General features: G+C 46.3%; 1 protein-coding gene across 1 annotated transcript; it reads right to left on the reverse strand.

The window, feature by feature from the left end:
- Nucleotides 1-45,367: 45,367 nt before the first annotated feature.
- Nucleotides 45,368-98,753, reverse strand: cenpw (centromere protein W). The gene is made up of 3 exons (XM_070884447.1): nucleotides 98,594-98,753; nucleotides 81,007-81,120; nucleotides 45,368-45,878 (listed from the first exon to the last, which is right to left on the reverse strand). Exons 1-3 carry the CDS (start codon nucleotides 98,684-98,686, stop codon nucleotides 45,852-45,854), a joined length of 234 nt encoding a protein of 77 aa, XP_070740548.1. The 5' UTR covers nucleotides 98,687-98,753; the 3' UTR covers nucleotides 45,368-45,851.
- Between the last annotated feature and the right edge of the window lie 45,426 nt (nucleotides 98,754-144,179).

Raw genomic sequence — 144,179 nt, forward strand, 5'->3', positions numbered from 1 at the left:
AAGGGATACGACCTCACCACCTGGCTCTTGACCCCTCTGCGGAACCCTCAGACAGAAGCCGAGCAACGATATAATATGAGCCATATAGCCACACGTAATATTATCAAAAAGACAATTGGAGTGCTGAAGCAGCGCTTTCGATGCTTGGACCACTCGGGAGGCAGGCTGCAATACCACCCTGAGCAGGTTGCTCAGTTCACAGTGGATTGCTGTATGATGCATAATTTAGCAATCATGCGGGGACAGGAATTGCCACAGAGGACTGCGGGACCACCTGAGGAGAGAGTGCAGGAGACGGAGGAGGAAGAAGAGGAAAATGAGGGGGAGGAGGATGAGGAGGAGCATCCAGATGAACCCATGGCATCACTGCACCCTGCCCCCCCAACACCACAGTGGAGGGCACGCTGAGCGTATGCCACTGCAAAATTGTTACGTCAGCAGCTCATAAATGAACACTTTGCTTGAATTTGGAGAACTGCTTTTTGGGACCCTGATGACTGTTACCTCAAACGTTTGACATTGTACAAGAATGCTTAAAGTTAATTCAAATGTTTATGTAAAAATATAAAAAATATACAACAATTTTAAAACTTTGTAAAACTTATAACTATAAAACAACTGTAACAAGTTTAATAACAACTTTAACAAAACTTTAACAACCTTAATAACAATTTTAACAAAACTTTAACAACTTGAATAAACTTAAAAAAAATCAAACTTCAATTATTAAATGAACAAATACAACAAAAGACCCTTTACTGTCCTCGACCACGACCTCGACCTCGACCGTGTGCTACACCAACCTTGGGACTATTCCCCCCTTTCTTACTCCTGCCCTTCCTTTTCCCACTGCCCCTGAGCCCGGACTTCCCCGTGGTGGTATCAAGCCAGCGTGTAGCACTGCACCTCGACGCTGTTGCTGTCATTAGGGGTCAGACTTTGCAGGCACAATAAATGGGGCCTCAGAAGAAGCTCGTGATGTGGAAGGCACGGCTTCAGGGCTGGAAGATGATGTCAGCTCCCCACCCTCAGGTGTTGTCGACCTGACTACTATGGCATGGAGAAATTCTATGCCATGTCTCGATCCCGTCGATTGCCGCATGGTGATCATACGCAACATAACCTCCGGCTGCCGCTTTGATAACGCCACGATGTTTTTGGCTATCGTAGTCATGGCCTTGAGCAGCTCTCGACCTATATTGACATTGGTCTGTGACAGACGCACCATGTCCTGGTACATGCCTATCTATCGTGCAGCAACCGCCCTTTTCTGCACCAACCTCCGTTGCTGCGGCAAAGGTGCTGCAACACTGGGGGTGTGTTGCTGCACACCACTTGGTCCCGCAGAATCAGAGGAGTCATGGGGGAATCCCCTGAATACAGATTCGGTGGTGGAGGATGTTCCAGCTGGCCCACATGGAACTGGTGTATCCTCCTCCGTCTCTACTCCTACATCCATCTCCACTGGCTCCAGGATCAGCGGCTCATCCTCTTCGTCCATCATGTCTGCCAGTGGTGAAGTCGGGAGAGGGCTGGGTGACGCCAGAGGTGGAGGCAGTGGGTATCTCTGTGTCGCTGTGGTCTGAATCGTCCGAGTCTGGAAGTACAAAACAACATTTAAAAATGCTTGGCACCAGGGGAGGGTTCAGAGTTACATGAGTACATAGTACAGTGACTTAGTGCAGTCTTACTTAAATGTCCACCACTGCTGCATTACTGCATTACATGCAAACAGACAATACATATATGCATTGCGTTACATGCCCCCAACATTGCAGTACATCACATGAGGCCAACATTACAGTGCAATAAACTTACATTACATTACATCAGGCCAACATTGCAGTTACAGTTACATTACATGACATGAAGGACCGCAACACAGACCGGGGATTGTATTCAACTTATCATCCTGTGTGGGTGGGTCAGCTTCAATACCAGTGGTGGCACAGTTGCTATCCCCAACCAGGGATGGGGCATATATCTCTATTTCTGTCAATGGCTCTTGGGTTGTGGGTCCTCCCCCCGTACACCGCTGATCGGCTACTATTGCAGATGTCTTCTTCTGCAGAAAGTGAAATAAATGAAAGTAAAAATCTTCAATTAATTTAACATCACAGACACACAGGGTCACACACACAAAAACACTGCGTTGATCCTCTTGTCATTGTCTGAAAGCACGAATACATCGCTGTAACCTTAAGATAAATAAGGTTATGAACCATGTGACACTGAACCTACATTTACATGGTACATGGCACATGGGGTGGGGGGGGCATTAATAAAATCATTACTTACTCCAGCTATTCCTCACCAGGTCATTCCACCTCTTATGGCACCTTTCCCCGGTACGTACCATGGTACTTGTGGAGGCCACAGCCTCACCGATCTTGTCCCATATCCTATTGTACTTCTTTTGGGGGGGCTTTCCATGACCATCCTTCATTAGGTCGGAGTACCTCTTTGTAATATTCTCGAGAAGGGCAGGTTACTCCATCTCGTCGAAGGCGGGTGCCTTCAACGTCCCATCCTTTTTGACATTCTTGCGCTTTGACTTTTTTTTTAACATCTCAATTATATTTATGTTGTTATGATTTTTGCTTTGTAAAATATGTTTTATTATTGTTCAAACTGTAAAATTATTATTTGTTATGAATATTTTTTTAACTCTGCAATGTGTTTTTAAAGTAACTGACCATCAACTAGCTTGCTGCTCCTTCTCACTCTCTCGCTCTCGACTTTAACTCACTGTGGGTGACCCCTGACCCCCAAAATCGTGGGTAAAATGCTCCTGTGAAAAAAACGGGGGGAAAAAATCGCGAATGCGCAGTTCAGTGCCACACCATCCATTGAACTGAAAGTCGATCTAGATTGACGGCTATGTTACCTACCACCCGATGCAGACTGTTATTGTCATATATGCATACTCTGTACCTACCATGTTGGTACCACTAGAGGGTGCAACTGTGAGAGGCCCAGGCAGCAGCTGTATAAAGGTCTGGTCACCACATTGCTGCCTCACTCTGGGTTACAATAAAGAGACTAAGGTCACAGCAGTTCAAGCACAGCACTAGGCCTCATGGAGTTATTCTACAGATAAGTAGAGACACATTAACTGGCGACAAGAAGAGATCACGGACCTACACGCAGAGATAGCTGCTGTTGGTAGTTTAGAAAGGTTTACAGAGGGTGAAGCCTTTACTCGGGTTTTGCTGGCCAGGTATCGCTTCTACACACCCCGCCGCACCGAGGGCCAGGATTTAGCGGAATATGTCGCAGACCTACGAAGGCTTGCGGAACCGTGCAAATTTGGCGAACACTTCAACAATGTGTTGCGGGTCGTTTTTGTGACGGGACGGGACGTGAAGTGGACCATCACCTTAAGCCAGGCATTCACAACCTCAACATTGAGATTCTCCCAGAATCAAAACTCACTGGCAAGTACTGTGCAGAAAATAACTGATGATCAAAGAATTAGTCCGACTCAGAGTCCACCAAGGGGTATAAATGTGAATCATTTAACATGCCGGCGTTGTAGGGTAACCATCGGGTCCGTCTGTGTCGATTCAGACACTGTATGCAAAGGCTGCAGCCAAAAGGGCCACTCACAGTGAATGTGCAGAAGAACTGCGACTCAAAACATGGCAGAGGAGTCGGCAGGAGGTTTCCGATCCTGCAAGGATCATAAAGTACAAGCTAGAGAGGTGACTCAGCCCGAGGAAGCAGTGCACGGGGTGCACACCTTCACTACCAAAAGTTCCCCGTGATGATGAAAGTCAAGATAAATGGCATTCCTGTTTCCATGGAGTTGGACACGGGGGCAAGTCAGTCACTTATGAGCCAGAAGGCACTTGAGAGGCTGTGGGGCAACAAAGCACAAAAACCCAAGCTGAGCCCGATACATACAAACCTGCGCACTTACACCAAGGAACTGATTCCAGTTATCGGCAGTGCGAACGTAAAGGTATCCGATGATGGAGAGATACACAAATTGCCATTATGGGTTGTGTCATGTTTGCAATTACAATGTAACACCACTGTATTACTATATACACTCAACTTAGATGCACACCTTGACCACAGGGGGTGAACTTGTGGGAGACACCCCTTACCTGATCACACAGGTATATAAAGGGAGGTCCCACGCAGGGTCATCACTTCTGGAGTCCTGTAATAAAGAGCTAAGGACACAGAGTGGCCTTGTCCCTGGAATGTGCCTCGTGTGGTTTCATGCTGTAGAGTAAGGACTTTACAGATTGTACCAGGCGACGGGCCAATGCTGCTTGGCAGAAGCTGGATGGGGAAGATTCGGTGGAACTGGGAAGTCTATCTTCAGTGGACGATGCTTCCTGTGCTCAAGTGCTGAGCAAGTTCCCATCCCTATTTGAACCAGGCATCGGCAACTTCACAGACGCCAAGTGCAGATCCACTTGGTCCCCGAGGCACGGCCTGTTCATCACAAGGCTCAAGCAGTCCCTTACATGAAGAGGGAGAAAGTGGAAATTGAATTGGACAGACTTCAACGCAAGGGAATCATATCACCAGTTGAATTCAACGAGTGGGCCAGCCCGATTGTTCCAGTACTAAAGAGCGATGGCACGGTCAGAATCTGCGGCGACTACAAGGTAACGATCAACCGAGTTTAATTATAGGACCAGTACCCGCTACCCAAAGCCGATGATCTCTTTGCGACATTAGCAGGGGGAAAGGCATTCACCAAGCTGGATCTAACCTCCGCTAACATGACCCAGGAGCTGGCTGAGTCGTCGAAAGAATTAACTTGCATTAACACACACAAGGGACTGGTTTTGTATCACAGGTGCCCGTTCGGGATCCGCTCGTCTTCAGCCATCTTCCAAAGGAACATGGAGAGTCTGTTGAAATCAGTTCCGTGCACCGTTGTATTTCAGGATGACATCCAAATCACTGGTCGCGACACCACCGAGCACCTGCACAACCTGCAAGAGTTTTAAGTCAACTAAACAGAGTCGGACTTTGGTTGAAATGATCCAAGTGTGTCTTCCTAGTGCCAGAGGTAGACTTCCTGGAGAGGAAGATTGCGGCAGACGGCATCAGCCTCACAGACTCGAAGACAGAGACCATCAAGAATGCACCCAGACCACGAAATGTAACTGAGCTGCGCTCGTTCCTGGGACTTCTCAACTATTTTGGTAACTTTCTTCCAGGGTTGAACCGTTGCACAAGTTGCTACGCAAGGGAGATGACTGGGTTTGAGGTCAAAATCAAGAGGCCACCTTCAAAAAGGCCAAAAACTTGCTGTGTTCGAACAAGTTGCTTCTATTGTATGACCCTGGTAAATGTTTAGTTTTAGCATGTGATGCGTCATCGTACGGTGTCGGATGTGTTTTACAGCAAGCAAATGTAGCAGGCAAACTCCAACCGGTTGCATATGCTTCTAGAAGTCTATCCAAGGCCGAAAGAGCCTACAGTATGGTCGAGAAGGAGGTTTTGGCCTGTGTCCATGGGGTAAAAAAAATGCACCAGTATTTGTTCGGACTCAGGTTTGAGCTAGAAACCGACCACAAGCCCTGAATCTTACTGTTTTCGGAAAGCAAAGGCATAAACACCAATGCTTCGTTGCAAATCCAAAGATGGGCACTAACACTGTCGGCCTACGATGATGCGGTCCGCCACAGGCCAGGCACTAAGAACTGCGCTGATGACCTCAGCCGGCTACCGTTGCCCACCACCGTGGTGGAAATGACGCAGCCCGCAGACCTGTGCCTGGTCATGGATGTCTTCGAAAGCGAAGGGTCACCCGTAACAGCCCGCCAGATCAGCACCTGGACCAACCAGGACCCCATATTAGCTCTTGTAAAAAGTTGCGTCCTCATTGGTGGCTGGTCAGCGGTCCCAAGAGAAATGCAAGACAAGATAAAGCCGTTTCACCGTCGTAAAAACAAAATGTCCATCAAATCGGATTGCCTCTTATGGGGCAACCATGTTGTTCTGCCAAAAAAAGGCAGGGAAATCTTCATACGCGACCTACACAGTATCCACCCAGGCATAGTCATGATGAAGGCTATCGCCAGGTCCCACGTCTGGTGGCCCAGCATTGACTCGGACTTGGGAGTCGTGCATGCGCCAGCGTAACACTTGCTCACAATTGAGCAATGCCCCCAGGGAGGCTCCACTTAGTCTGTGGTCCTGGCCCCTCAAAACCATGGTCCACGTAGATTATGCGGGCCCCTTTTTAGGAAAAATGTTCTTCGTTGTATTGGACGCCTACTCTAAGTGGATCGAATGTGTAATAATGGCATCCAGCACGTCCACCGCCACCATTGAAAGTCTCAGGGCCATGTTCGCCGCTCATGGCTTGCCCGACATTCTGGTCAGTGACAATGGTCTGTGTTTTACCAGCTCAGAATTCAATGAATTCATGACCCGCAATGGCACCAAGCATGTCATATCTGCCCCGTTCAAACCCGCATCCAACAGCCAAGCGGAGCGGGCAGTCCAAACCATAAAGCAGAGCTTGAAATGCGTCACGGAAGGCTCCTTACAAACCCACCTATCCCGGGTGCTGATCAATTACAGGACACGACCCCACTCGCTTATCGGGGTCCCACCCTACGGAGTTACTGATGAAACGTGCATTCAAAACCAGGCTCTCCTTAGTCCACCCTGACCTCAACGATCAGGTGGAAACCAAGTGTTATCGGCAAAACATGTACCATGATCGCGTGGCTATATCACGCGACATCAATGTAAATGACCCAGTGTTTGTGCTGAATCATGGTCATGGCCCCAAAGGGTCACTGGCATTGTTTTAGCCAAGGAAGAGAATAGAGTGCTTTTTGTCAAACTGCTTAATGGACAAACGTGCAGAAAGCATTGGGACCAGACCAAATTGCGATTTGCAGGTAACCAGGAACTACCGAGAAAGGACCTTACCTTCAGCGATCCACCTACATACACCCAATCAGCAACAGACCTAGCTGCCAACCACGAGGACGATGCCACCATCTCCAACAGTCCAGTCAGACCAACAGTGCTGCAAGACAGCAGTGGCCCGACCAACTCACCCAAGCCAGAAGTGACACTCAGACGATCAACCAGGGAGCGCAGAGTTCCGGATCGCCTCAACCTGTAACTAACTCGCATCAAAGACTTTGGGGGGGGAATGTTGTCATATATACATACTCTGTACATACCATGCTGGTACCACTAGAGGGTGTAACTGTGGGAGGCCCAGGCAGCAGCTGTATAAAAGGCTGGTCACCACATTGCTGCCTCACTCTGAGTTACAATAAAGCGACTAAGGTCACAGCAGTTCAAGCACAGCACTAGGCCTCGTGGAGTTATTCTACAGATAAGTAGAGATACATTAGTTATGTATGTATGCAGACCTTGCCCAAATATAAGACTTGCCACCAGGGGGCACACCTGTGGGAGACCTAAGGGTCACTTGTGCAACCTGGGGCAAGCAGGTATAAAAGGTGACTCACCATGCTGCTTCCTCGCTCTAGAGTCTGAAATAAAGAGACCAAGGTCACAAAAGTTTGAGCTTGCGATATACTCCTGTGGATTTATTCTGAACATAATAAATTGGCGACGAGTAACAGATCACGAACTTTCACGTGGTAATGGCTGCCGTTGGTACTCTTGAGAGATTTGTTAAGGGTGATGATTGGGAAGCCTTCGTTGAGCGCCTCGACCAGTACTTTGTGGCCAACAAATTGAACAAGGCTGAGATAGCAGCCAAGCGCAAGGCGATTCTCCTCACTGTATGTGGGTCATCGGTTTATGGCCTCCTAAAAAACTTGCTGGCACCGGTCAAAATAATGGACAAATCTTACTCAGAGCTGTGTACGCTGGCTAAGGAACATCTCAAGCCAATGGAGAGCATCCTGATGGCCAGGTTTTGCTTTTACATGCACCGTCGCTCTGAGGGCCAGAATGTGGCGAGTTTTGTCGCCGACCTAAGAAGCCTTGCAGGACAGTGCGAATTTGCAGGATCCTTGGGGGGAATGTTGCGGGACTTTTTCATGCTTGGAACTGGCCACAAGGTCATTCTTCGCAAACTGTTGTCTGCCGAATCCCTAGATCTAAGCAAGGCCAATAGCACAAGCCTTCATATCCACGAGCGATAACATGGAACAGATATCTTCACAGAATCAAAGCTCACCGGTGAGCATCATGCACAAAATAATGTTTGCAGCAGGCAGAACGGTACAGGGCAGGGCCCACCCGATTGCAGAGGCCAGACCTAGGCCTAGAGTGACTCAGAGTCCGCCGTGGGGTGTGAATGTGTATCCATTAGCACCATGTTGGCGCTGCGGGGGCAGCCATAGAGCTCATCAATGTCGATTCAAGCCCTATGTGTGCAAGGGCTGTGGAACAATGGGGCACCTCCAGCGAATGTGCAAACGATCTCTGACTCAGCACGTGGCAGAGTCAGGAGAGGACGACTGATCCAGCGAGGATCACAATGAACAAGCAGAAGAGGCAACTGAACCTGAGGATGAAGAGGAAGTATAGGGGATACATACCTTCACCACCAAAAGCCCTCTGATAATGCCGAGAAATCGGCGGACCTTATGTATTGACCAATTTCAGGCCCCAGACATGCACACACATATACATATAGTCACACACATACCCATGTATATGCCCACATATACATACAAGTATTGCAAAGGGGTGGAGTATAAAAGCAGGGAAGTCTTGCTACAGCTATATAAGGTATAGGTGAGGCCACACCTGGAATACTGCGTGCAGTTTTGGTTTCCCTATTTACGAAAGGATATACTTGCTTTGGAGGCAGTTCAGAGAAGGTTCAGTAGGTTGATTCCGGGGATGAGGGGGTTGACTTATGAGGAAAGGTTGAGTAGGTTGGGCCTCTACTCATTGGAATTCAGAAGAATGAGAGGTGATCTTATCGAAACATATAAGATTATGACGGGGCTTGATAAGGTGGATGCAGAGAGGATGTTTCCACTGATGGGGGAGACTAGAACTAGAGGGCATGATCTTAGAATAAGGGGCCACCCATTTAAAACAGAGATGAGGAGAAATTTCTTCTCTCAGAGGGTTGTAAATCTGTGCAATTCGCTGCCTCAGAGAGCTATGGAAGCTGGGACATTGGATAAATTTAAGACAGAAATAGACAGTTTCTTAAACGATAAGGGGATAAGGGGTTATGGGGAGTGGACGGGGAAGTGGAGCTAAGTCCATGATCAGATCAGCCATGATCTTATTGAATGGCAGAGCGGCTCGAGGGGCCGTATGGCCTACTCCTGTTCCTATTTCTTATGTTCTTATGTTCTTATATATACACACACATATTCACATATATATATACATATACATACATATATATATAATATATATAAATATACAGGTAACTCTCGTTTATCTGGATATGGATCTAACGGAAAACCCGCTGTAACGGAATTTAAAATATTGCGTCGCCACTTCTCACCGTTTGTTTTGATTAGCATGGAGTTCATTTTAACCAATAAATAGGTTTAATTTTCTGCTTTGCCACCTGAATGGTAACCTGGAAGAGAAAATCACCCACCTGTTTTAGATCCTTCTGTTGCAAAATCGCTCCTCTGCCCTTGTTTCGCTAGTGTGTGTGTGTGCACTGTTGCTGCAGCCGCTGTCTCTCGCAGCCGCCGCTGACATTGGTATAATGTTTGTAAGCTGGTAATGCTTGTAGCTCCATACTGTGGATGTGGACGTATTGTGTACTGCAGCTGCAGAGTTATAATAAACAGACAGGCAGCTTCCGGTAGGTTCCGGACAAAGCAGTCTGCCATCTTAAGAAGCTGTGTGTGTGTGTTCTGTGAAGATATCACAGTTGGCGACTGAGGATGGAGATTTTTCGGATGTTTAAAGCTTAATTTTTGTTGGTGAAGCATTCAGCCAGCCAACAGAAGACTTTGGAAGTTTCTGTCTTTGAAAAAAAAAGCTACAAAATCCGAGGTAAACTACAGCACATGGTGAGAACAGCTAGAGATTAAAATGGCAGGTGTAATCGGATATTTGGGTGAATATAGACACGACCAGGAACGTTTTAAAGCGTATGTGGATCGGTTAGAAATGTATTTCACTGCAAATAACATAATCAAAGTTCCAGACAATGCAGTCCAGAACCGGGCTGTGTTGGAACGTAAGAAAGCGATCTTCTTATCGGTGGCGGGTCCGGCATTATACGAAACCCTTGTAAATCTGCTTGTGCCTGACGAGCCAAAGGACACAACGCTTAAAGAGATTTTAATGAAGCTGGAGCAGCACTATAAACCCAAACCGTTAGAAATTGCTGAAAGCTATCGTTTCGGGATTCGGAATCAAAGGTTTGATGAAAGTATTAATGATTATATCATAGCATTAAAAAAGCTATCGATGCACTGTAATTTTGGAAACTTTCAAAAACCAAGCATTACGGGATCGTTTTGTTTGTGGGGTGAAAAATGATGCGATCAGAAGGAAGTTATTGACGACGGATGACTTGACTTTTGAGATTGCTTGTCAGACAGCGAGGTCGATGAGCATGGCCGAACAATATTCCCGAGAATTAAATAATGATTACGGTCGTCAGTCAACCGAAGTAAATCACCTACAGGTTCAAAGTAAAAGACGGCCAGGGCCGGAAGTCTCAGAAACTGGAAATTCTAACAGAACGTTGAAGTCATGCTATAAGTGCCTGGGACAACACATTGCTAAAAGTTGTCCATACGTGAAGGCAGAGTGTTTCTTCTGCAGAAAGACTGGGCATCTTGCGAAGGCATGCCGACTGAAGGGTAAACCAGCTTTCAAAGCTATGAGTCCAGCGTTCAAAGCAATGAGTAGTAATCCAAAGAGACTACATGGCTTGGAAGAACAACAACAGGACGAGGAGATGTTAGAATTACATGTCATCAGGAACATGAGGTTAAAGGACAACGATTCGGAAAGTATCAAAATCCAAATAGATGTTGCGGGATTCAAGATACCAATGGAAATTGACACGTGAGTGTAGTACTGGAGTCACTATACCGGGACAAATTGCGTGATTTTCAACTGGAGAAATCCAAGATAGAGCTACGAGACTACTCGGGAGAGAAAATTCCTGTAGTAGGCCGTATCACCGTACCAGTGAAATATAAAGATCAATTTCAGAACTTGCCTCTAATAATAGTGAAAGGTGACAAGTCTGCTTTACTAGGAAGAAATTGGTTGAGCTCACTGAAGCTGGATTGGATAAGATTTTCTCGGTGGAAGCGAGATTTTCATCAACGGATGAGATTATCAAGCAGTATCCGAATTTGTTCTGCGAAACGGGCAGTCCGAACCAAGGCTTCAAGGCGAGTGTCAGGGTACAGAAGGACGCTAGATCGGTTTACTACAAGCCACGTTCGGTACCATATGCACTCAGAGAAACTTGAGCAAGAACTAAAAAGACGAGAGACTGAGAACATTATTTGTAAGATAGATCGATGTAATTGGGCTACACCCATTGTTGTTGTACCTAAGTCTGATGATAAAGTAAGATTGTGTGGTGATTATAAGGTAACCGTAAACCAGGTTCTAGAGGGTAATCTCCCCAATACATTGCCGAATATAGAAGATTTGTTCACAACACTGACAGGTGGTCAGATCTTCTCAAAACTGGATCTTACGAATGCCTACTTACAGCTTGAACAAGATGAAGAGTCCAAGTCATGTTTGACTATAAACACTCATCTCGGCCTATATCAATTTAATAGGCTATTGTTTGGAGTGTCTTCTGCCCCTGCCATATTCCAAGGGGTGATGAACCAGATTTTGCAAGGTATTGAAGGGGTAGTATGTTATTTGGATGACATACTAATTTCAGCACCAAATAGGCAAATTCATAATAACATATTGAATGAAGTCCTCAAATGGTTAGAGAAGCACAGATATGAGTGTTTGCTCGTAAGTGTGACTTATTTAAAAACTCAGTGGAGTTCTTAGGGTACAGAGTAGACAAAGATGGTTTACATCCGACCAAGGAAAAATTGGATGCAATTAGAAATGCACCCACTCCCAGGAATGTCACTGAACTTCGTTCATTCTTGGGTCTTTTGAACTATTATGGGAAGTTACTACCAAATTTGGCTACCGTATTACATCCACTGAATGAACTTTTGAAAAAACAGGTCCAGTGGAAGTGGTGAAAAGAATGCAAAACAGCATTCAAGGAGTGTAAAAACAAATTGGTAGAGAGCACCATGTTAGTTCACTATGACATAACTAAGGAGATTAAGCTAGCATGTGATGCCTCTCGTATGGAGTTGGGGCTGTAATCTCTCATGTATCAAATAGTGGAGAGGAGAGACCTATTGCTTTTGCTTCACGCACTCTCAGTGCCAGTGAGAGAAATTATATGCAAATTGAAAGGGAAGCTTTGGCATTCATTTTTGAGGTCAAGAAGTTTCACAAATACTTGTATGGTCGTAAATTTACCATCGTTACAGACCATAAGCCCCTAACAGCAATCCTCCATCCAAAGTCCCCAGTTCCAACATTAGCTGCAGCCCGAATGCAGAGATGGGCTTTGATTTTGTCAGCATATACATATGATATTGAATACAGATGATCAGCTGATCACAGTAATGCTGATGCAATGTCTAGATTGCCTTCCCCATCACAGGGTACACCCGATAGGGAAGAAGAGTTTTATTTTTCATACATTGTTGAACTGCCAGTCATAGCTGGGGAGATTGGTAGAGCAACCAAACGTGACACCGTGATGTCAAAGGTGTATGAGTATATTGCAACTGGATGGCCAAACCAGGTAACAGACAAAGATACACATCCATTCTTCATTCGTAGAAATGAATTATCAGTAGATAAAGATTGTATCATGTGGGGTGCACGAGTGGTTATACCAAATAAATTCAGGTCCAAATTATTAGGAGACCTCCATGATCAGCACCTGGGAATGTGCTTGACCAAGAGTTTTGCACACAGTTATTTATGGTGGCCAGGTCTTGATAAAGATATAGAGGACATTGTGCGTCAGTGTACGACATGTCAATCGGTAAGCAAGCAACGACCACCAGTACCATTACAGCCATGGAAATGGGAAATGGCCTCCCAGGGTGTGGCAAAGGCTACATATTGATTTTGCTGAGTTAGATGGAAAATAATTGTTCATTGTAATTGATAGCCATTCAAAGTGGGTTGAGGTGTTTCCGATATGGAAAATAACAACAAGTAAAACATTTTACAAAAATTATTTTCTGCATTTGGCCTCCCTGAAGAAATTGTTTCGGATAATGGACCACAATTTCGTTCAGAAGAATTTGCACAATTTACAAGCAAAAATGGTGTGAAACATACCAAGGTTCCACCATACCACCCTGCTTCGAATGGTGCAGCAGAGCGCACTGTACAAATTGTCAAACGTGCCCTCATAAAACAAATGTTAGATCCAAATCCAGGAAAACGACAGTTGTCATTGGATCACATATTGGCTAATTTTTTGATTACATATTGAAATACTTCTCATACAACTACTGGTACAACGCCAGCGGAGTTGTTTCTCAAATGACAGCCACGAACCAAATTCTCATTGTTAAAGCCAAATTTGGCACAGTCTGTAGAAGAGACACAAATTAGACAAAAAGAGAATCATGATAAAGGGAGACTAAAAGAGAGAAGAGTGAAATTAAACCAGAAGGTGAGAGTGAAGAACCATCACCATAAGTGAAGAACCATCACCATAAATGGTTAAAGTGGTTACCAGGAAGAGTGGTGAAGATATGTGGTCCTCGCACATATTTGGTAAAGATGTTTGATAATGGACAGGTTAGGTTTGTCCATATTGATCATATTGTACCTGCAGACATGGAAGGAATTGACGGTGGAAATGATTCAATTATTTCTGACTCATCAGATAGTTTTGATATACCAATAGCAAATCCTAAATCCAATGTACTGGAAACAAATCCAGGAGAGAATCAGAATGAAAGTCTGAGTCCGAGTCAGGGAAACAAAGAGCCTGAAGTTAGAGGGAGTGCAAATGAAAATCAAGGAAATTCCATGGAGGAAAATGTTCCTCAGGATGAGCCTCCAATGAGTGTGAAATCAATACCATGTTTGGAAGGTTCTGTTTGAGAGCGAAGGTATCCTCTTCGAAACAGAAAACAAGTGGTAAAGTTAAATTTGTAAATATGTATAAAAATGAAGTTATTTATGATGTTTGTTATGATGGCTTTTTCATTAAGGAGGGAGAAGTGTAATATTTGTAAGCTGGTAATGCTTGTAGCTCCATACTGTGGATGTGGATTGTGTACTGCAGCTGCAGAGTTATAATAAACAGACAGGCAGCTTCCGGTAGATTCCGGACAGAGCAGCCTGCCATCTTAAGAAGCTGTGTGTGTGTGTGCTCTGTGAAGATATCACAGTTGGGAATGGGGGTAGTGCCGGCACCGGGTTCCAGGCACAGAACGCAACCCGGAGTGCGTGCTCTGGAATCCCGGAGCTAGACAATCTCCTCCTCAAGGCCAGCTTCAGCCACTCCCAGTGCACCATTTGTCCTTCCGCAATTACAGTCCGGCGGAAGTACATGCATGCTGGTAATGTCCATCTTTTGTATACTTAACTGCCTTGTTACTGTTTGTAGCTGATTGTAGTTATTCATTAAAGTTTTAACTTTAAAATGTAAACTCGCCCTAACGGAAAATTAATTTACCCGGAATTGCCGAATCCCCAAGCGATCCGGATAAACGAGAGTTCCCTGTATATACACAAATACACACATATATATTATATATATATATATCTATATACACACACACATATATACACACATACAAATATACATACACATATATATATACACATATATATATATATATACGCACATATGCATTTTTATACACAAACACATACATAAATATATATATATACACACACACACACACACAAATATATATAAAACACACACATACACATATATATACATATATACATGCACACACACATATATTTATACACACGCATATATATACACACACACACATATATATACACACACATATATATCTATATACATACACATATATATATATATCTATATATACACACGTTATATATAAATATATACACTCACATATATACATATACAGACACACATATATATAGACACACATACATATATATATATATACACATACATACATATATATATACACACACAGATATATATATATATGGGGCCTGAATTTAATGAAGGCCTCCTCCTGCCCAAGTGCTGCCCAAAGGACCGCCGATGGCCGCCAAGGTACCTGACGCTACTTTGGGTAGGGTTTTCATCAGAGGTCTCTCGAAAGTCGGCGGATGGCAAATGGGGGGCTTACGCCGCCAATCTGGGCAGCTCTCATTCTCGATGGCAAAGGCGATTGCTGCCCAAGTGCCGCTGAGTATGAAGTCAGGCCCATGGAAGATCGAAGACCTGCAAAGAAAAAGCATTAAAAAGAAAACATCTAACATCTTCAGGGACCCCATACAGGTAAGTCCCTGTAAAGAATAAAAGTAAAAAGTGTTTACTCACCGTTTTTTTCAGCTCTTCAGACCTACCGTCGGGAACAGACCAGCCTCCTCACAGCAGTCCACCCCCGTTCTGTCACCGACTCCCGCCCACATAAATGCGGCATCTCGGCAGGCAGGAGTCCACTTACGCCACTTGGCCATCTGCTGACGTCAGTGGGCGGTTCCTGGCGGTTCTTCCTTCCCACCCGATCCAGACCAAATGGAAAGTCGCACTGGGTGGAACCCGAAGAGGAATGTCAGCGGCGGAGGCTCATTCAAATTCGGGTCCATATATACACACATATATATACAGACACATTTATATATATATATACACACACATACACACACACACATTTATTTATGTACCATCATCATCATAGGCAGTCCCTCGGAATCGAGGAAGACTTGCTTCCACTCTTAGAATGAGTCCTTAGGTGGCTGAACAGTCCAATACGAGAGCCACAGTCCCTGTCACATGTGGGACAGACAGTCATTGCGGATAAGGGAGGGTGGGACAAGTTCTATCCACTGCCTGCGCTTGTTTTCGGCATGCTCTCGGCAATGAGACTCGAGGCGTTCAGCGCCCTCCCAATGCACTGCCTCCACTTAGGGCAGTCTTTGGCCAGGGACTCCCAGGTGTCGGTGGGGATATTACATTTTATCAGGGAGGCTTTGAGGGTGTCCTTGTAACGTTTCCTCTGTCCACCTTTGGCTCGTTTGCCATGAAGGAGTTCCGAGTAGAGCGCTTGCTTTGGGAGTCTCGTGTCTGGCATGCGAACTATGTGGCTTGCCCAGCGGAGCTGATCAAGTGTGGTCAGTGCTTCAATGCTGGGGATGTTGGCCTGATCGAGGATGCTAATGTTGGTGCGCCTGTTCTCCCAGGGGTTTTGTAGGACCTTGCGGAGACGTCGTTGGTGATATTTCTCCAGCAACTTGAGGTGTCTACTGTACATGGTCCATGTTTCTGAGCCATACAGGAGGGCGGGTATTACTACAGCCCTGTAGACCATGAGCTTGGTGGTAGATTTGAGGGCCTGATCTTCGAACACTCCTTTCCTCAAGCAGCCGAAGGCTGCGCTGGCACACTGGAGGCAGCGTTGAATCTCCTCATCAATGTCTGCTTTTGTTGATAAGAGGCTCCCGAGGTATGGGAAATGGTCCACGTTGTTCAGGGCCGCGCCGTGGATCTTGATTACTGGGGGGCAGTGCTGTGCGGTGAGGACAGGCTGGTGGAGGACCTTTGTCTTCTAGATGTTTGGCGTAAGGCCCATGCTTTCGTACCCCTCAGTAAATATGTCGACTATGTCCTGGGGTTCAGCCTCCGAATGTGTGCAGACGCAGGCGTCATCCACGTACTGTAGCTCGACGACAGAGGTTGTGGTGGTCTTGGACCTGGCCTGGAGACGGCGAAGGTTGAACAGGTTCCCACTGGTTCTGTAGTTTAGTTCCACTCGAGCGGGGAGCTTGTTGACTGTGAGGTGGAGCATGGCAGTGAGGAAGATTGGGAAGAGGGTTGGGGCAATGATGAAGCCCTGTTTGACACCGGTCCGGACGTGGATTAGGTCTGTAATGGATCCATTGGTAAGGATCACGACCTGCATGTTTGTAAGTGTGACCCTGAGCTTCCGGTCGCCTGTCATTTTAATTCTCCACTCCACTCCCACTCTGACCTCTTCATCGTCAGCCTCTGACACTGTCCCAACGATGTTCAACAGAAGCTTGAGGAATAGCACCTCATTATGCATTTTACAATCTTCTAGGCTGTCAGATAGCCATGATCTTATTGAATCATTTATATATATATATATATATACACACATACACACACATATATATATATACACACGCACATATATATATATGTGTATATATATATATAAACACACATATATATATATGTGGATAAAGGGGAACAGGGTGGATAAAGGGGAACCAGTGGATGTGGTGTATTTGGACTTCCAGAAGGCATTTGACAAGGTGTCACATAAAAGGTTATTGCGCAAGATAAAAGTTCACGGGGTTGGGAGTAATATATTATCATGGATAGAGGATTGGCTAATGAACAGAAAACAGAGAGTCAGGATAAATGGTTCATTCTCGGGTTGGCAACTAGTAACTAGTGGGGTGCCGCAGGGGTCAGTGCTGGGATCCCAACTATTTACAATCTATATTAACGGCTTGTAAGAAGGGACCGAGTGTAACGTAGCCAAGTTTGCTGACGATACAAAGATGGGAGGAAAAGCAATGTGTGAGGAGGACACAATAAATCTGCAAAAGGACATAGACAGGCTAAGTGAGTGTGCAAAAATTTGGCAGATGGAGTATAATGTTGGAAAGTGTGAGGTCACTTCAGCAGAAAAAAATCAAAGAGCAAGTTATTATTTAAATGGAGAAAGATTGCAAAGTGCTGCAGTACAGTGGGACCTGGGGGTACTTGTGCATGAAACACAAAAGGATAATATGCAGGTATAGCAAGAGATCAGGAAGACCAATGGTATCTTGGCCTTTATTGCAAAGGGGATGGAGTATAAAAGCAGGGAAGTCTTGCTATAGCTATACAGGGTATTGGTGTGGCCACACCTGGAATACTGCGTGCAGTTTTGGTTTCCATATTTACGAAAGGATATACTTGCTTTGGAGGCAGTTCAGAGAAGGTTCACTAGGTTGATTCTGGGGATGAGGGGGTTGACTTATGAAGAAAGGTTGAGTAGGTTGGGCCTCTACTCATTGGAATTCAGAAGAATGAGAGGTGATCTTATCGAAACGTATAAGATTATGAGGGGGCTTGACAAAGTGGATACAGAGACAATGTTTCCACTGATGGGGGAGACTAGAACTAGGAGGCATAATATTAGAATAAGGGACCGCCCATTTAAAACTGAGATGAATAGAAATTTATTTTTTCAGAGGGTTGTAAATCTGTGGGATTCGCTGCCTTAGAGAGCTGTGGAAGCTGGGACATTGAAAAAATTTAAGACAGAGATAAACAGTTTCTTAACTGATAAGAGAACAAGGGGTTATGGGGAGCGGGCAGGGAAGTGGACCTCAATCCATGATCGGATCAGCCAAGATCCTATTAAATGGTGGAGCAGGCTCGAGGGGCCGTATGGCCTACTTCGGCTCCTAGTTCTTATGTTCTTATGTTCTTGTATATACACACATATATATTTACACATACATATATATAAATATATACACACATGCATGTATACACACACATATATGTATATACACACACAGATAAACAAACATATATATATATACACATACGCATATACACACAGACACACACATATATAATATATACACACACACACACACACACACACATATATGTATATATATATATATACACACACATAGAGTCCTCCTCAACTGTCTTCTCCCTGTGGCTGAGGAGCTCCTCCCGTAGTCACAGTGCGGATTTTGTCCCCTACAAAGCACAACGGACATGATTTTTACAGCGCGACAGCTGCAAGAAAAATGCAGGAAACAGCACCAGCCCTTGTACATGGCCTTCTTCGACCTTACAAAGGCTTTTGACACTGTCAACTGCGAGGGTCTATGAAGCGTCCTCCTCCGTTTCGGATGCCCTCAAATGTTCGTCACCATCCTCCGCCTGCTCCACGACGACATGCAGGCCGTGATCCTTACCAACAAATCCATTACAGACCCAATCCACGTCCGGACCGGGGTCAAAGAGGGCTGCGTCATCGCCCCAATCCTCTTTTTAATCTTCCTCGCTGCCATGCTCCACCTCACACTCAATAAGCTCTCCGCTGGAGTGGAACTAAACTATAGAACCAGTGGGAACCTGTCCAACTTTTGCCGTCTCCAGGCCAGGTTCAAGACCACCCAAACTTCTGTGGTGAGCTACATTACACATATGATGCCTGCGTCTGCGCACATACAGAGGCTGAACTCCAAGTGATAGTCAACATATTCACTGAGGCGTACGAAAGCATGGGCCTCACGCTAAACATCTGTAAGACAAAGGGCCTCCACCGGCCTGTCCTCGCCGCACAGCACTCCCTCCCAGTCATCAACGTGGACCATTTCCCATATCTCGGGAGCCTATTATCAACAAGAACAGACAATGACGACGATATTCAACACCACCTCCAATGCACCAGCGCAGTTTCGGCCGCCTGAGGAAAAGTGTATTTGAAGACCAGGTCCTCATCCACCAATAAGCTCATGGTCTACAGGGCTGTACTAATACCCACCCTCCTGTATGTCTCAGAGAAACATAGACATAGAAACATAGAAAATAGGTGCAGCAGTAGGCCATTCGGCCCTTCGAGCCTGCACCGCCATTAATAAGATCATGGCTGATCATTCCCTTAGTACCCCTTTCCTGCTTTCTCTCCATACTCCTTGATCCCTTTAGCCATAAGGGCCATATCTAACTCCCTCTTGAATATATCCAATGAACTGGTATCAACAACTCTCTGCCCGCAGGGAATTCCACAGATTAACAACTCTCTGAGTGAAGAAGTTTCTCCTCATCTCAGTCCTAAATGTCCTACCGCTTATCCTAAGACTACGTCCCCTGTTTCTGGACTTCCCCAACATCGGGAACATTCTTCCCGCATTTAACCTGTCCAGTCCTGTCAGAATCTTATACGTTTCTTTGAGATCACCTCTCATCCTTCTAAACTCCAATGTATAAAGGCCCAGTTGATCCAATCTCTCCTCATATGACAGTCCAGCCATCCCAGGAATTAGTCTGGTGAACCTTCGCTGCTCTTTCTCAATAGCAAGAATGTCCTTCCTCAAATTAGGAGACCAAAACTGAACACAATATTCCAGGTGAGGCCTCACTAAGGCCCTGTACAACTGCAGTAAGGCCTCCCCGCTCCTATACTCAAATCCGCTAGCTATGAAGGCCAACATACCATTTGCCTTTTTCACCGCCTGCTGTACGTGCATGCCAACCTTCAATGACTGATGAACCATGACACCCAGGTCTCATTGCACCTCCCCTTTTCCTAATCTGCCATCATTCAAATAATATTTTGCCTTCGCGTTTTTGACCCCAAGATGGATAACCTCACATTTATCTACATTATACTGCATCTGCCACGCATTTGCCCACTCACCTAACCTGTCCAAGTCACCCTGCAGCCTCTTAGCATCCCTCTCACAGCTCACACCACCACCCAGTTTAGTGTCATCTGCAAACTTGGAGATAGTACACTCAATTCCTTCATCCAAATCGTTAATGCATATTGTAAAGAGCTGGGGTCCCAGCACTGAGTTCTGCAGCACTCCACTATCACTATCACTAGGAGCGTAGTTCGAGACAGGCTAATGGGACTCAAGGTAGACAAGTCCCCTGGTCCTGATGAAATGCATCCCAGGGTATTAAAAGAGATGGCGGAAGTTATAGCAGATGCATTCGTTATAATCTACCAAAATTCTCTGGACTCTGGGGAGGTACCAGCAGATTGGAAAGCAGCTAATGTAACGCCTGTTTAAAAAAGGGGGCAGACAAAAGGCAGGTAACTATAGGCCGGTTAGTTTAACATCTGTAGTGGGGAAAATGCTTGAAACTATCATTAAGGAAGAAATATCGGGACATCTAGATAGGAATAGTGCAATCAAGCAGACGCAACATGGATTCATGAAGGGGAAATCATGTTTAACCAATTTACTGGAATTCTTTGAGGATATAACGAGCATGGTGGATAGAGGTGTATCGATGGATGTGGTGTATTTAGATTTCCAAAAGGCATTCGATAAGGTGCCACACAAAAGGTTACTGCAGAAGATAGAGGTACGCGGAGTCAGAGGAAATGTATTAGCATGGATAGAGAATTGGCTGGCGAACAGAAAGCAGAGAGTCTGGATAAATGGGTCCTTTTCGGGTTGGAAAGTGGTGGTTAGTGGTGTGCCACAGGGATCGGTGCTTGGACCACAACTGTTTACAATATACATAGATGACCTGGAAGAGGGGACAGAGTGTAGTGTAACAAAATTTGCAGATGACACAAAGATTAGTGGGAAAGTGGGTTGTGTAGAGGATACAGAGAGGCTGCAAAGAGATTTAGATAGGTTAAGCGAATGGGCTAAGGTTTGGCAGATGGAATACAATGTCGGAAAGTGTGAGGTCATCCACCTTGGGAAAAAAAACAGTAAAAGGGAATATTATTTGAATGGGGAGAAATTACAACATGCTGAGGTGCAGAGGGACCTGGGGGTCCTTGTGCATGAAACTCTTTTGAGTTTATCTGTGAAAACATAAAACATTAAACGGTGCCACCCGACCTGGGTGACACTCCAGACATTTACAAGGCCCTTTTTTTTTTCCCCCTTTTTTGTGTTTTTTTTTGTTGTGTTTTTTCTTTTTTTTTTTGTTTTTTTTTTTGGGCACTAAAATCACAATTTTTCCCCAGTGCCCCCTATAAAAGGGAAGGGGACACTAAAAGCACCGGCAATTAAAACAAATTAACTTTAAAACGTAAAATCAAATTAAAATTTGGTTGCCGGGCGTGATGATGCACTCCAGTCCCTCCGGTGCCCACCTCTCGCGGAAGGCCGCGAGCGTACCGGTGGACACCGCGTGCTCCATCTCCAAGGACACCCTGGACCGGATGTAAGAGCGGAAGAGAGGCAGGCAGTCAGGTTGAACGACCCCCTCGACCGCCCGCTGCCTGGACCGGCTGATGGCACCCTTGGCCGTGCCCAGGAGCAGTCCTACGAGGAGGCCTTCGGACCTACCCGCTCCCCTCCGCACAGGGTGCCCAAAGATCAGGAGAGTGGGACTGAAGTGCAGCCAGAATTTCAGGAGCAGCCCCTTCAAATAATGGAACAGGGGCTGCAACCTTGTGCACTCAATAAAAACATGGAACACGGACTCCTCCAGACCGCAGAAATTGCAGGCGGCCTGGGAGTCCGTGAACCGGCTTAAAAATTTGTTGCACGGCACTGCTCCGTGCACCACCCTCCAGGCCAAGTCCCCGATGAATAGTGGGAGGACCCCTGCGTAGAGTGCCCTCCATCGGGGACCCCCGCCTCCTCCGGACGGCAAGATGGTGCGCCATGGCGTGTCCGGACGGCCGGCGAGGATGGCAAAGTTGAGGGTGTGCAGGAGCAGCCCGTACAGGAAACCCCTCCGCGCGGAACTGAAAGGCACGGAGGGGATTTCCCCGAGGCGGCTCAAGTTGTGAGGCGCCGGCTCCTTGTGCATGAATCCCAAAAAGTTAGTTTGCAGGTGCAGCAGGTAATCAGGAAGGCAAATGGAATGTTGGCCTTCATTGCGAGAGGGATGGAGTACAAAAGCAGGGAGGTCCCGCTGCAACTGTACAGGGTATTGATAAGGCCGCACCTGGAGTACTGCGTGCAGTTTTGGTCACCTTACTTAAGGAAGGATATACTGGCTTTGGAGGGGGTACAGAGACGATTCACTAGGCTGATTCCGGAGATGAGGGGGTTACCTTATGATGATAGATTGAGTAGACTGGGTCTTTACTCGTTGGAGTTCAGAAGGATGAGGGGTGATCTTACAGAAACATTTAAAATAATGAAAGGGATAGACAAGATAGAGGCGGAGAGGTTGTTTCCACTGGTTGGGGAGACTAGAACTAGGGGGCACAGCCAATTTAAAACCGAGTTGAGAAGGAATTTCTTCTCCCAGAGGGTTGTGAATCTGTGGAATTCTCTGCCCAAGAAAGCAGTTGAGGCTAGCTCATTGAATGTATTCATGTCACAGATAGATAGATTTTTAACCAATAAGGGAATTAAGGGTTACGGGGAGCGGGCGGGTAAGTGGAGCTGAATCCACGGCCAGATCAGCCACGATCTTATTGAATGACGGCGCAGGCTCGAGGGGCTAGATGGCCTACTCCTGTTCCTAATTCTTATGTTATGTTCCACTAGTCACTGCCTGCCATTCTGAAAAGGACCCGTTTATCCCGACTCTCTGCTTCCTGTCTGCCAACCAGTTCTCTATCCACGTCAGTACATTACCACCAATACCATGTGCTTTGATTTTGCACACCAATCTCTTGTGTGGGACCTTGTTGAAAGTCCAAATACACCACATCCACTGGTTCTCCCTTGTCCACTCTGCAAGTTACATCCTCAAAAAATTCCAGATCTGTCAGGCATGATTTCCCTTTCATAAATCCATGCTGACTTGGACCGATCCTGTCACTGCTTTCCAAATGCGCTGCTATTTCATCCTTAATGATTGATTCCAACATTTTCCCCACTACTGATGTCAGGCTAACCGGTTTATAATTACCTGTTTTCTCTCTCCCTCCTTTTTTAAAAAGTGGTGTTACATTAGCTACCCTCCAGTCCATAGGAACTGATCCAGAGTCGATCGACTGTTGGAAAATGATCACCAATGCACCCACTATTTATAGGGCCACTTCCTTAAGTACTCTGGGATGCAGACTATCGGCCTTCAATCCCATCAATTTCCCTAACACAATTTCTCGCCTAATAAGGATATCCTTCAGTTCCACCTTCTCACTAGACCCACTGTCCCCTAGTACATTCTGAAGGTTATTTGTGTCTTCCTTCGTGAAGACAGAACCAAAGTAGTTGTTCAATTGGTCTGCCATTTCTTTGTTCCCCATTATAAATTCACCTGAATCTGACTGCAAGGGACCTGCATTTGTCTTCAATAATCTTTTTCTCTTCACTATTTATAGAAGCTTTTGCAGTCAGTTTTTATGTTCCCTGCAAGCTTCCTCTTGTACTCTATTTTACCCCTCTTAATTAAACTCCTAGTCCTCCTCTGTTGAATTCTAAATTTCTTCCAGTCCTCAGGTTTGTTACTTTTTCTAGCCAATTTATATGCCTCTTCCTTGGTTTTAACACTATCCTTAATTTCCCTTGTTAGCCACGGTTGAGCCACCTTCCCCGTTTTATTTTTACGCCAGACAGGGAAGTACAATTGCTGAAGTTCATCCATGTGATCTTTAAATGTTTGCCATTGCTTATCCACCTTCAACCCTTTAGGTATCCTTTGCCATGGACATGGACCATGTACAGTAGACACCTCAAATCGCTGGAGAAATACCACGAACGATGTCTCCGCAAGATCCTCAAATACCCTGGGAGGACAGGCGCACCAATGTTAGCATCCTCGACCAGGCCATCATCCCCAGCATTGAAGCACTGACCACACTTGATCAGCTCCACTGGGCACGCCACATTGTTTGCATGCCAGGCACGAGACTCCCAAAGCAAGTGCTCTACTCGGAACTCCTTCATGGCAAATGAGCCAAAGGTGGGCAGAGGAAACGTTACAAGGACACCCTCAAAGCCTCCCTGATAAAAGTGCAATATCCCCACTGACACCTGGGAGTCCCTGGCCAAAGACCGCCCTAAGTGGAGGAAGTGGAATCAAGTCTTCCTCGATTCCGAGGGACTGCTTATGATGATGATATATATACATACACACACACATACACATATACATACACACACACGTATAGAAACATAGAAACATAGGGCTAGAATTTCCACTTTTGTGCTTATCGTCCAAAAATGGATGTTATTTCCAGCATGGACGGTAAAAAAGGGTTTTTAGATCGCCGGCTTCTTGCCCATTCTCAAAGCACCTAGTCTCCATTTTTTTAAATGGCCGTTACCACGAGCGATATGAAATGGGCAGTAGTGTTAAATCTCTCTGACCTTCTGCTGTAAAGTGTCGCCGTTCTTAGCAATGGCATGGCAATGCTCGATTCCCGCGATTCAGGAGGTCAAGGGTCATCATGACATGCGCAGAAGAGGAGACAGAGAGAGAGGGAGCTGAGAGGGACTGAAGGCATGTGTGGCTGTGGTGTGTGCTTGTTTGGCTGTTGTGGGAGGCACGAGGGAGATTCACCAATAGCAAAAAGCCTACTAAGCACCAAGAACATAGTTGGCATCGAGTTTTTGTCCAACAAATAAGATATAACATAGAAGGGATGATGGAGGCCCTGGAGCTAGTAGCCAGGTACACTGGTGGCAGAGGGCTCCCAGTGGTCCGGGAGCACGGCACTGCACCCCAAGGTGCCGCAACCCCAATGCCAACCATACATGAGAGCCAGCAGCAACATCTTGCTTCTGGCTCGGAGCACGTTCCCACCTCGGGACCGTCCTCTCCCGTATCCGTCCAAGTATCCGTTTTGGCCATCATCCCCCGCCGCCACCGCCCCCCCACACACCTCGCCGATGAAGCATCGCCTTGGGAGCTCCTCAGCCAGGCGGCTTGGAGGCAGGGGGGGAAGGGGTGGAGGTGGGGAGGAGAAGTGGGGCGGTGGGGGGTGGAAGGGTTAGTTTTTCCAGAAATACTGATGATTTCAGACAAATGTTCAGTTTAAATGTTTTTTATTTAACAAAACCTTGTTGCGCATTGGCTCAGATAGCTGCACTGTTACACGCTGGTGATTCCTTAACATCAAAGGGTATAATGACACTTAACTTCAATCAACTTAAACTTTAACTGTCACCAAGATGATTCCCACCATTGATGTATCACCTGCACACCCAGCAGTGTGTCAGCCTTGTAAATAACACCAACGTTCTTTCAGGCAAAGCGATCATTGATGAGCTCTTGACGTAAGGCTCTTGCAGCTATCATGCCACCACGGGCCCTTTCATGCGGTCTACAGGGGGGAGGGGGAATGGCTTCACCGTCAGCCTGATTGTCTGGGCCGATGTCAGCGTCCGCCTCCTCATCATCCTCATCCTCTCTCTGGTGAGGTGGACTGTCAGACTCATCAGACAATTCTTGTCCCCTCCTGATAGCCAAGTTGTGCAGCATGGAGCACACCACCACGAATTGAGCTACCTGGGTGGTATTGGAGGTCGCCTCAGAGTGGTCCAGGCTTCTAAAGTGCTGCTTAAGCTCTCCAATGGTTTTCTCCACAATATTGCGAGTGGCTCTGTGGCTCTCGTTGTATCATCTCTCGGTTTCGGTGTGGGTGTCACGGAGGGGGTCATCAGCCAGGTGGCGAGGCCATATCCTTTGTCACCAAGCATCCAGTATTGACCTTGTGGCTGATTGTTAAACAAGTCAGATACAGTGCTCTCACGCAGGATGTGAGCATCATGGGTGCTGCCCGGAAATTGAGCATTCACTGCCAGTATAATTTGCTGGTGGTCGACAACGAGTTGGTCATTCAGGGAGTGGAGTCCCTTGCAATTCCTGAAAATCTCTGCAGCCTGAAAAGGTGCCCGCATCGCGATGTGCGTACAGTCTATTGCTCCCTACACCTTGGGGAAGTTTGCAATTCTGGAGAATCCTAGAGCCCTCTCACTCTGTGCCTCCCTGGTCATCGGGAAGCTGATCAAGTCTCTCCTGCATGCATACAGGACTTCAGTGACCTGTCTAATGCAGCAATATGTGGCATGCTGAGAAAGTCCACAAAGATTGCCATCTGTGGCCTGAAAAGAACCCGAGGCGTAGAACGACAGTGCCGCGGTGACTTTGACCTCAACAGACAGTGCAGTTCTGATGGTGCTGGCAGGCTGCAGATCTGCCTTTATAAGCTGGCATACCTCAGTGATAACCTCTTTGTAGGAGCGCAGTCTCTGAAGGCAGGTGGTGTCGGGCAAGTTCTCCCTGTACTTGCGGGGGGGGTGTAACGTCTGGTCCTCCTCATCAGTCTGGTACATTTTACATTGGGCACATAATGCTGTGGAGCGCAGCTTCGGCGATCTTGAGTCTGCTGCACGTAATTGGTCATCAAGAGAGGGTGAAAAAGGACAGGGCCCATTGCAGTAGATCTCTGTTTTCCACCGATTGGTTACAAGCAATGAATGTCCCGATGAAAACACCTATTAAATTCCAATCGGTCACAGTGTAGTCAAGATGTTTGTAGAGATGTTCGCAGCAACTCCAACGACCTCCAGAATACATCCGAACTCCCCTGAGGTTCAAGTACAGCAGCCTTTTAAAGGATGCGACATGTGAGGTAGAACATGGCATCCATAACACTGTGATTAGTTCCAGTTAGTTCCACTTTTTCGGGGTGTTTTTTTGGGCGAGTGATATTGTGGGCGATATGTGTGCGAGGTGGTGAAAGTGACGCTGGGCTCATGGCTGCTAGTTTCAGCAAATATGCTCTTTGCGACAAAAAAAAGTGGGCGGGCGGTATTATTGAATCTCGGCGTTAAATCAGTGCGGAAATTAACGCTGCGCGATATTCTGGACGTTGATTTCACCCATTCTGATGATTCCGCCCCAAAAATTGGATGGGCAGTATTAATTTTTCCCGGCATTAAGCACACGGGGAATGTAACGCTAGGCGATAAATTTCCGAAAAATGGGCATCAGTTTACATTTTGTGGTTAAACGGGCGATATATGGGTGTTATACATCATTTCAGTGGTAAAATGGGCGTTAAGTGGGCATTAAGCATGTAAAAAAAGTGGAGATTCTAGCCCATAAAAAATTACAGCACAGAAGGAGGCCATTTCGGCCCATCATGTCCGCAACGGCCGACAAAGAGCCACACGGCCCTCAGGCAGCAGCCCTGAAGGTTATATATATAAATCTAGGAACAATTGCGGACAGATAAAGAGCAACCGGCCCAACCAGTCCACCCCCCACAACTGCGATACTCCATGTATCACAACATTTTACATTCCACCCACCCGGAGCCATACGATTTCCTGTGAGAGGCAAAAAAACAGGTAAAAACCCAGGCCAACTGGGGGAAAAAATCTGGGAAAATTCCTCTCCGACCCATCCAGGCAATCGAAATTAGTCCAGATCACTCTGGCCGTATTAGATTCCCTGAAGTATTTACCATCGTATCTGCACCAGCCAACAAGAGGTTATCCAGTCTAATCCCACTTACCAGCTCCAGGTCTGTAACCCTGCAGGTTATGGCACCTCAAGTGCCCATCCAAGCACCTTTTAAATGTGGTGAGGGTTTCTGCCTCTACCACCTTTCCAGGCAGTGAGTTCCAGACCCCCACAACCCTCTGCGTGAACCCTCAAATCCCCTCGAAACCTTCCACCAACCTATACCCCCTCATAATTGTCCCCTCCACCAAGGGAAATAGGCCCTTACTATCCACTATATCCAGGCCCCTCAAAATGTTGTACACCTCAATAAGGTCTCCTCTCAGCCTCCTCTGTTCCAAGGAGATCAAATCCAGCCTATCCAATCTGTCCTCATAGCTAAGGTTCTCCATTCCAGGCAGCATCCTCGTAAATCTCCTCTGCACCGTCTCCAGTGCAATCACATCCTTCTTATAATATGGCGACCAGAACTGCATGCAGTATTCCAGCTGTAGCCTAACCAGTGTATGATACAATTGAAGCATAACCTCCCTGCTCTTGTATTCTATGCCTCTGCCAATAAAGGCAAGCATTCAGTATGCCTTCTTAACCACCTTATCCACCTGGCCTGCTACTTTCAGGGAGCTATGGACAAGCACTCCAAGGTCCCTTTGTTCATTTGCACTTCTAAGTGGCCTACCGTTTAATGTGTATACCCTTTTCTTATTAGCCCTTCACAAGTGCATTATCTCACACTTCTCCGAATTAAATTCCATTTGCCACTGTTCTGCCCACCCGACCAGTAGATTGATATCCTTCTCCTCCTAGTCCATGGGCTAAACTTTCCATTATTGTGCAGATCGCCTAAAAATAGGCGTTATTTCCAGCGTTGGTGGTAAATATGGGTTTTGAGATCGCCGGATTATCGCCCATTTTCAAAACCCCAACTTTCCATTTTATAAAATGAGCATTACCGCAAACGATCTGAAATGGGCGTTAGTGTTAAATTTTTTTGACCTTCTCCCGTAAAGTGTCAGCGTCCATAGCAACGGCATGGCAACGGTCGTTTCCCGCTTTTCAGGAGGTCAGGGGTCATCAATATATGCGCAGAACAGGAGAGAGAGAGAGGGAGCAGAGAGAAACTGAAAGCGTGTGTGGGTGTGTTGTGTGCATGTCTGGCTGTTTTGGGAGGCAGATGGGAGATTTACCAGCAGCAAAAGGCCTGCTGAACACAAATAACGTTATTGCCACTGAATTTCTGTCGAAAAAATAATATTTAAAATGGAAGGGATGGAGGAGGCGACCCAGCATGCTGTGGAGACTGACGCTGGTGAAAGCAGTGAGGTGGGAGAGGAACAATTGGGAGGATGCAAACTAGTGAGGAGATTCTCCGACAAGGCAAATGCCTCCCTCCTGCAGGAGATGGAGTCACGCTGGGGTCAATTAACCCAGGGCGGGCGTGGGAAGCCCACCCCAAAGGTCTACCAGAGGATATGGGCCGAGATAGCTGAGGTGGTCTTGTGAGGGAAACCAGTGCCACAAGCGTGAAACGATTTTTTCGGATCCGCCAAGAGTAAATATTACATTTATTTACATTTGCTTCTATATTTATATAATTTGATTTGTAAGTGTAATGATTGATTAAAATCAGATGTGATGTCTTGCACTTATACCGGGAATGTTTTACTCAAAGCCTGCATTTATGGTGTACGTCTTTAGATAAAGAATGATAATTATCATAATCATGATTACATCTGTCAGTTATGTGTTGTGTCAGTCTCTGTGACAGTACCTACCAATGATCTCATGCAATGATCTCATGCCATGTCGTGCTGGTGTTACCTTTTACAGAGAAACTTTCGGGGAATAGGGCTGAGCAGAGGCGAACGGGTGGCGGGTCACCAGTCATCATCGAGCTCACCGACATCGAGGAGCGAGTGCTGGCACTTGTAGGGAGCCACCCCCGGTCGGCCACGCATGCAGCTGCAGAACCTGATGTGATGCTACGTGAGTAAAGTATACACTATTGCGTGATGTAAAGTCAATAGATGCCACACCCACTCATATCCGACCAATAATATATGATATATGATTGACATAAGTGTTCTCTAAATAATGATGGCCTCATGAGAATCATTGCAATGCAGAATTTGGTGATGGTCATGAAATGTGATGTCTGTGATGATTTTGATAGGGGTGGTGCTTTTGTCATGCATATGATGTGTGTAGCGGTCAAATCACCTTGTGACCCTACCACCCCCTTCTCCTCTAATAACCTCATTTATGTTTTGTTGCTCAGCCAGCAGTGCGGCCCCATGCAACACCACCGAGTCCAGAAGCTGGGGGTGTGGGGCCAGAGTCATCGGACGATCGTGCATCTGGTGCTGAGGAGCCCGGATTCTCGCCCATGGAGCTGCTGAGTGCCTTCTCCACGGATGAGAGTGTGGACTTCAAGGAGCCTGCATCGCCAAGCTCCATAATGCAGTCGACACCCATGACATCTAGTGCTCCTGCAGATATTCCCTCCTCCACCGTGGAGGTAGCGGGCCCAAGCACCTTGCCACAGGGTACCCGAGGTGTCTCCAGGATGGCACCGACCACGCATAGTTCGACGCAGCAGGTCTGCTCCACGAGCGGCAGATCTGAGCGCCGACATGGTACACTTGTCCAGGAGGAGTGTTGACATAGGTCAGCAGATCCTACAGACAATGGGGAGCATATCCCACCAGCTGGCCAGCATGCCCGCCACCATGAACGAGTATGTGCCGTGGATGGCGGAGGCCCTGGAGGTGATAGCCAGGAACACTGGTGCCAGAGGGCTCTCAGTGGCCCCAGAGCATAGCACTGGGCCCCAAGGTGCCGCACTCCCATTGCCAACGACACATTAGAGCCAGGACAAAGATCATGCTTCTGGCGCAGAGCACGTTCCCATCTTGGGACCGTCCTCTCCCGTTTCCGTCCAACCAGCGGCTCGGCCGTCATCCCCACAATGAAGCAGTGCCTGAGGAGCTCCTCAGCCAGGCGGCTTGAACTCAGGAGGGGAAAGGGAAGGGGTAGAGGTGGGGAGAAGAAGCGGAGGGGGGGGGGGTTAGAAAGGAAAGTGACGTGCATGGTCGCAAGTGTTGTCATGGCACCAAGTTCATGGCACCATGGGTGGCTCTACTGCGCAGTAGGGCAGGAAAAAGAGTGGGAGAGCTATAGTGGTAGGGGACTCTAGGACTCTATTGTAAGGGGAATAGCTAGACGTTTCTGCGGCCGCAAGTGAGACTCCAGGACGGTATGCTGCCTCCCTGGTGCAAGGGTGAAGGATGTCTCGGAGCAGCTGCAGGGCATTCTAGAGGGGGAGGGCGAACAGCCAGTTGTCGTGGTGCATATAGGTATCACTGATATCGGTAAAAAGAGGGATGCGGTCCTACAAGCTGAATTTAGGGAGCTAGGAGTTAAATTAAAAAGTAGGACCTCAAAGGTAGTAATCTTGGATTGCTACCAGTGCCACGTGCTAGTCAGAGTAGGAATAGCAGGATAGCTAAGATGAATACGTGGCTTGAGGAATGGTGCAGAAGGGATGGATTCACATTCCTGGGACATTGGAACTGGTTCTAGGGGAGGTGGAACCAGTACAAATAGGATGGTCTGCATCTGGACAGGACTGGAACCGATGTCCTAGGGAGAGTGTTTGCTAGTGCTGTTCGGGAGGGGTTAAACTAATATGGCAGGGAGATGGGAACCTATGCAGGGAGACAGAGGGAAGTAAAATGAGGTTAGAAGCAAAAGAAAGGAAGGAGAAAAGTAAAAGTGGAAGGCAGAAAAATCAAAGACAAAGATCAAAAAGGGCCACATTACAGCATAGAAACATAGAAACATAGAAAATAGGTGCAGGAGCATGCCATTCAGCCCTTCTAGCCTGCACCGCCATTCAATGAGTTCATAGCTGAACATGAAACTTCAGTACCCCCTTCCTGCTTTCTCGCCATAACCCTTGATCCCCTGAGTAGTAAGGACTTCATCTAACTCCCTTTTGAATATATTTAGTGAATTGGCCTCAACTACTTTCTGTGGTAGAGAATTCCACAGGTTCACCACTCTCTGGGTGAAGAAGTTTCTCCTCATCTCGGTCCTAAATGGCTTACCCCTTATCCTCAGACTGTGACCCCTGGTTCTGGACTTCCCCAACATTGGGAACATTCTTCCTGCATCTAACCTGTCTAAACCCGTCAGAATTTTAAACATTTCCATGAGGTCCCCTCTCATTCTTCTGAACTCCAGTGAATACAAGCCCAGTTGATCCAGTCTTTCTTGATAGGTCAGTCCCGCCATCCCGGGAATCAGTCTGGTGAATCTTCGCTGCACTCCCTCAATAGCAAGAATGTCCTTCCTCAAGTTAGGAGACCAAAACTGTACACAATACTCCAGGTGTGGCCTCACCAAGGCCCTGTACAACTGTAGCAACACCTCCCTGCCCCTGTATTCAAATCCCCTCGCTATGAAGGCCAACATGCCATTTGCTTTCTTAACCGCCTGCTGTACCTGCATGCTAACCTTCAATGACTGATGTACCATGACACCCAGGTCTCGTTGCACCTTCCCTTTTCCTAATCTGTCACCATTCAGATAATAGTCTGTCTCTCTGTTTTTACCACCAAAGTGGATAACCTCACATTTATCCACATTATACTTCATCTGCCATGCATTTGCCCACTCACCTAACCTAGCCAAGTCACTCTGCAGCCTAATAGCATCCTCCTCGCAGCTCACACTGCCACCCAACTTAGTGTCATCCGCAAATTTGGAGATACTGCATTTAATCCCCTCGTCTAAATCATTAATGTACAATGTAAACAGCTGGGGCCCCAGCACAGAACCTTGCGGCACCCCACTAGTCACTGCCTGCCATTCTGAAAAGTACCCGTTTACTCCTACTCTTTGCTTCCTGTCTGACAACCAGTTCTCAATCCATGTCAGCACACTACCCCCAATCCCATGTGCTTTAACTTTGCACATTAATCTCTTGTGTGGGACCTTGTCGAAAGCCTTCTGAAAGTCCAAATATACCACATCAACTGGTTCTCCTTTGTCCACTTTACTGGAAACATCCTCAAAAAATTCCAGAAGATTTGTCAAGCATGATTTCCCTTTCACAAATCCATGCTGACTTGGACCTATCATGTCACCATTTTCCAGATGCACTGCTATGACATCCTTAATAATTGATTCCATCATTTTACCCACTACTGAGGTCAGGCTGACCGGTCTATAATTCCCTGTTTTCTCTCTCCCTCCTTTTTTAATTCGAAAAAGGACAAAGAATGTTAAAAAAAACAAGCCTGAAGTCTCTGTATCTCAATGCGAGGAGCATTCGTAATAAGGTGGATGAATTAACTGCGCAGATAGCGGTAAACGGATATGATGTAATTGGGATTACGGTGACATGGCTCCAGGGTGGCCAAGGCTAGGAACTCTACATCCAAGGGTATTCAACATTCAGGAAAGATAGACAGAAAGGAAAAGGAGGTGGGGTAGTGTTGCTGGTTAAAGAGGAGATTAATGCAACATTAAGGAAGGACATTAGCGTGGATAGAAACATAGAAAATAGGTGCAGGAGTAGGCCATTCGGCCCTTTGAGCCTGCACCACCATTCAATAAGATCATCTGATCATTCACCTCAGTACCCTATTCCCGCTTTCTCTCCATACCCCTTGATCCCTTTAGCCGTAAGGGCCATATCTAACTCCCTCTTGAATATATCCAACAAACTGGCATCAACAACTCTCCACAGTAGAGAAGTTCACAGATTAACAACTCTCTGAGTGAAGAAGATTCTCCTCATCTCAGTCCTAAATGGCTTACAACTTATCCTTAAACTGTGACCCCTGGTTCTGGACTTCCCCAACACTGGGAACATTCCTCCTGCAACTAACCTGTCCAGTCCCGTCAGACTTTTATATGTTTCTATGAGATCCCCTCTCATCCTTCTAAACTCCAGTGAATCATAGGCAATCCCTCGAACCGAGGATGACTTGCTTCCACGTCAAAAAGTTCACAGGTGTTTCAATGATGGACCTAAAATTCCAGGTCCGAACTAAATCTTGAAGGGTGGAAGATGTCTGTGCTTGGATTTTTTTAATGTGTGGTGACCGTTGCACACCAGCCACCACACGGGCTTGACAGAGTTAGGTCTTGGTCCAGTAGCAAGGATTAACCAAGATGACTGAAGACCTGCTCTGCTGCACGGACCTAGTGCACACACATATCGCAGTGTGGGCTGGCTCGTGCTGCCCCTGGGCCCTCGCCTCTTCTGGGCCCCGAACTTGCGCCTCTCCTGGGCCCCGATCACGTCCCTCTACAGTCTCTCGCTGCTCTTTCGCCCTGATCTCGCCGCTCCTGATGTATCTGCCCATGTTCTAATCACCGACCTGGACCTTGGTGACGTCCCTTTTCACTGCCGTTGCTCACCTGATCCAGCATGTGCTGCTCCCTGGAGTGGTATGCCGCCACGCTGTTACATCTGCTCCCCGGCCTGTTCCGATGGAGCTCACAGGCCGGGGGCCGCACAGGCTGCTGGTCCAGGCTGCCACGCTGCTCCATCTGTAGTGAATACAGGCCCAGTCGATCCAGTCTCTCCTCATATGTCAGTCCTGCCATCCCGGGAATCAGTCTGGTGAACCTTCGCTGCACTCCCTCAATAGCAAGAATGTCCTTCCTCAGATTAGGAGACCAAAACTGAACACAATATTTCAGGTGAGGCCTCACCAAGGCCCTGGTACAACTGCAGTAAGACTTCCCTGCTCCTATACTCAAATCCCCTAGCTATGAAGGCCAACATACATTTGCCTTCTTCACCGCCTGCTGTACCTGCATGCCAATTTTCAATGACTGACATACCATGACACCCAGGTCTCAGTCCACCTCCACTTTTCCTAATCTGCCACCATTCAGATAATATTCTGCCTTCATGTTTTTGCCATCAAATTGGATAACCTCACATTTATCCACATTATACAGCATCTGCCATGGATTTGCCTACTCACCTAACCTGTCCAAGTCACCCTGCAGTCTCTTAGCATCCTCCTCACAGCTCACACCGCCACCCAGCTTAGTGTCATCTGCAAACTTGAAGATATTACACTCAATTCCTTCATCTAAATCATTGAAGTATATTGTAAAGAACTGGGGTCCCAGCACTGAGCCCTGCGGCACTCCACTAGTCACTGCCTGCCATTCTGAAAAGGACCTGTTTATCCCGACTCTCTGCTTCCTGTCTGCCAACCAGTTCTCTATCCATGTCAATACATTACCCCCAATAACATGTGCTTTAATTTTGCACACCAATCTCTTGTGTGGGACCTTGTCAAAAGCCTTTTGAATGTCCAAATACATCACATCTACTGGTTCTCCCTTGTCCACTCTACTAGTTACATCTTCAAAAAATTCTAGATTTGTCAAGCATGATTTCTCTTTCATAAATCCATGCTGACTTGGAGCGATCCTATCACTGCTTTCCAAATGCGCTGCTATTTCTTCTTTAATAATTTATTCCAACATTTTCCCCACTACTGATGTCAGGCTAACCGGTCTATAACTATCCGCTTTCTCTCTCCCTCCTTTTTTTAAAAGTGGGGTTACATTAGCTACCCTCCAGTCCATAGGAACTGATCCAGAATCGATAGACTGTTGGAAAATGATCACCAATGCATCCACTATTTCTAGGGCCACTTCCTTAAGTACTCTGGGATGCAGACTATCAGGCCCGGGGATTTATTGGACTTCAATCCCATCAATTTCCCTAACACAAGTTCCTGACTAATAAGGATTTCCTTCAGTTCCTCCTTCTCGCTAGACCCTCGGTCCCCTAGTATTTCCACAAGGTTATTTGTGTCTTTCTTCGTGAAGACAGAACCAAAGTATTTGTTCAATTGGTCTGCCATTTCTTTGTTCCCCATTATAAATTCACCTGATTCTGACTGTAAGGGACCTATGTTTGTCTTCACTAATCTTTTTCTCTTCACATATCCAAAGAAGCTTTTGTAGTCTATTTTTATGTTCCCATCAAGCTTCCTCTCATACTCTATTTTCCCCCTCATAATTAAACCCTTTGTCCTCCTCTGCTGAATTCTAAATTTCTCCCAGTCTTCAGGTTTGCTGCTTTTTCTGGCCAATTTATATGGTTCTTCCTTGGATTTAACACTATCCCTAATTTCCCTTGTTAGCCATAGTTGAGCCACCTTCCCCGTCTTATTTTTACTCCAGAGAGGGATGTACAATTTTGAAGTTCATCCATGTGATCCTTAAATGTTTGCCATTGCCTATCCACCGTCAACCCTTTAAGTCTATTCTAGCCAATTCACATCAGTGAACAGCGAGAGTTCGTGATCGGAGGCAGGAGTTCGGGAGGCGAGCGGCCTACAATAGGCTCGTCAGTGAACAGCGGGAGTTCGTGGTCGGAGGCAGGAGTTTGGGAGGCGAGCGGCCTATAAGAGGTCAGCCGGTGCAGCTGCAGCAGGGAGAGAAGGCAAAAAAGTAGAAAGAAATCAAAAGGTAACGTCACAGCCAAGGGCATAAGTGATTGGTAAGTAGTTTTTCTTTTTCTTTTCTTTATCAGTAAGTAACCTTTAGCATTGTTGTTGCCAAATTAAGCTAATCTAAGGGTTAAGTCACGGCAGGAGAGCTCGGACACGTGTTATGCTCCTCCTGTACTATGTGGGAAGTCAGGGACGCTTCCGGTGTCCCTGACGACTACGTGTGTGGGAAGTGCATCCGCCTGCAGCTCCTGACAGACTGCATTGCGGCACTGGAGCTGTGGGTGGATGAACTCTGGAGCATCCACGATGCTGAGAATGACGTGAATAGTACGTTTAGTGAGTTGGTCTTACCGCAGGTAAAGGGTACAGCCAGATATGGGATGGGTGACCAACAGGAAGAGCAGTGCAAAGAAGGTACTGCAGGGGTCCCCTGCGGTCATCCCCTTGCAAATCAGATACACCGCTTTGGGTACTGTTGGGGGGGATGACTCTTCAGGGGAGGGCAGCAGCATCCAAGTTCATGGCACCATGGTTGGCTCTGCTGCATAGGATGGCAGGAAAAAGAGTGAGAGAGCTATAGTGATAAGGGATTCAATTGTAAGGGGAATAGATAGACGTTTCTGCGGCCGCAACCGAGACTCCAGGATGGTATGTTGCCTCCTTGGTGCAAGGGTCAAGGATGTCACAGAGCGAGTGCAGGGCATTTTGAAAAGGGAGGGTGAACAGCCAGTTGTCGTGGAGCATATAGGTACCAACGGTATAGGTAAAAAATGGGATGAGGTCCTACAAGACGAATTTATGGAGCTAGGAGCTAAATTAAAAAGTAGGACCTCAAAAGTAGTAATCTCAGGATTGGTACCAGTGCCACGTGCTAGTCAGAGTAGGAATTGCAGGATAGCTCAGATGAATACGTGGCTTCAGGAGTGGTGCAGAGGGGAGGAATCCAAATTCCTGGGACATTGGAAACAGTTCTGGGGGAGGTGGGACCAGTACAAACCGGACAACCTGCACCTGGGCAGGACTGGAACCAATGTCCTAGGGGGAGTGTTTGCGAGTACTGTTGGGGAAAGAGTTAAACTAATATGGCAGGGGGATGGGAACCTATTCGGGGAGACAGAGGGAAGTAGAATGGGGCCAGAAGCAAAAGATAGAAAGAAGTAAAGTAAAAGTGGAGGGCAGAGAAACCCAAGGCAAAAAGCAAAAAGGGCCACATTACAGAAAAATTCTAAAGGGGCAAAGTGTGTTAGAAAGACAAACCTGAAGGCTCTGGGCCTCAATGCGAGGAGTATTCAGAATAAGGTGGATGAATTAACTGCTTAGATAGCAGTTAATGGGTATGATGTAATTGGCATCACGGAGACATGGCTCCAGGGTGACCAAGGCTGGGAACACAATATCCAGGGGTATTCAACATTTAGGAAGGATACACAGAAAAGAAAAGGATGTGGGGTGACATTGCTGGTTAAAGAGGAAATTAATGCAATAATAAGAAAGGACATTAGCTTGGATGATGTGGAATCGGTATGGGTGGAGCTACGGTATACCAAGGGGCAGAAAACGCTAGTGGGAGTTGTGTACAGACCACCAAACAGTAGTGGTAAGGTTGGGGACAGCATCAAACAAGAAATTAGAGATGCATGCAATAAAGGTACAGCAGTTATTATGGGTGACTTCAATCTACATATTGATTGGGCTAACCAAACAGGTAGCAATGCAGTGGAGGAGAATTTCCTGGAGTGTATTAGGGATGGTTTTCTCAACCAATATATCGAGGAACCAACTAGGGAGCTGGCCATCCTCGAGTGGGTGATGCGTAATGAGAAAGGACTAATTAGCAATCTTGTTGTGCGAGACCCCTTGGGGAAGAGTGACCATAACATGGTAGAATTCTTTATTAAGCTGGAGAGTGACACAGTTAATTCAGAAACTAGGGTCCTGAACTTAAGGAAAGGTAACTTCGATGGTTTGAGGCGTGAATTGGCTAGGATAGACTGGCAAATGATACTTAAAAGGTTTACGGTGGATAGGCAATGGTAAACATTTAAAGCTCACATCGATGAATTTCAGCAATTGTACATCCCTGTCTGGAGTAAAAATAAAACTGGGAAGGTGGCTCAACCGTGGCTAACAAGGGAAATTAAGGATAATGTTAAATCCAAGGAAGAGACATATAAATTGGCCAGAAAAAGCAGCAAACCTGAGGACTGGAAGAAATTTAGAATTCAGCAGAGGAGAACAAAGGGTTTAATTAAGAGGGGGAAAATAGAGTATGAGAAGAAGCTTGCCGGGAACATAAAAACTGACTGCAAAAGCTTATATAGATATGTGAAGAGAAAAAGATTAGTGAAGACAAATGTAGGTCCCTTGCAGTCAATTCAGGTGCATTTCTAATGGGGAACAAAGAATTGGCAGACCAATTGAACAAATACTTTGGTTCTGTCTTCACGAAGGAAAACACAAATAAACTTCCGGAAGTACTAGGGGACCGAGGGTCTAGTGAGAAGAGGGAACTGAAGAATATCCTTATTAGGCGATAAATTGTGTTAGGTAATTGATGGGATTGAAGGCCGATAAATCCCTGGGGCCTGATAGTCTGCATCCCAGAGTACATAAGGAAATGGCCCTATAAACAGTGGATGCATTGGTGATCATTTTCCAACAGTCCATCGATTCTGGATCAGTTGGTATGGATTGGAGGGTAGCTAATGTAACACCACTTTGTAAAAAGGGAGGGAGAGATAAAGCGGGTAATTACAGACCGGTTAGCCTGACATCAGTAGTGTGGAAAATGTTGGAATCAATTATTAAGGATGAAATAGCAGCGCATTTGGAAAGCAGTGACAGGATCGTTCCAAATCAGCATGGATTTATGAAAGGGAAATCATGCTTGACAAATCTTCAGGAATTTTTTTGAGGATGTAACTAGTAGAGTGGACAAGGAAGAACCAATGGATGTGGTGTATTTGGACTTTCAAAAGGCTTTTGACAAGGTCCCACACAAGAGATTGGTGTGCAAAATCAAAGCACATGGTACTGGGAGTAATATACTGACGTGGATCGAGAACTGGTTGGCAGACAGAAAGCAGAGAGTCGGGATAAACAGGTCCTTTTCAGAATGGCAGGCAGTGACTAGTGGAGTGCCACAGGGCTCAGTGCTGGGACCTCAGCTCTTTACAATATACATCAATGATTTAGATGAAGGAATTGAGTGCAATATCGCCAAGTTTGCAGATGACACCAAGCTGGCTGGTGGTGTGAGCTGTGAGGATGCTGCTAAGAGGCTGCAGGGTGACTTGGACAGGTTAGGTGAGTGGGCAAATGCATGGCAGATGCGGTATAATGTGGATAAATGTGAGGTTATCCACTCGGGGCCAAACACGCGAAGACAGATTATTATATGAATGGCGGCAGATTAATAAGAGGGGAGGTGCAACGAGACCTGGGTGTAATGGTTCATCGGTCATTGAAAGTTGGCATACAGGTACAGCAGGTGGTGAAGGCAGCAAGGAGATCTTACTGCAGTTTTACAGGACCTTGGTGAGGCTTCACCTGGAATATTGTGTTCAGTTTTGGTCTCCTAATCTGAGGAAGGACATTCTTGCTAAAGTGCAGCGAAGGTTCACCAGACTGATTCCCAGATTGCTAATTAGTCCTTTCTCATTACACATCACCCAGTCTAGGATGGCCAGCCCTCTAGTTGGTTCCTCCACATATTGGTTAAGAAAAACATCCTGAATACACTTAAGGAAATCCTCCTTCATTGCTACCAGTTTGGTTAGCCCAATCTATATGTAGATTAAAGTCGCCCATGATAACTGTTGTACCTTTATTGCACGCATTCTTAATTTCTTGATTGATGCTGTCCCCAACCTCATTACTACTGTTTGGTGGTCTGTACACAATTCCCACTAGCGTTTTCTGCCCTTTGGTCTTCCGCAGCTCTGCCCATACAGATTCCACATCATCCAAGCTAATGTCCTTCCTTACTATTGTGTTAATTTCCTCTTGAACCAGCAGCGCTACCCAACCTCCTTTTCCTTTCTGTCTATCCTTCCTGCATATTGAATACCCCTGAATGTCAAGTTCCCAGCCCTGGTCACCATGGAGCCATGTCTCCGTAATCCCAATTGTATCAGGATGTCTTTAAACAGAAGCCACATTAATTAATTACTTATTATATATCATACTATTCGAATTATATAATTTAAAATGAGCAAAATTGAAACAAAAACAATGATTAAATAATTTTTTTTTTTTAAAAAAGAGGTTAGTATGTAACAGAACCTACAAGGGAACAAGCCATCTTAGATCTGGTCCTGTGTAATGAGACAGGAAAAATAAACGATCTCCTCGTAAAAGATCCTCTCGGAATGAGTGATCACAATATGGTTGAATTTGTAATACAGATTGAGGATGAGGAAGTTGTGTCAGAAACGAGCTAACTATGCTTAAACAAAGGGGACTACAGTGGGATGAGGGCAGAGTTGGCTAAAGTAGACTGGAAACAAGGACTAAACGGTGGCACAATTGAGGACTTTTAAGGAGCTCTTTCATAGTGCGCAACAAAAATATATTCCAGTGAAAAAGAAGGGCGGTAAGAGAAGGGATAACCAGCCGTGGATAACCAAGGAAATAAAGGAAAGTATCAAATCAAAGACCAATGCGTATAAGGTGGCCAAGGTTAATGGGAAACTAGAGGATTGGGAAAATTTTAAGCAACAGTAAAGAATGACTAAAAAAGCAATAAAGGGAAGATAGATTACGAAGATAAACTTGCGCAAAACATAAAACCAGATAGTAAAAGCTTTTACAGATATATAAAACAGAAAAGAGTGACTAAAGTAAATGTTGGTCCCTTAGAAGATCAAAAGGGGGATTTAATAATGGGAAATGTGGAAATGGCTGAGACCGTAAACAATTATTTTGGTTCCGTCTTCATAGTGGAAGACACAAAAACCATGCCAAAATTTGCAGGCCACAGGAATGTGGGAAGGGAGGACCTGGAGACAATCACTATCACTAGTGGGGTAGTGCTGGACAGGCTAATGGGACTGAAGGTCGACAAGTCCCTTGGTCCTGATGAAATGCATCCCAGGGTATTAAAAGAGATGGCGGAAGTTATAGCAGATGCATTCGTTATAATCTACCAAAATTCTCTGGACTCTGGGGAGGTACCAGCGGATTGGAAAGCAGCTAATGTAACGCCTGTTTAAAAAAGGGGGCAGGCAAAAGGCAGGTAACTAAAGGCCTGTTAGTTTAACATCTGTAGTGGGGAAAATGCTTGAAACTATCATTAAGGAAGAAATAGCGGGACATCTAGATAGGAATAGTGCAATCAAGCAGACGCAGCATGGATTCATGAAAGGGAAATCATGTTTAACTTACTTACTGGAATTCTTTGAGGATATAACGAGCATGGTGGATGGAGGTGTACCAATGGATGTGGTGTATTTAGATTTCCAAAAGGCATTCGATAAGGTGCCACACAAAAGGTTACTGCAGAAGATAAAGGTACGTGGAATCAGAGGAAATGTATTAGCATGGATAGAGAATTGGCTGGCGAACAGAAAGCAGAGAGTCGAGATAAATGGATCCTTTTCCGGTTGGAAATCGGTGGTTAGTGGTGTGCCACAGGGATCAGTGCTGGGACCACAACTGTTTACAATATACATAGATGACCTGGAAGAGGGGACAGAGTGTAGTGCAACAAAATTTGCAGATGACACTAAAATTAGTGGGAAAGTGGGTTGTGTAGAGGACACAGAGGCTGCAAGGAGATTTGGATAGGTTAAGCGAATGGGCTAAGGTTTGGCAGATGGAATACAATGTCGGAAAGTGTGAGGTCATCCACCTTGGGGAAAAAAAAAAACAGTAAAAGGGAATATTATTTGAATGGGGGGAAATTACAACATGCTGTGGTGCAGAGGGACCTGGGGGTCCTCATGCATGAATCCCAAAAGGTTAGTTTGCAGGTGCAGCAGGTAATCAAGAAGGCAAATGGAATGTTGGCCTTCATTGCGAGAGGGATGGAGTACAAAAGCAGGGAGGTCTTGCTGCAACTGTATAGGGTATTGGTAAGGCCGCACCTGGAGTACTGCGTGCAGTTTTGGTCACCTTACTTAAGGATATACTAGCTTTGGAAGGGGTACAGAGACGATTCACTAGGCTGATTCCAGAAATGAGGGGGTTACCTTATGATGATAGATTGAGTAGACTGGGTCTTTACTCGTTGGAGTTCAGAAGGATGAGGGGTGATCTTATAGAAACATTTAAAATCATGAAAGGGATAGACAAGATAGAGGCAGAGAGGTTGTTTCCATTGGTAGGGGAGACTAGAACTAGGGGGCACAGCCTCAAAATACGGAGGAGCCAATTTAAAACCGAGTTGAGAAAGAATTTCTTCTCCCAGAGGGTTGTGAATCTGTGGAATTCTCTGCCCAAGGAAGCAGTTGAGGCTAGCTCATTGAATGTTTTCAAGTCAAAGATAGACAGGTTTTTAACCAATAAGGGAATTAAGGGTTACGGGGAGAGGGCGGGTAAGTAGAGCCGAGTCCACGACCAGATCAGCCATGATCTTATTGAATGGCGGAGCAGACTCGAGGGGCTAGATGGCCTACTCTTGTTCCTAATTCTTATGTTCTTAGGGAATTTTTGCAGCGAAATTAAAGCAAACAGAAGCGAAATTGAACCGAATTTTTAAAATTAATTAGTTTTTAAGATAAGGAAATATTTAGGCGCAATTGAACAGAACAAAAGCAAAATAGGACAAAAAACCCTATAAAATGAAAAGTTTGAAAAAAAAATCCTCAAGTTCAAGGGCCCCCTTCAGGCGAGGGCCCCAATGCCACTGCATTGGCGTAGTTACGCCACTGGCCTGCGGTACCAGCCATCACAACCCCAATTCCCCTTTCAGCATCTGTCCCACACCTTAGCTTCCCTCTGTTACTGACCGTCATACTGTTGGACACAATTCTGAAATAAAAGCCACCACACGGCACAATTCTGAAATAAAAGCCAACACAAAGTAAACTTTCCAATCCAATTTTATACATCTATCCAGCCATTATGACAAAGAACTCAACTCATCATCCTTATACATTCCCTTCGTGAACGTCTCGTGTGTGCCTTTGTCTATCCTACTGATGTCATGCAGTGCTACCCCAGTGGCTGCAGCATGGCTGCTGGCAGGCTACTGACTGTGGGGGACACTGAAAATGGCCTTGCTAGACGACCTTGAAGAGCTGAGAGCTGTGTGAAATTGAGTGACAGTATTTCTTCTTCATTATCCTCTCCCTCTTCTTGGTCACCCATTGGCTGGGCAGGCTGCATTTCTTGGGTATGTGAAATGAGGAAGGCACAGGGATGGGGTTGTGGTGAGGGGAGGGCAGGAAAGCAAGAGATGCATGCGCGAAGGGCGAGAGCATATGAGGATACCATGATCTTGTATCCTTTAAGCCCTGCTGCTGGCCAAGGGCTCAGCCATACCCCTGCACAGAATGGCCAGCACCGTGTCCTCCAAGGGGATGAGGTGAAGCTAGGAATGGGAGACACAAACTGTGCCGCGTGTTTGGTACAGATAGTTAGTTGGTGAGTGATGGCGGAGGAGAAGTCCTGCATTGAGAAGTGTATGAGGCCAGTGGTGCAGTTGGTAGAGACTGCTTTTGAAGATGCATTCACTGCCCTTGACCACTGGTCTGTGGTCATGAAGCTTCTTTGGGCACTGGAGCCAGGTGGTGGGGGGCAACACTGGCGACAGTGACGATCTTGGTGATGTGGTCCTACATTCTTCTTTCTGGAGGGCCTCCTAGTCCGTGGGTAGAAAACCTCTCTTGCAGTGTTGATCCCCTGCACAAAGTTGGAGTGCTGCATGCGAGACCATGGGTGCCCCTTCCCTGGCTTGATGAGCCATTTGGGTTAATAGTGAAGCATTTTTTCCATTTTATATTTTTAGATACGGAAAGGAATTCAGTTTTAAGAATTTAAAACTCTCATTTGGGATTTTTGTTAATTTTTTTCAGAAGGCAGTTGAGCTCTAAGGGCTAAAAACTGCATTTTTTACATTTTATTTTTTTCATTTCAGAAGGTAGTGCCCCTTTAAAAGAGCGAATTGCTTTCTGTAATGACTGCCTTGCTTTCAGAGCAGGCTGTTCTAGCTGCAATGACACTTTGGCCATACTACATTGGGGCCTCCTACCAGCCTGAACGCCACCAGGACGGCACTGCACAATGCGTTATGGCTGGGCTAATGTTAATTAGTCCCCAGTTTGTTCGGTCCTGTCAGCACCACCATTTCCGGCGGCCGTTCATACCCAGCCATGGTGGCACCGGCAGCATTTGTGGCGGTCACGAATTTATAGGCCTAAAACTCTTGCATTACCTCTAAACTGGATTGATTTATTTTAATCATTTCAAAATAAAGTAGGCCAAAATAACTTTAGTTGGAAAAATATTTAGGGAGGCAGTGCAAAATTTTGCTCGCCTAACTGCAGATTGCACTATTTTCTCTTGCTCAGTTCTCACAAAAGTATTACACAGCAGTGTTTAAATGAATAGAAAATACAATACAGTACTTAAAAAAAAAAATCACAGACATGAATCAATAAACTGCATTTTATGTATGACAAACTTTATTTAGAGCCAAGTTAAAACATACTGATCTTGTAATAATTTTTCCTTTGTGTAATATAGTACAGGTACATCTAAAGCAACATGAATCCAACAATCAGCCAAGAAGCTTCTTGGGCTGAAATTTGAATTATTCACATGCCCAGAAAGAGTCTAAGCGAACACAAAATATAAGCATTCTATTTTCGTAAAAGTATCAATATTTTTTAGCACAGCAGTTTCAAAAAGATTGACATGTCATAGCAAAATACTGTAATTCACTTCATGAAATAGTAAGTTGAAAGAAAATACTACAAAGTAGAACTATTTCAGCAAGAAACTGAGACAAGGAAACATTTGTCTTTTCAAAGAAACAACTCAACTGATTTCCCTTTCCTTGATTACATACAACTCAGTATTTCAGTTAGCAATGGTTTAGCAAATACAGAAAATTAAATGTTAATATATGTAGTCGGTTCGCTTCTTCAGCCTCTACTCTTCTTCAGAACAGCCTGCGAATTAAAAACAGGAACACATTCAACAACTGAAAGTATTTTGTATGTTTTATGATCTATCATGATGCTTTGTACACAATGATCTGAGAACAGGTTGTCATGCCTTAATTATAACTCAGGTCACAACAAATAGTTCTACAAGAGTAAATTTTATTTAGTTGGAAAACTATCAAAGGAGCATTATATTCATCTAGGACCATGTATACAAGAATTATACACAAATATTTTAATCAGGAAAACTGCTATTTTACCTTAAACCAATCTATTTTCTGCATATTAAAAACATTTTAAAGCAAATATACTTAATAAATATGATGGATATGCTTTTGCAAGATTGAAAGTGCAATTTTAGTAATAGACAAATGAAAATATTGGCTTTGCCGAGATTTATCATCACTCTTTCCACCTCCCTTCAAAAAAGCCAGTACATCAAAGAAACTAGTCTATGCCTAAGCTTTGGCAAAATCCTCTAATTCGGCTGGAGCCATGATGTTTGCACCCACCACTCTTGCAAGGTACAGATCAATATCTGCTTCCCCGAGGTCAATGCACAAGATTTGTTGGTTTCATTTAAAACAATCTACAATATTCGGATGAATAAATTGCATCTCTGCGGCCGCAACCGAGACTCCACGATGGTATGTTGCCTCCCTGGTGCAAGGGTCAAGGATGTCTCGGAGTGGCTGCAGGACATTTTGGAGAGAGAGGGTAAACAGCCAGTTGTCGAGGTGCATATAGATACCAACGATATAGGTAAAAAAACAGGATGAGGTCCTACAAGACAAATTTACGGAGCTAGGAGCTAAATCAAAAAGTTGGACCTCAAAAGTAGTAATCTCAGGATTGCTACCAGTGCCACGTGCTAGCCAGAGTAGGAATCGCAGGATAGTTCAGATGAATACGTGGCTTGAGGAGTGGTGCAGAAGGGAGGGATTCAAATTCCTGGGACATTGGAACCGGTTCTGGGGGAGGTGGGACCAGTACAAACTGGAGAGTCTGCACCTGGACAGGACTGGAACCAATGTCCGAGGGGGAGTGTTTGCTAGTGCTGTCAGGAAGGAGTTAAACTAATATGACAGGGGGATGGGAACCTATGCAAGGAGACAGAGGGAAGTAGAATGGGGCCAGAAGCAAAAGATAGAAAGAAGTAAAGTAAAGTAAAAGTGGAGGGCAGAGAAACCCAAGGCAAAAAGCAAAAAGGGCCACATTAGAGCAAAATTCTAAAGGGGGCAAAGTGTGTTAAAAAGACAAGCCTGAAGGATCTGTGCCTCAATGCGAGGAGTATTCGGAATAAGGTGGACAAATTAACTGCGCAGATAGCTGTTAACAGATATGATGTAATTGGCATCATGGAGACATGGCTCCAGGGTGACCAAGGCTGGGAACTCAATATCCAGGGGTATTCAACAGTTAGGAAGGATAGACAGAAAGGAAAAGGAAGCGGGGTGGCAATGCTGGTTAAAGAGGATATTAATGCAATAGTAAGGAAGGACATTTGCTTGGATGATGTGGAATCGGTATGGGTGGAGCTACGGAATACCAAAGAGCAGAAACGCTAGTGGGAGTTGTGTACAGACCACTAAACAGTAGTAGTGAGGTTGGGGACAGCATCAACCAAGAAATTAGGGATGAGTGCAATAAAGGTACAGCAGTTATCATGGGCGACTTTAATCTACATATTGATTGGGCTAACCAAACTGGTAGCAATGCAGTGGAGGAGGATTTCCTGGAGTGTATTCGGGATGGTTTTCTAGACCAATGTGTCGAGGAACCAACTAGAGGGCTAGCCATTCTAGACTGGGTGATGTGTAATGAGCAATGGCGAATTAGCAATCTTGTTGTGCGAGGCCCCTTGGGAAAGAGTGACCATAATATGGTAGAATTCATTAAGATGGAGAGTGACACAGTTAATTGAGAGATTGGGTCCTGAACTTAAGGAAAGGTAACTTCAATGGTATGAGACATGAATTGGCTAGAATAGACTGGCGAGTGATACTTAAAGGGTTGACAGTGGATAGGCGATGGCAAACATTTGAAGATCACATGGATGAACTTCAATTGTACATCCCTGTCTGGAGTAAAAATAAAATGGGGAAGGTGGCTCAACCGTGGCTAACAAGGGAAATTAAGGATAGTGTTAAATCCAAGGAAGAGGCATATAAATTGGCCAGAAAAAGCAGCAAACCTGAGGACTGGGAGAATTTTGTAATACCAGAGAGGAGGACAAAGGGTTTAATTAGGAGGGGGAAAATAGAGTATGAGAGGAAGCTTGCTGGGACCATTAAAAAAAAAAACTGACTGCAAAAGCTTCTATAGATATGTGGATAAAAAGATTAGTGAAAACAAATGTAGGTCCCTTGCAGTCAGATTCAGGTGAATTTATAATGGGGAACAAAGAAATGGTTAAACAAATACTTTGGTTCTGTCTTCACAAAGGAGGACACAAAAACCTTCCGGAAATACTAGGGAACCGAGGGTCTAATGAGAAGGAGGAACTGAAGGAAATCCTTATTAGGCGGGAAATTGTGTTAGGGAAATTGAGGGGATTGAAGGCAGATAAATCCCCGGGGCCTGATAGTCTGCATCCCAGAGTACTTAAGGAGGTAGCCCTAGAAATAGTGGATGAATTGGTGATCATTTTCCAACAGTCTATCAAATCTGGATCGGTTCCTTTGGACTGGAGGGTAGCTAATGTAACACCACTTTTTAAAGAAAGGAGGGAGAGAGAAACCTGGTAATTATAGATGGTTATAGCCTAACATCAGTAGTGGGGAAAATGCTGGAATCAATTATTAAAGATGAAATAGCAGCACATTTGGAAAGCAGTGATGGGATCGGTACAAGTCAGCATGGATTTCTGAAAGGGAAATCCTGATTGACAAAGTTTCTAGAATTTTTTGAGGATGTAACTAGTAGAGTGGACAAGGGAGAACCAATGGATGTGGTGTATTTGGACTTTCAAAAGGCTTTTGACAAGGTCCCACACAAAAGAGATTGGTATGCAAAATTAAAGCACATGGTATTGGGGGTAATGTACTGACGTGGATAGAGAACTGGTTGGCAGACAGGAAGCAGAGAGTCGGGATAAACGGGTCCTTTTCAGAATGGCAGGCAGTGACTAGTGGGGTGTCGCAGGGCTCAGTGCTGACATCCTAGCTATTCACAATATGCATTAATGATTTAGATGAAGGAATTGAGTAATATCTCCAAGTTTGCAGATGACACTAAACTGGGTGGCGGTGGGAGCTGTGAGGAGGACGCTAAGAGGCTGCAGAGTGACTTGGACAGGTTAGGTGAGTGGGCAAATGCATGGCAGATGCAGTATAATGTGGATAAATATGTGAGGTTATCCACTTTGGAGGCAAAAACACGAAGGCAGAATATTATCTGAATGGCAGATTAGGAAAAGGGGAGGTGCAACGAGACCTGCGTGTCATGGTACATCAGTCATTGAAAGTTGGCATGCTGGTACAGCAGGCGGTGAAGAAGGCAAATGATATGTTGGCCTTCATAGCTATGGGATTTGAGTATAGGAGCAGGGAGGTCTTACTGCAGTTGTACAGGGCCTTGGTGAGGCCTCACTTGGAATATTGTGTTCAGTTTTGGTATCCTAATCTGAGGAACGACATTCTTGCTATTGAGGGAGTGCAGCGAAGGTTCAGCAGACTGATTCCCGGGATGGCGGGACTGACATATGAGACTGGATCGACTGGGCCTGTATTCACTTGCATTAAGGATGAGAGGGGATCCCATAGAAACATATAAAATTCTGACGGGACTGGACAGGTTAGATGCAGGAAGAATGTTCCTGATGTTGGGGAAGTCCAGAACCAGGGGTAAGCCATTTAGGACTGAGATGAGGAGAAACATCTTCACTCGGTGTTGTTAACCTGTGGAATTCCCTACCGCATAGAGTTGTTGATGCCAGTTCATTGGATATATTCAAGAGGGAGTTAGATATGGCCCTTACAGCTAAAGATATCAAGGGGTATGGAGAGAAAGCAGGAAAGGAGTACTGAGGTGAATGATCAGCCATGATCTTACCGAATGGTGGTGCAGGCTCGAAGGGCCGAATGGCCTACTCCTGCACCTATTTTCTATGTTTTTAGAGAGGCAGAGAGGTTTAGGCAGGGCGTTCCAGAGCTTGGGGCCTAGACAACAGAAGGTACAGCCACCAATGGTTGAGCGATTATAATCAGGTTTGCTCAAGAGGGCAGAATTAGAGAAGCGCAGACATCTCGGGGGTTTGTGGGCTGGAGGAAATTACAGAGATAGGGAGGGGTGAGGCCATGGAGGGATTTGAAAACAAGGATGAGAATTTTTAAATCAAGGTGTTGCTTAACCGGAAGCCAATGTAGGTCAGCGAGCACAGGGTGATGGGTGAGCGGGACTTGGTTCGAGTTAGGACATGGGCAGCCGAGTTTTGGATCACCTCTAGTTTACATAGGTTAGAATGTGGGAGGCCAGCCAGGACTGCGTTGGGATAGTCAAGTCTAAAGATAACAAAGGCATGAATGAGGGCTTCAGCAGCAGATGGGCTGAGGCAAGCATGGACACGCGTAATGTTACGGAGGTGGAAATAGGCAATCTTAGTTATGCTGTGGATGTGTGGTCGAAAGCTCATTTCAGGGTCAAATATGACACCAAGGTTGCGAACAGTCTGGTTAAGCCTCAGACAGAAGTTGGGGAGACGGATGGAGTCAGTGGCTAGGAAACAGAGTTTGTGGCGGGACCGAAAACAATGGCTTCGGTCTTCCCAATATTCAATTGGAGAAAATTTCTGCTCATCCAGAACTGGATGTCGGACAGGCAGTCTGTCAATTTAGAGACTGTGGTGGGGTCGAGAAGCTGACATTTAAAATGCACTCAGTGAACATCGTAAACCAGCAGGTTTCGCCGACTTTATTTAAGAAACACTTGCTTTGGCTGCATTGTGCAAGCCAAGCAGCGCAGCAATCTAGTTTAGGTCACTGATTTCCTCTTTCCAGCCATGTTTGCTGCTAATCAGTGTTAATTAGCACAAGCTGTAACCAGACACCAATAATGGGATTAAGACACAGCGGCTAGTGCAATATAACAAGGTACGAACAACTGATTGAACGGCTAAGTCTACCCGAAATAGCCGGAGCACTTAACCTGGTACAAGTCATCATCATCATCAAAGGCAGTCCCTCGAAATGAAGATGATTTGCTTCCATGCCAAAAAACAATGAGTTCACAGGTGTTTCAATGAAGGACCTAATATTCTGGATCCCGAATTACATCTTGAAGGGTAGAAGATGCCTGTGCGTGGATTTTTTTTAACGTGTGGTAGCCATTGTACCCCAGGGCTTGACAGAGCTAGGTCTTGGTCCAGTGGCAAGGATTATCCCAGACGACTGAAGACCGGCTCTGCTGCACGGACCTAGTGCGCACACACATTGCTGTGTGGGCTGGCCCGTTCTGCCCCTGGCCCATTCTGCCTGCCGATGGTCTTGCAGGCCGGGACCGTGCCGATTTCCGGGCGGGGCCGCCGCACGTTGCTCCCTCTAATGTCCCCGGCCTGCTGATACAAGTAGTACATTTGACATTGACATTTATGAAAACTGCAAATGGCTAGCGTTAATTGTCCCGGAGACAGTTGCCCGCAATAACTGTGGGCAGTATAAGTGGTGGGGGCTCTATTTCTAAAACAGGAATCTCGTAACACATTTGCAGTAGCACTTAAATCTTCTCCAAATTTTACTTGTAGAACAAACTTCTAATGTGCAACCCATAATAAAGTTTTTACAAATTTGGATGTGCCTGACATGCAGCACAAAGTTCGTTACCTATCATCGGTGCTTTCTCAAATAAAGAGCAGCATCCAGATCAGGCAAATATCCAGCTTGTCAATGAGTAAAAACCCCCAAAATAAAGTATTTTGTGAATTATTTTCTGTTGATAAATGTCCTTGTGATTTTCCTTTTTTAATACATATAAATAGCATTCTCTTATGGCTGCTACACAATTCCTTTTGTCAATTATGAAATACAATAATGCTATGCAAATTTAGATCAATAAGAGAGGCATACAACTCTGGATGGAAAGCAGCTTGGTACAGCAAGGCAGTTTTCATTGAAGGAAAATAGTGCAATATGATATGGAATCTAAATTTATTCTTCATTACAACATCCTTCTAACAGCTTAACTGACTGAGAACAACACCTTTTTTAGATGACCGTAGAAAGAAACTTATGTCAATCACACTAGATTATGCAGTTGGTTGAGAACCAATGACTGCAGCTTGCTGATTCAATGCTGATAAAATATTCTACAAGAAAAACTCAAAATTGGTAGACATTTGAAACAACTTCAGGAATAGCAAGAACTGAAAATTGATCTCCTTTGTGTGGGAAAGCTAGGTGAGCTATATGGTAATATTCTCTCAAATTCTACATCAATGCTAAAAATGTTTGAAACCATTTTGTTACAGTTCTCCTACTAACAACCTGTTCTTACTCCTGCAGTATATGCACTATGTAACATTTTACTTTTAAAACAAGCTTTTGAAACAATTTCTGTAGATTTTAGTTAGGTTTTGAAATAACCCTTTCACGTCAGGAATTATTCAGTATTATTGATTGATAAAATACCATTCACAAACTTGAAAACAGTTATCTCTCTAACTAGTATCTGTTTTTTCATTTTAATCAATGGTAATATTATGCCTGGAAACATGCCTTGAAACAATGATTGCACATACTTCATCTTATTTAATTTTTATTCCAGATATTTATGCAACATCGCTAATGTAACTTAAATTTTGGGGTAAATGTATGATGCAAATTACCTGGAACTCAAAAAAGGAAAATAATACTGTTTTTAATAAGATTTTTATATTCTAAAGTTACCATAAATTGCAATGCAAGATAGATGAATCACCAAAACCAACGGTTGTAACTATAGTTTTCATAATCAAAAGCAGTGCTCAGGATTAAGAGTATCTTAAGTCACTTACCACATACTGGCCCCAAGTTTCCACATGATTTGCTCCTGATTTTTAGGAGCAACTGGTGTAGAACGGAGTATCTTAGAAATCGGAATTCTCGTCATTTAGTTTGCTCCAGTTCTAGTCAGTTAGAACAGTTTCACTTTGGAACAGAATTTTTTTTTCCAAAAGGGGGCTTGTCCGGCCACTTACGCCTGTTTTCAAAGTTTCGTCAGTGAAAACTTACTCCAAACTAACTTAGAATGGAGTAAGTGAAGATTTTTGTACGCTCGAAAAAAACCTCGTCAACACTTTAGAAAATCAGGCGTAGGTTACAAATCAGGCGCAGGGAATGGTGGGGGGGGGTGTGTTTAAAGGGAAGTTTACAAACATTAAACACTTCAGTTTTACAAATAAAGAGCCATCATCAATAATAAATGATAAATACATCAATAAATCAACCAATAAATCAATCAAAAAAATTAATAAATAATTTTTTTTTTTTAAATCAATAAATAAAACATTTTCTACTTACCGACTGCAGCACCGGGAGCCCTCCAACAGCGTATCTCTGTCAGTGTCTCTATCTCTCTGTTTGTCAGTGTCTCTATCTCTGTTTGTCAGTGTCTCTATCTCTCTGTTTGTCAGTGTCTCTATCTCTCTGTTTGTCAGTGTCTGTGTTTCTGACGGGCAGGGGGGGGGGTGGGGAAGGAAGGCGATGGGGGGGTGGGGAAGGAAGGCGATGGGGGGGTGGGGAAGGAAGGCGATGGGGGGGTGGGGAAGGAAGGCGATGGGGGGGTGGGGAAGGAAGGCGATGGGGGGGTGGGGAAGGAAGGCGATGGGGGGGTGGGGAAGGAAGGCGATGGGGGGGTGGGGAAGGAAGGCGATGGGGGGGTGGGGAAGGAAGGCGATGGGGGGGTGGGGAAGGAAGGCGATGGGGGGGTGGGGAAGGAAGGCGATTGGGGGGTGGGGAAGGAAGGCGATTGGGGGGTGGGGAAGGAAGGCGATTGGGGGGTGGGGAAGGAAGGCGATTGGGGGGTGGGGAAGGAAGGCGATTGGGGGGTGGGGAAGGAAGGCGATTGGGGGGTGGGGAAGGAAGGCGATTGGGGGGTGGGGAAGGAAGGCGATTGGGGGGTGGGGAAGGAAGGCGATTGGGGGGTGGGGAAGGAAGGCGATTGGGGGGTGGGGAAGGAAGGCGATTGGGGGGTGGGGAAGGAAGGCGATTGGGGGGTGGGGAAGGAAGGCGATTGGGGGGTGGGGAAGGAAGGCGATTGGGGGGTGGGGAAGGAAGGCGATTGGGGGGTGGGGAAGGAAGGCGATTGGGGGGTGGGGAAGGAAGGCGATTGGGGGGTGGGGAAGGAAGGCGATTGGGGGGTGGGGAAGGAAGGCGATTGGGGGGTGGGGAAGGAAGGCGATTGGGGGGTGGGGAAGGAAGGCGATTGGGGGGTGGGGAAGGAAGGCGATTGGGGGGTGGGGAAGGAAGGCGATTGGGGGGTGGGGAAGGAAGGCGATTGGGGGGTGGGGAAGGAAGGCGATTGGGGGGTGGGGAAGGAAGGCGATTGGGGGGTGGGGAAGGAAGGCGATTGGGGGGTGGGGAAGGAAGGCGATTGGGGGGTGGGGAAGGAAGGCGATTGGGGGGTGGGGAAGGAAGGCGATTGGGGGGTGGGGAAGGAAGGCGATTGGGGGGTGGGGAAGGAAGGCGATTGGGGGGTGGGGAAGGAAGGCGATTGGGGGGTGGGGAAGGAAGGCGATTGGGGGGTGGGGAAGGAAGGCGATTGGGGGGTGGGGAAGGAAGGCGATTGGGGGGTGGGGAAGGAAGGCGATTGGGGGGTGGGGAAGGAAGGCGATTGGGGGGTGGGGAAGGAAGGCGATTGGGGGGTGGGGAAGGAAGGCGATTGGGGGGTGGGGAAGGAAGGCGATTGGGGGGTGGGGAAGGAAGGCGATTGGGGGGTGGGGAAGGAAGGCGATTGGGGGGTGGGGAAGGAAGGCGATTGGGGGGTGGGGAAGGAAGGCGATTGGGGGGTGGGGAAGGAAGGCGATTGGGGGGTGGGGAAGGAAGGCGATTGGGGGGTGGGGAAGGAAGGCGATTGGGGGGTGGGGAAGGAAGGCGATTGGGGGGTGGGGAAGGAAGGCGATTGGGGGGTGGGGAAGGAAGGCGATTGGGGGGTGGGGAAGGAAGGCGATTGGGGGGTGGGGAAGGAAGGCGATTGGGGGGTGGGGAAGGAAGGCGATTGGGGGGTGGGGAAGGAAGGCGATTGGGGGGTGGGGAAGGAAGGCGATTGGGGGGTGGGGAAGGAAGGCGATTGGGGGGTGGGGAAGGAAGGCGATTGGGGGGTGGGGAAGGAAGGCGATTGGGGGGTGGGGAAGGAAGGCGATTGGGGGGTGGGGAAGGAAGGCGATTGGGGGGTGGGGAAGGAAGGCGATTGGGGGGTGGGGAAGGAAGGCGATTGGGGGGTGGGGAAGGAAGGCGATTGGGGGGTGGGGAAGGAAGGCGATTGGGGGGTGGGGAAGGAAGGCGATTGGGGGGTGGGGAAGGAAGGCGATTGGGGGGTGGGGAAGGAAGGCGATTGGGGGGTGGGGAAGGAAGGCGATTGGGGGGTGGGGAAGGAAGGCGATTGGGGGGTGGGGAAGGAAGGCGATTGGGGGGTGGGGAAGGAAGGCGATTGGGGGGTGGGGAAGGAAGGCGATTGGGGGGTGGGGAAGGAAGGCGATTGGGGGGTGGGGAAGGAAGGCGATTGGGGGGTGGGGAAGGAAGGCGATTGGGGGGTGGGGAAGGAAGGCGATTGGGGGGTGGGGAAGGAAGGCGATTGGGGGGTGGGGAAGGAAGGCGATTGGGGGGTGGGGAAGGAAGGCGATTGGGGGGTGGGGAAGGAAGGCGATTGGGGGGTGGGGAAGGAAGGCGATTGGGGGGTGGGGAAGGAAGGCGATTGGGGGGTGGGGAAGGAAGGCGATTGGGGGGTGGGGAAGGAAGGCGATTGGGGGGTGGGGAAGGAAGGCGATTGGGGGGTGGGGAAGGAAGGCGATTGGGGGGTGGGGAAGGAAGGCGATTGGGGGGTGGGGAAGGAAGGCGATTGGGGGGTGGGGAAGGAAGGCGATTGGGGGGTGGGGAAGGAAGGCGATTGGGGGGTGGGGAAGGAAGGCGATTGGGGGGTGGGGAAGGAAGGCGATTGGGGGGTGGGGAAGGAAGGCGATTGGGGGGTGGGGAAGGAAGGCGATTGGGGGTGGGGAAGGAAGGCGATTGGGGGGTGGGGAAGGAAGGCGATTGGGGGGTGGGGAAGGAAGGCGATTGGGGGGTGGGGAAGGAAGGCGATTGGGGGGTGGGGAAGGAAGGCGATTGGGGGGTGGGGAAGGAAGGCGATTGGGGGGTGGGGAAGGAAGGCGATTGGGGGGTGGGGAAGGAAGGCGATTGGGGGGTGGGGAAGGAAGGCGATTGGGGGGTGGGGAAGGAAGGCGATTGGGGGGTGGGGAAGGAAGGCGATTGGGGGGTGGGGAAGGAAGGCGATTGGGGGGTGGGGAAGGAAGGCGATTGGGGGGTGGGGAAGGAAGGCGATTGGGGGGTGGGGAAGGAAGGCGATTGGGGGGTGGGGAAGGAAGGCGATTGGGGGGTGGGGAAGGAAGGCGATTGGGGGGTGGGGAAGGAAGGCGATTGGGGGGTGGGGAAGGAAGGCGATTGGGGGGTGGGGAAGGAAGGCGATTGGGGGGTGGGGAAGGAAGGCGATTGGGGGGTGGGGAAGGAAGGCGATTGGGGGGTGGGGAAGGAAGGCGATTGGGGGGTGGGGAAGGAAGGCGATTGGGGGGTGGGGAAGGAAGGCGATTGGGGGGTGGGGAAGGAAGGCGATTGGGGGAGGGAGGCTGAACGGGCCGGGCCCGAGACTTCGGGCAGGGCCCATCCCCAGCACCAGATTTATAGGTAGGTGGCGTTGGGTCGGGTCGGGTCCGGTGGGGTGGTGGTGGGAGGGAGGTTCGGGTCGGGGGGAGGGAGGGGGAGGTCAGGTCGGATCCAGTCCGGGGGCGGGGGGGAGCAGGGGTCCGGTCCTGGGGGGGGGGGGGGGGGGGGGGGGGGAGTGTAAATGTAGATTCTTTTCCTCAATCTGGTTCAGTAAAATTACTGAGTCGAATATCCACGGAAGCGGGTGTCGGGTCCGGTCCGGGAGCCGGGGGGGGGGGGGGGGGGCGCGCCGGTGTCGGGTCCAGTCCGGGGGCGGGGGGAGGAGATCGGGTCCGGTCTGGAGGCGGGAAGCGTGAGTCGAGTCGGGTCGGGAGGAAGCAGGAGCTGGCCGTGGGAGGAGCCTTATTCACGCAGCCCCAGTGAGGCCATTCGGCCAGGGCTCGGGGCTGCGTGCTTCGGGCCCCTCCCACACAGTTTCGGGCGCCTGGAGCTACTGCACGCGCGCCCACTGTAGCGTGCATGTGCAGAGGTCCCGGCACTGTTTTCAGTGCAGGGACCTAGCTCCGCCCCCTACAGCTCCTGCTGCGCTGCGGGCCAGAGGACCTGCAGGGAGGTGGAGAATCGAGGTTTTTTTTAGGCGCACTTTGTGGCGCGAAAAACGGGCATCCAGGTCGGGACTGCACCGTTCTAGGCGCGGCTCGAAACTTGGGCCCACTGTTCAGGGATACTAACTGTACTTCATAAATTCAAATTCAAAGGTTACAATAATTATAGACACCCAGAGGGTAATTCACGATGATTCTGAACTAATGAATTCCTTAAATGTCTGGTTCAAAGTATCCCTTGAAGGATAAATTAAAAATGTAAATTAGAGCACTGAATTTGCATAAAAATGCACACCCCTGGTAGTCACCTGTTCTTAGCTCCACTACACAACTTCATCTGGGTTACATTACTTCAGCTAATAGCTTAACTGACTGAGAACAACACCGACAGCAGTGGAGCATAAAAGTCCAGCAGCAGCCCCAGCACACAGCGTCGACACACTGGACCTGTGTCGGAACAACACCGGCAGCAGCGGAGCATAAAAGAACAGCAGCTGGCCACCGCAGGGAGCAGGTAAGAGAGGGTATAAAAGAACAGCAGCTGGCCACCGCAGGGAGCAGGTAAGAGAGGGTGACAAAGGAGAACAGGGCAAGTATATTCGACGTCACAGGAAGGCAGTGAAGTGATTGATTGGTGAGTTTTTCTCTTTCTTGCTTTAAATTAAGGGCCTTAAATTAGGGGTCGTGATTAATAACTAAAAACTAAATCTAATTAATTAAATACAGAGATGGTAGGGCAGATGATGTCACTGCTGCAACATGTGGAAGCTGGTGGACGCGATTGAGGTCCACAGCAACCACATTTGCAGCAAGTGTCTGCAGCTCGAGGAACTTTGGCTCCGTGTTGATGAGCTGAAGTACAAACTGCAGGTACTGCGACATATCAGGGAGGGGGAAGAGTTACCTGGACGCTGCGATCTAGGGAACTAGTCACACCAACTAGAGTAATTAATTCAAATTTGATCATGGTCAGGGACAGGAGGGTGCGACTACGAGTGAGGGGGAAGGTATGGGGAGAGTCAGCCCTTGCTCTTGTCCAACAGGTTTGAAGCTCTTACTTCGTGTGTGGATGAGAGCAGGGACTGCAGGGAGGATGAGCAAACTGACCACAGCACCATGGTACAGGGGGCCATTCAAGTGGGGGAAGTAAAAAGAAACGTTGTGGTGGTAGGAGACAGCAGCTTTTGGGGGATAGATAAGGTTCTCTGCAGCTGAGAGCGTGAGTCCCAAAGGCTGTGTTGCCTGCCTGGTGCTAGTGTTAAGGACATCTCCTCAGGGCTGGAGAGGAACTTGGGCTGGGAAAACATAACGTAAGAACATAAGAAATAGGAACCGGAGTAGGCCATACGGCCCCTCGAGCCTGCTCCGCCATTCAATAAGATCATGGCTGATCTGATCATGGACTCAGCTCCACTTCCCCGCCTGCTCCCCATAACCCCTTCTCGTTTAAGAAACTGTCTATTTCTGTCTTAAATTTATTCAATGTCCCAGCTTCCACAGCTCTCTGAGACAACGAATTCCACAGATTTACAACCCTGAGAAGAAATTTCTCCTCATCTGTTTTAAATGGGTGGCCCCTCATTCTAAGATTGTGCCCTCTAGTTCTAGTCTCCCCCATCAGTGGAAACATCCTCTCTGCATCCCCCTCATAATCTTATACGTTTTGATGAGATCACCTCCCATTCTTCTGAACTCCAATGAGTAGAGGCCCAACCTACTCAACCTCTCCTCATAAGTCAACCCTCTCATCCCCAGAATCAACCTAATCAACCTTCTCTGAACTGCCTCCAAAGCAAGTATATCCTTTCGTAAATATGGAAACCAAAACTGCACGCAGTATTCCAGGTGTGGCCTCACCAATACCTTATATAGCTGTAGTAAGACTTCCCTGCTTTTATACTCCATCCCCTTTGCAATAAAGATACCATTGGCCTTTCTGATCACTTGCTGTACCTGCATACTATCCTTTTGTGTTTCATGCACAAGTACTACCAGGTCCCGCTGTACTGCGGCACTTTGCAATATTTCTCCATTTAAATAATAACTTGCTCTTTGATTTTTTTCTGCCAAAGTGCATGACCTCATACTTTCTAACATTATACTCCATCTACCAAATTTTTGCACACTCACTCACTTAGCCTGTCTATGTCCTTTTGCAGATTTTTTGTGTCCTCCTCACATTGCTTTTCCTCCCATCTTTGTATCGTCAGCAAACTTGGCCACGTTACACTCAGTCCCTTCTTCCAAGTCGTTAATATTGATTGTAAATAGTTGGGGTCCCAGCACTGATCCCTGCGGAACCCCACTAGTTACTGGTTGCCAACCAGAGAATGAATCATTTATCCCGATTCTCTGTTCTGTTAGTTAGCCAATCCTCTATCCATGCTAATATCACCCCCAACCCCGTGACCTTTTATTTTGTGCAGTAACCTTTTGTGGCACCTTGTCAAATGCCTTCTGGAAGTCTAAATACACCACATCCACTGGTTCCCCTTTATTTACCCTGTTCGTTACATCCTCAAAGAACTTCAGCAAATTTGTCAAACATGACTACCCCTTCATAAATCCATGCTGACTCTGCCTGACCGAATTTTGCTTTTCCAAATGTCTTGTTACTGCTTCTTTAATAATGGACTCCAACATTTTCCCAACCACAGATGTTAGGCTAACTGGTCTATAGTTTCCTGCTTTTTGTCTGCCTTTTTAAAAAAATAATGGTGTTACATTTGCAGTTTTCCAATCTGCTAGGATCTCCCCAGAATCCAGCAAATTTTGGTAAATTACAATCAACGCATCCATAATCGTTAAGACCCTAGGATGCAAGCCATCAGGTCCAGGGGATTTATCTGCCTTTAGTCCCATTATCTTACTGAGCAGCACCTCCTTAATGATTGTGATTGTGTTAAGTTCCTCACCCCCTATACCCCTAGACCATCCATTGTCGAAATATTGTTAGTGTCCTCTACCGTAAAGACTGATACAAAATATTTGTTCAGAGTTTCTGCTATCTCCATGTTCTCCATTACTAATTCCTGGGTCTCGTCCTCCAAGGCACCAACATTTACTTGAGCCAACCGTTTTTTTTTATATACCTATAGAAACTCTTGCCATCTGTTTTTTTTTTTGCGCTAGTTTACTTTCATAGTCTATCTTCCCTTTCTTAATCCTTTTTTTCGTCGTTCCTTGCGGACTTTTAAAAGCTTCCTGCTTTTAAAAGGAGGGGCAAGATCCAGTTGTTGTGGTCCACCTGGGTACCAACGACATAGATAGGGCAGAGAAATAGGTTCTGCTAGTACGAGCAGCTAGGGGCCAAATTAAAAAGCAGAACCACAAAGCTAATAATCACTGGATTACTACCTGAGCCACAAGTAAATTTGGATCAGGTAAATAAGATCAGAGAGTTAAACACGTGGCTCGAAGACTGGTGTGGGAAAAATGGGTTTTGGTTCATGGGACACTGGCACCAGTACTGGGGTAAGAGGGAGCTGTTCCGTTTGGACGGGCTCCACTTAGACCATGTTGGGACTAGGATCCTGGCGAATCGAATAACTAGGGCTGTAGAGAGGGCTTTAAACTAATTAGTTGGGGGGGGGGGGGGGGGGAGGATTCAGGTGAGCGAAAATTTAAAAAGTCAAACAATGAGAAGGCAACAGAGCACAGGATAGCACTAGGAAAATGAAAACCAGAGCATACCAGGAAGGGACAGAATGTATAAACATAAAAGGTGAATCAGAAAGTGTGGTCAAAACAGGAAAAAATGCAACAAAAAAGCACACATTTAAAAGCTCTTTATCTGAATACACGTAGCATTCGTAACAAAATAGATGAGTTGGCGGCACAAATAGAAATAAATGGGTATGAACTGATAGCCATTACAGAGACGCGGTTGCAAGGTGACCAGGACTGGGAAATAAATATTCAGGGGTAGTGGACAATTCGAAAGGACAGACAGAAAGGAAAGGAGGTGAGGTAGCAATGTTAATAAAGGATGGGATCAGTGAATTAGTGAGAAACAATATTGGCTCAGAAGATCAAGATGTAGAATCAGTTTGGGTGGAGATAAGGAATAATAAGGGGGAAAAGTCACTGGTGGGCATAGTCTATAGGCCCTCTATCAGTAGTTACACTGTTGGACGGAGTATAAATCAAGAAATAATGGAGGCTTTAATAAAGGAATGGCAATAATCATGGGCGATTTTAACCTTCATATTGATTGGACAAAGCAAATTGGCCAAGGTAGCCGTGAGGAAGAGTTCATAGAGTGTATCCGGGATAGTTTCCTTGAACAGTACATTGCGGAACCAACCAGGGAGCAGGCCATCTTAGATCTGGTACTGTGTAATGAGACAGGATTCATAAATTATCTCGTAGTAAAGGATCCTCTAGGAATGAGTGACCATAACATGGTTGAATATAAAATTCAGTTGGAGGGTGAGAAGGTTGGATCTCAAAGCAGTGTCCTAAGCTTAAATAAAGGAGACTACAGAGGTATGAGGGCAGAGTTGGCTAAAGAGGACTGGGAAAACAGATGAAAGTATGGGACAGTTGATGAGCAATGGCAGACATTTAAGGAGATATTTCATAACTTGCAGCAAAAATATATCCCAATGAGAAGGAAAGACTGCAAAGAGAAAGGTTAACCATCTGTGTCTAATTAATGAAATAAGGGATGGTATCAAATTGAAAACAAGAGCTTACAATGTGGCCAAGACTAGTGGGAGGCCAAAGGATTGGGAAACTTTTAAAGCCAGCAAACAAGGAAAAGAGTGGCTAAAGTAAATGTTGGTCCTCTGGAGGATGAGACTGGGGAATTAATAATGGGGAACAGGGAAATGGCAGAGACATTGAACAAATATTGGCGTAGAAATTCGGCTTTCTCCTTCCCGCGGGCGTTCGACTAGAATTGAGAGAAAAAATGCGCACCTACCTGAAGCTGCTGCGCCCGCTTGACTTCCCGATCCACAGGCCTCCTCTCCCTGCCCGTCGCAGCGCATGCACTTCGGGACGTGCGCAGGCCTGGAGCTGGAGCCACATGGCTCTGGGCAGCCAATCAGGTATAGTATTCTCATTCATAGTAATAGGCATTTCCTAAGTCCAAAATTCCTATTATGATGAATGAGAACCCCCGCCCCACAAACACCCAAAACGCTAATAGAAAATATACATTACATATTTAAATTAAGGTTATTAATGTCTTATCTAAAAAAAAATATTTTCCCGATTAAAACTTTTAAAATTATGCCTTAAAATAAACTTACCGTTGTGGGGAGGGTTTTTAAACAATAAAATGTTTTCATAACTTTATTTTAATACGTTTGTGTGTGTTTTAAAACACTTGCACCTATAAAAGTAGGCTATGCGCCTGCTTTTTCAGGTGCAAGATTTTTGAGGACATTTGCTGGGCAAGATATGCGTAAATATTGCAAGCTCGCACATACAAATGTCCTCGCTCCCGATCTGGCTACGATCTGTCAAGCTGGAGCTTGACAGATCGGAAAAGCCGGTTTTCAGCACATGCACATTGCACGCTGAAAACCAGCTTTTCCGATGCCTTCCCGGGTCCATAGAAACGTTGCAAGGACCCGGGTACGTCTGAATTTCTACACCATTTTGTATCGGTCTTCACGGTAGAGGACACTAAAAACATCACAATTGTGAATAATCAAGGGGCTATAGGGAGGGAGGAACTTAATACAATCATGATCACTTATGAAGCAGTACTCGGTAAAATAATGGGACTAAAGGGGGACAAGTCCCCTGGACCTGATGGCTTACATCCTAGGGTCTTAAAAAAAAGTGGCTGCAGATATAGTGGATAAATTGGTTGTAAACTACCAAAATTCCCTGGATTCTGGGATGGTCCCATGAGATTGGAAAACTGCAAATGTTTAAAAAAAAAAGGCAGACAAAAAGCAGGAAACTATAGACCAGTTAGCCTAACATCTGTGGTTGGGAAAATGTTGGAGTCCATTATTAAGGAAACAGTAGAGGGATATTTGGAAAAACATAATTCAATCAAGCAGAGTCAGTGCGGCTTTATGAAAGGGAAATCATGCTTGACAAATTTGCTGGAGTTCTTTGAGGATGTAATGAGCAGGTTGGATAAGGGGGAACCTGTGGATGTGGTGTGTTTGGATTTCCAGAAGGCATGCGATAAGGTGCCACTTAAAAGCTTACTGCACAAGATAAAAGTTCATATGGTTGGGGGTAATATATTAGCATGGATAGAGGATTGGCTAACTAACAGAAAACCGAGTCGGTATAAATGTGTCATTTTCCAGTTGGCAAACAGTAACTAGTGGGGTGCCGCAACTGGGTGCTGGGTCCTCAACTATTCACAATCTATATTAGTGACTTGGATGAATGGACCGAGTGTAATGTAGCCAAGTTTGCTGATGATACAAAGATGGATTGGAAAGCAAATTGTGATATAGATAGGCTGAGTGAACAAAAATTTGGCAGATGGAGTATAATGTGGGAAAATGTGAGGTTATCCACTTTGGCAGAAAAGAATAGAAAAGCAAATTATAATTTAAATGGAGAAAAATTGCAAAGTGCTGCAGTACAGAGGGACTTGGGGGTCCTTGTGCATGAAACACAAAAAGTTAGTATGCAGGTACAGCAAGTAATCAGGAAGGCAAATAGAATGTTGGCTTTTATTGCAAAGGGGATAGAGTATAAAAGCAGAAAAGTCCTGCTACAACTGTGCAGGGTATTGGTGAGGCCACACCTAGAGTACTGCGTACAGTTTTGGTCTTCATATTTAAGGAAGGATATATTTGCATTGCACTGTTCAGAGAAGGTTCACGAGGTTGATTCCGGAGATAATGGGGTTGACTTATGAAAAAAGGTTGAGCAGGTTGGGCCTCGACTCATTGGAGTTCAGAAGAATGAGATGATCTTATCGAAACATACAAGATAACGATGGGGCTCGACAAGGTGGATGCAGGGAGGATGGACCCAAATTTCCCCAGGAGTTGCTCCGTTTTTTTTGGAGCAACTTGGTTTTTCTGGAATATCTTTTAGTTGTAATTCTGGCCATTTAATTTGCACCAGTGTATGTGATAGGTAGGTTTTTTTTGTGTTAGTTTTTTTTTCCCAAAAGGGGGCGTTCCCAGCCACTTACTCCTGTTTTAGGTGTTTGGCCAGCAAATAGTTGCTCCAAACTAACTTAGGCCAGCATATGTTGCCACTTCTGTCTGCACAGGAAAAACCTTACCGAGAGTTAAGGAATCGGCGCAAGTAACTACATTTAAAGCACCACAAGCACAAAAAAGTAATAAGCATAAAGAACTGAAGTAAATCTAACTTCAACTAAACTCGTCAGTGACTGGCCGCGCGGGAGTCCCTTCGGCCTGGGATAGGGGACAGAGAACACGGCTGGCAGCCCACCGACTTTCAACCCTTTTTGCCCATTTTTCGGGTTTTTGGTTGGGCTTTAAAAACGGCAGCCTTAACCTGGCAGAGGCATGGAGCTTCGGTTCCCTCACGTGAGGGACCGCAGACGACTACATTTAGCCCCGAATGGAGTTGGGAAATTGGCTGTCACGCCCGAGTTCAGCCCAGGGGTCGTAGGTTGTAGGGAGAAAGGTATTTCGTCGGCGCCGGCCGGCCTGGTTGGTTGGTGGGTAGGAAAGAAAGCGTGAGCGCCAGAGGGACAGGCGACATCTGAGCGAGCGAGAGAGAGATAGATAGAAAGGCCAGAAGCAGTGGCTGAGCAGCGCGGAATGTCGGAGGATAAAAGCAGGCAGCAGCGATGGCGGCGAGATGTATGCGGACTGACTTGGACGCACGCTCAGTGGTCGGCAAGTGTGCTAGAGCCAAGCGGGCCACGTGTGGAAGGACACAGAGGTCCAGCGCAACACACAGAACTGCAGAGACTCTTTGGCAAACCGCCACCCAACCAAATGATCGCAAAGCCAGCCCAGCATGGCAAGCGACGTCGCTACACGACAAGCTATCCTCGGTCCAAACTACTAGACTGCAGCCAAAGATGACCAACCTCTACCCCTCTCTCTCTCGCCCTGATCAAAACTCAGTCCACCAGTCTGTGTGGCAGGCCATTTGGCCTGGGATAGGGGCAGGACGCGCTCGTCAGGCATCATCACCACAATCATGGGAAGGAGCTGCTGCGCATGCGTGACTGCTCTATTGCGCATGTGCGCAGCTGCCGGCACTGTTTTCGGTGCAGGGCTGTAGCTCCACATACCCCCCCCCCCCCCCACCCCACGAGGAGCGCCATGCCAGGACCCGGGACTCACAGCAGAGCGGCCAGAATCGTGAGTACGTTTTTTGGCGCCGTTTCCAGCGCACAAAGTTGGCGCATCTCAGGAGAGTGCGCTGAAAAAAGGGGTTGGGGAAATTTGGGCCTGATATTTCCACTCACAGGGGAAACTAAAGCTTGGGGCATAGTCTAAGAATAAGGGTCTGCCCATTTAAAACTGAGATGAGGAGGAATTTCTTCTCTCAAAGGGTTGTAAATCTGTGTAATTCTCTGCCTCAGAGCTATGGAGGCTGGGTCATTGAATATATTTAAGGCGGTGAGATAGACAGATTTTTGAGTGATAAGGGAATAAAGGGTTATGGGGAGTGGGCAGGGAAGTGAAGCGGAGTCCATGATCAGATCAGCCATGATCTTATTAAATGGCGGAGCAGGCTCGAGGGGCCAGGTGGCCTACTCCTGCTCCTATTTCTTATGTTTACTTGCTCTTTTAATAAGACAAATGTTAACTTAACTGGACCAGCCACATAAATACTGTGGCTACAAGAGCAGGTCAGAGTCTGGGTATTCTGCAGTGAATGTCTCACCACCTGATTCCCCAAAGCCTTTCCACCATCTACAAGGCACAAGTCAGGAGTGTGATGGAATACTATCCACTTGCCTGGATGAGTGCAGCTCCAACAGCACTCAGGAAGCTCAACACCATCCAGGACAATGCAGCCCGTTTGATTGGCACCTCATCCACCACCTTCAACATTCACTCCCCCCACCACTGGCACACCGTGGCTGCAGTGTACACCATCTACAAGATAGACTGCAGCAACTCACTTCTTCGACAGCACCTCTCAAACCCATGACCTCCATCACCTAGAAAGACAAGGGCAGCAGGCACATGGGAACACCATCACCTCCAAGTCACACCATCCTGACTTGGAAATATATTGCCGTTCCTTCATGCGCGTTGGGTCAAAATCCTGGAACTGCCTCCCTAATAGCACTATGGGAGTACCTGCACCACACAGACTGCAACGGTTCAAGGCGGCGGCTCACCACCACCTTCTCAAGGGCAATTAGGGATGAGCAATAAATGCTGGCTTTGCCAGCAACTCCCACATTCCAGGAACAAAAAAAACCCAAGGTATTTAAGTTAGCTAAATGTATTTCTTCAACCATGTAGATTCCAAGGGCTAAAAATTTGGGTTTTAGCAATTTCGCCCGTTTTTGGGCGATAATCGCAGCGGTAGTTATTATTTTTGTTTAAGCGCCGGGGTAGCGTTATCGCTGGACGTCGCAAAATTCGCCGAATGGTGACCAGCGATAGCGATAAATCCGGCCTTGCATGAGTGTCCGCAGGCCGGAGCCGAAATTTGTGATCGAAAAAAGAAACAACAGGCCTTCTGAGCATGCACAATTTTTTTTTCCTCACGATTTTTTTTCTTCTTCCCACGATTCTGGTCAGCTGTCAGGGTGTGCCCGCGCATGCGCAGTACATCCAGGGCTGAAACAGCTATTTAAATTTTTTTTTATTATACAGAGCAAGCAGCCACGATGGAAGGGGTCATCAGCAGGCAGAGCCCCAAAGTTCAGTTATGAGGCAAACTAGGCCCTCATCGTGCAAAGCAGATGGGGGAAATTTAATAGGAGGGGTGCCAGTAAAACCCTCCCAGCTGGGTGAAATTGTCTGTGGATCAGTGTGGCCGAGGAGGTTTCCTCAGTCGATAATATCAAGAGGGACCATAAGCAATGCCAGAAAAAATTCAATGACCATTTGCAGGGTCGTCAGAGTAAGTAATATTTTTATTCATGCATTCGTTCAGTAGTTAAATTGTAAATCTGACACATGTTGGTATAGGTAGGCTTTGTGTTGCACCTTATTTGCCATGAATTATCGTCACACATTAGTAAGACTGCTTTTTGACATCTTAAAAGATGTTTCTGCACTTTGATGTCTTCCTCATGAACAAAGTGCAACTACCAGGGCCATTAAACAGAGGACTGTATTAAATGGACACAGTATGGGTACAAGTGCTTTGATGGCTGTGTCTGTGCCACAAGAGCAGATGGGCCTTCTGGTAACCATTCCAATTGTCATCTTTGCTGGAAAAGTTGTTGCACAACCGCTGTGGTCCACCCCAGACATTGCCGGACCTGGAGGAGCGGGTGGCAGCTTTGATAAGTGCCTCAGTGATGTAAACTACCCCTGTTCAAAACTGAAGGCAAGTCCTGCAAAATCCCCGGGCTGGGTTGGGGCAATGTGATGCAGTGTCTGTGGGCTACATATAATGCAGTAGCGTCGGTCTTTCAAATGAGCCTGTGTTATGTGACCTTCCTCATGTCACCCTGTCCCCTCCCCTGCTGCTAACGACTCGTCTGTTGTTTTCTATTTCCAGATGAGGCGGCGCCATATCTGCCAATAGAAGCCTCCACCTCAGGGGTGGGGGTGGAGAAGGGGGACCAGGAAGATAATCAAAGACAAGGAAACTCTGGAAGCTATTCTGGTGGGGGGGGGCACCGATGCAATCAACACCTTTTTTAGCAGCGGCCTGTAGCTCCGAGCAGGAAGACACATTTTCGGGCTTTGGCCAATCCGAGGCCCCGGTTTCAAGTGGCATGCAGCCATGCACTACCAGGGTTGAATCCCGTATGCCCTATCTCTAGAGTGCGAGCCGGCAAAGCCGGTCTGCTGACAGACAGGCAGATGCACAGCTGGACATGGTGGGACTGTGCAGGGAGAGCTCCTGGAGGTCTTAGGTGCTTTTCCCACAAACATTGCGACACTGTCTGTGGACATGAGGGAGGGCATGTCGCAGATTGTCTCTGCAATGCACGAGAACATTGAGGCAGTCAATGGCATTGCGCAATTAATGGTCTCGACCTTTGTCACAGCACCCAGACCCATATCACCTGAGAGTGGTGAGGCCGAGCAACAGCCTTGCCACTCAGAAGCAGGGCTTTCCATACCCGGAGCTTCTCCAGGGGATCTACACATGGCGTCTCCATTGTCTATCCCCCTTTTACAGCAGGACTCTGGCCGCGTTGTTGCATGACATCTTGGTATCACTGTGGGTACGGTCCTGACGCGAGGGGGTGGGGAGCCGCAGGTAAAAGACGTTCGGTGCAGGGGTTGTTCTTTCGCAACTTTATAAAGTTCCCAATGATCATTGAGACACAGAATGAAAGGGTGTAGGTTTTGCATGAATTGCTGCCTTCCCCAAGGTTCAGGCCTGCAAGCACCTTTAGAGGATCCAGAGATTTACCAAAACCGAAAGGGATTCCACTCCCTGTTTAAATCCCTGAATTACATGCTGCCCCTTGGTGATGTCATCTGCAGACATGGGGTCAGTTTCCACGAATATCTTGATGACACCCAGCCCTACACACTCCCTCTCAATCTTCCACTACCTTGGTGCTGCCAGATAGTTTGTTTGACATTTAGTTCTGGATGAGGACAGACTTGCACTTATATAGCACCTTTCATGACCATGGAAGAACTAGGGGGCATAGTTTCAGAATAAGGAGTCACCCATTTAAAACGGAAATCAGGAGAATTTCTTCTCAGAGGGTCGTGAATCAGAGGTCCCAAAGCACTTTACAGCCAATTAAGTATTCTTGAAGTGTAGTCACTGTTGTAGGAAACGCGGCAGCCAATTTGCACACAGCAAGCTCCCACGAACAGGTATGTGATAATGACCAGATAATCTGTTTTAGATGTTGATTGAGGGATAAATATTGGATAGGGCACTGGGGACAACTCTCCTGCTCTTCTTCAAAATAATGCCATAGGATCTTTAACGTCCACCTGAGAGCAGACGGGACCTCGGTTTAATGTCAAGAAGCCTGGAGGAGTGGTTGGTTGGTGATTGGTGAGTAGTTTTTCTTTTTCTTTTCCTTTATCAAGCGGTAACCCTCATCATTGTTGTTGCCAAATTAAGTTAATCTAGGGGTTCAATCATGGCAGGAGAGCTCGGACAAGTGTCATGCTCCTCCTGTGCTACGAGAACTCAGACGCTTCCAGTGTCCCTGACGACTACATGTGCGGGAAGTGTATCCTGCTGCAGCTCCTGACAGACCGCATTGTGGCACTGGAGCTGCCGGTGGATTCACTCTGGAGCATCCGCGATGCTGAGGATGCCGTGAATAGCACGTTTAGTGAGTTGGTCATACCGCAAGTAAAGGTTACACAGACAGATAGGGAATGGGTGACCAACAGGAAGAGCACTGGAAGGAAGGTAGTGCAGAGATCCTCTGCGGTCAACCCCTTCCAAAACAGATATACCATTTTGGGTACTGCTGGCAGAGGGGGGGGGGGGGGGGAGAAAGAGAGGATGACTCATCAGGGGAGGGCAGCAGCAGCAGCCAAGTCCATGGCACCATGGGTAGCTCTGCTGCACAGGAGGGCAGGAAAGAGAGTGGGAGAGCTATAGTGGTAGGGGATTCTATTGTAAGGGGAATGCATAGGCGTTTCAGTGGCCGCAATGGAGACTCCAGGATGGTATGTTGCCTCCCTGGTGCAAGGGTCAAGGATGTCTCGGAGCAGTTGCAGGAAATTTTGGAGGGAGAGGGCGAACAGCCAGTTGTTGTGGTGCATATAGGTACCAGCGATATAGGTAAAAAAAACTGGATAAGGTCCTACAAGATCAATTTAGGGAGCTAGGAGCTAAATTAAAAAGTAGGACTTCAAAAGTAGTAATCTCAGGATTGCTACCAGTGCCACGTGCTAGTCAGAGTAGGAATCGCAGGATAGCTCAGATGAATACGTGGCTTGAGGAGTGGTGTAGAAGGGAGGGATTCAAATTCCTGGGACATTGGAACCGGTTCTGGGGGAGGTGGGACCAGTACAAACTGGATGGTCTGCACCTGAGCAGGACTGGAACCAATGTCCTAAGGGGAGTGTTTGCTACTGCTGTTGGGGAGGGGTTAAACTAATATATGAGAGGGGAATGGGAACCTATGCAGGGAGACAGAGGGAAGTAGAATGGGGGCAGAAGCAAAAGATAGAAAGAAGAAAAGTAAAAGTGGAGGGCAGAGAAACCCAAGGCAAAAATCAAAAAGGCCACATTACAGCAAAATTCTAAAAGGGGCAAAGTGTGTTAAAAAGACAAGCCTGAAGGCTCTGTGCCTCAATGCGAAGAGTATTCGTAATGAGGTGGACAAATTAACTTCACAGGCAGCAATTAATGAATATGATATAACTGGCATCACAGAGACATGGATCCAGGGTGACCAAGGCTAGGAACTCAACATCCTGGGGTATTCAACATTCAGGAAGGATAGACAGAAAGGAAAAGGAGGTGGGGTAGCGTTGCTGGTTAAAGAGGACATTAACGCAATAGTAAGGAAGGACATTAGCTTGGATGATGTGGGATCTGTAGGGGTGGAGCTGCGGAATACCAAAGGGCAGAAAATGCTGGTGGGAATTGTGTACAGACCACTAAACAGTAGTAGTGAGGTTGGAGACAGCATCAAACAAGAAATTAGGGATGCGTACAATAAAGGTACAGCAGTTACCATGGGCGACTTCAATCTACATATAGATTGGGCTAACCAAACTGGTAGCAATACGGTGGAGGAGGATTTCCTGGAGTGTATTAGGGATGGTTTTATAGACTAATATGTCGAGGAACCAACTAGAGAGCAGGGCATCCTAGACTGGGTGATGCGTAATGAGAAAGGACTAATTAGCAATTCTGCTGTGCGAGGCCCCTTGGGGAAGAGTGACCATAATATGGTAGAATTCTTTATTAAGATGGAGAGTGACAGTTAATTCAGAGACTAGGGTCCTGAACTTAAGGAAAGGTAACTTCGTTGGTATGAGACGTGAATTGGCTAGAATAGACTGGCAAAGGATACTCAAAGGGTTGACGGTGGATAGGCAGTGGCAAACATTTAAAGATCACATGGATGAACTTCAGCAATTGTTCATCCCTGTCTGGAGTGAAAATAAAACTGAGGTGGCTCAACCATGGCTAACAAAGGAAATTAAGGATAGTGTTAAAGCCAAGGAAAAGGCATATAAATTGGCCAGAAAAAGCAGCAAACCTGAGGAGTGGGAGAAATTTTGAATTCAGCAGAGGAGGACAAAGGGTTTAATTAGGAGGGGGGAAATAGAGTATGAGAGGAAGCTTGCCGGGAACATAAAAACTGACTGCAAAAGCTTCTAGATATATGTGAAGAGAAAAAGATTGGTGAAGACAAACGTAGGTCCCTTGCAGTCAGATTCGGGTGAATTTATAATGCGGAACAAAGAAATGGCAGACCAGATGAACAAATACTTTGGTTCGGTCTTCACGAGGGAAGACACAAATAACCTTCCGGAAATACTAGGGGACCGAGGGTCTAGTGAGAAGGAGGAACTGAAGGGAATCCTTATTAGGCGGGAAATTGTGTTAGGGAAATTGATGGGATTGAAGGCTGCAAAATCCCCAGGGCCTGATAGTCTGCATCCCAGAGTACTTAAGGAAGTGACCTTAGAAATAGTGGATGCATTGGTGATCATTTTCCAACAGTCTATCGACTCTGGATCAGTTCCTATGGACTGGAGGGTAGCTAATGTAACACCACTTTTTAAAAAAAGGAGGAAGCGAGAAAACAGGTAATTATAGACTGGTTAGCCTGACATCAGTAGTGGGGAAAATGTTGGAATCAATTATTAAAGATGAAATAGCAGCGCATTTGGAAAGCAGTGACAGGATCGGTCTAAGTCAACATGGATTTATGAAAGGGAAATCATGCTTGGCAAATCTTCTGGAATTTTTTGAGGATGTAACTAGTAGAGTGGATAAAAGAGAACCAGTGGTTGTTGTGTTTTTGGACTTGGAAAAGGCTTTTGACAAGGTCCCACACAAGTGATTGGAATGCAAAATCAAAGCACATGGTATTGGGGGTAATGTACTGACGTGGATCGAGAACTGGTTCGCAGACAGGAAGCTGAGAGTCGGGATAAACTGGTCCTTTTCAGAATGGCAGGCAATGACTAGTGGGGTGCTGCAGGGCTCAGTGCTGGGACCCCAGCTATTTACAATATATATTAATGATTTAGATGAAGGAATTGAGTGTAATATCTCCAAGTTTGCAGATGACACTAAGCTGGGTGGCGGTGTGAGCTGTGAGGAGGACACTAAGAGGCTGCAGGGTGACTTGGACAGGTTAGGTGAGTGGGCAAATGCATGGCAGATGCAGTATAATGTGGAGAAATGAGAGGTTATCCACTTTGGGGGCAGAAACACGAAGGCAGATTATCTGAATGGTGGCAAGATTAGGAAAATGTGAGGTGCAATGAGACCTGGGTGTCATGTACATCAGCCATTGAAAGTTGGCATGCAGGTACAGCAGGCGGTGAAGGCGGCAAATGGTATGTTGGCCTTCATTGCTGGGGGAGTTGAGTATAGGAGCAGGGAGGTCTTACTGCAGTTGTACAGGGCCTTGGTGAGGCCTCACCTGGAATATTGTGTTCAATTTTGGTCTCCTAATCTGAGGAAGGACGTTCTTTCTATTGAGGGAGTGCAGCGAAGGTTCACCAGATTGATTCCCGGGATGGCGGGACTGGCATATGAGGAGAGACTGGATTTACTAGGCCTGTATTCACTGGAGTTTAGAAGGATAAGAGGGGATCTCATAGAAACATATAAAATTCTAACGGGACTGGACAGGTTCGATGCAGGAAGAACATTCCCGATGTTGGGGAAGTCCAGAACCAGAGAACACAGTCTAAGGATAAGGGGTAAGCCATTTAGGACTGAGGAGGAGAAACTTCTTCACTCACTCAGAGAGTTGTTAACTTATGGAATTCCCTACCGCAGAGTGTTGTTAATGTCAGTTCATTGGATATATTCAAGAGGGAGTTAGATATGGCCCTTACGGCTAAAGAGATCAAGGAGAAAAAGCAGGAAAGGGGTACTGAGGTGAATGATCAGCTATTCTCTTATTGAATGGTGGTGCAGGCTCGAAGGGCCGAATGGCCTACTCCTGCACCTATTTTCTATGTTTCTATGACTCACGATCTGGAGACACGAGTTTGAATTCTCACCATGGCAGCTGGGGAATTTGAATTCAGTTAATTAAATAAATCTTGAATTTTAAAAGGGCTAGTACCATGAAACTACTGGATTGTTGTAAAAGTGCATCTTGTTCACTAATGTCTTTTAGGGAAGGAAATCTGCCATCCTTACCCAGTCTGGCTTATATGTGACTTCAGACCCACAAAAATGTGGTTGACTCTTAACAGCCCTCTGAAATGGAAGCTCACCACCACCTTCTCAAAAGGACATTAGGGATGGGCAATAAATGCTGGCCTTGCCAGTGACACCCACATCCCGTGAATGAATAAAAAAGTCTCTGGAGTGCGACTTGAATCCACAACCTTCTGACTCAGGAGCTGAGTGCTATCAACTGAGCCACGGCAGACACAATGATTTCATTCAGCTGAATAATGGGAAGTCCAAGGCCATCATCTTCGGCTCCCGTTGTAAACTTCATACCTGCTACCAACTTAATCCCCCTCCATGGCTACTGTTTCACTGTCTGCATGCCAGCGCCGTCTGACCCCAAGCTGCACTTCTGATCCCACCTCTAACATCTACTAATGCCTCTGCCCCTACCTCAGCCAACCTACCAATGAAACACTCGTACATGACTTATCAGATTCAACTATTCCAATACTATTCTGATCTGACTCCCAATCTCCACAAACTTCAGTTCTTTCATAACTCTCCTGCATGTATCTAATCCCACGTCAATCAGCTCATCATGCAGGTCCATGCTAACCAACATTGGCACCCAGTTCCTCAACTGCTGATTTAAAATAGTACACTTGTGTTTTAATTTCTCCATGGCCATGACCCTCCCCATCTCGGTAACCTTCTCTAGCCTTACAACTTGCCTCCCCCCTCCCCTCCAAATCTCAATTCCTCTCACTCTAGCCTTTTGTGCAGCCCCCTTCCTTCACCCCAATTGGCAGCTGATGGCACAGCCACACCTAGGTCCTACTCTTTAAAACCTCTCTAAAACCCTTTACTTTTCCACCTTCTTCATCTCATCGGCAGTCCCTCAGAATTGAGGAAGACTTGCTTCCACTCCTAAAGTGAGCTCTTTGGTGGCTGAACAGTCCAATACCAGAGCCACAGACTCTGTCACAGGTGGGACAGACATTCGTCAGAGGAAGGGAGGGGGGTGGGACTGATTTGCCGCACGCTCCTTTCGCTGCCTGCGCCTGACCTCTTCACGCTCATGGCGCTGAGATTCGAAGAGCTCAACACCCTCCCCTAGGGGGGGTCTTCGGCCACGGACTCCTAAGTGTCAGTGATGTCGCACTTTGTCATGGAGGCTTTGAGGGTGTCCTTGTAACGTTTCCGCTGTCCACCTTTGGCTCGTTTGCCGGGAAGGAGTTCAGAGTAGAGCGCTTGCTTTGGGAGTCTTGTGTCTGGCATGCGAACTATGTGGCCTGCCCAGCGAAGCTGATCGAGTGTGGTCAGCACTTCAATGCTGGGGATGTTAGCCTGGGCGAGGACACTGATGGTGCGCCTGTCCTCCCAGGGGATTTTCAGGATCTTGCGGAGACATCGTTGGTAACATATCTCCAGCGACTTGGTGTCTTCTGTCTATGCCTCTGATCCATACAGGAGGGCGGGTATTACAACAGCCCTGCAGACCATGAGCTTGGTGGTAGATTTGAGGGCATGGTCTTCGAACACTCTTTTCCTCAGGCAGCCAAAGGCTGCACTGGCGCACTGGAGGCAATGTTGAATCTCTGCATCAATGTCTGCCTTTGTTGATAAAAGGCTCCCAAGGTATGGGAAGTGGTCCACGTTGTCGAGGGCCACGCCGTGAATCTTGATGATTGTGGGGAGGCGGGGGGACAGTGCTGTGCGGCGAGGACAGGCTGGTGGAGGACCCGTGTCTTATGGGTGTTAAATGCAAGGCCCATACTTTCATATGCCTCGGTGAATACATCGACTATGTCCTGGAGTTCAGCCTCAATGTGCGCGGACGCAGGCGTCTTCCGCGTACTACAGCTCAACAACAGAGGTTGGGGTGATCTTGGACCTGGCCTGGAGGCGGTGTAGTTTAAACAGCTTCCCACTGGTTCTGAAGTTTAGTTCCACTCCAGCGGGCAACTTGTTTACTGTGAGGTGGAGCATGGCAGCGAGGAAGATTGAGCAAAGGGTTGGAGCGATGACGCAGCCCTGTTTGACCCCGGTCCGGACATGGATTGGGTCTGTAAGGATCACGGCCTGCAAGTCATCGTGGAACAAGCAAAGGATGTTGACAAACTGTTGGGGGCATCCAAAACGGAGGAGTACGCTCCATAAGCCCTCATGGTTGAGTGTCAAAGGCCTTTGTAAGATGAAAAAGGCCATGTATAAGGGCTGGCGCTGCTCCCTGCATTTTTCCTGCAGCCGTCGCACTACAAAGATCGTGTCCGTTGTGCCCCGTAGGGGACGAAATCTGCACTGCGATTCCAGGAGGAGCTCCTCAGCCACAGGGAGAAGAACTCTCGCAACAACCTTCCCAGTGGCTGATAGCAGGGAGATTCCCCTGTACTTGTCCCCTTTTTAAAGATGGTCACTGTCACTGCATCTCAGATCTCTCGGCATGCTCTCCTCCCTCCAAATGAGAGAGGTGAGGTTATGCATCTGCGCCAACAGCGCCTCTCCGCCATACTTTACCGCCTCAACAGGAATTCCATCGCACCTGTAGTCGTGTTATTCTTGAACTGTTTTATGGCTTTGCCTACCTCATGCAGCGTTAGGGTTTCACTGAGGTGGTGGCGGGTCGCATGCTGCAGGATGAAGTTGAGAACACTCGAGTCAAAGGCAGAGTCTCGATTGAGGAGATCTTGAAGTGCTCCTTCCAGCAGGCCTCAACAGCCTCGGTGTCCTTGATGAGTGCTTCCCAGTTCTTGGCCAGAAGTGGGGTGGGGCCTTGGGAGTTTGGACCGTAGGTGGCCTTGACTGCAATGAAGAATCCTCGCATATCGTGGCTGTTGGCCAGTTGTTGTATCTCCTGTGCTTTCTCCATCCATCACCTGTTCTTTAGGTCCCAGCTTTTTTGTTGGACCTCAGCCTTGAGCCGTCTGCATCGTTGCTTTGCAGCTCCCGAGTTGGGTTGTTGCTTGAGGCTCAGAAATGCTCCGCGCTTACGATCTTTTAGTTCTTGGATCCCCTGATCATTTTCATCAAACCAGTCCTGGCGTTTTCTGGTTGAGTACTGGCACTGGTTTATAGAGACCTGGAGGGCAGACCAAGCGCTGTGGGCATTCAGCATCTCAGGGTCATCAAGACACGCCAGATTAGCTGTGAGGCGCTGGCTGAATAGGGCTCTTTTAGCTGGGTCTTTAAGTGCCCCGGAATTAACTTTTTTGCGGCACTGCTTCTGCTGTCCCCTCTGCTTTGGGGCTATGTTTATATTGATGATAGATCGAATTAGGCGATGGTCCGTCCAACAGTCGTCAGCTCCTGCCATGGCGCGGGTGATGAGCACAGCCTTGCGATTCCTGGCTCGGACGATGACGTAGTCGAGCAGATGCCAGTGTTTGGAGCGAGGGTGTTGCCACGATGCTCTGTATTTGTCCCTCTGGCGGAACAGGGTGGTGGTGATGAGTTCGTGTTCTACACATTTTGTCAGGAGTAGGGTACCGCTGGAGTTGGCTTTCCCTACCCACTCTCTGCCAATCACACCTCCTCAGAGGGCTGTGTCTTTGCCGACCCTGGCATTAAAGTCACCCAGGAGGATCAATTTGTAGCCCGTGGAGACGAGGGACAGGGATGTCTCGAGGTTGGAATAAAAACCCTCTTTAGCCTCATCCGTTGCATCAAGTGTTGGGGCGTATGCATTGATGACTGTGGCGCATTGGTTCCGGGATAGGGTAAGACAAAGAGTCATGAGGCATTCGTTAACTGCACAGGGGGAGTCTTTGAGGCGTTCGACCAGTTCATTTTTGACGGCGAAGCCGAATCCATGAAGGCGGCGTTCTTCCGCTGGTTTTCCTTTCCAGAAAAAGGTGCAACCTCCACCATGTTCCTTGAGCTGGCCTTCCCCTGCCCGCCGGGTCTTGCTTAGGGCGGCGATATCAATGTCAAAACGTCTAAATTCCCAGGCAACTATGGCGGTGCGGCATTCTGGCCTTCGCTGTTGGAATTGTACACGAGGGTCTTGACATTCTAGGTCCCGAACTTCATATTAGCGAAGCGGAAGATGCCTGTGCCCGAGTTCTTTTAATGCACACGGACTAAGCTGAGCACGGTCTTGGTCCAGTGGCAAGGGAGTCCAAGACGACTGGAGACCAGGCACTGCTGTATAAGCCTAATTGCCTACAGCGAGATGTTGGCCGCAAGCTCGGCGCCGAGTAGCGCCATTAATGATAGATGGCCTGAGGCTTGGTTGAGGGGCCGGCACTGGGAAGGTCAGCTGCCCGCTGGGGTTCCGAGGGATGTTTTGGGAAGTTTCTTCCAAGGTTAAAAATTTCCCCAGAGGTTTCCAAGTTGTTTTAAAAGTTTGAGTTTAAAAGTATTTCCAGATTATTTTTTTTTAAAAAAGTTACACAGGTTGATTGAAGGTTTAATAAATAAATTAAGAGTTGATTAAAAGTTATAGAAAAAAAGTTCTCCAAGTTGATTAAAAATTTTAAAGTTTTCCCGAATTGTTTAAGAAGTTTAAAAGTTGATTAAAAGTTTTAAAAATTGAGTCCCTTCGGCCGATTCAGCGGCAGCCCCGGAGTCCCTTCGGGCGATTTGACACCGGCCCCGGAGTCCCTTCGGCCAGTTCGATGCCGGCCCTGGAGTCCCTTCCACTGTTTGTTTAAAAGCCTCCTTAATACCACCCGTGGAGTAAGGTTATAACCATCTCTCCTGTTATCTTATTTTTCTTCACACCTTGATGAAGTGGCTGGGAGACATTTTAAAAGTACTATATAAATGCCAGCTGTTGTTATTTACTCATTATATTGATTACTGAAACACATCTATGTGAATTCTCCTCTTTTTGTGGAAGATGGATAAATGAACAGTTTTCACAGAGAAATCAATTTTCCCACATTACTTGACAGACAGACACAGAGAGGAGAGAAAATGAAAGAATAAATGGCGAGGAAGAGAGAAACCTCTTAAAAACATAAGATGGTAGAGTATATGGCCCAAGTTGTGGACCAAGGGTTTTACCCCCAAGGGGAATGCCTGTCTTTTGACATGGGAGCAGGAAGCTCCCAGACATTTGCTTTAGCTAAACTGGAGTGTGAAATGAAACAGAATAGCACCCAGACCTTCTGGTGTCAAAAACAGCCATCTTTTCACTAATACACAATAGTACATAACAATCCACTACAGAAATATTATATATTTTTTTAATCCGTTCAAGTAACACAGGCAAAATATAACTTGCTAACTGCCTTTTCGAATTTATTTCTCCCCCCCCCCCCCCCCAAAGGAAACCTGTATGCGTTTCTATCCATCGGCATTCTAATGGCCACAGGTAATCAGTTAACAAACCCTTAAAAAGTCTCTGCTTTTATTTGCCTTTCAGCACTTTACCCTTCAGGAACTAGGACCACTACTTTTCTTGATGTATATTAATAACTTGGACCTTGGTGTACAGGGCACAATTTCAAAATTTGCAAGTGACACAAAACTTGGAAGTATAGTGAACAGTGAAGAGGATAGTGTTGGACTTCAAGAGGACATAGACAGGCTGGTGGAATGGGCAGATGAAATTTATCGCAAAAAAAGTGCAAAGTAATACAGTTTTGGTAGGAAAAATGAGGAGAGGCAATATAAATTAAATGGTACAATTCTAAACGCAGTGCATGGAGAGAGAGAGATTTGGAGTACATGTGCATAAATTGTTGAAGGGAATGGGCAGGTTGAAAAAGCGGTTAAAAAAGCATATGGCATCCTGGGCTTCATAAATAGAGGCAGAGAGTACAAAAAGAAGAAAGTGATGATGAACTTTGATAAAACACTGGTCCGACCTCAACTGGAGTATTCTGTCCAATTCTGGGCATCGCACTTTAGGAAGGATCTGAAGGTCTTGAGAGGGTGCAGAAAAGATTTACAAGACTGGTTCCAGGGATGATGTACTGCAATTACATGGATAGACTGGAGAAGCTAGAGTTCTCCTTAGAGCAGAGAAACTCTTTTCGATTTTTTTTGAAACAAGGTTGAGAGGAGATTTGACAGGTGTTCAAAATCATGAGGGGTCTACACAGAGTAGCAAAAAAACTGTTCCCATTGGCGGACGGGTCGAGAACCAGAGGACACAGATTTAAGGTGATTGGCAGAAGAACCAAAGGCAACATGAGGAAAAACTTTTTTACGCAATGAGTGATTAGGATCTGGAATGCACTGTCCAAGAGGGTGGTAGGAGGCAGATTCAATTGAGGCTGTCACAAGGGAATTGGATAAGTACCTGAAGGAACAAAAATTGCAGGGGAAAGGGCAGGAGAGTGGGACTAGCTGAAGTGCTCTTGCAGAGAACCAGCCACGAGCTCGACGGGCTGAATGGCTTCCTTCTGTGCTGTAACGATTCTATGAATGCTTAACATGTAAATTACAATGTTGAGCATAAATTTACAATGAAACCAATTTCACCAGTTTACACACTTCTCTGAATTTACATTTCATTTCATCAGGAAAATATTCCAACTGAACCCACAAGTTCGCCTGCTTTGCCTTCCGCTCCTGTTCAAAACTCTGTATGCCCAAGAGTGGAAGAGTATTTTGAAGCCGAGCTGGAGCGCAATAGGTTGCTCAGAGCAAAAAACAAAATCAAGTTTCAACATATTTGTAGCCAGGATTGCTTACCAGTAATATTGAGCTATTAGGCTCACTTAGGAGCAAAGAACATCATTTCCATACAATATTACAAGACAGCATAGGCAAGCATCATGAGTGTGTTACTGGGAACGATCCATGCACTTTTAAACCAGGAATAAATATAAATTGGTGGGCCAACCAATGATCAATGTAGACTGCATCTCAAGATGTGTTGATTGAAGAAAAGCATAAGAATTTTGCAAGTTAATTATACGGGGAATCATAGAAATGATAGCACAGGAGGCCATTAATCTCATACTGCCTGTGCAGGCTTTAGCTCAACTGGAGCTTCCAGAGAAACTAATTCAAAGGAAACATCATATCAATGTTTTCACTAACATGTGCAAATAGAAGAAAGCAGAACTGGAGGAAGTTTAGTCAAACAAACAAAATTATCTTTCAGTTCAAGAAAACAGTATTGAGTTAATGAGCTGAGAATTTGATGTTTAGATTCTTACCTTTTCCATTAAACAAATTTTGTCACTAAGATTTCAATAAAACATACTAGAGGGCTTGTAAAGTTTTATACTATGTCCACTGAAATGATTGTCCACTGGATGTTTAACATATCTGATTAAAAAAAAGCTAGCCCACATTAGTGTGTAATTAATATTAAATAACATCAATTATTGCAACTTAAAAACATGTTTGTTTTACCTTTGCCACTTCCATGACATGGTTTGGTTGAATAGAAGAACTCTTTGATTCAACAGCTTTAGCCCTAGCCTCCACTGCCAGACGATGAAGGAACAAGAGACAGTTTAAATGTACCTATAATTCAAATAAAAATAGAACATTCTTTTTGTAAGGATAGATTGCAATCATTGAACAGAACAAGGAGGAAAACAATTATGTCCAGAACCCAAGCATTTGGTAATACCAACAGTTTTGATACAACTGAATGGCTTGCTAAGTCACTTCAGATGGCAGGTAAGAGTTAACCATGTTCGTGTGAGACTGGTGTCACATATTGGGGTAAGGTTTTCTTCCCTAAAATGAACCAGCTGGTTGTTTGAAAATGATTACTTTTACTAGTACCAATATTTTATTTCCAAATTACTATGATAATATTTGAATTATGCAATAACTAGGTGACGTTGATTTTTTTCTATGACCAGATTTGTCCAAAATGCAAGCTTTGATTAAAGTTTGCAAAGCTACACTGGAATGTGCACAGGTCATTCGCATATTTTACTCTACCAGAGCGGAAGACGAAGCATGTGCAAACATAAAATATCAGTCTCTACCTGAATAAAAATTGAGAATATTTTCTAAAAAAAATTACATTTTTCAGAAGGTCAGAGCAGTATTGTATCCAGAAAATCACTCAAAATGTTCCCTCCCTTTGAACATGCCATTTTTTCTGGGCTCGTCTGTAATCAATTTACATAGTAGTAATTTCAATCCAGTAGTTTGAAAATTTTACTTAAATCTCTGTAGATTACACAGACTTTCTCTACACTATGTACAGATATACATAAATGTAATGCACAGCAGAGACATTTAAATTTAGATCAATTCATTGTACACAGTAGGCTATATAAAAAACAGATATTCTTGGTTGATTTGGAAAACTATCAAAGCAATTTATCTGATTTCTGGTGGGTTTTTTTTTTAAATTAAACATATCCAAAGGATCAAAAACAGATCTTTAGTAATGCACCATAGCAACTCAGATAAGCTGAATTGTAATGTGCAAGTTCTACCGTTAACAGTTTAAACATTTTCAAAGTTATTGCCGTCCCCATTATAGTATGATACAGGTGTCTATTGTATTCTTAACATGTAAAAAATGACTTAAAAAAATTCAATGAATACAAGATATAGTAGTTGCAAGTACTTCACTGTGCTTACACAGAGTAACTTAAATTAACACAAGACTAACTATTCCAAGGTTCCCTTTAAATCTGTTGGCAGCACAAAATAGTGTATGATACAATGAAAAATTTAGTATGTTTTTCTATGTTACATCTCTAAAATGTATCTCTACAAAATCATTATTTTTTCAACAAAACAATCTTTCCCTTGGATATTTTTTTTTAAAGTCTTCCTGTCATGGAGCATAAGCCAAGATCAAAACTCAGTGGTGACATGGAAAATACAAATGACAACATTAACTTTAACCATAAAACTCAAACGTGAAAATTTTTTTTTTTTTAAATGCAGATTACCTACCTAAGTTTTCACTCTCACTTTGAATTAAGGGGCTCTACTTATTGCAGGAGTAAGTTGTACAGTAGCATTTGCTTGGGGAAAACTGCAAGGACATCTTCCCTTCAAATTGTGTTGTTATCAATGATGGTTCCGGTGTGATACAAAGAACATACCTCAACTACAAACCCAATTTATTTTGATCCCGACATCAAAGAAAAGGAAGGAGGAAGAAAGAATGAGGCATTATATTTACTCAAGCAGGGACAGAGTTTCTCTGTCATAGTTACCTAAATGCTGCAGTGAATGGAAAAGAAAAGAAGTGACTTCCAATAAGGCCAGAAAGGAGGCATTGAAAATAATGGAACCAAAAAGCAACCATTTTTCGGCCTGTTCAGAAGTTTACCTTCTGAGAGAATGCACTGTAATGGAGTGTGGTGAAAGTTTGGATATTCCTTCAAGTAACTAGTTTCCTGTTACATGCCACTAAACAAAATCTCAATAACCATTCTGATAACCTTATAAACCATGCGAGATTCATCCTTTTTGCTTATAGTATCTTTTAATACATTATACTTTTAAAACACTAAAAATTGACATTTTGAATCATTAATAATTGTTGTCCACTGGGCATTTTCATACAATGGTTTGGATTTGCAAACCAATTAAATATGGTTTTGGCCACTACTAATTCCATACATGTGCACATATGATTATTGTGTGTGCTTTACTTCCTTGGTTACTGATTTATTGTTACCAATTAAAATGGTGTTAACATAGGTGAAAACGCTGGACTTCAGCACCATGAAAATATCAGGAACATTGTATGGAGTGAAGTGGGACTAGGCTAACATTATAATAGCAATACTTGAATTGTTAGTAAGGTGTAGCTTTGAAATAAACACTGTAGATGGTAATGATTCTTCATCAAGGGATGCTTGACCACAGATACCTTTAGAGACAGCTAGCTTATTTTAGAAGCTTGGGAAAATTATTCATTGTTATGTGCAGAAGATAGGGAGAATGAAGGCCAAAATAGGAATGAGAGTCCAAGGTTAGAAGAAGTTAAGATAACAGGAGACACCTGCTGGACTTGAATAACTCCATTGATGTGATACAAGTGTTGAAGCAGTGTGTGCTGATTTATGACTGTCGCAAAACAACCCAAATTACAGTAACTTGTGTACTATAAAATATGCTGTAAAATCTGTATTGTTGAGTGTGGTATCTTAGGCAACTGAGGATCACTCCCTTGAATTTGCTTGAATAACACTACTTGTTGGACTTTGTCGACTTGAGAGTGGTTTCTTTTTACAACAGAGGGGGAAGAGAGTCATTTTGGTCAGCTTGACTAATACCCGCTTCAAGCCAACAGAATGCAAGCCCAAACAATAATAAGTAGCTTGAACAGGACACATAGGGCCCAAGTTTCCACAGGATAAAAAAACGGGCGCTCCTCCGAGCTGGGCGCCCGTTTTTCGCGCCTAAAACGGCGCTAGAAAAAAAACGCGCTATTCTCGAGCGCTTTGCAGCTCCTTGTCTGTTTGGCGCGGCGCCCAGGGGGGCGGAGCCTACACTCGTGCCGATTTTCTAAGTGGGAGGGGGCGAGTACTATTTAAATTAGTTTTTTTCCTGCCGGCAACGCTGCGCGTGCGCGTTGGAGCGTTCGCGCACGCGCAGTGTGAAGGAAACATTGGCACTCGGCCATTTTTGTAGTTCTTTGTAGCTGTTTAATTTTTGAACATTTTTTAATAAAAGCACATTGCCATCAGCACATCAGCACTGAGGCTACCCTTCTCACTGTCTCCTTCCCCTCCCCACCCTCCACTGCAACAAACGGCGGTTTCCTCCCCCTCCCTCCCTCCCCTCCACAGCAACAAACGGCGGTTTCCTTCCCCTCCCTCCCCGGCAACAAACGGCAGTTTCCTCCCTCTCCCTCCCCTCCATGGCGGCAACAAACCGCTGTCTCCTTCCCCTCCCTCCCCTCCACGGCAACAAACGGCGGTTTCCTCCCCCTCCCTCCCCTCCACGGCAACAAACGCCGGTTTCCTCCCCCTCCCTCCCCTCCACGGCAACAATCGGCGGTTTCCTCCCGCGGGAACGAATGATGGCTGAAGCACTTTCACACAGGTAGGAAGATGGTTTATTTAATCTTTTCTTTGCTTATAAATGTTTATTCAGGTTGGATTTATTTGTATAATATTTGTAGAAGTATAAATAAGGATTGATTGTAGAATTTAATGACTTCCCTTCCCCTCCCCTTCCCCCTCCACCTCCACCTCGTTCTGGACGCCTAATTTGTAACCTGCGCCTGATTTTTTTAATGTGTAGAACAGGTTTTTTCAGTTCTACAAAAATCTTCACTTGCTCCATTCTACTTTAGTTTGGAGTACGTTTTCACTGTGGAAACTTTGAAATCAGGCGTCAGTGGCCGGACTCGCCCCCTTTTGAAGAAAAAATTCTGTTCCAAAGTAGAACTGTTCTACCTCACTAGAACTGCAGAAAAAAAAATGTGGAGAATTGCGATTTCTAAGATAGTCCGTTCTCCACCAGTTGCTCCTAAAAATCAGGCGCAAATCATGTGGAAACTTGGGCCCATAATGACAGCATTCAACTGTGTGTGTTCTGGATGAAGAGCAGGAGCGGGTTTGGCATGTCTCATTGCACAAGTCAACATTCTCAGCAATCACTAAGGAAGTCAAAGTACGGCTCGTACTGCTGGACAAAAATGTGTTGTGTTTGATAAAACACATGCTAGAATTCCAAACTTTGGTGAAAGAGGAGACTCCAAAGTCTTCCACTGAATGATGTTAGATCTTTGTTAAATAAATATACATGCAAAGTACATTTACCCATCTTGTGTGAAACCTATCTTCCACTAAAATTAGTGCATGTGGGTAAAGCAGTGTTGCTGAGGTCATGCCTGTAGTTAGTCAACAATTTCTAATGGACAACACATCTCTACAGCACCTTGCTTTAAACACACCTGCTACATCACAGCGTAAAACAATGGACAACATCCCTTATGGACTATGTAATGGTCCTCAATCTCTGATTTGTGCTGTCCTCTACATTCCATTGGTAAATAAGCCACCCAACAGTAGAAGAGGGGAAAAATATCCAGATAAACCACTTTTTGGCTGAAGGCTGGAGGTATTTCATTTCTGTTCCATTGAAGAGTGCCCCCACATGGCCATCTTCAGTTCTATCTAGCAGAAGAAATAATCTGTACAAGATTTTGTGATAGAGAATACAATCCAAATTTCCCCTATAAGGCCAATTTTACTTTTTCTTCAAGATAAACTCATAGCTAAAAGTCATTTACAAAAAGCTGGATCTACAATCTTAATGTGACAGCAAGTCAATAAAGCACCAGTAACAGCACATGTTGAACTGAGGAATCCAGATATGCCTCAGACCAAGGTGTAGAGAACAGCACAATGGGATTTATGATCAGATGAGGATTACTCCAGTCAATGAAGGAGCCTGAATATATATAAATAAACATATTAAAAAATATATATAATATATATATATCCCTCCAATGGCCTCGGCTTGCTTTGGAAGGAGCAGCGTGTGGCAGCTTGGCCTGTAAATCGGCGTGGTCCCAGCCTGCAAGACCCATCAACAGGCCAGGGTCATTGGAGGGAGCAGCGTGCGGCAGCTTCAAAGAGAAGGGATTCTGTGGAACTACAGTACCCAAAATTCATCAACCCATAACCAGGTAGAAATAATTGCATTTCTATCTCCAATGAAGAAATTTTGCATAAACTTAACATGAGGCTGCAGAGTGACTTGGATAGATTAGGTGAGTGGGCAAATGCATGGCAGATGAAGTATAATGTGGATAAATGTGAGGTTATCCACTTTGGTGGTAAAAACAGAGAAACAGACTATTATCTGAATGGTGACAGATTAGGAAAAGGGGAGGTGCAAAGAGACCTGCGTGTCATGGTACATCAGTCATTGAAGGTTGGCATGCAGGTACAGCAGGCAGTTAAGAAAGCAAATGGCATGTTGGCCTTCATAGCGAGGGGATTTGAGTACAGGGGCAGGGAGGTCTTACTGCAGTTGTACAGGGCCTTGGTGAGGCCACACCTGGAGTATTGTGTACAGTTTTGGTCTCCTAACTTGAGGAAGGACATTCTTGCTATTGAGGGAGTGCAGCGAAGATTCACCAGACTGATTCCCGGGATGGCGGGACTGACCTATCAAGAAAGACTGGATCAACTGGGCTTGTATTCACTGGAGTTCAGAAGAATGAGAGGGGACCTCATAGAAACGTTTAAAATTCTGATGGGGTTAGACAGGTTAGATGCAGGAAGAATGTTCCCAATGTTGGGGAAGTCCAGAACCAGGGGACACAGTCTAAGGATAAGGAGTAAGCCATTTAGGACCGAGATGAGGAGGAATTTCTTCACCCAGAGAGTGGTGAACCTGTGGAATTCTCTCCCACAGAAAGTTGTTGAGGCCAGTTCACTGAATATATTCAAAAAGGAGTTAGATGAAGTCCTTACTACTAGGGGAATCAAGGGGTATGGTGAGAAAGCAGGAATGGGGTACTGAAGTTGCATGTTCAGCCATGAACTCATTGAATGGCGGTGCAGGCTAGAAGGGCCGAATGGCCTACTCCTGCACCTATTTTCTATGTTTCTATGAAATAAAAAGGAAAAATTACCTCGATAAACTTTAAAACAAATGGGAGAAAAGATTCACAGGTTTGAACATAGGATCACATAGAAAAGCATCAAATGATTAATCAGAGGTGCAAAGAGAAACCTGGAAAAAAGCAGTCATGGAGATAAAATATACTCCTAAGCAATGGAGAATAAGGGCAGTTATTCCAGCCACAAGAGTAGAGGGTGGAAACAAGCTGATGAGCATCAGATCATTGAGACTCCATTGCCACCAATTTAGTAATTGTCAGTTTTAACCAAGGCCAGTTATTATGCTTTGGGCTACAAAAAACAATTGGCCTACTCTATATACGTCAGGACCATTCATGGCAAAATTACAAATTTTCTATCAGTGATTTTAGATTGTTTTAGACAGGGTAATTTATATTAAAATGGCTTCAGCACCTATGACTTTGTTCAATAGTAAAATTAATCTTTGGATGACCAATTCACATGGTTGTAATAGATTGCCTTGTGTCACTGTTGGAAGTGATTAAGAGCACTAGGTTTTAGATGTTCAGCAGTCATCTGTCAATTAGGTTTATCAAACAGTTACCTCATCAACTTATTCAATGGATGTATTTTTGTTGTTGCATATTTCATAGCTCAGTTTGTTTCCATGTGATCTTCTATATAGCATTGTCTGATTTCATTTTGATGACAGCATTCTAAAAATGTAAGTTCAAACTGTTGTCAGGTATTGAAAACAGTCTAGATAGTAATTATGAACACCTGGAAGAGATAGCTCCTGGGCCAACAACCCACTGTTTATGGTGATGTCATCCTGCTCAGATTCTGTTTATTAAAAAAGTCATAGTCAAAGCGATTACTTCAACATTAACTAATTCCATGTACAATAGGGATGTCTTGTAGCAATTCTTCAATTTTCTGTTCATTGCATAGCTACAAAACAGGGTGGACAGAGCTGTGTATGCAAGAAGCATATAGATGCATCACCATAATCTGTCTTTTTAAAAGTTTTCAAGAGAAGCTCCAAGAACTCCAGATTCTCTCTTTAAAACAAAGTTATAGTGTAAATTGCTGGTGCTGTACATTAGCATATTATCTTGCTTAAATTTGTTTCTATTATTTTATCTATTAACAAATCTGGACAATAGTTTCAGCCTTTATGCAGTTATCGAACAATGTTGTATTTTCTGTCATCTGAAGTAACAGGAGCATCTTGTAACCATCCTACATTCTTCAGTAAGCAATTTATCACAAGTGGGATTCAATGCTCCCAACCATGGCAGAAAATAAGGGAATAGATATTAGGATAAAGCTCATAATGTAACATTACCAAACATGGTCTAAAATGAAGATCATCATGAGAGCAAGTGTCCCCCAAAAATGTCCTTAATTATTTCTCTCCAGTTACTCTTTATTTCAGAAAAAGTTACTCTTTATTTCGGAAAAACAATCAACCAGGTTTAGAAGAGTATTATTATTCTCCATTACTAAGGTGCCAACGCCTCTTCTGTTCACCCTCCGGTCCTTTTATAATGTTATGACCACAGCATTATAATAATCTTGTAAAATGTTGGACTGGAATTTGTGATGGGTAATGACCTCTCTAAAACTGACCAGAACTTCAGGATTTAGCACATGCTGTGGATCGGAATTTTTGATCTTGCAAAACTATAAGATCGGGAATCGCCACTGTGGACAACATACTTTGATCCCCCAGAGCAACAGCATCAGATAGGAGCTGAGAGCAGCGAGGGGTTATCAGATAGCAGGACAGAATGATGATTATGTGCAATGAAAATACAGATTATGGTTTTCCAATGGCCCTGGGAATTACTATTCTTGTTCACTGCACATAGCAATGCTCACCTGGTAAATACAGAACTTGAACAGAATGCCATGTTTTTGTAAATAAATATATGAAACTTTTTCAAACATGAAGATGGTGCCTCGTAAGCTACATAAATCAGACCGTACTGAGGTGCTTTTCAGGATAGCTCATTTCCTAGAACAGCCTCCTTTGCAAATTGCACCAAATATTTACAGTCAAGACAATTTCATGCTGTGACACATGCATGTGCTGAGGTACAAACATTTGTAATTCAATGTTTTCCTTTACCCTGCTGCAGTGACTACCTCCAAGTTTGCAAATTAAACAAAGCTCAAAACAACCATAGGTACGACCACAAGATAATTTCTAATAGGGAAAGTGATTCTTAGTTCATTCATTCATTCATTCAACAAGATCCTAAAGCTTCTCCCCTGCATCCCCAAAGTGACATCAGGCTGTTCCTTAATAATCCCAGGTTTTCACCTCCACCAATCTACTCAAAGATCCATTCCATGTATTAATCACTGAAGAACTTCCTGAATTCAGTCCTAAACTCGTCTTTTATTAATTTGAACCCATGTTTCTTTGTCATACTCATGCAATTTAGTCTGACGTAATTTCTAGATTTACTTTTTCCATATTGTTTATCATGTATACCTCTCTCTCAGATGCCTTTCAAGGCTGAAAAGGCCAATTTTTCTCCAAACTTTCCTCATAACTCAAAACGTGGGATAAGTCCTGTGGCTCCTTCCAGTACTGCCTCCAGCATTTGAATAGCTCTATGCTGCGATGAACGGAGCCAAGCACAATAATAGATGTGCGGTCAAACCACAACATGACTTCCTCTGACTTACAATTTACTGTTTTTGCTATAGAGTACAGCATTGTATTAGTTTTGTTCATTACTGCTGTGCATTGGTTGGAGTCACGGTGCGGATTTCGTCCCCTACGAAGCACAACGTACATGATTTTTGCAGCGCGACAGCTGCAGGAAAAATGCAGGGAACAACACCAGCCCTTATACATGGCTTTCTTTGACCTTACAAAGGCTTTTGACACTGTTAACCACGAGGGTCCATGGAGCATCCTCCTCCGTTTCGGATGCCCCCAAAAGTTCGTCATCATCCTTCGCCTGCTCCACGATGACATGCAGGCAGTGATCCTTACCAACGGATCCATTACAGACCGAATCCACGTCCGGACCAGGGTCAAACAGGGCTGCATCATCGCCCCAACCCTCTTCTCAATCTTCCTCGCTACTATGCTCCACCTCACAGTCGACAAGCTCCGCGCTGGAGTGGAACTAAACTACAGAACCAGAAGGAACCTGTTCAACCTTCGCTGTCTCCAGGCCAGGTCCAAGACCAGCCCAAACTCTGTCATCGAACTACAGTACATACAGAGGCTGACTCCAGGACATATCGACGTATTTACTGAGGCATACGAAACTTGGACCTTACGCTAAACATAAGAAAGACAAAGGTCCTCCACCAGCCTGTCCTCACCGCACAGCACTGGCCCCAGTCATCAAGATCCATGGACAATGTGGACCACTTCCCATACCGTGGAAGGGTCGCGAGAAGTGGTAGTGAGGTAAAGCTGGGTGTCATCAGCATACATGTGGAAATTGACGCTGTGTTTTCGGATGATGTCGCCAAGGGGCAACATGTAGATGAGAAATAGGAGGGGCGCAAGGATAGATCGTTGGGGGGGTACCAAAGGTAACGTTGCGGGAGAGGGAAGAGAAGCCATTGCAGGTGATTCTCTGGCAACGATTAGATAAAGAGAAGAACCAGGCAAGTGCAGTCCCACCCAGCTGGACGATGGTGGAGAGGCGATGGAGAAGGATAGAGTGCTCAACCATGTCAAAGGCAAGGACGAGGAGGGATAGTTTGTCTTTGTCAGTCACAAAGGATGTCATTTGTGACTTTGATGAAAACCGTTTCGGTACTGTGGCAAGCACAGAAACCGGATTGGAGGGATTCAAACATGGAGTTGCAGGAAAGATGGGCACGGAATTGGGAGGCAATAACACATCCAGGGACTTTGGAGAGGGAAGGGAGTTTGCAAGGATGGAGGGGTCAAGGTTTTTTTTGAGGAAAGGGACGATGACGGCAGATTTGAGGGAGGGGGACAGTACCCGTGGAGAGAAAACCGTTAACAATGTCAGCTAACATGGGAGCCAGAAAAAGAAGTTGGATGAGCAGCAGTTTGGTAGGAATAGGGTCAAGGGAACAGGAAGTGGGTCTCATGGACAAGATGAGCTTGAAGAGGACATGAGAGGAGACCGGAGAGAAACTGAAGAAAGATGCGAGGTCAGGGCTAGGGCACGGGGAGGTGGGGGTGCTCCTCAATCTTACAGAAAGTCTGTCCATGAGCTCCTCGCACTTATTGTCAGATGCGAGGGTGGAGACTGAGGAGAGGGGTTTAAGATAGTTAGAGTGGAAAATAGAAGCTGGGGTTTATCTTTGCATTCCAGAATGATTCTGGCAGATGAGAGCAGGACCCGATAATTCTTTATGTGGTTCAGCCAGATCTGGCGGTGAGTGGCTAAACCACTTGTCTGCGATGGTGGCAGTGTGGCTCTAATCAGTAAATCACACCTTGGTCTGTCCCCCTATTCCTCCGGCACTTTCTTCTCCTTTGAGCATCTCACCTTATTTCACCCCTCTCATTCAAGTCTGTTCAAGTTTGCGTCCCTTGGACTTAACGGAGCAAAGATGAGGGCTGTACCGGGGAATGGTCAGGATGAGAGAAAATAATTGTTTTAATAGGGACTAGGGCATCAAAGGTGGTGGTGAGGGTGTGATTGAGCAGGTCGGTAGCTGCAGAAATGTCATCGTGAATGGAGGGCCAAAGGCTGGGCAGCTGGGAGTTCATATGTGCAGCTGTAAGAGGAGAGAGATTTTTTTCCGGGGCGGACACAGAAGGAGGTAGGGTTGCGGGGGGGGGGGGGGGGGGGGCTGAAAGGGGATGTGGATGGAGAGAGATACATAGATGTGGTCGGAGATAGCTTTATCTGCGATTGGCACGATGGGAGCAGTGAGGTCACGAGAAATGGCAAGGCCGAGGGGGTGGCTGTGAATATGGGTTGGGGAGTTTACATGGAGGGAGAGATTAAGGGAGGATAGGTGGTCAGTGAACTGAGGAGAAAGAGCATGATGAATTGAGATAGAGGTTGAAATCAGCGAGGATGAGAAGTCAGTTAGTGCAGAGGCTGAGGGAGGAAAGCAGTGAAGAAATATCGGTAATAACATTTTTATGATAATTGGGTGGGCAGTAGAGAATGAGAATTTTAAATGAGAGGCGAGGGGTAGAATAAGGTGAGATGCTCAAAGGAGGAGAAAGTGCCGGAGGAGTAGGGGGACAGACCAAGCTGTGATTTACTGATAAGAGCCACCGCCACCATGGCAGTGTGAGCGGGGAAAGTGGTGGAAAGTATAGCCAGGTTGGGAGGCTTCTTTTAAGGATAAGGTGTTAGCGTCCCTCAACCAAGTTTCCGTCAGAGCCATGATGTTGATGCAATCATGCACAGTAAGCCTGTGGATGGTAAGGGACTACAGACATTTTGGAGGGAGATGCGGAGAGAGTCAGTGATGGCTACCTCACTTCCAGCATCCATGGGTCAGCGTTGGGGGAAATGAGTTGGATGGGGAGGAGACTGGCAAGATTAGCTCTCAGTGGACGCGCTGGGCGGCAAGGTCGGTGAGAGAGTAGGATGGACAGTTGGAGACAGCGACGAGTGCCTTGATAGGCCTTTTTGTAGGATGCTAAGAGAGGCACAGAGGCTTTGAGGAAATTCCAGAGCATAGTGCATCGGCAGTTGAAGGCACAGATGCTGATGGTGAGGTGAAGGGAGGGAGCTGCACAAGAGGCCAAAATCAGAAGTGAGAGTTGATTTGGGGGGGGGGGGGGGGGGGGGAAAGAAAGAGAGGGGTGGGAAGGTTACAGATAGGGAGGGTTGAGGCCAATAAATTTAAACATGAGGTTCTCTATAACCACTTCGTAATCTCATCTACCATCCACATTCCCCAACCCACCTATAATGCCACTATTTTCATCATTCGTCCTTCTTTTAAAAAAACTCTTTCACCAGACTGATTCCCGGGATGGTGGGACTGACCTATCAAGAAAGACTGGATCAACTGGGCTTGTATTCACTGGAGTTCAGAAGAATGAGAGGGGACCTCATAGAAACGTTTAAAATTATGACGAGTTTGGACAGGTTGGATGCAGGAAGAATGTTCCCAATGTTGGGGAAGTCCAGAATCAGGGGTCACAGTCTAAGGATAAGGGGTAAGCCATTTAGGACCGAGATAAGCAGAAACTTCTTCACCCAGAGAGTGGTGAACCTGTGGAATTCTCTACCACAGAAAGCAGTTGAGGCCAATTCACTAAATATATTCAAAAGGGAGTTAGATGAAGTCCTTACTACTCGGGGGATCAAGGGGTATGGCGTGAAAGCAGGAAGGGGGTACTGAAGTTTCATGTTCAGCCATGAACTCATTGAATGGCGGTGCAGGCTAGAAGGGCTGAATGGCCTGCTCCTGCACCTATTTTCTATGTTTCTATTAACGTTTCTGTTAATAGGGGCAGGATTATTCCAGCCAAAGACTGATCAAAAATTTTGAAAAGGTATATATTTTGAACGTCATTAGGAAATCAGTTTTGTGGCCTTCACTTCTACCTGTATGTCAGATGCAAACAAGATAAAAATGTCGGGATTACTAGCAGTTGACATCATTTCCTCAACTCCGTCTTCTCTTCTGACATCAGGGCTGAAAGGGATGGGCACGTGCTCTCGCCCAATTTCTCATTATCGAGAAAAAAAGAATTGGTGGAGACCCAGCAGAACCGTTCCGCCGCAATTCCACCCCCCCCCCCCCACTTTGGGTATTGCATTCCCAGGCCCAAGAATTTGGGGCCCATTGTCTTTGGCTCCTGCCACAAACTCTTCTCCCTTGCCAGTAATTCCAGATTCCTTCTCTGCCACTGTATCAAACTCAACTAGACAGTTTAGAACCTCCGATTCCTGCTCGACTAAGTTGAGGTTCAGTCCCAATATCCTCTCCAACAGGCTCAAGGGATTGAATGGCCTACTCCTGTTTCTATGGCCCCAAGTTTCCACATGATTTGCTCCTGATTTTTTAGGAGCAACTGGTGTAGAATGGAGTATCTTAGAAATCGGAATTCTCCACATTTAGTTTTCTGCAGTTCTAGTCAGGTAGAACAGTTTCACTTTGGAACTAAATTTTTTTTTCAAAAAGGGGGCGCGTCCGGCCACTGACGCCTGATTTGAAAGTTTCCACAGTGAAAACGTACTCCAAACTAACTTAGAATGGAGCAAGTGAAGATTTTTGTAGGCTTGAAAAAACCTTGTCTACACATTAAAAAATCAGGCGCAGGTTACAAATTAGGTGTTGGGAGCGAGGTGGGGGGGGGGGGGGGGAAGGGAAGTCATTAAATTCTACAACAAATATTATACAAATAAATCCAACCTGAATAAAAATTTATAAGCAAAGAAAAGATTAAATAAACCATCTTCCTACCTGTGTGAAAGTGCTTCAGGCAGGCATTTCAGTCAGCGGTGTGGCGTCGGTCTCGACGACGGGAGGGGCAGGCAGGCAGCAAGCAGCTTTCCACTTCAGCTGCAAGCATTTCAGTCAGCTCAGCGGTGTGGCGTCGGTCCCGACGACGGGAGGGGCAGGCAGGCAGCAAGCAGCGTTCCACTTCAGCTGCAGGCATTTCAGTCAGCTCAGCAGTGTGGCGTCAGTCCTGACGACGGGAGGGGCAGGCAAGCAGGCAGCCATTCCCGACGGCGGGGGGGAGGCAGGCAGAAGGCTGCAGGAAGCCTCATTACTTGAGGCAGCCGTTCCCGACGGCATGGGGGGGGAGGCAGGCAGAAGGCTGCAGGAAGCCTCATTACTTGAGGCAGCCGTTTGCCGTCGGGCCCGACCGACGGCAGGGGGAGAAAGCTGCAAGAAGCCTCAGTGCTGATCATGGAAGGGCAATGTGGTTTTATTAAAAAATTTTAAAAATTGAACAGCTACAAAGAATTTGAATAGTCTCAAACAAGTGCATGTGTCCCGTTTATCACAGTCTATCTTTAATTACAGACTGCACTCCCTCACCCTCACACACAGAAATATCAAGAAAATTAAAATACAAGCCTTTGCAAGGGTTCAATAAACAAATTTTCACTTTTTCTGCAGCACTTTTTAAAATGGCCGAGTGCCAATGTTTCCTTCAGACTGTGCGTGCGCGAACGCTCCAACGCGCACGGTTGCCGGCACGAAAAAAAACTTATTTAAATTGTACCCGCCCCCTCCTACTTACAAAATCGGCACGAGTGGTAGGCTCTGCCCCCTGGGCGCCGCGCCAAGCAGACATCAAGCTGCAAAGCGCTCGAGAATACCGCGTCTTTTTTCAGGCGCCGTTTTCGGCGCGAAAAACGGGCGCCCAGCTCGGAGGGGCGCCTGTTTTGCCGCGTGTGGAAACTTGGGGCCTATGGTCCTCTGAAAATATTGCTCATTTCTACATCTGCAAGACTTGGTCACTTTACTTCCAGGCCAATGAAGCCCTTATAATTTGTCACCTCCAGATTTCTCCATAAACTCCAACTTGGCCAAAACAGCTCCATGCAGGTCTCTCACGCCAAGTCCCACTCACTCAAAACCCCTGTCCGACACTGGCTCCCCATCCCACAAAGCCGCACGTTTAAAATCCTTGCAAAGAAAGAACTTGCATTTATAGATCGCCTTCATGACCTCAGATGTCCAAAAGCACTTGAAAGCCAAGTACTTTTATAATTGCAGCAGCCAAACTGCATACAGCATGCTCCCATAAACAGCAACGTGATAATGACCAGATAATTTGTTTTAGTGATGTTGATTGAGGGATAAATATTGGCGGAGACACCGGGAGAACTCACTCACCTGCTCTTCTTCAAAATAGTGCCATGGGATCTTTTATGTTCACGTGATAAAAAAACGGCTGAGCACACTGGATACAGAAAAGGCTATGGGGCCCCAACAACATCCCGGTTGTAGTGAAGACTTGCGCTCCAGAACTAGCCGCGCCTCTAGCCAAGCTGTTCCAGTACAACATGGGCATCTACCTGAAAGTGGAAAATTGCCCAGATATGTCCTATCCACAAAAAGCAGGACAAATCTAATCCGGCCAATTACCACCCCATCAGCCTACTCTCAATCATCAGTAAAGTGATGGAAGGTGTCATTGGCAGTGCTCTTAAGCGGCACTAAATTACCAATAACTTGCTTACCAGTGCTCAGTTTGGGTTCTGCCAAGACCACTTGACTCCAGACCTCATAACAGTTTGGTCCAAACTTGGACAAGAGCTAAATTCTAGAGGTGGGGTGAGAGTGACTGCCCTTGGCATCAAGGCAGCATTTGACCAATGGTGGCACCAAGGACCCCTAGTAAAATTGTCAATAGGAATCAGCAGGAATACTTTCCACTGGCTGGAGTCATACCTAGCACAAAGGAAATGGTTGTGGTTGTTGGAGGTCAATCAACTCAGCCCCAGGACATCGCTGCAGGAGTTCCTCAGGGCAGTGTCCTAGGCTCAACCATCTTCAGCTGCATCATCAATAACATTCCCTCCATCATAAGGTCAGAAGTGGAGATGTTCACTGATGATTGCAGTTTTCAGTTCCATTTGCAACTCCTCAGATAATGAAGCAGTCTATGCCCAAATGCAGAAAGACCTGGATGACATTCAAGCTTGGGCTGATAAGTGGCAAGTAACATTCACACCACACAAGTGCCAGACAATGACTATCTCCAACAAGAGAGAGTCTATCCACCGCCCCTTGACATTCAACGCCATTAACATCACCGAATTCCCCATTAACAATCTGAGGGTGTCACCATTGACCAAAAACTTAACTGGACCAGCCACAATATATGTGCCTACAAGAACAGGTCAGAGGCTGGGTATTCTGCAGTGAGTGTCTCACCTCCCGAGTCCCCAAAGCCTTTCCACCAAATACAAAACACAAGTCAGGAGTGTGGTGGAATACTCTCCACTTGCCTGGATGAGTGCAGATCCAACACTGAAGAAGCTCAACATCATCCAGGACAAGCAGCCCCTTTGATTGTCACCCTATCCACCACCTTAAACATTCACTTCCTCAATCACTGGGGCACCGTGGCTGCAGTGTGTAACATCTACAAGATGCACTGCAGCACCTCCCAAACCCACGACCTCGACTACCCAGAAGGACAAGGGCAGCTAGTGCATGGGAACACCAACACCTCCATGTTCCCCTCAAAGTTACACACCGTCCTGACTTGGAAACATATTGCTGTTTCTTCATCACTAGGGCAAAATTCTGTAACTCCCTACCTAACAGCACTATGGGAGTACCTTCACCACACAGACTGCAGCAGTTCATGACAGCGGCTTACCACCACCTTCTGAAGGAAAATTAGGAATAGGCAATAAATTCCAGCCTTGCCAGCGACACCCACATCCCATGAATTAATAAAAAAAAGGGCAGACAGTTTAACATCTCACCCAAAGGACAGCACCTGACAATGCAGCACACCCTCAGTATTGCACTGGGAGTGTAAGCCTAGAAATGAAAGCTTGAACTCAGGTGAGAGTGCTATCCACTGAGTCACAGTTGACAATCAATTTAAAACCCTTTCACATCTTCACATAAACATAAGAATTAGGAACAGGAGTAGGCCATCTAGCCCCTTGAGCCTGCTCCACCATTCAACAAGATCATGGCTGATCTGGCCGTGGACTCAGCTCCACTTACCCACCCGCTCCCCGTAACCCTTAATGGTTAAAAATCTATCTGTGATTTGAATACATTCAATGAGCTAGCCTCAACTGCTTCCTTGGGCAGAGAATTCCAGATTCACAACCCTCTGGGAGAAGAAATTCCTTCTCAACTCGGTTTTAAATTGACTCCCCCGTATTTTGAGGCTGTGCCCCCTAGTTCTAGTCTCCCTGACCAGTGGAAACAACCTCTCTGCCTCTATCTTGTCTATCCCCTTCATTATTTTAAATATTTCTATAAGATCACCCCTCATCCTTCTGAACTCCAATGAGTAAAGACCCAGTCTACTCAATCTATCATCATAAGGTAACACCCTCATCTCCTAGTGAATCGTCTCTGTACCCCCTCCAAAGCTAATATATCCTTCCTTAAGTAAGGTGACCAAAACTGCACGCAGTACTCCAGGTGTGGCCTCACCAAATACAAGTCTTTCTTTTAGCTTGGACCATCCCTTATTAGTAATGCGCTGAAAGGAGCGCTTGTTGTGATGATTGTTGTTTCGTGATCCTGGTCCAGCAAAAAAAGGCCCAACACACGGGGAGGGGCGCACCCCCTCAGCCCAACCCCCATCACTGGGCCCATTCCTCCTCCTCCCATCATCGGCAACAGGCCCGGAGCCGCCCCCCGCCCGGTGCCGACATTGGAAGAGAAGGGACTGCAGGTGTTGGGTCCGAGTCTGAAGTTTTCTGCGGGTGTGAGTGAGGAAAGGCCCCGCGGCTGGGTGTGAGCGAGGGAGACCCGGAGAGAGAGAGAGAGCGAGCGGGTGGGTGGGTGTGAGCGAGGGATACCCCGGCGGGCAAGCTCACCATGAGGTGAATGTCCTTGCTGAGCCTCAGGTGAGGTTTGTGCCTCTTGATGACGGCCTGGAGGCGGTTTCGCGGCACCGCGCGCTGCACCATGGCTGCCGCTCAGAAACCGCACATTCAAAACTCGGCGCGAGCTGCCAACTGCCGCGTGTGACGTCACGGGCTCGCCCCGCCCCCGCGGTGCATGAACCGCGCACAGTGAGTGCTCATAAGCCTAACAACATATGATTAATAATTACAGATAGCAAAATGTTCCCTTTGACTTAACTGTTTGATCCAAGGTTCTAACTGCAAGATTTTTTTAAATATAAATGCTCTGCATAATCATTTTAACAATGAAAAAAAAACAACTTTATTTTTCAGTAAACAAATTGTTCTTGCAACTTTTTAAATGAAATTAATGTCAAAATCTATACAAATGTGGGACTCTACCACAGGGAATAGTTGATGCGAATAGCATAGATGCATTTAACAGGAAGCTAGATAAGTACAAGAGGGAGAAAGGAATAGGATATGTTGATGAGGTGAGATGAAGGATGGGAGAAAGCTCGTGTGGAGCATAAACACCACCATAAACCAGTTGGTCCTAATGGCCTGTTTCTGTGCTGTATATTCTATGTAATTCTGTGTAACAAGTTGTCGTGCTGCAAAGATCATGTCCGTTGTTTCCCGTAGGGGACAAAATCTGCACTGTGACTCCAGAAGGAGCTCCTCGGCCACAGGGAGAAGGCGGTTGAGGAGAACTCTAGCGACAACCTTCCCAGTGGTTGATAGCAGGGAGATTTCCCTGTAGTTGCCGCAGTCGGATTTGTTCCCCTTTTTAAAAATGGATGCATCTCTGAGATCTCATGGCATGCTCTCCTCCCTCCAAATGAGAGAGATGAGGCCATGTATCCGCGCCAACAGCACCTCCCCGCCATATTTTAGCGCCTCAGCAGGAATTCCATCCGCACCTGCAGCTGTTTTATGGCTTTGCCTACCTCGTGCAGTGTTGGGGTTTCACTGAGGTGGTGGCGGGTTGCATGCTGCGGGTTGGAGTTGAGAACACTCGAGTCAAAGGTAGAGTCTAAATTTTGGAGATCTTCAAATGCTCCTTCCAGTGGGCCCTGACAGCTTCGGTGTTCTTAATGAGTGTTTCCCTGTTCTTGGCCAGGAGTGGGGTGGGGCCTTGGGAGTTTGGACCGTAGGTGGCCTTGACTGCAAGCTCATGGTCTACAGGACTGCAGTAATGACTACCAAGCTCATGGTCTACAGGGCCGTAGTAATACCCACCCTCCTGTATGGATCGGGGGCATGGACGATGTACAGAAGACACATCAAGTCGCTGGAGATTATCACCAACGATGTCGCTGCAAGAGCCTGCAAATCCCCTGGGAGGACAGACACACCAACATCAGTGTCCTCGCCCAGGCTAACATCCCCAGCATTGAAGCACTAACCACACTCGATCAGCTTCGCCGGGCAGGCCACATGCCAGATGCGAGACTCCCTAAGCAATTGCTCTATGCGGAGCTCCTTCATGGCAAACGAGCCAAAGGTGGACAGCGGAAACGTTACAAGGACACCCTCAAAGCCTCTCTGGTGAAGTGCGACATCACCACTGACACTTGGGAGACCCTGGCCGAAGACCGCCCGAGGTGGAGAAAATGCATCAAGGGCGTTAAGCTCTTCGAATCTCAATGCTGCCAGCGTGAAAAGCTCAGGCGCAGGCAGCGGAAGGAGCGTGGGTCAAATCAGTCCCCCCCCACCCCCTTCCCCCGACGAATAGCTGTCCCACCTGTGATAGGGTCTGTGGCTCTCGTGTTGGACTGTTCAGCCACCAAAGAACTCACTTTAGGAGTGGAAGCAAGTCTTCCTCGATTCCGAGGGACTGCCTATGATGATGGTGTAACAAGTTTAGGACACCTGGAAGGCATGCATTAAAAATACATTTTCAGGGCGACATGGGATTATTGAGCCTGATACTGCATTAGAACATAAGAAATAGGAGCAGGAGTAGACCAATTGGCCCCTCGAGCCTGCTCCACCATTCAATAAGATCATGGTTGATTTGATCTTGGCCTCAACTCCACTTCCCTGCCTGCCCCCCATAACCCTTGCCTCCCTTTCGTTCAAAATTCTGTCAATCTCCACCTTAAATATATTCTATGACCCAGCTTACACAGCTCTCTGGGATAGAGAATTCCAAAGATTCATTGCCCTCTGAGAGAAGAAATTCCTCCTCATCTCCATCTTAAATGGGCAACCACTTTATTCTGAAACTATGCCCCCTAGTTCTAGATTCCCCCAAGAGAGGAAACATCCTCTCTGCATCTACCCTGTCAAGCTCCCTCAGAATCTTACACTTTTCAATAAGATCACCTCTCATTCTTCTAAATTATAATGAGTGTAGGCCCAACCTACTTAACATAGAAACATAGAAAATAGGTGCAGGAGCAGGCCATTCAGCCCTTCTAGCCTGCACCGCCATTCAATGAGTTCATGGCTGAACATGCAACTTCAGTACCCACTTCCTGCTTTCACGCCATACCCCTTGATCCCCCGAGTAGTAAGGACTTCATCTAACTCCCTTTTGAATATATTTAGTGAATTGGCCTCAACTACTTTCTGTGGTAGAGAATTCCACAGGTTCACCACTCTCTGGGTGAAGAAGTTTCTCCTTATCTCGGTCCTAAATGGCTTACCCCTTATCCTTAGACTGTGACCTCTGGTTCTGGACTTCCCCAACATTGGGAACATTCTTCCTGCATCCAACCTGTCCAAACCCGTCAGAATTTTAAACGTTTCTATGAGGTCTCCTCTCACTCTTCTGAACTCCAGTGAATACAAGCCCAGTTGATCCAGTCTTTCTTGATAGCTCAGTCCCACCATCCCGGGAATCAGTCTGGTGAATCTTCGCTGCACTCCCTCAATAGCAAGAATGTCCTTCCTCAAGTTAGGAGACCAAAACTGTACACAATACTCCAGGTGTGGCCTCACCAAGGCCCTGTACAACTGTAGCAACACCTCCCTGCCCCTGTACTCAAATCCCCTCGCTATGAAGGCCAACATGCCATTTGCTTTCTTAACCGCCTGCTGTACCTGCATGCCAACCTTCAATGACTGATGTACCATGACACCCAGGTCTCGTTGCACCTTCCCTTTTCCTAATCTGTCACCATTCAGATAATAGTCTGTCTCTCTGTTTTTACCACCAAAGTGGATAACCTCACATTTATCCACATTATACTTCATCTGCCACGCATTTGCCCACTCACCTAACCTATCCAAGTCACTCTGCAGCCTCATAGCATCCTCCTCGCAGCTCACACTGCCACCCAACTTAGTGTCATCCGCAAATTTGGAGATACTACATTTAATCCCCTCGTCTAAATCATTAATGTACAATGTAAACAACTGGGGCCCCAGCACAGAACCCTGCGGTACCCCACTAGTCACTGCCTGCCATTCCGAAAAGTACCCATTTACTCCTACTCTTTGCTTCCTGTCTGACAACCAGTTCTCAATCCACGTCAGCACACTACCCCCAATCCCATGTGCTTTGCACATTAATCTCCTGTGTGGGACCTTGTCGAAAGCCTTCTGAAAGTCCAAATATACCACATCAACTGGTACTCCTTTGTCCACTTTATTGGAAACATCCTCAAAAAATTCCAGAAGATTTGTCAAGCATGATCTCCCTTTCACAAATCCATGCTGGCTTGGACCTATCATGTCACCATTTTCCAAATGCGCTGCTATGACATCCTTAATAATTGATTCCATCATTTTACCCACTACTGAGGTCAGGCTGACCGGTCTATAATTCCCTGTTTTCTCTCTCCCTCCTTTTTTAAAAAGTGGGGTTACATTGGCTACCCTCCACTTAATCTTTCTTCATAAGACAACCCCTTCATCTCAGGAATCAACCTCGTGAACCTTCTCTGAACTGCCTCCTTAAATAAGGAGACCAAAACTGTACACAGTACTCCAGGTATGGTCTCACCAACAGTTGTAGCAGGACTTCCCTACTTTTATACTCCATCCCCCTTGCAATAAAGGCCAACATTCCATTTGCCTTCCTAATTACTTGCTGTACTTGCATGCTAACCTTTTGTGTTTCATATACAAGAACCCCCAAATTCCTCTGTATCGCAGCATTTTGTAATCTCTCCCCATTTAAATAATAATTTGCTTTTGTATTTTTCCTACCGATGTGGATAACCTCACATTTTCTCACATTATACTCCATCTGCCAAATTTTTGCCCACTCACTTAGCCTATCTATATCCCTTTGCAGATTCTTTGTGTCCTCCTCACAATTTGCTTTCCCACCTATCTTTGTATCGTCAAACTTAGCTACATTACACTCGGTCCCTTCATCCAAGTCATTAATATAGATTGCACCCTTTAAACCTGGGTGCTAGTTGGCGCTGCACACCTGACCTGAGCCTACCTGTATAGGTTCAGATCACTGGCATGCCTCCAATGTGCTCAGTACAAATCTGCACCTATTCCTGCTGCCCTCTGAGGGAGCACTGCACTGTTGGAGGTGCAGTCTTTCAGATGAGACACTAAACTGAAGCCCCGTCTGCTCTCAAGTGGATGTAAAAGATCCCATGGCACAATTTTGAAGAAGAGTAGGGAAGTTATCCCCAGTGTCCTGCCCAATATTTATCCCTCAATCAACATAACAAAAAAGCAGATTATCTGGTCATTATTGTTTGTGGGAGTTTGCTTGTGCACAAATTGGCCGCCACATTTCCAAGATTACAACATGACTACACTCCAAAAGTACTTGATTGGCTGTAAAGCGCTTTGAGACATCCGGTGGTCATGAAAGGCGCTATATAAATCCAAGTCTTTTTTATAAAGGTTGGGGCTCCTAAAGGTGAGTATCTTTACTAGATGGACTAGGTTTTGGGAAATTTCCAGAGTAGCCCCATGAATAGATCCCCACTGCCCCTGAAAGGTGCACTCTCTGATTTCCCACCGCCTCGAGGTTGTGCTTTGTGATCTCTCACCACTTCTGAGGTCAAAAGTGGACAATTTTTATAACACAAAAGCAGAAAGTGTTGGAAACACTTAGCAAGTCAGGCAAAATTGTTAACATACTGCCTCTGATACGTCCTTACTATACAGTATAAATGCACACGAGGCCCATACTTGAGAGAAGGTCAGTCTGTGACCTGTCCTTTATTCCATAACACTCAAGTGATGATCGTGGGTGGAGCTTCCCCTTTTATATCTGAAGGTCCAGGTTCGGAATGTCTCCCACAAGTTCACCATCTAGTGGTCAGTGTTCTCACAGTGTACAACTTAGGTCAGAATATACATGGGTTACAATGCTGGTTGAATACATGACATCACCTCCCCCCCAAAGTCTTATTGGGATCACAGGTTGAGTCTCTCTGGTGGTTTACGCTCTCTTGTAGAGCGCCTGAGTTGGGGCTCCGGTTGTTGGGCGCTGGCTTGAGTGTCTGCTGTTTGCGGTGCCTCAGGCCTGTCCGGACTGCCCACAGTGACTGGGCTCGCCTCCCTTTGGTTCCTGTGTTCGGTCACCTGTGGAGGAGTGAACTCTACATCGTGTTCTTCCTCTGCTTCTTCTATGGGGTTGCTGAACCTCCTTTTTGTTTAATCCACATGTTTGCGGCAGATTTGTCCATTGGTATGTTTAACTACCAGAATCCTATTTCCCTCTTTGGCAACCACAGTGCCTGCGAGCCATTTGGGCCCTGCAGCGTAGTTGAGGACAAAAACAGGGTAATTTACATCAATACATCGCGCCCTCGCATTCCTGTCATGGTAGTCATATTGTGACTGGCGCCTGCTCTCGACAATTTCCTTCATGGTGGGGTGTATAAGGGATAACCGGGTTTTGAGCGTCCTTTTCATTAGCAGCTCTGCGGGTGGAACCCCTGTGAGCGAGTGTGGTCAGGATCTGTAGGCCAACAGGAGGCTGATAAGTGGCATTGTAGGGAACCCCCTTGAATTCTGAGCATCCCCTGTTTGATTATCTGCACTGCTCGTTCTGCCTGGTCGTTTGAGGCTGGCTTGAACGGTGTCGTTCTGACATGGTTAATTCCATTGCCTGCCATGAAGTCCTGGAATTCAGTGCTTGTGAAGCATGGGCCATTGTCGCTGACCAAGATGTCCGGTCGACTGTGGGCGGCGAACATTGCCCGTAGACTTTCTACCGTGGCAGAGGATGTGCTTGAATTTAAAATGTCACACTCGATCCATTTGGGAGTAGGCGTCTGCAACAGCCAAAAACATTTTTCCCATGAAAGGATCTGCGTAGTCCACATGGATGCGTGACCAAGGCTTGGCGGGCCATGGCCAGGGGCTAAGGGGGGCTTCCCTGGGTGCATTGCCCAGTTGGGCACACGTGCTGCACCTGCGAACACAAAGTTCAAGATCTGCGTCTATCCCTGGCCACCAAACGTGTGACCTGGCAATTGCCTTCATCGTGACAATCCCCGGGTGCTCCTCGAGGAGTTCTCTGATGAACACCTCTCTGCCCATCTGGGGCATGACGACGCGGTTTCCCCACAGTAGGCAATCGGCCTGAATCGAGAGTTCATCCCTGCACTCGTGAAATGGTTTAAATTCCTCAGGGCATGCCCTGTACGTGGCTGCCCAGTCCGCATTCAGGACACATTTCTTGACTAAAAACAATAGCGGGTCTCTATTTGTCCAGACTTTGATCTGACGGGCTGTCATGGGTGAGCCTTCGCTTCCGAAAGCTTCAACAGCCATGACCATCTCAGCAGCATGCTCGGTAGCCCCCTCAGTGGTGGCTAGTGGGAGCCTGCTGAGTGCATCGGCGCAGTTTTCGGTGCCCGGTCTGTGCCGAATAGTGTAGTCATAGACGACTAACGTGAGTGCCCACCTCTGTATGCGGGCTGATGTGTTTGCATTTATGGCCTTGTTGTCGGCCAAAAGGGACGTTAGGAGTTTGTGATCTGTCTCCAGCTCAAATTTCTTGCCAAACAGGTACTGGTGCATTTTCTTTACCGCATATATACATGCGAGCGCCTCCTTTTCTACCATCCCGTAGCCCCTTTCTGCCTGGGACAGACTTCTGGAGGCATAAGCTACCAGCTGTAACTGACCCTTGGCATTAACATGCTGTAACACACACCCAACACCATAGGACGACGCATCGCACGTTAACACAAATTTCTTACATGGGTCATATAGCGTTAACAGATTGTTGGAATATAACAAATTGCGTGCTCCATTAAAAGCCCTTTCCTGGCTGTCCCCCCAGACCCAATCGCGACCTTTGCGTAGTAGCACGTGTAGCGACTGTAGCAGCGTGCTCAATTTGGGAAGAAAGTTACCAAAATAGTTCAGGAGCCCCAGGAATGAACGCAGCTCCGTCGTGTTACGGGGTCTGGGTGCTCTCTGGATCACTTCCGTCTTGGACGCAGTAGGGCTGATCCCGTCTGCTGCAACCCTCATCCCCAGGAATTCTACCTCTGGAGCTAGGAAGACGCACTTCGCCTTTTTCAGTCGCAGCCCTACCCGGTCCAGTCTGCGTAGCACCTCCTCCAGGTTGTGGAGGTGTTCTTCAGTATCGTAACCCGTGATGAGGATGTCGTCCTGAAAAACCACCGTCCCTGGAATCGACTTGAGGAGGCTTTCCATATTTCGTTGGAAGATCGCGGCGGCCGAGCGAATCCCGAACGGTCATCTGTTGTACTCAAACAACCCCTTGTGTGTCGTGATGGTGGTCAGCTTCTTCGACTCACTCGCCAGCTCCTGGGTCATGTAAGCTGAGGTCAGGTTCAATTTTGAAAAAAGTTTGCCACCGGATAGCGTCGCAAAGAGGTCCTCCGCTCTCGGTAGCGGGTACTGGTCTTGGAGTGACACCCGATTGATGGTGGCCTTGTAATCGCCACATATCCTGACCGACCCATCCGCCTTGAGCACCGGCACAATTGGGCTCGCCCAGTCACTGAATTCGACTGGCGAGATGATGCCTTCCCTCAGCAGGCGATCCAATTCGCTTTCTATCTTTTCCTGCAACACGTACGGCACCGCTCTGGCCTTGTGGTATATTGGCCTGGCGTCCGGGTTTATGTGAATCACTACCTTGGCCCCCATGAAAGTGCCAATGCCAGGTTGAAATAATGAGTCAAATTTGTCCAGGATCTGTGAGCATGATACTCGCTCCACAGAGGAAATTGCATTGACATCGCCCCATTTCCAGTTCATGACCGCAAGCCAACTCCTCCCCAGTAGTACGGGATCGGCCCCCAGGACAACCCAGAGTGGCAACCTGTTCTCCGAATCTTTGTGGGTCACGACTACCGTGGCGCTGCCTCGCACCGGATTGATCTGCTTTGTGTATGTCCATAGCTGTGCATCAATCGGCGATAATTTTGGCCTCCTGGCTTTGGACGCCCACAACATTTACAACTGTTTGATACCCATCGGGGACTGGCTGGCCCCCGTGTCTAGCTCCATTGATACTGGTATGCCATTGAGGAGCACTTTCATCATTATCGGTGGCGTCCTGGTGTAAGAACTGTATACGTGCTCCACATGAACTCACTGAACTTCAGCTTCCAGCGATTTCCCCCAGCGTTCATTTCTGCAATTTCTGCAGATATTTTGCTCATCTCTGCAAACTCCGGCTGAGTGTGTGCCTCCACACCCCCAACATGAGCTGCTGTTTGAAACAAAAGGTCCCTTGCCAGTCGATCGTCTCTGACTGCCCCTGTTATTGTCCTTGAGTGCGCCATTAACAGGTGTTGATGGCCCCATTACTGGCCGCATTGTCGCTTGTAATCGCGTGAATCGCCGTTCAGCTTGCTATTGTCTCTGTTGAACTCCCCCTCTGGGTTCGGCTACATGTTGAGGCATGCCCGACTGCCCTTGTGTACCTGGAGAACTGTGTGCTGCTTTAACAATGTTGAATCTCTGTCCCAATCATCCCTTAACACAGTACCTCTCGTCTGTTCTGCTCGTGGCCATGCTCGCGTGGTTTAAATCCCAGTTTTTCGTCGCCATTAATACGTCCTTACTATACAGTATAAATGCACACGAGGCCCATGCTTGAGAGAAGGTCAGTTTGTGACCTGTCCTTTATTCCACAGCACTCAAGTGATGATAGTGGGTGGAGCTTCCCTTTTATATCTGAAGGTCCAGGTTAGGAGTGTCTCCCACCTAGTGGTCATTGTTCTCACAGTGTACAACTTAGGTCAGATTATACATGTGTTACAATGCTGGGTGAATACATGACAGCATCCTTCCTTTGGTTCATAACAACATGTTTCAAGTAAGCATGAGACTCTTGATAGTGGAGTATCCGGAACAGACTTTATTGATATCTGGTTTGAGTGATTGTCTCAACTAGGCACAGAGCGTAGCTTTTCGGATTCTCGTTCTATCTTTCAATCCCTCTGAAAATCTGTTGAAGTCCATGCTCCTTTATACATCATATTTTGCCTACATCAAAGGTAAATGTCACAGATAAGACCTCATGATGTATCCCTGAATCCTTTGAAGACAGTCAATCCATTTAAATAGTTGTAGTTGTTTACTCCAAAGCTACTTTGCTTAAACAAAACTTCCTGATGTAACTGTTCTCAAACTCTTCTAAGAATAGGCTTAAATAGCCGTAATCTTTTGATGCTATGGTTAATAGATCCCTCAACCTATTTTTATTACCCTATCCACTAAAGCTACACCTTAATCACTCTTGCTGATGTAATTACTGTCACATTTCCTTGCACAAGCATTTCTTTTAAATAACACTCGATACTAAAACCAGAGGACAAGCAATGTCTCTTATGACACTTCAAAGCCATTCTGTTTATCTTGGAAAGCCCGTTGCTCCAAGATACAAAGAAGTTCAGTTATTAACCCTTAACTCTCCAAGATGTCCGTACAACTCTCCAAAATGTCCATCAAGCATCTGTTTAAAAAAAAAGGAAATGTTAATGTTTCAGGCATAGCCCTTTATTGGAGCATAAAGATATTACCCACTCCCTTCCTCATTCCCATTAGTGTTGGTACAGCTATCTTACATTACCAGCACCCATTGTCAGAGAGAAAATGGGATCTACAGTTAAGTTTAGGCCAGAAGGTTGCAAAGCGCCTTGTAGAAAGATGAGGTGCTCTCGAGCTTAAAGGTTAGTGCTTGCGATGGGGATCCCAGCTGCCAACAGAGTGGTCCCGTGTGTTGACCTGCCTTTTTCTTCCACTGGCCTCCTCCAGCACTGGAGCCCGGTTTTCCAAGTATCCTCTCTAAGTTGTTAACCTGCTTCAACTATCTTGTGTTCATGAATTCTCGAAATCTCCTATATGCATTAAATTTTTCTCATCGTGCCCCTTTTTGTCTTCTGCCATTATTACTTCTGTCAGTTTACCATCTCCTGTTCACCTAATCACTTTGCAGCTCATTGGGACAGATTTTGCGATGGATATGATGGTGTACTCTGAGAGTACTTCGTCATGCCGCCTTTGAAATTGACCGCAAGTTCGGGACCATGCACTAACTCCCGATCCGAACTTGCGATCAGATGATCCGCTCAGCCTTGGAACTCCCAATTGCTGATGCAGAGTTGGGCTAATTGGCTAGCAATTACGTCCGAAAATTTATGGTTATTGAAACCAGGCGTAAGAACCTGTTTCGCTGTGAAAAAAACCCATTTGAGTGTATCTGAAAGGATTGCTAACCATTCTGATATCACTTCACAATAAAATACATGCACCTAGTGCAACATTTAAAAACATTAAGGGGTCGAAATTGATTGTGGCTGTTTTTGAGGCTGTGTCACCGCCTGAGTGTTGATTTAGCGCCGGGTGTTAGATGCAGCCTCAATTGCTAAATTCAGTTATAACTCCCAAAGATGAGAGATCAGCGCTAAAAGGTGGCATTGCACACTCATCCTCAGTGCCAAGGGGACGGAAGTTCAGGAGGCCTACTCAATTTCACAACGGGAGGCTAGGAAAAAAAAAGGAAGAAAATGGAAGGAAAAAAAACTAAAACTTCTCTGATCCACACACATACTTCTCCACTCCTTAAAACTAATGAAAACATGCAGAAATAAATTAAGAGAAAAACTTGCCTTCCTTTCTGAGCGATTCCATCCGAGAACTGCTCTTTAACCACCACCTTTTTTCAGGCTGTACGTCCACCTGCTGGTATGGCAGTTGTACAAAGCAAATATCACAACAGAGGTGTCAAAGAGGCATTGTACGCTGGATGACGTCACCACACGGGTGGAGTTAGGTGGCGTTAGCTGGCGCAGCATTGCATCTTGGCGCCTTTGCCAAAGAGCCTACTCAATTTCAGCCAGGGTGTCATCATCATCATAGGCAGTCCCTCGAAATCGAGGAAGACTTGCTTCCACTCTAAAAGTGAGTTCTCAGGTGACTGTACAGTCCAATATGGGAATTACAGTCTCATAGAAACATAGAAAATAGGTGCAGGAGTAGGCCATTCGGCCCTTCGAGCCTGCTCCACCATTCAATAAGATCATGGCTGATCATTCCTTCAGTACCCCGTTCCTGCTTTCTCTCCATACCCCTTGATCCCTCTAGCCGCAAGGGCCATATCTAACTCCCTCTTGAATATATCCAATGAACTGGCATCAACAACTCTCTGCGGTAGGGAATTCCATAGGTTAACAACTCTCTGAGTGAAGAAGTTCCTCCTCATCTCAGTCCTAAATGGCTTACCCCTTATCCTAAGACTATGCCCCCTGGTTCTGGACTTCCCCAACATCGGAAACATTCTTTTTGCATCTAACCGGTCCAATCCCGTCAGAACTTTTTTTTGCTATGAGATCCCCTCTCATCCTTCTAAACTCCAGTGAATACAGGCCCAGTCAATCCAGTCTCTCCTCATTTGTCAGTCCAGCCATCCTGGGAATCAGTCTGGTGAACCTTCGCTGCACTCCCTCAATAGCAAGAACATCCTTCCTCAGATTAGGAGACCAAAATTGAACACAATATTCCAGGTGGGGCCTCACCAAGGCCCTGTACAACTGCAGTAAGACTTCCCTGCTCCTATACTCAAATCCCCTTGCTATGAAGGCCAACATACCATTTGCCTTCTTCACCGCCTGCTGTACCTGCATGCCAACCTTCAGTGACTGATGAATCATGACACCCAGGTCTCGCTGCACCTCCCCTTTTCCTAATATTCTGCCTTCGTGTTTTTGCCCCCAAAGTGGATAACCTCACATTTATCCACATTATACTGCATCTGCCATGTACTTGCCCACTGACCTAACCTGTCCAAATCATCCTGCAGCCTCCTCACAGCTCACACCGCCACCCAATTTAGTGTCATCTGCAAACTTGGAGATATTACACTCAATTCCATCATCTAAATCATTAATATATATTGTAAAGAGCTGGGGTCCCAGCACCGAGCACTGCGGCACTCCACTAGTCACTGCCTGCCATTCTGAAAGGGACCCGTTTATCCCAACTCTCTGCTTCCTGTCTGCCAACCAGTTCTCTATCCACATTCTTAATTACCCCCAATACCATGTGCTTTAATTTTGCACACCGATCTCTTGTGTGGGACCTTGTCAAAAGCCTTTTCAAAGTCCAAATACACCACATCCACTGGTTCTCCCCTGTCCACTCTACTCGATACATCCTCAAAAGATTCCAGAAGATTTGTCAAGCATGATTTCCCCTTCATAAATCCATGCTGACTTAGACCAATCCTATCACTGCTTTCCAAATGTGCTGCTATTTCATCCTTAATGATTGATTCCAACATTTTCCCCACTACTGATGTCAGGCTAACTGGTCTATAATTACCCGTTTTCTCTCTACCTCCTTTTTTAAAAAGTGGTGTTACATTAACAACCCTCCAGTCCATAGGAACTGATCCAGAGTCGATGGACTGTTGGAAAATTATCACCAATGCAGCCACTATTTCTAGGGCCACTTCCTTGAGTACTCTGTCACAGGTGGGACAGACAGTCGTTGAAGGAAAGGGTGGGTGGGGAGTGTGGTTTGCTGCACGCTCTTTCCGTTGTCTGTGCTTGGTTTCTGCATGCTCTCGGCGACGAGACTCGAGGTGCTCAGCGCCACTTAGAGCGGCGTTGGGCCAGGGACTCCCAGGTGTCGGTGGGGATGTTGCACTTTATCAAGGAGGCTTTGAGGGTGTCCTTGAACCATTTCCTCTGCCCACCTGGGGCTCGCTTGCCATGTAGGAATTCTGAGTAGAGCGCTTGCTTTGGAAGTCTCGTGTCAGGCATGCGGACGATGTGGTCCGTCGAACGGAGCTAGGCTGTGGATGCCGCTTAACGCTGATGGTAGGCCTTTGCGGCGTACTGCCGGCAGTAACGGGCAGTGTCCTCAACCCAATTTCGACCCCTAAAGATATAAAGTATGACAATTAATATTTAAAATTATCAATGCTTTCTGCACTTCAATTGTATGACCAAGAACTGGGCATTCGGCATGGATCATTTATACTGCCTCCAAATGTATGAAATAAAACCATTTTGCTCTTTACTTATTTTATATACAGCATAATACATTTAGAGCAGCCCCACAGCTAGTGTGCTACATGCACGGATCATTGCCAATGCATTTCAGTGCTGTTGAATCGTAATCTGTTGCAATGGGCCTTTGACAGGATATTAAATGCTAGCTTTAAAAGAATTTAAAAAACACATAAAATAAATCCAAACATATCCTTAATTTAAAAAGCCGGATGGATGAAGTACAGCACATTAAATAGTTTTGGCTAGCAAAACACTCTACAACGCTATACAATGCTCCTTTAATAACAAAAGGAATCTGTTTCTTGGTATGAAATATAAATAAAGTAACGTTTAACACACTTCCCAAGTGAGAGGAACTGTTTAACCTCAATAGAAGGTTGAACAGGTAAATGATTTATTTCACTTTAGTAAATGGTCAAAGGCTGAAGATCTTTCCATTGGCCTCAAATTATCTTTTTTAGCCTTAAAGTGGAAAACAGATGCCAAATTATTGTTGGTATTTTATTACATAATTTTAACAAAGTGCTGATATATGAAATAAGTCCAAGTACCAGTTTAATTAAAAGTTATTAGAAATTTTTAAAATGTAATTTCATTGGAAGAGACAAAGAAGTTTCTTCAGCCATGGCTTAGTTTTGACAGATTTTGTGGGCGTGTCTTCCCTTACGCATAGTTGTACGCTGCGCTCCTGGCTTTTGTGATGTAATACACTACACACAACTCTGCAGTGCCGAACAACAGGTCTACGTTCTGGGCCTCGCACAAGGTATGTTCGTATTCTTTTCAGAGGTCGGCGCGTATTCCGTAGCTACACCGCCAACCGCAATTTTTAGGCCATTATTTTTCTTGTCTGTGTAGTTCCTTTTCCCCCTCACTTTGTTCCTCTGTAATATTTTCATGTGCTGATGAAGGGGCAGGCCTGAAGCATTAATATTTTCCTTTCTTTAATAAACCTGTATAAATCACTGGTTCGGCCTCAGCTACTGTTATTGGACACAACACTTTAGGAAGGATGTCATGGCCTTGGAGAGGAGATTTACCAAAATGATAGGGATGAGGGACATCAGTTATGTGGAGATACTACAGAAGCTAGGGTTGTTTTCCTTAAAAGCAGAGAAGGTTAAGGGGACATTTAATCGAGATGTTCAAAATTATAATGGGTTTTGATAGAGTAGATAGGGAGAAACTATTTCTGCTGGCAGGAGGATCGATAACCAGAAGACACAGATTGATGGTAATTGGTAAAAGAACCAGAGGGGACATGAGAATTTCTTTAACCACAAGTTGTTATCATGTCCACTCCATTGCTGAAAGAGTCGTTGATGTAGATTCAATCGTAACTTTCTGTCGGCAATTGGATATATATTTGAAATTGAGAAATTTGCAGGGCTCTGTGATAAGCGCAAAGGAATGGGATTAATTGGATTGCTCCTTCAAGAGCCGGCACAGACACGACGGGGCAAATGGCCTTCTGCGCTTTGAGATTCTATGGGGCCAAATTTGCCCCTCTGAGAAAGGCCTGTTAAGACCTCAAACCAGCAGCCATGCTGCGAAGTCCAGTGGCCGCTGAGTTTTCGTGACATGGCCACGGCGATAGGTATTCCCTGACGTGGTGGTGATTGACAGCACTCTTAAGTGCATCATCACTCCACGCACCACCGAGATCCGGACCAGAAGCACTTTTCCAATTAAAGAGTCGTCCGGCCGCTCAGCAGTGCAAAGAGTTGGATTTTTGAAATGGAGCATCGTTGGTGATTGAGACCGCTGGAGTGGATTAAAAGTTTGGTGCTTTAGTTAGATTTATTTTCGGCGACTTTGTTGCATTCTTTAAGTAGTAGTGCAAGGCCACTTTGAGGAGACTAAGCTTGTGGAGGCCTTGGAGATGGGGGCAGTGCTTGCAGGCCAACGCCTCCTGCGCATTATGTGTGCCACCGAGGCACGGAGAAGAAGGCAGCGCTGCGGACAACGTCTGTAGAGGCAGCAGGCAAAGGCCACAAACATCATAGCGGACCAGCGTGGAGAGGGCCAGGGAGATGGCCATGGAGGGCAAGCAAGGGAGGTGCCAAACTAAGGCCCTCAGCAAGGAGAGTCCGGTAGGCCGACTGCCCCCCCACCCCCCCCCCCCCCCGGCCCCCCGTCCCACCAGATAATGGGTGAGCAGCCCAGGAGGCAGCTTGCAGAGGAGCCTTATGCTGGTCAGCAGCAGCCTGCAGGGTTGTAGGAGGCAGAACAGCAGCAGGGAGCAGCGAATGAGCCACCTCGCATAGAAAGACGGCCACACAGAAGTGGGGGTTGTTCTGTATGTAACCTTTACCAATGTGTAAGACTTGCCACCAGGGGGCGCACATGTGGGAGACCCAAGAGTCACCTGCACACCCTGGGCAAGCAGATGTAAAAAGCAGTCTACCATGCTGCTTCCTCACCCTGGAGTTATATTAAAGAGACCAAGGTCACAACAGTTTGAGCTTACAATATGCAGTCTTATGGAGTTATTCTGAACATAACAATTGGCGACGAGTAACAGATCATGAACTTTCATGCGGTTATGGCTGCCATTGGTATTCTTGAAAGATTTGTTGAGGATGATGATTGGGAAGCCTTCGTTAAGCGTCTTGACCAGTACTTCGTGGCCAACGAGCTGGAAAAGGAAGAAACCGCGGTCAAGCGCAGGGCGATTCTCCTCACCGTTTGCGGGTCCACGATATATGGCCTCATCAAAAATCTGGTAGCACCAACTAAACCAACAGAGAAGACATATGAAGAGTTGTGCACGCTGGTTCAGGAACACCTCAAGCCGAAGGAGAGCATCTTGATGGCCAGGTATCGCTTTTATACGTACCATCGCTCCGAGGGCCAGGACGTGGCGAGCTATGTCGCCGACCTAAGGCGCCTTGTGTATTTGATGGATTTTTGGAGGAAGTGTTGCGGGACTTTTTCGTGCTTGGAATCGGCCACGCAAACTGCTGTCTGCCAAATCCCTAGATCTGAGCAAGGCCATCTCGATAGCCCAAGCTTTTATGTCCACAAACGATAACACTAAACAGATATCATTACAGCATCGAAGCTCACTGGCAAGTACTGTGCATAAAATAACGCCTTCAGCAGGCAGAACTGAACATGGCAGGGCCTACACGCCCGCAGAGGCCGGACCTAGGATGACTCAGAGTCCGCCGTGGGGCGTGAATGCGAATCCATTAGCACAGTGTTGGCGCTGCGGGGGTAATCATCGAGCCCATCAATATCGATTCAAGCACTACGTGTGCAAGGGCTGTGGAACAATGGGGCACCTCCAGCGAATGTGCAGACATGCTGCGACTCACCACGTGGCAGAGTCGGCAGAAGATGATCGATCTGGCACGGATCACGCTGAACGAGTAAGAGGCAACTCAACCCGAGGCTAAAGAGGAAGTGTATGGGGTACACATCTTTACCACCAAAAGCCCTCCGATAATGTTAAAAGTCAAATTAAACGGCATTCCAGTTTCCATGGAATTGGACATGGGGACGAGTGAGTCAATTATGAGCCAGAAGGCTTTTGAGAAACTGTGGGGCAACAAGGCACAAAGGCAAAAACTAAGCCCGATCCACTTACACCAAAGAGCTCATACCAGTCATTGACAATGCGGCAGTAAAGGTATCGTACGATGGAGCTGTGCATGATTTACCACTATGAATTGTACAGGCGATGGCCCAATGTTGTTCGGCAGAAGCTGGCTAGGAAAGATCCGATGGAACTGGGACAACGTCAAAGCACTGTCTTCGGTGGATGGCGCCTTGTGCGCCCAAGTGCGAAACAAATCCCATCATTATTCGAGCTAGGCATCGGCATCTTCACAGGCGCCAGAGTGCAGATCCATCTAGTCCCTGATGCATGACCGGTTCATCACAAGGCCTGAGCGGTTCCATACATGATGCAAGAGAAAGTCGAGATCGAGCTGGACAGACTTCAACGAGACGGGATCATATCGCCAGTCGAGTTCAACAAATGGGCCAGTCCAATTGTTCCGGTGTTGAAAAGCGACAGGACGGTCAGAATCTGCGAGGACTACAAAGTAACGATCAACCGAATCTCGTTACAAGACCAGTATCCACTACCTAAAGCAGATGACCTATTTGCAACGCTAGCAGGAGGGAAGTCCTTCACCAAGCTGGATCTAACCTCTGCTTGCATGACACAGGAGCTGGCTGAACCGTCGAAAAAATTGACGTGCATCAACACGCACAGAGGACTGTTCATATACCGCAGATGCCCCTTTGGGATTTGCTCGCCTGCGGCCATCATCCAGAGAAACATGGAGAGTCTGCTGAAATCGGTTCCGCGCACCGTGATGTTTCAAGGCGACATCTCGATCACTGGCCGCAACACCACTGAACACTTGCACAACCTGGAAGAGGTTCTCAAGTGACTGGGCAGAGTGGGACTCAGGCTGAAATGCTGCAAGTGTGTTTTCCTGGTGCCAGAGGCCGAATTTCTGAGGAGAAAGATTGCGGCGGACGGCATCAGACCCACGGACTCCAAGACGGAGGCCATCAAGAATGCACCCAGATCACAGAATGTGACGGAGCCACATTCGTTCCTGGGACTCCTCAACTATTTTGGTAACTTTCTACCGGGATTGAGCACTTTGCTGGAACCATTGCATTTATTGCTACGCAAGTGTGACGACTGGGTTTGGGGTCAATCTCAAGAGACAGCCTTTAACAAGACTAGAAGCCTGCTATGTTCTAACAAGTTACTTGTATTGTATGACCTGTGTAAACGTTTAGTACTAGCTTGTGATGCATCTTCGTACGGGGTCGGTTGTGTGTTACAGCAAGCCAATGGGTCAGGCAAACTGCAACCAGTTGCATATGCGTCCAGAAGCTTATCTAAGGCTAAAAGAGCCTACAGTATGGTTGAGAAAGAAGCATTAGCATGCGTATACGGAGTTAAGAAAATGCACCAATACCTATTTGGACTCCGGTTCGAGCTCGAAACCGATCACAAGCTGCTCATTTCGCTGTTCTCGGAAAGCAAAGGTATTAACAACAATGCTTCGTCCCGCATCCAAAGATGGGCACTAACATTATCTGCATATGACTATGTAATCTGCCACAGACCAGGCACTGAGAACTGTGCGGATGCCCTCAGTCGGCTACCATTGCCCACCACCGGGGTGGAAATGGCGCAACCAGCAGACTTGCTTCTTGTAATGGATGCTTTTGAGAGCGAGGGTTCACCCGTCACGGCTCGCCAGATCAGGACCTGGACTAGCCAGGACCCTGTGCTATCACTGGTAACAAGATATGTCCTCAATGGGAGCTAGTTGGCGGTTCCAGGGGAAATGCAAGACCAAATTAAGCCGTTCCACTGACGCAAGGATGAAATGTCCATCCATTCGGACTGTCTCCTATGGGGGAATCGTGTAATTTTGCCAAAAAAGGCAGAGAAACGTTTATACGTGACCTTCACAGTACCCACCCAGGCATAGTCATGATGAAGGCTATCGTTTGGTGGCCCGGCATTGACTCGGAATTGGAGTCATGCGTACACCAATGTAACACTTGCTCACAGTTGAGCAATGCACCAAGGGAGGCCCCACTGAGTCTGTGGTCATGGCCCTCCAAACCGTGATCCAGGGTCCACATAGATTTCGCTGGCCCCTTTCTAGGAAAGATATTCCTTGTAGCAGTGGACACTTACTCTAAATGGATTGAATGTATAATAATGTCATCATGTACGTCCACTGCCACCATTGAAAGCCTCCGGGCCATGTTCGCCACTCATGGTTTGCCCGACGTCCTTGTTAGTGACAATGGACCATTTTTTACCAGCTTGTAATTCAATGAGTTCATGACCTGAAATGGCATCAAGCATGTCAGGTCTGCGTTGTTTAAGCCCGCATCCAATGGTCAAGCAGAACGGGCAGTCTAAACCATCAGGTAGAGCTTGAAACGCGTGGCAGACAGTTCCCTGCAGGCCCGGTTATCTCAGATTCTGCTCAGCTACTGCACGCGAATCCACTCACTTACCAGGGTTCCTTCCCCCTGCAGAATTGCTAATGAAGAGAGCACTCAAAACCAGGCTCTCCTTAGTCTACCTGGATCTCAATTATCATGTAGAAACTCGGCATCACCGGCATAACGTGTACTACGATCGCACGGCTGTATCGCGTGACATTGAGATTAATGACCCTGTGTTTGTTCTTAATTACGGTCATGGTCCCAAATGGGTTGCTGGCACCATGTTAGCCAAGGAGGGGAATAAAGTGTTTCTTGTCAAACTTATGAATGGACAAACGTACAGAAAGCACTTGGATCAAACCAAACTGCGGTTCACTGACAACCAAGAACAGTTTGAAGAGGACATTGCCATCAATGATCCATCCACACACACCCAACCAGCAATCGACCTCACAGTCAACCACGAGGATGAACTCAGCATGCCCGACAGTCCGATCAGACCAGCCACACTGCAGTGCAGCAATGATCCGACCAACTCATCCATGCCAAGACTTCAACTCAGGCAATCAGCTCGGGAACGCAGAGCCCCGGATCGCCTCAACTTTCAAATAACTTGTATCTAAGATTTGTGGGAAGGGTGGGGGGAATGATGTTATGTATGTAAACTTTACCAATGTGTAAGACTTGCCACCAGGAGGCGAACCTGTGGGAGACCTAAGGGTCACCTGCACACCCTGGGCAAGCAGGTATAAAAGCTGTCTACCATGCTGCTTCCTCACTGTGGAGTTACATTAAAGAGACCAAGGTCACAACAGTTTGAGCTTACAATATACAGTCTTGTGGAGTTATTCTGAACATAACAGGGGTGAGAGGGTCTTCCAGCAGCAATTTGGATATACACATGTGCCTTCGCAGACTAAGATTCCGGAAGGACGTTGTCACTGAGATCTGTAATCTCCTGCAGTCAGAATTGGAGCCTCAGACACGGGTGAAGACAGCCCTGAGCTTGGCATCTAAGGTCACGATAGCCCTCAACTTCTATGCCACAGGCTCGTTCCAAGCTACCACTGCGGACATCTGCAACATTTCCCAGTTTGCAGCCCACACAGCAAGACGTGAGGTCACAGATGCTCTTTATGGGAGGACTACATCTCCTTCTCAATGACCAGGGAGCAGTAGTTAGAGTGTCAGACTGGATTCATGCACATTGCGTGCTTCCCCAGGGTCCAGGGGGTGATTGACTGCACCCATGTGTCTCTCAGGGCACCAAACCAGGCTGCAGAGCAATTCAGAAACCGCAAGGGCATCCTGTCCCTCAATGTGCAAATAGTTTGTCACCACAAACGCAAGATAATGGACATGGATGTCCAGTACCCTGGCAGCACCCAGAACTCATAGTAACATAGAAATTAGGTGCAGGAGCAGGCCATTTGGCCCATCAAGCCTGCACCGCCATTCAATAAGATCATGGCTGATCATTCAACCTCAGTTCCCCTTTCCTGCATTCTCACCATACCCCTTGATCCCTTTGGCTGTAAGGGCCATATCTAAATCCATTTTGAATATATCTAACGAACTGGCCTCAACAACTTTCTGCAGTAGAGAATTCCACAGGTTAACCACTCTGAGTGAAGAAGTTTCTCCTCATCTCAGTCCGAAATGGCTTACCCCTTATTCTTAGACTGTGACCCCTGGTTCTGGAACTCCCCAGCAACGGGAACATTTTTCCTGCCTCTAACCTGTCCAATCCCGTCAGAATTTTATATGTTTCGATGAGATCCCCTCTCATTCTTCTAAACTCCAGTGGATACAAGCGCAGTTGATCCAGTCTCTCCTCATATGTCAGTCCTGCCATCCTGGCAATCAAGCTGGTGAACCTTTGCTGTACTCCCTCAATAGCAAGAACATCCTTCCTCAGATTAGGAGACCAAAACTGAACACAATATTCCAGGTGCGGCTTCACCAAGGCTCTGTACAACTACAGTAAGGCCTCCCTGCTCCTATACTCAAATCTCGGAGCGGGTGCAGGACATTCTGAAATGGGAGGGAGAACAGCCGGTTGTCGTGGTGCACATTGGTACCAACGACATAGGTAAAAAAAGGGATGAGGTCCTACGAAACGAATTTAAGGAGCTAGGAGCTAAATGAAAAAGTAGGACCTCAAAAGTAGTAATCTCGGGATTGCTACCAGTGCCACGTGATAGTCAGAGTAGGAATCGCAGAATAGCGCAGATGAATACGTGGCTTGAGCAGTGGTGCAGCAGGGAGGGATTCAAATTCCTGGGGCATTGGGACCGGTTCTGGGGGAGGTGGGACCAGTACAAACCGGACGGTCTGCACCTGGGCAGGACCGGAACCAATGTCCTAGGGGGAGTGTTTGCTAGTGCTGTTGGGGAGGATTTAAACTAATATGGCAGGGGGATGGGAACCAATGCAGGGAGACAGAGGGAAACAAAAAGGAGACAAAAGCAAAAGACAGAAAGGAGATGAGGAAAAGTGGAGGGCAGAGAAACCCAAGGCAAAGAACAAAAAGGGCCTCTGTACAACAAAATTCTAAAAGGACAAAGGGTGTTAATAAAACAAGCCTGAAGGCTTTGTGTCTTAATGCAAGGAGTATCCGCAATAAGGTGGATGAATTAATTGTGCAAATAGATGTTAACAAATATGATGTGATTGGGATTACGGAGACGTGGCTCCAGGATGATCAGGGCTGGGAACTCAACATTCAGGGGTATTCAACATTCAGGAAGGATAGAATAAAAGGAAAAGGAGGTGGGGTAGCATTGCTGGTTAAAGAGGAGATTAATGCAATAGTTAGGAAAGACATTAGCTTGGATGATGTGGAATCTATATGGGTAGAGCTGCAGAACACCAAAGGGCAAAAAACGTTAGTAGGAGTTGTGTACAGACCTCCAAACAGTAATAGGGATGTTGGGGAGGGCATCAAACAGGAAATTAGGGGTGCATGCAATAAAGGTGTAGCAGTTATAATGGGTGACTTTAATATGCACATAGATTGGGCTAGCCAAACTGGAAGCAATACGGTGGAGGAGGATTTCCTGGAGTGCATAAGGGATGGTTTTCTAGACCAATATGTTGAGGAACCAACTAGGGGGGAGGCCATCTTAGACTGGGTGTTGTGTAATGAGAGAGGATTAATTAGCAATCTCATTGTGCGAGGCCCCTTGGGGAAGAGTGACCATAATATGGTGGAATTCTGCATTAGGATGGAGAATGATACAGTTAATTCAGAGACCATGGTCCAGAACTTAAAGAAGGGTAACTTTGAAGGTATGAGGCGTGAATTGGCTAGGATAGATTGGCGAATGATACTTAGGGGGTTGACTGTGGATGGGCAATGGCAGACATTTAGAGACCGCATGGATGAATTACAACAATTGTACATTCCTGTCTGGCGTAAAAATAGAAAACGGAAGGTGGCTCAACCATGGCTATCAAGGGAAATCAGGGATAGTATTAAAGCCAAGGAAGTGGCATACAAATTGGCCAGAAATAGCAGCGAACCTGGGGACTGGGAGAAATTTAGAACTCAGCAGAGGAGGACAAAGGGTTTGATTAGGGCAGGGAAAATGGAGTACGAGAAGAAGCTTGCAGGGAACATTAAGGCGGATTGCAAAAGTTTCTATAGGTATGTAAAGAGAAAAAGGTTGGTGAAGACAAACGTAGGTCCCCTGCAGTCAATCAGGGGAAGTCATAACGGGGAACAAAGAAATGGCAGACCAATTGAACAAGTACTTTGGTTCGGTATTCACTAAGGAGGATACAAACAACCTTCCGGATATAAAAGGGGTCAGAGGGTCTAGTAAGGAGGGGGAACTGAGGGAAATCTTTATTAGTCGGGAAATTGTGTTGGGGAAATTGATGGGATTGAAGGCCGATAAATCCCCAGGGCCTGATGGACTGCATCCTAGAGTACTTAAGGAGGTGGCCTTGGAAATAGCGGATGCATTGATAGTCATTTTCCAACATTCCATTGACTCTGGATCAGTTCCTATGGAGTGGAGGGTAGCCAATGTAACCCCACTTTTTAAAAAAGGAGGGAGAGAGAAAACAGGGAATTATAGACCGGTCAGCCTGACCTCAGTAGTGGGGAAAATGATGGAATCAATTATTAAGGATGTCATAGCAGTGCATCTGGAAAATGGTGACATGATAGGTCCAAGTCAGCATGGATTTGTGAAAGGGAAATCATGCTTGACAAATCTTCTGGAATTTTTTGAGGATGTTTCCAGTAAAGTGGACAAAGGAGAACCAGTTGATGTGGTATATTTGGACTTTCAGAAGGCTTTCGACAAGGTCCCACACAAGAGATTAATGTGCAAAGTTAAAGCACATGGGATTGGGGGTAGTGTGCTGACGTGGATTGAGAACTGGTTGTCAGACAGGAAGCAAAGAGTAGGAGTAAACGGGTACTTTTCAGAATGGCAGGCAGTGACTAGTGGAGTGCCGCAAGGTTCTGTGCTGGGGCCCCAGCTGTTTACATTGTACATTAATGATTTAGACGAGGGGATTAAATGCAGTATCTCCAAATTTGCGGATGATACTAAGTTGGGTGGCAGTGTGAGCTGCGAGGAGGATGCTATTAGGCTGCAGAGTGACTTGGATAGGTTAGGTGAGTGGGCAAATGCATGGCAGATGAAGTATAATGTGGATAAATGTGAGGTTATCCACTTTGGTGGTAAAAACAGAGAGACAGACTATTATCTGAATGGTGACAGATTAGGAAAAGGGAAGGTGCAACGAGACCTGGGTGTCATGGTACATCAGTCATTGAAGGTTAGCATGCAGGTACAGCAGGCGGTTAAGAAAGCAAATGGCATGTTGGCCTTCATAGCGAGGGGATTTGAATACAGGGGCAGGGAGGTGTTGCTACAGTTGTACAGGGCCTTGGTGAGGCCACGCCTGGAGTATTGTGTACAGTTTTGGTCTCCTAACTTGAGGAAGGACATTCTTGCTATTGAGGGAGTGCAGCGAAGGTTCACCAGACTGATTCCCGGGATGGCGGGACTGACCTATCAAGAAAGATTGGATCAACTGGGCTTGTATTCATTGGAGTTCAGAAGAATGAGAGGGGACCTCATAGAAACGTTTAAAATTCTGACGGGTTTAGACAGGTTAGATGCAGAAAGAATGTTCCCAATGTTGGGGAAGTCCAGAACCAGGGGTCACAGTCTGAGGATAAGGGGTAAGCCATTTAGGACCGAGATGAGGAGAAACTTCTTCACCCAGAGAGTGGTGAACCTGTGGAATTCTCTACCACAGAAAGTAGTTGAGGCCAATTCACTAAATATATTCAAAAGGGAGTTAGATGAAGTCCTTACTACTCGGGGGATCAAGGGTTATGGCGAGAAAGCAGGAAGGGGGTACTGAAGTTTCATGTTCAGCCATGAACTCATTGAATGGCGGTGCAGGCTAGAAGGGCTGAATGGCCTGCTCCTGCACCTATTTTCTATGTTTCTATGTTTCTAAATCCTCTAGCTATGAAGGCCAACATGCCATTTGCCTTCTTCACAGCCTGCTGCACCTGCATGCCAAACTTCAATGACTGATGTACCATGACACCCAGGTCTCGTTGCACCTCCCCTTTTCCTAATCTGTCACCATTCAGATAATATTCTGTCTTCCTGGTTTTGCCACCAAAGTGGATAACCTCACATTTATCAACATTATACTGCATCTGCCATGCATTTGCCCACTCACCTAACCTGTCCAAGTCACCCTGCAGCCTCTTAGCATCCTCCTCACAGCTCACAGTGCCACCCAGCTTAGTGTCAACTGCAAATTTGGAGATATTACATTCAATTCCTTCACCTAAATCATTGATGTCTATTGTAAATGGCTGGGGTCCCAGCACTGAACCCTGCGGCACCCCACTGGTCACTGCCTGCCATTCTGAATAGGATCCGTTTATTCCGACTCTATGCTTCCTGTCTACCAACCAGTTCTCTATCCATGTCCCCCAATACCATGTGCTTTAATTGTCTGTCGTATCCAACAAAGACATTGTTGTGCTAATCATCAATGGCATGTGTCTTCAAGTGGCTGTATAGGCCAATTCTGGATGCACATAGACTCTTGCACATCGGACAAGGGAAGTTTAGTGTGCCTGATGCTGACAGTACTGCCACCTGATGTCGTCTATCTCTAGTGTCCTGCAGGCGTTGACATCGACTTTCTTCGAAGGTCTGGCAAGCAGTCCTTGTGAGGGTTCACCACTGGATTTTATGAACTGCTGTATTCTCGAGGTCCTTTGGTCAGATGCCACAGTACTGGAGGTTAGCCTTAATGCAATCTTTATAGCGCTTGCGGGGGCGCCCCTGGTGTCTTCGGCCTTCACAGAGCTCGCCGTGAAGAAGCTGACGAGCGATCCTTGACTCATCCATGCGGATGACATGTCCAGCCCACTGGAACGGGGCTCGCATGATCATCACCTCAATGCTAGTTGATTGTGCTCTCTCCAGAACCTCAAGGTTTGACACCATTGGTCTGTACACAACCCCCACTAGCGTTTTCTGCCCTTTGGTATTCCACAGCTCTACCTTTACAGATTCCACATCATCCAAGCTAATGTCCTTTCTTACTATTGCGTTAATTTCCTCTTTAACCAGCAACGTTACCCCACCTCCTTTTCCTTTCTGTTTATCCTTCCTGAATGTTGAATACCCCTGGATGTTGAGTTCCCAGCCTTGGTCACCCTGGAGCCATGTCTCCGTAATCCCAATTATATGATCATCGTTAATAGCTGTCTGCGCATTTAATTCATACACCTTATTCCGAATACTCCTCGCATTCTTTGCCCCTTTAGAATTTTACTGTAATGTGGCCCTTTTTGATTTTTGCCTTGGGTTTCTCTGCCCTCCACTTTTAATATTCTCCTTTCTATCTTTTGCTTCTGCCTCCATTTTATTTCCTCTGTCTCCCTGCATAGGTTCCCATTCCCATGCCATGTTAGTTTAACCCCTCCCCAACAGCACTCGCAAACACTCCACCTCGGACATTGGTTCCGGTTCTGCCCAGGTGCAGACCGACCGGTTTGTACTGGTCCCACCTCCCCCAAAACCGCTTCCAATGTCCCAGGAATTTGAATCCCTCCTTGTTGCATCACTCCTCAAGCCACGTATTCATCTTAGCTATCCTGCAATTTCTACTCTGACTAGCATGTGGCACTGGTGGCAACCCTGAGATTACTACCTTTGAGGTCCTACTTTTTAATTTAACTCCTGGCTCCCTAAATTCAGCTTGTAGGACCTCATTCATACTGCACCAGAGTGGTGTGCCACGCATCTTCATTGATCCGAATGAACATAGCAGCTGGCTGGTAGGTGACCAGGGCTATGCGCTGAGCACTTGTCTCGTGATTCCTCTGTACAACCCGAGAACTGATCTACAATGAGAGTCTGACCACCACCAGGGTCATAATCGAACACACTATAGGCATTCTCAAACAGAGGTTCCATTGCCTCGACCACTCAGGGGATGTGCTACAGTACTTACCAGAGCGTGTCTCCAGATTTGTGGTGGTGTGCTGCATGCTCCACAACCTGATCATCATGAGGGTACAGCCATTAGAGGGCGCGCAGCAGTGCCACCTGTGCAGGAGGAGGATGCGGCTCAGGATGAGGAGCAGGAAGCAGGTGGGCAGCCACGCAGGAGGCGGTGTCCTCATCCTAACCCTGCAAAGGAAGCACAATGCCATCTCATAGTTGCCTGCTTCATATAAGTAAATGCCCACCTAAGCCTGCATCTGGCCATTTCCATGGGCCAAACCGTGAGCCCTCCCACAAACCATTCCCGCACACTGAAATGACAGACCTGATCACAAATTCCAAACAATAAATAAAGATTTATTACAATCCAAACAATGGGTCTCCAAAACACTCACATCATCCATTATCACCCTTGTCCAACTCCCTATTACCCCTCTTACGCAGACCTATCCTTACAGTACGCCGCAGTGTCTCCCCTGTGGCTGCCTCATGGCTTTGTGTGTCGAGGAAGCTGCAGATGTTCTTCTCGGAAGGCCTCGACCAGCTATGGCCCTGGAAGGGCTGGCTGAAGACTGGGCTGCATCCTCCTCTGTGCCTTCACTTGGAAGTGGCTGGGGCAAAGCCATGGTTGGCAGCAATTGCGCACTGGCAGCTCTTGGCTCAGGGCTGATGTGAAGCGGAGAGGCAACATCAGTATCCTGGTCCGAGGAGCCAGTACCACTCCCCTGGGGCAACACCCCACCTCCCCCACTAAGCTGCTGGAGCACAAGTCGGCAGGTTGTGTTGGCACCGTTAGGCCCCCGGGGGACCCAGCCGCAAAGGCAGCAGTCAGATGTCGCATAGCCTCCAGCTGAAACTGCATGACAGCAGCCACACTCTGGAAGCCATCGGAGACAAAAGCAGTCAGATGCTTCGTGCCCTGTTGCTAGAGTGCCTTAGAGCTTTCAGAGCTTCCAGAGCAGTGGCCATCCTGTGCAAAGAAAAGTCAAGGTGAACTCAAGACACAGCTGCAAAACCTGCCCTTTAAGAAGGCCAGGGAGCAGCTGCATCGTGAGCATGATGGTTTGAATCAAATGGATAAGAGGGGAATTTCACAGTGCAAACACCGCACCACAGCCACACCACTGAAAACATCCAATACCACCGGGAATTAAGACTTCGTTCCATTTATGACAAATAAAGGGCAATTTCGATCTTATTACCACCGCAATCATATCGGTGGTAACGGATGGTCAACAGTGGTGCGACCACCCCGTTTCAGGCGGAGGGCAATTTCAGGCCCATATAATTCTATGATTTACAGATGCTGCCTGACTTGCTGAGTGTTTCCACATTTTCTGTTTATGTTTGAGATTTCCAGCATTGGCAGTATTTTCTTTTTTCTTTATAATTTCAGTTGACTAAAGGAAACCTGGAATTAAAATCAGGTACATTTAAAGTAAAAAATACCACCATTATTTAGTCAAGCTTCACTCTTCCCCACAGCTCTGAGAAAAAGTAATTGCTTTTTAAGTTAAAAGAATTTAAAAACACATCAAACAAAAAATAAAGTAGAATCTACTTGCAGTGTTCACCACTTGTAGCAAATAGCTGGAACTGTTGCTCAATTTTGAAATGTAAAAAGCGTACTTGATTCAATGCTGCAGTTCTATACCTGTTTGTGGTACTCACTGTACATCGGTTATGCCACATGTAAAAGCTCAGAAGGACAAACATTTCCAGAGTACTTATTGGGTGGACCCTGAGAAGGATTTTTTTTTAAATCCCAGCAATTTAGCTGTCTGGAAAGTTTTTTGATGGGGACCTGGCTTGTTTGAAGCAGATTCTGTTCCTACATCCACCAGCTCTGAAATTAATGACATGGACGTGGGTGTACAGGGCACAATTTCAAAATTTGCGGATGACACATAACTTGGAAGTATAGTGAACAGTGAGGAGGAGACATAGACAGGCTGGTGAAATGGGTGGACATGTGGCAGATGAAATTTAACGCAGAACAGTGTGAAGTGATACATTTTGGTAGAAAGAATGAAAAGAGGACATATAAACTAAATGGTACAATCCAAAAGGGGGTGCACGAACAGAGAGACCTAGGGCTAAGTGTACAGAAATCGTGGAAGGTGGCAGGGCAGGTTGAGAAAGCAGTTAAAAAGACTTATGGGATCCTGGGCTTCATAAATAGAGGTGTAGAGTACAAAAGTGTGGAAATTATGATGAACATGTATAAAACACTGGTTAAACCCCAAGTGGAGTACTGTGTCCAATTCTGGGCACCACACTTTAGGAAGGACGTGAAGGTCTTAGAAAAGGTGCACAAAAGTTTTACAAGAATGATTCCAGGAATAAGGGACTTCAGTTATGTTGATAAACTGGAGAAGCTGGGGTTCTTCTTGGAGCAGAGAACATTGAGAGGAGATTTGATAGAAGTTTTCAAAATCATGAGGGGTCTGGACAGAGTAGCTCGAGAGAAAGTATTCCCATTGGCAGAAGGAATGAGAAGCAGAGCACACAGATTTAAGATAATTGACAAAAGAACCAAAGGTGATGTAAAAAAAAAACTTTTCATGCAGCGAGTTCATAGAATCATAGAAATTTACAGCATGGAAGGAGGCCATTTCGGCCCATCGTGTCTGTGCTGGCCGACCAAGAGCTATCCAGCCTAACCCCACTTTCCAGTTCTTGGTCCATAGCCTGGTAGGTTACGGCACTTTAAGTGCACATCCAAGTATTTCTTAAATGTGGTGAGGGTTTCTGCCTCTACCACCCTTTCAGGCAGTGAGTTCCAGATCCCACCACCCTCTGGGTGAAGACATTTCCCCTCATATCTCCTCTAAACCTCCCCCCAATTACTTTAAATCTATGCCCCATGATTGTTGACCTCTTTGTCCTTCCTATCTGCCCTATCCAGGCCCCTCATAATTTTAAAGACCTCAATCAGGTCCTCCTCAGACTCCTCTGTTCCAAAGAAAACAGACCTAGCATCTCCAATCTTTCCTCATAGCCAAAATTCTCCAGTCCAGGCAACATTCTTGTAAATCTCCTCTGCACCCTTTCCAGTGCAGTCACATCTTTCCTGTAATGTGGTGACCAGAACTGCACACAGTACTCCAGCTGTGGCCTAACCAGAGTTTTATACAATTCAAACATTACCTTGCTATTGTATTCCATGCCTCGACTTATAAAGGCAAGTATTCCATATGCCTTCTTAACCACCTTATCTTATTGGCCTGCTACCTTCAGAGATCTGTGGACCTGCACTCCAAGGTCCCTTTGTTCCTTACACTTTCCAGTGTTGTACCATTTAATGTGTATTCCCTTGCCTTGTTAGACCTCCCCAAATGCTTACCTAACATTTATCTCGATTGAATTCAATTTGCCACTGTTCTGCACACTTGACCAGTACATTGATATCTTCCTGCAGTACACAGCATTCTTCTTCATTATCAACCATGTAGCCTATTTTAGTGTCAGCTGCAAACTTCTTAATTATTCAACATTCAAGTCCAAGTGATTGATATGTACCACAAAAAGCAAAGGACCCAGCACTGAGCCCTACGGAACCCCACTGGATATAGCCTTCCAGTTAGGTTCTGGAATGCACTGCCTGAAAGGTTGGTAGAGGCAGATTCAATCTTATCTTTCAAAAGGGAGTTGGATAAGTATCTGAAGGAAAACAAATTGCAGGGCTACAAGGAAAGGACAGGAGAGTGGGACTAGCTGAGAGTCGGCATGGGTTCGATGGGCCGAATGGCCGCCTTCCGTGATGTAATCATTCTATGATTCAATGGGCCCAAGTTTCCACAAGAAAAAAAACGGGCGCCCCTCCGAGCTGGGCACCCGTTTTTCGCGCCTAAAACGGCGCCTAAAAAAATCCTCGGTATTCTCCACCAACTTACAGGTCCTCTGGCCCTCGGCGCAGCCAGCACGAAATGTGGGGGGGGCGGAGCCAGGTCCCGGCGCTGAAAACAGTGCCGGGACCTCTGCACATGCCCGCTACAGTCGGCACGCAAGTGCAGTAGCTCCAGGCGCCGAACTGTGTGGGAGGGGCCCGAAGCACGCAGCCCCTAGCCCTGGCTGAATGGCCTCACTGGGGCTGCGTGAATGATGCTCCTCCCACGGCCAGCTCCTGCTCCCCCCGACCAGACACGACACTCGCTCCCCCCCCCCTCGCCGACCAGACCCGACCCGACACCCGCTCCCCCCTCCCTCCCTCCCTCCCTCTCTCTCTCTCCATTCCTCCCTCCCTCCCTTCCTCCCCCCTCCCTCCCCTCTCCCTCCCTCCCCTCTCCCTCCCTCCCCTCTCTCTCCCTCCCTCCCTCCCCTCTCTCTTTCTCCCTCCCTCCCCTCTCTCTCTCCCTCCCCTCTCTCTCCCTCCCTCCCTCCCCTCTCTCTCTCTCCCTCCCTCCCCTCTCACTTTCTCCCTCCCTCCCCTCTCTCTCTCTCCCTCCCCTCTCTCTCTCTCCCTCCCTCCCCTCTCTCTCTCTCTCTCCCTCCCTCTCTCTCTCTCTCCCTCCCTCCCTCCCCCTCTCCCTCCCTCCCCTCTCTCTCTCCCTCCCCTCTCTCTCTCCCTCCCCTCTCTCTCTCCCTCACTCTCTCTCTCTCCCTCCCTCCCTCTCTCTCTCTCTCTCTCTCTCCCCCTCCCTCCCCCACTCCCTCTCCCTCCCTCCCACCCTCTCTCTCCCTCCCTCCCTCTCTCTCTCTCCCTCCCCTCTTTCTCTCTCCCTCCCTCCCCTCTCTCTCTCCCTCCCTCCCCTCTCTCTCCCTCCCTCCCCTCTCTCTCTCTCCCTCCCTCCCTCCCCCCCCTCTCTCTCTCTCCCTCCCTCCCCCCCTCGCTCGCTTTCTCCCTCCCTCCCCCCCTCGCTCTCCCTCCCTCCCTCCCTCCCTCCCTCTCTCTCCCTCCCCCCCCTCCCTCTCTCTCCCTCCCCCCCCCTCTCTCTCCCTCCCCCCTCCCTCCCTCTCTCTCCCTCCCTCTCTCTCTCTCCCCCTCCCGCTCAGCGGCACGAACGGCTGCAGAATTCTCCCTGGCTGAAGCACTTTCACACAGGCAGGAAGATGGTTTATTTAATCTTTTCTTGGCTTATAAATGTTTATTCAGGTTGGATTTATTTGTATAATATTTGTAGAAGTATAATTAAGGATTTATTGTCGAATTTAATGAGTTCCCTTCCCTCCCCCCTCCCCCCCCACCTCGTTCTGGACGCCTAATTTGTAACCTGCGCCTGATTTTTTAATGTGTAGAACAGGTTTTTTCAGTTCTACAAAAATCTTCACTGGCTCCATTCTACTTTAGTTTGGAGTACATTTTCACTGTGGAAACTTTCAAATCAGGCGTCAGTGGCCGGACACGCCCCCTTTTGAAGAAAAAATTCTGTTCTAAACTAGAACTGTTCTACCTGACTAGAAGTGCAGAAAAAAAAATGTGGAGAATTGCGATTTCTAAAATAGTCCGTTCTCCACCAGTTGCTCCTAAAAATCAGGCGCGAATCATGTGGAAACTTGGGCCCTATAATTCTATCCGAGAGAGCAAGCAGTGACAAAAGTGAGCCCTTCAGAGCATACAAGTTGCCTTTGCCTCCACTGTAAAGATCCAAGTTGTGGTCACACAGTGAGTTGTTGGAGATAGCAGTTTTCCGGAGCCACTTTTTGCCATTAATGCATAGAAAATTTACTATGCTTGAATGGCTTAATTCTGTGTTGTAACTTATATGTATAAATCTCTGAGAATTATTGGGTCTCTCTGTGAGAGGGAGCTGCTGCTGTTGGGCATCTCTATTGATGAGAGGAGAGGGAGCGAGAGCTGAGGTCTGCTCACAGCTGCACTTTGTGTTCATTGAACGCAGAGAGAATGCATTTACTCACAGGCAAACCACAGGTACGATACACGAATAGCAAATTCTATTTCCTTATTTTCTGCCCGGTTGCTCGAAGCAGTGTTTGGGAGATTAATCTTTCATTCCTGGAGACTCCAGAACAATCGGAACGGTTGGCAACCCTGCCCTGCTCACACACTGGGAGCTAAAGGGTGGGAATTCAAATGACATTCCACACTCCATTTCAATGAAAAATGGCTGGAGGGAAAATTTATTCAGAGGGGGAAAAAAAAGTCCAACTGAGGTTTCTAGCCACTTCATTCTCAAAACAACCTGATAGTTCACTCACAGGTAGGCTACAGACTTAGGAAAATATGTTGTGAAAGGATGGGGCTGGGGAAGGGAATCAAATAAAAAAAGGAATATAAAATTCCTAACTGGTATAGAAAAGGTATTACAGTTACTTACACAAAATGCCTGCAGCCAAAATACAAACAGCTATTATTTGGGACCTTTACTCAAGCCCACCCTAACCTGCTTGCGGAAGGATGCCCTACCTCGAGCCTATTGGTCTCCACGCTCACTCGTCAAACCTCCACCTCCTGTCATTGGTCCACTGACTCTGTCCAACAACTTCCCTGTTTACTCCTGGATTGCTTGCAGCTATGCCTGGGAGATGACCTGTCATTGTCCTGGAGTCTCCAGGACAATCAGGAGGGTTGGCAACCCTACATTTACCTTGCTGCCAGACCCCTCAGATCCTCCGGTCTGAAGGCCGCCAGGTGCAAGGGCTACCCCCAACTTTTTCAGGCACACATTCAAAGGATACCCAGCTGATATTTCCAGAGGAAAATTATGTGAATGGTGTCATTTAGCCCCTACCTCCCCATTTCTATGCCTTTGCAATGTTTGCACCTATTATAGGCATCATGGGTCTCTGCCCCTTTTTCTTCTTTGCCCCTGGGAAATGAGGGTTCCCTCGGCAAATAGGAGAGGAATATTGTAGTTTTTGATCAGTGGAATTCTCCTGCATGGGAGCATGTTTTCAACCCATTTGCAACACATGACCTTGTCCCAAGCTGATCTTGAAGCTGTAATCCCTGTATTCAGTCCACATGGGCTAAGCAATCCTGATTGCAACAGCCAGCTAATGAAAATTAATAATATGTTGTATGTTTATTATAATTGTCTAAAATATTAATAGCTGTTTCAGCACCAAATTGTTCACACTAATAAAATTGATCATCTAATGTAAAGATTTTTGTTATGACCTATAAATTAATGTATATAAAGATACTTGACTGAACAATGAATAGTGCTCACTCTACTACAGAAAGCTCACGCCAGTCAGTCTGGTGACCTCAGTTCGACAGAATATAAGAGAGTTGCTGAAATTTTATGAGGCTATAGTTACTATGGCTTTGAATTGCCAATTCTTAATAAAATCTTCTCCAGAGAATAATGATCTTGCAGTATCTAATCCGCAGTGTTAGAATTACATAGGGTTACATAAGAAACAGGTAATTCGGCCCATTCAGTCCATGCCGGCTTTTATGCTCCACTCGAGACTCCTCCTATCTTTCCTCATCTAAATCAATCAGCATAACCCTCTATTCCCTTCTCCCTCATATGCTTGTCTAGCTTCCCCTTAAATGCATCTATACTATTTGCTTCAACCACTCCCTGGAATAGCGAGTTCCACATTCTCACCACTCTTTAGGTAAAGATGTTTCTTCTGAATTCCCTATTAGATTTCTTGGTGACTATCTTATATTGATGGCCTCTAGTTATGCTCTTTCCCACAAGTGGAAACATTCTCTCTGCATCCACACTATCAAAACCTTTCATTATTTTATTAGACCTCTATTAGGTCATCCCTCAGCCTTTTTTCAAGAGAAAAGTGACCCAGCCTGCCCATCCTTCCCTGATATGTATACCTCACATTTCTGGTATCATCCTTGTAAATCTTTTCTGTACCCTCTCCGGTGTCACTATATCCTTTTTATAATATGGCGATCAGAACTCTACGCAGTACCATAAGTGTGGTCTAACCAAGGTTCGATACAGGTTTAGCATTACTTCCCCACGTTTCAATTCTTAGGGGCCGAAATTGACCTCCAACCAGAAAGTAAGCACACTCACTGATTCCTTCGGTCTGTCTCTGCTCCCGGGGTGGAGATTGGACCGATATTCACCTCTTTGGTGTTTATTTCCGGTCAGGGCGGTGCTGAGGGGCGGAAGTGCCGTTGCAGCGGGGTGGTCGTTGCTCTGGGTCATCAACGAGGTTGAGGACCGCTGCGAACTCTGCGTGGGGTTTACTTAGGGCCAGTGGGCCACCAAGGAGGGTTTCGGCCGGGCCAGCGGACTGGCACCCAAGAGGGTGTACCGGGCTGCCTGTTAGTGGCCCGATCGAATCCATGGGCATCATTGTCGGGCTAACCTGGCAGTTGGCCGACAATTAAAATAATATGGTGACAAGGCACACACAGCTTTCTGCAGGAGAAAGCTGTCAGTGGCACCGACTGGTGTCGCTCCACTCTCGCGGGGCAATTTTCCGTGGGGGTTGGAAAGGGGGTCGCCGCTGGTCGGAAGGTGGTTGGCCCGCTAGTCGGAAGGGGGTTGGCATGTGCCCAACGGGCGACAGCGCAAGTGGCATGGAAACCCGTTCCCATTCCCGTCACCCTCGACCCGGAGGCAATATTGAATGGGTCGACCCATCCGTCTACCGCCGGTCGGTGAGGCCTATGTTCCATTACCTCTCAGTGGCGGTAATAGAGCCTAAGGAGTGGGGCAATTTCGGCCCCTATTCTTCGAGAAATAAATCCTAGTGGTTGGTTTGCTTTTTTTATGGCCTTGCTAACCTGTGTCACAATTTTTAGTGATTGGTGCATTTGTAACCCAAGATCCCTTTGTTCCACTACCCACCTCGACTCGCATCCTCCCTAATCTTCCTACCAAAATATAATACCTGAGTTGAACTTCAATATATTCAAACATAAAAATGTCAACATTTTAAATTGCGTGCTTTGTCTGGAAATTTGAATGAACAGATTGGCAATCAATAACTAGTGGGGTGCCACAGGGATCAGTGCTGGGACCCCAACTATTTACAATTTATATTAATGACTTGGAAGAAGATACTGAGTGTAACGTAGCCAACCAAGTTTGCTGACGATACAAAGATGGGAGGAAAAGCAATGTGTGAGGAGGACACAAAAAAATCTGCAAATAGACATAGACAGGCTAAGTGAGTGGGCAAAAATTTGGCAGATGGAGTATAATGTTGGAAAATGTGAGGTCATGCACTTTGGCAGAAAAAAATCAAAGAGCAAGTTATTATTTTAATGGAGAAAGATTGCAAAGTGCTGCAGTACGGCGGGACCTGGGGGTACTTGTGCATGAAACACAAAAGGATAATATGGAGGTACAGCAAGTGATCAGGAAGGCCAATGGAATCTTGGCCTTTATTGCAAAGGGGATGGAGTATAAAAGCAGGGAAGTCTTGTTAACAGTTATATAGGGTATTGGTGAGGCACACCTGGAATACTGCATGCAGTTTTGGTTTCCATATTTACGAAAGGATATACTTGCTTTGGAGGCAGTTCAGAGAAAGTTCACTAGGTTGATTCTGGAGATGAGGGGGTTGACTTATGAGGAAAGGTTGAGTAGTTTGCGCCTCTACTCATTGGAATTCAGAAGAATGAGAGGTGATCTTATCAAAACGTATAAGATTATGAGGGGGCTTGACAAGATGAATGCAGAGAGAATGTTTCCATTGATAGGGGAGACTAGAACTAGAGGGCATAATCTTAGAATAAGGGGCCGCCCATTTAAAACTGAGATGAGGAGAAATCTATGGAATTCGCTGCCTCAGAGAGCTGTGGAAGCTGGGACATTGAATAAATTTAAGACAGAAATAGACAGTTTCTTAAACGATAAGGGAACCAGGGGTTATAGGGAGTGGGCAGGTAAGTGGACCTGAGTCCATGATCGGATCAGCCATGATCGTATTAAATGGTGGAGCAGCTCAAGGGGTCGTATGACCTACTCCTGCTCCTATTTCTTATGTTCTTATGTTCATTGAAACACCTGTGAACTCATCCCTTTTTGGAGTGGAAGTAAGTCATCCTCGATAAGAGGGACTGCCTAAGAAGACTCTCTGTGCAAGAAATAGCAGAAAACAACACATGTGCCTCTTTTTCTCACGCACTTAGGATATTTTTTTAGGATTAACATGCTGTTTCAGAATTATTTCTGTATCTGGCAATATGTAAATGATTTAATTCTGGCATGTTTAGAGAAAGCCTGCATGAAAACCTTTTGCCGATAATTATACTGAATTGACCATGCTCATTAAGTAAAGATATTTAGAATCCACCAAAGGTTTACTTAAGTTAAAGATAGTGCCAAACTCCTGAAATGCATCTACTTGTTCTTTAGAAAAGTCAAGGGTATGTAGCCTCGGCGTTAGGGTAAATCTATTTCAGGGATGACCATTTTGTTGAAGGGGAATGTTTAATTTGAGGTGAAAGGCCATGTACTAGATGGATTTTCTATGCCAAGAATGATTTATTTGGGGGCTGATACTGGTCTTAATGTTGTCCCTGCTGTAGCTGGTGCTGCTGTCCTTTGTTTACATGTGCTGGTTATTCCAGTCTTTCAATGCCTGACGATGATTAAAATGGATTTGTTAAGAACATATATTCAGCTGTAATCCGTCACTTGTATACCCCATCCGCACCCTCCCCCCCCCTTGCAATGGCTGCCCCTGACAACGCTCTTGGCTCTGTGCCTGCAAACTTGATCGTGGGAAGTAGTCGGAAAATAGTCAATGGCAAGGGACAGCAGCACCAGCCACGGCAGAGGTATCATTAAGACCAGTGTCCTGAAACATATCAACCCCCAAAGAAATCCTTACTTGGCATGACAAATTCATCTAGTACAAGTAACCTTTCACTTCAAATTAAACATTGCTCTTCAACAAAATAAATTTACCCAAACCTAAACCGGACTCTTAAGTCTAAGTTGAGCCTATCCCATAGCCCAGCATTTGCTCCCAGCTAAGCCCCAGCACGCATTTAACAAAAAAGACAAAGTTATCCCCAACCCTAACTTGGAAAGATTTTGTACAGTGGCAGATTACGAGGCTGCCAGAAATGGCAGCAGCAAAGCAGGAGGGAGCAGCAACTAGAGAGGCAGAAGTGCTAATAAGGCAGAAGGACTCCAGCAGTGATGGATACTGATTTATGACCATAAATTGGAATCAAACAAGGCTTGGTCAATCTTGTGCCAGCCACTGCAGTTATACGAATGACCCAGTTTATTATATTTTTCAGTGTAAAGCATCATTAAGTAACATTTTTTAACTAAAGCTAGACTGTTTCAAGCTGTGATATAAACTTGTGGATGAAAATGTCAATAACGAAGTAGCTTTATATTTAAGACTACTTCACTTCATGAAACGTTACAGGGACACCCTCAAATCCTCCCTGAAAAAGTGCAACATCCCCACTGATGGGAGTCCCCGGCCAAAGCCTGCCCTAAGTGGAGGAAATGCATCCGGGAGGGCGCTGAGCACCTCGAGTCTCATCGCCGAGAGCATGCAGAAATCAAGCGCAGACAATGGAAAGAGTGTGCAGCAAACCTGTCCCACCCATCCTTTCCCTCAACGACTATCTGTCCCACCTATAACAGGGAGTGTGGTTCTCGTATTGGACTGTTCAGCCACGTAAGAACTCATTTTAAGAGTGGAAGCAAGTCTTCCTTGATTCCGAGGGACTGCCTATGATGATGATGATGACTTCATGATAGCCAAATCCCAACCTGGAATTAGATACTCTACCATGGTTAGTTACAAAACTAAACAGTTGCCTACCCACTGTTTGCCAGAATACTGACATGTCACTATCATCAGGTCACCTGTGAAATAATAATAGGAAGTCAAAGGATAGCACTGAAAACATCAGATTAACAACAACAACTTGCATTTATATAGCATCTTTAACATAGTAAAATGTCCCCAGGCGCTTCACAGGAATGTTATCCAGTAGAATTTGACACTGTGCCACAAAAGGAGATACTAGGGCAGGAAAGGGCTAGGTTTTAGGGAGTGTCTTAAAGGAGGAAAGAGAGGCGGAGAGGTTTAGGGAGTGAATTCGGGAACTTACGGCCTCGGCCTTAAAATGTAGTGTATGAAACGGGAAAAAATAGGCTATGTTTACTTAAAGTAATTGCATTTAACACCCTGAAACGGTGCTTAGCAGTACGAGGGGAACAGATGACCTTTGAAGACAGTTCTGAGATGCTAACTCACTGCTGACCACGCTCCTCATGAAGATAAGTCCCTTTAATAAAGAGTTCGCCTGAACAAGTTGTAACCCAGGAATTGTGGCAATAAGGCAGTCAGGGTTAGTAGGAACCTGAAGTACCAGCATGTCGAGAGAGCCACAGTACATAAGAGAACATGGCAAAATACTAGATGGCTCACTAATAAGATCAAAGATAATATTGTCTACAGTAGTATGGATATGCTCTGGAAACACATGGTAATAAGTCTGCAGAAACAGGCACAAAAAACTCTTCATAATCTTGCAAGATTCAACAGCCAATGGGAAAAGGCCATCATTGGAAATATCACAAGAAAATGAAGAACTGGTACAATAAATGTCCAATGAGGTAATAACTGTAACAATGTCTCCCAGCCCACTTAACAGCTGACACCTGAGTTTCAAAAAATTAAGTCCTTGCCTTCCTTGAGCTGTCGGGTTTCCCAAGGCTTGGGAAACCCAGCTGGCCAGATGGGAATTTAACTGTGAGACTCCCAGCCTCATTATAATATTTAAATAGCCAACCCGCCTCCTGAGAGCGAGATATCTGACTGCCCCTTGTGCCACCTCCATTAAACCCGGAAGTGGGCGGATTGGAGGCGGGTTAGGGGCGGGCTTGAGACCCCAATCCACCCATTTTTGGGAGTTAAAATTGTCCCTATAGTTTAAGCGTCCACTTCCATCTCTGTCCACTCTATCGCTCCCTGAAATGAGAAATTAACTACTTGAGTTTAAAGCAAGGGTCTCTAAAACAAGATACTTTGAAAGGGCTGGATTTTCAGCCTTTTGTGTTTTCACCCATTTCCGGGCATAATTCACGGCGATTCAAAAATTTAGCACCGGGTTAACGTTAGTGCCAGAGTGTGCAACTTTTGCCAAATGAAAGTTGATGAGGAGCGTTAGTGCTAATTCCAGCGTTGCACCACACAATTTGCGCACCAGAGCCGAAAGTTCCGGCGCTAAAAAAATCGTCTGTCCTGCACATGGCAAATTTTTTTTTTCCTTCCCACGCTTCTGGTCTGCTGTCTGATCGCAAACTCAAATGCAGGGCGCAGCCGCACACATGCGCAGTACAACCGGGGCTGAATCATAGAATCATAGAAATTTATAGCATGGAAGGAGGCCATTTCGTCCCATCATGTCCGTGCCAGCCGACCAAGAGCTATCCAGCCTAATCCCACTTTTCAGCTCTTGGTCCGTAGCCCTGTAGGTTAAGGCACTTTAAGTGCACATCTATGTATCTTTTAAATGTGGTGAGGGTTTCTCCCTCAACCTTCTTTTCAGGCAGTGAGTTCCAGACCCCCACCACCCTCTGGGTGAAGAAATTTACCCTCATATCTCCTCTAAACCTGCCCCCAATTACTTTAAATCTATGCCCCCTGGTTGTTGACCCCTCTGCCAAGGGAAACAGATCCTTCCTATCCACTCTATCCACGCCCCTCATAATTTTATGCACCTCAACCAGGTCTCCCCTCAGCCTCTTCTGTTCCAAAGAAAACAGACCTAGCATCTCCAACCTATCCTCATAGCCATAATTCTCCAGTCCAGGCAACATTCTTGTAAGTCTCCTCTGCACCCTTTCCAGTGCCATCATATCTTTCCTGTAATGTGGTGACCAGAACTGCACACAGTACTCCAGCGAGGGCCTAACCAATGTTTTATACAGTTCAAGCATAACGTCCACGCTATTGTATTGCCTCGACTTATAATGGCAATTGTAAGGGGAATAGATAGGCGTTTCTGCAGCCGCAACTGAGACTCCAGGATGGTATGTTGCCTCCCTGATGCAAGGGTCAAGGATGTCTCGGAGCGGGTGCAGAACATTCTGAAAAGGGAAGGTGAACAGCCAGTTGTCGTGGTGCATATAGGTACCAATGATATAGGTAAAAAACGTGATGAGGTCCTACGAGAAGAATTTAGGGAGCTAGGAGTTAAATTAAAAAGTAGGACCTCAAAAGTAGTAATCTCAGGATTGCTACCAGTGCCACATGCTAGTCAGATTAAGAATCGCAGGATAGCTCAGATGAATACGTGACTTGAGCAGTGGTGCATAAGGGAGGGATTCAAATTCCTGGGGCATTGAAACTGGTTCTGGGGGAGGTGGGACCACTGCAAACCGAACGGGCTGCACCTGGGCCAGGACCGGAACCAATGTCCTAGGGGGAGTGTTTGCTAGTGCTGTTGGGGAGGAGTTAAACTAATATGGCAGGGGGATGGGAACCAATGCAGGGAGACAGAGGGAAATAAAATGGAGTCAAAAGCAAAAGATAGAAAGGAGAATAGTAAAAGTGGAGGGCAGAGAAACCCAATGCAAAAAAACAAAAAGGACCACATTACAGCAAAATTCTAAAGGGGCAAAGTGTGTTGAAAAGACAAGCCTGAAGGCTCTGTGCCTCAATGCGAGGAGTATTCTGAATAAGGTGGATGAATTAATTGCGCTGACAGCAGTCAACGGATACGATGTGATTGGCATCACGGTATCATGGCTCCATAAGAACATAAGAACATAAGAATTAGGAACAGGAGTAGGCCATCTAGCCCCTCGAGCCTGCTCCGCCATTCAACAAGATCATGGCTGATCTGGCCGTGGACTCAGCTCCATTTATCCGCTCGCTCCCCGTAACCCTTAATTCCCTTATTGGTTAAAAATCTATCTATCTGTGATTTGAATACATTCAATGAGCTAGCCTCAACTGCTTCCTTGGGCAGAGAATTCCACAGATTCACAACCCTCTGGGAGAAGAAATTCCTTCTCAACTCGGTTTTAAATTGGCTCCCCCGTATTTTGAGGCTGTGCCCCCTAGTTCTAGTCTCCCCGACCAGTGGAAACAACCTCTCTGCCTCGATCTTGTCCATCCCTTTCATTATTTTAAATATTTCTATAAGATCACCCCTCATCCTTCTGAACTCCAACGAGTAAAGACCCAGTCTACTCAATCTATCATCATAAGGTAACCCCCTCATCTCCGGAATCAGCCTAGTGAATCGTTTCTGTACCGCCTCCAAATCTAGTATATCCTTCCTTAAGTAAGGTGACCAAAACTGCACGCAGTACTCCAGGTGCGGCCTCACCAATACCCTGTACAGTTGCAGCAGGACCTCCCTGCTTTTGTACTCCATCCCACTCGCAATGAAGGCCAACATTCCATTCGCCTTCCTGATTACTTGCTGCACCTGCAAACTAACTTTTTGGGATTCATGCACAAGGACCCCCAGGTCCCTCTGCACGCAGCATGTTGTAATTTCTCCCCATTCAAATAATATTCCCTTTTACTGTTTTTTTTCCCCAAGGTAGATGACCTCACATTTTCCGACATTGTATTCCATCTGCCAAACCTTAGCCCATTCGCTTAACCTATCTAAATCTCTTTGCAGCCTCTCTGTGTCCTCTACACAACCCGCTTTCCCACTAATCTTTGTGTTATCTGCAAACTTTGTTACACTACACTCTGTCCCCTCTTCCAGGTCATCTATGTATATTGTAAACAGTTGTGGTCCCAGCACCGATCCCTGTGGCACACCACTAACCGCCAATTTTCAACCCGAAAAGGACCCATTTATCCCGACTCTCTGCTTTCTGTTAGCTAGCCAATTCTCTATCCATGCTAATACATTTCCTCTGACTCCGCGTACCTTTATCTTCTGCAGTAACCTTTTGTGTGGCACCTTATCGAATGCCTTTTGGAAATTTAAATACATCACATCTATTGGAAAACGTCTATCCACCATGCTCATTATATCCTCAAAGAATTCCAGTAAATTAGTTAAACATGATTTCCCCTTCATGAATCCATGTTGCGTCTGTTTGATTGCACAATTCCTATCTAGATGTCCCACTATTTCTTCCTTAATGATAGTTTCAAGCATTTTCCCCACTACGTATGTTAAACTAACCGGCTTATAGTTACCTGCCTTTTGTCTGTCCCCTTTTTTAAACAGAGACGTTACATTAGCTGCTTTCCAATCCATTGGTACCTCCCCAGAGTCCAGAGAATTTTGGTAGATTATAACAAATGCATCTGCTATAACTTCCGCCATTTCTTTTAATACCAGGGGGACCAAGGCTGGGAACTCAACATCCAAGGGTATTCAGCATTTAGGAAGGATAGACAGAAAGGAAAAGGAGGCGGTATAGCGTTGCTGGTTAAAGAGGAAATCAATGCAATTGTAAGGAAGGACATTAGCTTGGATGATGTGGAATCGGTATAGGTGAAGCTACGGAATACCAAAGGGCAGAAAACGTTAGTGGGAGTTGTGTACAGGCCACCAAATAGTAGTAGTGAGGTTGGGGACAGCATCAAACAAGAAATAAGGGAGGTGTGCAATAAAGGTACAGCAGTAATTATGGGCGACTTTAATCTACATATTGATTGGACTAACCTAACTGGTAGCAATGCAGTGGAGGAGGATTTCCTGGAGTGTATTAGGGATGGTTTTCTTGACCAATATGTCAAGGAATCAACCAGAGAGCTTGCCATCCTAGAGGGGATGATGTCTACTGAGAAGGGACTAATTAGCAATCTTGTTGTGCGAGGCCCCTTGGGGAAGAGTGACCATAATATGGTAGAATTCCTTATGGAATCAATCATTAAGGATGAAATAGCAGCGCATTTGGAAAGCAGTGACAGGATCGGACCAAGTCAGCATGGATTTATGAAAGGGAAATCATGCTTGACAAATCTTCTGAAATTTTTTGAGGATGTAACTTGCAGAGTGGACAAGGGAGAACCAGTGGATGTGGTGTATTTGGACTTCCAACATCTTCCCCACTACTGATGTCAGGATAACCGGTCTATAATTACCCGTTTTCTCTCTCCCTCCTTTTTTAAAAAGTGGGGTTACATTAGCGACCCTCCAGTCCATAGGAACTGTTACAGAGTCGATAGATTGTTGGAAAATGATCACCAATGCATGCAGTATTTCTAGGGCCACTTCCTTAAGTACTCTGGGATGCAGGAATTTATCATGGAGGTCGAAGAGTCAAGACAGCGTGCCAGGCGATTTAGCCAGGAAGCTAACGAAGTTCTGTTGGGGGCTGTGGAGAGAAGATGGCAGGAGTTGCATCGCAGGGGTGGATCTAGACCCCTGCCATTCATTTTTAAACACATGCGGAGAGAAAACACTGAGGAGGTCTCTGCCTCAGAACCTTGGGGAAGCCAGCAAATCATCCAAAACCTACAGCCCTCTCATTTTGGGTCTCCTTGGTCATTGGCAAGTTTATGAAGTCCATCCTGCATGCGTACAGTGCAGTAGTCACCTGGCGAATGTAGCAATGTGTAGCATGCTGCGAGATGGAGCATATGTCCCCCGCTGATGCCTGAAAGGAGCCGGAGGCATAGAAGGCAAATGCCGCAGTCACCTTCACCTCGACTGGCAGTGCAGTCCTGTTGCCGCTGGTAGGCTGTAGGTCTGCCTGTATGAGCTGGCACATCTCTGTGACCACCTCTTTTCGGAAGCGCAGCCTTCTAATGCACTATGCCTCAGAGAGCTGCAGGTATGAGCGATGTTACCTATAAACTCGTGGGGGGTAAGGCCTCCTCCCCATACATCTGCAACCTCTTCGATTATGTTGAAAATTATCATCAATAAGCCTTCTTCCAGCTGTATAAATGTAGCAGCCAGGATTACTGACTCCCGACATAGCATGGCCCCCATCTTTTAAAAGGTCCTTAAATGTCCTTTTAAACAAACTATAAACTCACATAAACTTCACAATTAAAAGTATGCAGTAATGCAGCGTTCTTCTCCCAATGCTTTTAATCAGTCAGAACTCCGACTTACTCCTCCATTTTCAAGATGGTGCCGTTTGCGCCTGCTGCGCCCTGGGTCCGACTGCTTTTTGCTGGCGGGTTCCCAGGGGATGCTAAATCAGGCAATATGCTCGAAAGTTCCGACCGGAACGTTAGCACAGCGATGCACGACGATTTATGTCATCCAAACGGCCGCTGCATAACCATTGGCGAAAATTCCGCCCTGGCGAAAAATCTTGTGCGCCTCGTTTCACGCCAAAAAAATTGTTTTTGTGCCCCGCTGAGGTGCTAAATGGAGTGCAAATCTGCCGAAAATCCAGCCCTATATGTGTTTTAGTTTTTCTTTTTAGACATTGGAACTGCTAATTGGTGTATCCAACTTTATAATTCAAGCAAGTTTAATTTTTGTGTATTATATGTGCATAAAATGAATTGCATCTCTGAAATTTGTCACAGACTGCAATTTAAAAAAAGACTGTTTATACTGTGCAACTCATTTAAATTGGCTGTAAAGCCCTTTAGGACATCGTGAGGTCATGAAAGTCACTATATAAATACAAGTTATTTCTTTCTTTTAACTGTCCACATAATGAGGGGATGCATGTTGTAACTGCAAGATTTGTCAATATATTTCAGGCTTTATTGGAAATAATGCGTGAAACTCAAAAGGAGCAGAATGAACAGGGAATGGGTATTTCTTCTGGTTGGGATGTCAGTGTGTCATCAATTTAAAACTGTTACTAAGAAAGCATAAGAAGAAGTTAGGAGAAATGTCTTTAC

Source organism: Pristiophorus japonicus, chromosome 7 (genome assembly GCF_044704955.1).
Source record: "Pristiophorus japonicus isolate sPriJap1 chromosome 7, sPriJap1.hap1, whole genome shotgun sequence".
NCBI lineage: Eukaryota > Metazoa > Chordata > Chondrichthyes > Pristiophoridae > Pristiophorus > Pristiophorus japonicus.

Excerpts from the sequence above, each read along its gene's own strand:
- cenpw (XM_070884447.1), bottom strand. The coding sequence starts at position 98,686 with ATGGTGCAGCGCGCGGTGCCGCGAAACCGCCTCCAGGCCGTCATCAAG. Across the intron at positions 81,121-98,593 it reads GCAAGGACATTCACCTCATG|GTACATTTAAACTGTCTCTT; the intron begins GTGAGCTTGCCC and ends TTTGAATTATAG. Across the intron at positions 45,879-81,006 it reads ATGTCATGGAAGTGGCAAAG|GCTGTTCTGAAGAAGAGTAG; the intron begins GTAAAACAAACA and ends TTTAATTCGCAG.